Source organism: Carcharodon carcharias, chromosome X, assembly GCF_017639515.1.
Source record: "Carcharodon carcharias isolate sCarCar2 chromosome X, sCarCar2.pri, whole genome shotgun sequence".
In the NCBI taxonomy this organism is placed as follows: Eukaryota; Metazoa; Chordata; class Chondrichthyes; order Lamniformes; family Lamnidae; genus Carcharodon; species Carcharodon carcharias.
Window position 1 is genome coordinate 18,848,379 of NC_054507.1, and position 141,208 is coordinate 18,989,586.

General features: G+C 46.8%; 6 protein-coding genes across 7 annotated transcripts; 1 reads left to right on the forward strand and 5 right to left on the reverse strand.

Moving 5' to 3' along the window:
- Positions 1–40,230: 40,230 nt before the first annotated feature.
- Positions 40,231–55,223, forward strand: LOC121273227 (keratin, type II cytoskeletal 8-like). Of its 2 annotated transcripts, XR_005941962.1 has the most exons (10): positions 40,231–40,592; positions 40,838–41,046; positions 43,864–43,924; positions 44,013–44,108; positions 45,140–45,304; positions 49,335–49,460; positions 51,575–51,795; positions 52,138–52,177; positions 53,419–53,471; positions 54,444–54,487. XR_005941962.1 is itself a non-coding variant. In XM_041180243.1 (9 exons), the coding sequence occupies exons 1-9, from the start codon at positions 40,320–40,322 to the stop codon at positions 54,593–54,595; spliced, it is 1,356 nt and encodes a 451-aa protein (XP_041036177.1). In that variant the 5' UTR covers positions 40,231–40,319; the 3' UTR covers positions 54,596–55,223. The 2 variants fall into 2 exon arrangements, 1 of the variants encoding a protein (XP_041036177.1); XM_041180243.1 differs by lacking the exon at positions 52,138–52,177 and having other exon boundaries at positions 54,444–55,223.
- A 12,215-nt stretch (positions 55,224–67,438) lies between these two features.
- LOC121273222 (keratin, type II cytoskeletal 8-like) lies at positions 67,439–72,304 on the reverse strand. The gene is made up of 9 exons (XM_041180238.1): positions 71,870–72,304; positions 71,512–71,720; positions 70,797–70,857; positions 70,596–70,691; positions 70,315–70,479; positions 70,088–70,213; positions 69,462–69,682; positions 68,733–68,782; positions 67,439–68,269 (listed from the first exon to the last, which is right to left on the reverse strand). Exons 1-9 carry the CDS (start codon positions 72,236–72,238, stop codon positions 68,094–68,096), a joined length of 1,473 nt encoding a protein of 490 aa, XP_041036172.1. The 5' UTR covers positions 72,239–72,304; the 3' UTR covers positions 67,439–68,093.
- A 10,178-nt stretch (positions 72,305–82,482) lies between these two features.
- On the reverse strand, positions 82,483–88,255 carry LOC121273225 (keratin, type II cytoskeletal 8-like). Its single transcript, XM_041180241.1, has 9 exons — positions 87,821–88,255; positions 87,463–87,671; positions 86,748–86,808; positions 86,547–86,642; positions 86,266–86,430; positions 86,039–86,164; positions 85,413–85,633; positions 84,684–84,733; positions 82,483–82,844 (listed from the first exon to the last, which is right to left on the reverse strand). Exons 1-9 carry the CDS (start codon positions 88,187–88,189, stop codon positions 82,699–82,701), a joined length of 1,443 nt encoding a protein of 480 aa, XP_041036175.1. The 5' UTR covers positions 88,190–88,255; the 3' UTR covers positions 82,483–82,698.
- A 10,594-nt stretch (positions 88,256–98,849) lies between these two features.
- LOC121273224 (keratin, type II cytoskeletal 8-like) lies at positions 98,850–104,604 on the reverse strand. The gene is made up of 9 exons (XM_041180240.1): positions 104,170–104,604; positions 103,812–104,020; positions 103,097–103,157; positions 102,903–102,998; positions 102,622–102,786; positions 102,395–102,520; positions 101,768–101,988; positions 101,039–101,088; positions 98,850–99,200 (listed from the first exon to the last, which is right to left on the reverse strand). The coding sequence occupies exons 1-9, from the start codon at positions 104,536–104,538 to the stop codon at positions 99,055–99,057; spliced, it is 1,443 nt and encodes a 480-aa protein (XP_041036174.1). The 5' UTR covers positions 104,539–104,604; the 3' UTR covers positions 98,850–99,054.
- A 10,270-nt stretch (positions 104,605–114,874) lies between these two features.
- On the reverse strand, positions 114,875–120,845 carry LOC121273226 (keratin, type II cytoskeletal 8-like). The gene is made up of 9 exons (XM_041180242.1): positions 120,411–120,845; positions 120,053–120,261; positions 119,338–119,398; positions 119,139–119,234; positions 118,858–119,022; positions 118,631–118,756; positions 118,006–118,226; positions 117,278–117,327; positions 114,875–115,431 (listed from the first exon to the last, which is right to left on the reverse strand). The coding sequence occupies exons 1-9, from the start codon at positions 120,777–120,779 to the stop codon at positions 115,289–115,291; spliced, it is 1,440 nt and encodes a 479-aa protein (XP_041036176.1). The 5' UTR covers positions 120,780–120,845; the 3' UTR covers positions 114,875–115,288.
- A 10,296-nt stretch (positions 120,846–131,141) lies between these two features.
- LOC121273223 (keratin, type II cytoskeletal 8-like) lies at positions 131,142–136,901 on the reverse strand. The gene is made up of 9 exons (XM_041180239.1): positions 136,465–136,901; positions 136,107–136,315; positions 135,392–135,452; positions 135,193–135,288; positions 134,912–135,076; positions 134,685–134,810; positions 134,059–134,279; positions 133,331–133,380; positions 131,142–131,492 (listed from the first exon to the last, which is right to left on the reverse strand). The coding sequence occupies exons 1-9, from the start codon at positions 136,831–136,833 to the stop codon at positions 131,347–131,349; spliced, it is 1,443 nt and encodes a 480-aa protein (XP_041036173.1). The 5' UTR covers positions 136,834–136,901; the 3' UTR covers positions 131,142–131,346.
- Between the last annotated feature and the right edge of the window lie 4,307 nt (positions 136,902–141,208).

The window sequence follows — 141,208 nt, forward strand, 5'->3', positions numbered from 1 at the left end:
AAGAGCATCCTTCAGTCAGCATCACGGTGAAGCAGTCTGGGGAAAGCATCCTGCAGTCAGCATTGCTGTGATGCAGTCTCGAACAGTTTCCTGCAGTCAGCATCACGCTGAAGCAGTCTGGGAAGAGCGTCCTGCCATCCGTACCGCTGTGAAGCAGTCTGGGAAAAGTGTCCTACTGTCAACGTCATGGTGAAGCAGTCTGGGAAGAGCATCCTGCAGTCAGCATCGCGGTGAAGCATTCCGGGAAGAGCGTGCTGCAGTCAGCATCTTGGTGAACCAGTCTGGGAAGAGTATCCTGCAGCCAGGACCGCTGTGAAGCAGTCTGGGAAGAGTGTCGTGCAGTCAGCATCACTGAGAAGCATTCCGGGAAGAGCGTCCTGCAGTCAGTATCATGGTGAAGCAGTCTGGGAAGAGTATCCGGCAGTCAGCATCATGCCGTAGCAGTCCGGGAAAAGCGTCCTGCCGTCAGCATTCCGCTGAAACAGTAGGGAAAAGCATCCTGCAGTTGCCACCGCTGTAAAGCATTCCAGGAAGAGCGTCCTGCAGTCAGCATCGCGGTGAAGCAGTCTGGGAAGAGGGTCCTGCAGTCAGTATCACGGTGAAGCAGTCCAGGAAAAGCGTCCTACAGTCAACATCGCTGTTAAGCAGTCTGGGAAGAGCATCCTTCAGTCAGTATCACGCTGAAGCAGTCCGGGGAAAGCATCCTGCAATCAGTATCGCTGTGAAGAAGTCTGGGAAGAGTTTCCTGCAGTCAGCATAATGCTGAAGCATTCTGGGAAGAGCATCCTGCAGTCAGCATCACTGAGAATCATTCCGGCAAGAGCGAGCTGCAGTCAGCATTATGGTGAAGCAGTCTGGGAAGAGTATCCTGCAGTCAGCATCGCTGTGAAGCAGTCCGGGAAGAGCGTCCTGTAGTCAGCATCATGGTGAAGCTGTCCGGGAAGTGTATCCTGCAGTCAGCATCATGCTGAAGCAGTCCGGGAAAAGTGTCCTGCCGTCAGCATTGCGCTGAAGCTGTCCAGGAAAAGCATCCTGCAGTCTGCACCGCTGTGAAGCAGTCCGGGAAGTGTGTCCCGCAGTCAGCACCGCTGCGAAGCTGTCTGGGAAGAGCGTCCTGCAGACAGCATCACGGTGAAGCAGTCCGGGAAGAGCGTCCTGCAGTGAGCATTACGGTGAAGCAATCCGGGAAAGGCATCCTGCAGTTAGCATCGATGTTAAGCTGTGTGGGAAGAGTGTCCTGCAGTCAGCATCGTGCTGAAGCAGCCTGAGAAGAGCGTCCTGCAGTCAGCATCACTGAGAAGAATTCCAGGAAGATTGTCCTGCAGTCAGCATTGTGATGAAGCATTCCGGGAGGTGCGTCCTTCAGTCATCATCGCGCTGAAGCATGCCGGAAAGAGCGTCCTGCAGTCAGCATCGCGCTGAATCATTCCGGGAAGAGCGTCCTGCGGTTAGCATCGCGCTGAAGCAGTCTGGGAAGAGCGTCCTGCAGTAAACATTGTACTGAAGCAGTAGGGAAAAGCATCCTGCAGTCAGCACCACTGTAAAGCATTCCAGGAAGAGCGTCCTGCAGTCAGCATCACGGTGAAGCAGTCTGGGAAGAGCATCCTGCAGTCAGCATCGCTGTTAAGCAGTTTGGGAAGAGTGTCCTCCAGTCAGCATCACGGTGAAGCTGTCCGGGTAAGGCATCCTGTAGTCAGCATCGCTGTGAAGCAGTCTGGGAAGAGTATCCTGCCATAAGCATCGCACTGAAGCAGTCCGAGAAAAGCGTCCTGCCACCAGCATTGCACTGAAGCAGTCCGGGAAAAGCATCCTGCAGTCAGCACCGCTGTGAAGCGTTCCAGGAAAAGCGTCCTGCAGGCAGCGCCACTTTGAAGCTTTCCGGGAAGAGCATCCTGCAGTCAACATCATGGTGAAGCAGTCTGGGATGTGTATTCTGCAGCCAGCATCGCTGTGAAGCAGTCTGGGAGGAGTGTCCTGCAGTCAGCATCACTGAGAAGCATTCCGGGAAGACCGTCCTGCAGTCAGCATCGCGCTGAAGCATTCCGGGAAGAGCGTCCTGCAGTCAGCATCGCGCTGAAGCATTCCGGGAAGAGCGTCCTGCAGTCAGCATCGCGCTGAAGCATTCTGCGAAGAGCGTCCTGCAGTCAGCATCATGGTGAAGCAGTCTGGGATGAGTATCCTGCAGTCAGCCTCATGGTGAAGCAGTCTGGGAAGAGTATCCTGCAGTCAGCATTGCGCTGATGCAGTCCCGGAAAAGCGTCCTGCTGTCAGCATTGCACTGAAACAGTAGGGAAAAGCATCCTGCAGTCAGCACCGCTATAAAGCATTCCAGGAAGAGCGTCCAGCAGTCAGCATTGCGGTGAAGCAATCTGGGAAGGGCGTCCTGCAGTCAGCATCACGGTGAAGCAGTCCGGGAAAAGCGTGCTGCAGTCAACATCGCTGTTAAGCTGTCTGGGAAGAGCATCCTCCAGTCAGCATCACGGTGAAGCTGTCTGGTAAAAGCATCCTGCAGTCAGCATCGCTGTGAAGCAGTCTGGGAAGAGTTTCCTGCAGTCAGAATCACTGAGAAGCATTCCGGGAAGAGCATCCTGCTGTCAGCATCATGGTGAAGCAGTCTGGGAAGAGTATCCTGCAGTCAGCATCGTGCTGAAGCAGTCCGGGAAAAGCATCCTCCAGTCAACATTACGCTGAAGCTGTCCAGGAAGAGCGTCCTGCAGTCATCATCGCGCTGAAGCATTCTGGGAAGAGCGTCCTGTAGTCAGCATCATGGTAAAGCAGTCTGGGAAGTGCATCCTGCAGTCAGCATCGCGGTGAAGCAGTCCAGGAAGTACGTCCTGTAGTCAGCATCAGGTTGAAGCATTCTGGGAAGAGTATCCGGCAGTCAGCAACGCGCTGAAGCAGTCCAGGAAAAGCATCCTGCAGTCAGCATCACTGAGAAGCATTCCGAGAAGAGCGTCCTGCAGTCAGCATCATGGTGAAGCAGTCTGGGAAGAGTATCCTGCAGTCAGCATCACACTGAAGCAGTCCGGGAAAAGCGTCCTGCCGTCAGCATTGCGCTGAAGCTGTCCAGGAAAAGCATCCTGCAGTCTGCACCACTGTGAAGCATTCCAGGAAGAGCGTCCTGCAGACAGCACCGCTGTGACGCAGTCCGGGAAGAGCATCCTGCAGTCAGCATCGCAGTGTAACAGTCTGGGAAGAGGGTCCTGCAGTCAGTATCACGGTGAAGCAGTCCAGGAAAAGCGTCCTGCAGTCAACATCGCTGTTAAGCAGTCTGGGAAGAGCATCCTTCAGTCAACGTCACGGTGAAGCAGTCCGAGGAAAGCATCCTGCAGTCAGCATCGCTGTGAAGCGGTCTGGGAAGAGTTTCCTGCTGTCAGCCTCACGCTGAAGCAGTCTGGGAAGAGCATCCTGCAGTCAGCATCACTGAGAAGCATTCCGGGAAGATCGTCCTGCAGTCAGCATCATGGTGAAGCAGTCTGGGAAGAGTACCCTGCAGTCAGCATTGCGCTTAACCTGTCCAGGAAAAGCATCCTGCAGTCAGCACCGCTGTGAAGCATTCCAGGAAGAGCGTCGTGCAGTCAGCATCGCGGTGAAGCAGTCCGGGAAGAGCTTTCTGCAGAAAGCATCACGGTGAAGCAGTCTGGGAAGAGCATCCTTCAGTCAGCATCACGGTGAAGCAGTCCGGGGAAAGCATTCTGCGGTCAGCACCACTGTGAAGCAGTCCGGGAAGAGCGTTCTGCAGAAAGCATCACGGTGAAGCAGTCTGCGAAGAGCATCCTACAGTCAGCATCACGGTGAAGCAGTCCGGGAAAAGCATCCTGCAGTCAGTATCGCTGTTAAGCAGTCTGGGAAGAGCGTCCTGCAGTCAGCACCGCTGTGAAGCAGTCCAGGAGGTGTGACCTGCAATCAGCATCGTGCTGAAGCAGTCTGGGAATAGCGTCCTGCAGTCAGCATCAATGAGAAGCCTTCCGGGAAGAGTGTCCTTCAGTCAGCATCATGGTGAAGCATTCTGGGAAGAGTGTCCTACAGTCAGCATCACGGAGAATCAGTCTGGGAAGAGCATCCTGCAGTCAGCATCTCGGTGAAGCATTCCAGGAAGAGGGTCCTGCAGTCATCATCGCGCTGAAGCATTCCGGGAAGAGTGTCCTGCAGTCAGCATCATGGTAAAGCAGTCTGGGAAGAGCATCCTGCAGTCAGCATCGCGGTGAAGCAGTCCAGGAAGAGTGTCCTGTAGTCAGCATCATGGTGAAGCAGTCTGTGAACAGTATCCTGCAGTCAGCATCGCGCTCAAGCAGAACGGGAAAAGGGCGCTGCTGCCAGCATTGCACTAAAGCAGTCCGGGAAAAGCATCCTGCAGTCATCATCGCGCTGAAGCATTCCGGGAAGAGCGTCCTGCAGTCAGCATCGCGGTGGAGCATTCTGGGAAGAGCGTCCTGCAGTCAGCATCATGGTAAAGCAGTCTGGGAAGAGTATCCTGCATCCAGCAATGCTGTGAAGCAGTCTGGGAAGAGTGTCCTACAGACAGCATCAGTGAGAAGCAGTCTGGGAAGAGCATCCTGCAGTCAGAATCACTGAGAAGCATTCCGGGATTAGCGTCCTGCAGTCAGCATCACGCCGAAGCATTTCGGGAAGAGCGTCCTGCAGTCAGTATCGCGCTGAAGCATTGTGGGAAGAGCGTCCTGCAGTCAGCATGATAGTGAAGCAGTCTGGGAAGAGTATTCTACAGTCAGCATCGCGTTGAAGCAGTCTGGGAAGAGCGTCCTGCAGTCAACATTGCACTGAAGCAGTAGGGAAAAGCATCCTGCAGTCAGCACCGCTGTAAAGCATTCCAGGAAGAGCGTCCTGCAGTCAACATCACGGTGAAGCAGTCTGGGAAGAGCATCCTGCAGTCAGCATCGCTGTTAAGCAGTTTGGGAAGAGTGTCCTCCAGTCAGCATCACGGTGAAGCAGTCCGGGGAAAGCAACCTGTAGTCAGCATCACTGTGAAGCAGTCTGGGAAGAGTATCCTGCCATCAGCATCGCGCTGAAGCAGCCTGGGAAGAGTATCCTGCCGTCAGCATCGTGCTGAAGCAGTCCGAGAAAAGCATCCTGCCATAGGCATTGCACTGAAGCAGTCTGGGAAAAGCATCCTGCAGTCAGCATCGCTGTGAAGCAGTCTGGGAAGAGTTTCCTGCAGTCAGAATCACTGAGAAGCATTCCGGGAAGAGCATCCTGCTGTCAGCATCATGGTGAAGCAGTCTGGGAAGAGTATCCTGCAGTCAGCATCGTGCTGAAGCAGTCCGGGAAAAGCATCCTCCAGTCAACATTACGCTGAAGCTGTCCAGGAAGAGCGTCCTGCAGTCATCATCGCGCTGAAGCATTCCGGGAAGAGCGTCCTGTAGTCAGCATCATGGTAAAGCAGTCTGGGAAGTGCATCCTGCAGTCAGCATCGCGGTGAAGCAGTCCAGGAAGTACGTCCTGTAGTCAGCATCAGGTTGAAGCATTCTGGGAAGAGTATCCGGCAGTCAGCAACGCGCTGAAGCAGTCCAGGAAAAGCATCCTGCAGTCAGCATCACTGAGAAGCATTCCGAGAAGAGCGTCCTGCAGTCAGCATCATGGTGAAGCAGTCTGGGAAGAGTATCCTGCAGTCAGCATCACACTGAAGCAGTCCGGGAAAAGCGTCCTGCCGTCAGCATTGCGCTGAAGCTGTCCAGGAAAAGCATCCTGCAGTCTGCACCACTGTGAAGCATTCCAGGAAGAGCGTCCTGCAGACAGCACCGCTGTGACGCAGTCCGGGAAGAGCATCCTGCAGTCAGCATCGCAGTGTAACAGTCTGGGAAGAGGGTCCTGCAGTCAGTATCACGGTGAAGCAGTCCAGGAAAAGCGTCCTGCAGTCAACATCGCTGTTAAGCAGTCTGGGAAGAGCATCCTTCAGTCAACGTCACGGTGAAGCAGTCGGAGGAAAGCATCCTGCAGTCAGCATCGCTGTGAAGCGGTCTGGGAAGAGTTTCCTGCTGTCAGCCTCACGCTGAAGCAGTCTGGGAAGAGCATCCTGCAGTCAGCATCACTGAGAAGCATTCCGGGAAGATCGTCCTGCAGTCAGCATCATGGTGAAGCAGTCTGGGAAGAGTACCCTGCAGTCAGCATTGCGCTTAACCTGTCCAGGAAAAGCATCCTGCAGTCAGCACCGCTGTGAAGCATTCCAGGAAGAGCGTCGTGCAGTCAGCATCGCGGTGAAGCAGTCCGGGAAGAGCTTTCTGCAGTAAGCATCACGGTGAAGCAGTCTGGGAAGAGCATCCTTCAGTCAGCATCACGGTGAAGCAGTCCGGGGAAAGCATTCTGCGGTCAGCACCACTGTGAAGCAGTCCGGGAAGAGCGTTCTGCAGAAAGCATCACGGTGAAGCAGTCTGCGAAGAGCATCCTACAGTCAGCATCACGGTGAAGCAGTCCGGGAAAAGCATCCTGCAGTCAGTATCGCTGTTAAGCAGTCTGGGAAGAGCGTCCTGCAGTCAGCACCGCTGTGAAGCAGTCCAGGAGGTGTGACCTGCAATCAGCATCGTGCTGAAGCAGTCTGGGAATAGCGTCCTGCAGTCAGCATCAATGAGAAGCCTTCCGGGAAGAGCGTCCTTCAGTCAGCATCATGGTGAAGCATTCTGGGAAGAGTGTCCTACAGTCAGCATCACGGAGAATCAGTCTGGGAAGAGCATCCTGCAGTCAGCATCTCGGTGAAGCATTCCAGGAAGAGGGTCCTGCAGTCATCATCGCGCTGAAGCATTCCGGGAAGAGTGTCCTGCAGTCAGCATCATGGTAAAGCAGTCTGGGAAGAGCATCCTGCAGTCAGCATCGCGGTGAAGCAGTCCAGGAAGAGTGTCCTGTAGTCAGCATCATGGTGAAGCAGTCTGTGAACAGTATCCTGCAGTCAGCATCGCGCTCAAGCAGAACGGGAAAAGGGCGCTGCTGCCAGCATTGCACTAAAGCAGTCCGGGAAAAGCATCCTGCAGTCATCATCGCGCTGAAGCATTCCGGGAAGAGCGTCCTGCAGTCAGCATCGCGGTGGAGCATTCTGGGAAGAGCGTCCTGCAGTCAGCATCATGGTAAAGCAGTCTGGGAAGAGTATCCTGCATCCAGCAATGCTGTGAAGCAGTCTGGGAAGAGTGTCCTACAGACAGCATCAGTGAGAAGCAGTCTGGGAAGAGCATCCTGCAGTCAGAATCACTGAGAAGCATTCCGGGATTAGCGTCCTGCAGTCAGCATCACGCCGAAGCATTTCGGGAAGAGCGTCCTGCAGTCAGTATCGCGCTGAAGCATTGTGGGAAGAGCGTCCTGCAGTCAGCATGATAGTGAAGCAGTCTGGGAAGAGTATTCTACAGTCAGCATCGCGTTGAAGCAGTCTGGGAAGAGCGTCCTGCAGTCAACATTGCACTGAAGCAGTAGGGAAAAGCATCCTGCAGTCAGCACCGCTGTAAAGCATTCCAGGAAGAGCGTCCTGCAGTCAACATCACGGTGAAGCAGTCTGGGAAGAGCATCCTGCAGTCAGCATCGCTGTTAAGCAGTTTGGGAAGAGTGTCCTCCAGTCAGCATCACGGTGAAGCAGTCCGGGGAAAGCAACCTGTAGTCAGCATCACTGTGAAGCAGTCTGGGAAGAGTATCCTGCCATCAGCATCGCGCTGAAGCAGCCTGGGAAGAGTATCCTGCCGTCAGCATCGTGCTGAAGCAGTCCGAGAAAAGCATCCTGCCATAGGCATTGCACTGAAGCAGTCTGGGAAAAGCATCCTGCAGTCAGCATCGCTGTGAAGCAGTCTGGGAAGCGTTTCCTGCAGTCAGAATCACTGAGAAGCATTCCGGGAAGAGCATCCTGCTGTCAGCATCATGGTGAAGCAGTCTGGGAAGAGTATCCTGCAGTCAGCATCGTGCTGAAGCAGTCCGGGAAAAGCATCCTCCAGTCAACATTACGCTGAAGCTGTCCAGGAAGAGCGTCCTGCAGTCATCATCGCGCTGAAGCATTCCGGGAAGAGCGTCCTGTAGTCAGCATCATGGTAAAGCAGTCTGGGAAGTGCATCCTGCAGTCAGCATCGCGGTGAAGCAGTCCAGGAAGTACGTCCTGTAGTCAGCATCAGGTTGAAGCATTCTGGGAAGAGTATCCGGCAGTCAGCAACGCGCTGAAGCAGTCCAGGAAAAGCATCCTGCAGTCAGCATCACTGAGAAGCATTCCGAGAAGAGCGTCCTGCAGTCAGCATCATGGTGAAGCAGTCTGGGAAGAGTATCCTGCAGTCAGCATCACACTGAAGCAGTCCGGGAAAAGCGTCCTGCCGTCAGCATTGCGCTGAAGCTGTCCAGGAAAAGCATCCTGCAGTCTGCACCACTGTGAAGCATTCCAGGAAGAGCGTCCTGCAGACAGCACCGCTGTGACGCAGTCCGGGAAGAGCATCCTGCAGTCAGCATCGCAGTGTAACAGTCTGGGAAGAGGGTCCTGCAGTCAGTATCACGGTGAAGCAGTCCAGGAAAAGCGTCCTGCAGTCAACATCGCTGTTAAGCAGTCTGGGAAGAGCATCCTTCAGTCAACGTCACGGTGAAGCAGTCTGAGGAAAGCATCCTGCAGTCAGCATCGCTGTGAAGCGGTCTGGGAAGAGTTTCCTGCTGTCAGCCTCACGCTGAAGCAGTCTGGGAAGAGCATCCTGCAGTCAGCATCACTGAGAAGCATTCCGGGAAGATCGTCCTGCAGTCAGCATCATGGTGAAGCAGTCTGGGAAGAGTACCCTGCAGTCAGCATTGCGCTTAACCTGTCCAGGAAAAGCATCCTGCAGTCAGCACCGCTGTGAAGCATTCCAGGAAGAGCGTCGTGCAGTCAGCATCGCGGTGAAGCAGTCCGGGAAGAGCTTTCTGCAGAAAGCATCACGGTGAAGCAGTCTGGGAAGAGCATCCTTCAGTCAGCATCACGGTGAAGCAGTCCGGGGAAAGCATTCTGCGGTCAGCACCACTGTGAAGCAGTCCGGGAAGAGCGTTCTGCAGAAAGCATCACGGTGAAGCAGTCTGCGAAGAGCATCCTACAGTCAGCATCACGGTGAAGCAGTCCGGGAAAAGCATCCTGCAGTCAGTATCGCTGTTAAGCAGTCTGGGAAGAGCGTCCTGCAGTCAGCACCGCTGTGAAGCAGTCCAGGAGGTGTGACCTGCGATCAGCATCGTGCTGAAGCAGTCTGGGAATAGCGTCCTGCAGTCAGCATCAATGAGAAGCCTTCCGGGAAGAGCGTCCTTCAGTCAGCATCATGGTGAAGCATTCTGGGAAGAGTGTCCTACAGTCAGCATCACGGAGAATCAGTCTGGGAAGAGCATCCTGCAGTCAGCATCTCGGTGAAGCATTCCAGGAAGAGGGTCCTGCAGTCATCATCGCGCTGAAGCATTCCGGGAAGAGTGTCCTGCAGTCAGCATCATGGTAAAGCAGTCTGGGAAGAGCATCCTGCAGTCAGCATCGCGGTGAAGCAGTCCAGGAAGAGTGTCCTGTAGTCAGCATCATGGTGAAGCAGTCTGTGAACAGTATCCTGCAGTCAGCATCGCGCTCAAGCAGAACGGGAAAAGGGCGCTGCTGCCAGCATTGCACTAAAGCAGTCCGGGAAAAGCATCCTGCAGTCATCATCGCGCTGAAGCATTCCGGGAAGAGCGTCCTGCAGTCAGCATCGCGGTGGAGCATTCTGGGAAGAGCGTCCTGCAGTCAGCATCATGGTAAAGCAGTCTGGGAAGAGTATCCTGCATCCAGCAATGCTGTGAAGCAGTCTGGGAAGAGTGTCCTACAGACAGCATCAGTGAGAAGCAGTCTGGGAAGAGCATCCTGCAGTCAGAATCACTGAGAAGCATTCCGGGATTAGCGTCCTGCAGTCAGCATCACGCCGAAGCATTTCGGGAAGAGCGTCCTGCAGTCAGTATCGCGCTGAAGCATTGTGGGAAGAGCGTCCTGCAGTCAGCATGATAGTGAAGCAGTCTGGGAAGAGTATTCTACAGTCAGCATCGCGTTGAAGCAGTCTGGGAAGAGCGTCCTGCAGTCAACATTGCACTGAAGCAGTAGGGAAAAGCATCCTGCAGTCAGCACCGCTGTAAAGCATTCCAGGAAGAGCGTCCTGCAGTCAACATCACGGTGAAGCAGTCTGGGAAGAGCATCCTGCAGTCAGCATCGCTGTTAAGCAGTTTGGGAAGAGTGTCCTCCGGTCAGCATCACGGTGAAGCAGTCCGGGGAAAGCAACCTGTAGTCAGCATCACTGTGAAGCAGTCTGGGAAGAGTATCCTGCCATCAGCATCGCGCTGAAGCAGCCTGGGAAGAGTATCCTGCCGTCAGCATCGTGCTGAAGCAGTCCGAGAAAAGCGTCCTGCCATAGGCATTGCACTGAAGCAGTCTGGGAAAAGCATCCTGCAGTCAGCACCGCTGTGAAGCATTCCAGAAAGAGCGTCCTGCAGTCAGCGCCGCTTTGAAGCATTCCGGGAAGAGCGTCCTGCAGTCAGCACTGCTGTGAAGCAGTCCGGGAGGTGTGACCTGCGATCAGCATCATGCTGAAGCAGTCTGGGAAGAGCGTCCTGCAGTCAGCATCAATGAGAAGCATTCCGGGAAGAGCGTCCTTCAGTCAGCATCTTGGTGAAGCATTCTGGGAAGAGCGTCCTACAGTCAGCATCACGGAGAATCAGTCTGGGAAGAGCGTCCTGCAGTCAGCATCGCGGTGAAGCATTCCAGGAAGAGGGTCCTGCAGTCATCATCGCGCTGAAGCATTCCGGGAAGAGCGTCCTGCAGTCAGAATCATGGTAAAGCAGTCTGGGAAGAGCATCCTGCAGTGAGCATCGCGGTGAAGCAGTCCAGGAAGAGCGTCCTGTAGTCAGCATCATGGTGAAGCAGTCTGTGAAAAGTATCCTGCAGTCAGCATCGCGCTCAAGCAGAATGGGAAAAGGGCGCTGCCGCCAGCATTGCACTAAAGCAGTCCGGGAAAAGCATCCTGCAGTCAGCACCGCTGTGAAGCATTCCAAGAAGAGCATCCTGCCGTCAGCATCGTTGTGAAGCAGTCCGGGAAGAGCGTCCTACTGTCAATATCATGGTGAAGCAGTCTGGGAAGAGCATCCTGCAGTCAGCATCGCGGCGAAGCATTCCGGGAAGAGCGTCCTGCAGTCAGCATCATGGTGAAGCAGTCTGGGAAGAGTATCCTGAAGCCAGCACCGCTGTGAAGCAGTCTGGGAAGAGTATCCTGCAGCCAGCACCGCTGTGAAGCAGTCTGGGAAGAGTGTCCTGCGTTCAGCATCACTGAGAAACATTCCGGGAAGAGTGCCCTGCAGTCAGCATCGCGCTGAAGCATTCTGGGAAGAGCGTCCTGCAGTCAGCATCATGGTGAAGCAGTCTGGGAAGAGTTTCCGGCAGTCAGCATCGCGCTGAAGCAGTTCGGGAAAAGCGTCGTGCAGTCAGCATTGCACTGAAGCAGTAGGGAAAAGCATCCTGCAGTTGGCACCGCTGTAAAGCATTCCAGGAAGAGCTTCCTGCTGTCAGCTTCGCGCTGAAGCAGTCTGAGAAGAGGGTCCTGCGGTCAGTATCACGCTGAAGCAGTCCAGGAAAAGCGTCCTGAGGTCAACATTGCTGTTAAGCAGTCTGGGAAGAGCATCCTTCAGTCAGCATCACAGTGAAGCAGTCCGGGGAAAGCATCCTGCAGTCAGCACCGCTGTGAAGCAGTCTGGGAAGAGCGTTCTGCAGTCAGCATCATGGTGAAGCAGTCTGGGAAGAGTATCCTGAAGCCAGCACCGCTGTGAAGCAGTCTGGGAAGAGTATCCTGCAGCCAGCACCGCTGTGAAGCAGTCTGGGAAGAGTGTCCTGCGTTCAGCATCACTGAGAAACATTCCGGGAAGAGTGCCCTGCAGTCAGCATCGCGCTGAAGCATTCTGGGAAGAGCGTCCTGCAGTCAGCATCATGGTGAAGCAGTCTGGGAAGAGGTTCCGGCAGTCAGCATCGCGCTGAAGCAGTTCGGGAAAAGCGTCGTGCAGTCAGCATTGCACTGAAGCAGTAGGGAAAAGCATCCTGCAGTTGGCACCGCTGTAAAGCATTCCAGGAAGAGCTTCCTGCTGTCAGCTTCGCGCTGAAGCAGTCTGAGAAGAGGGTCCTGCGGTCAGTATCACGCTGAAGCAGTCCAGGAAAAGCGTCCTGAGGTCAACATTGCTGTTAAGCAGTCTGGGAAGAGCATCCTTCAGTCAGCATCGCAGTGAAGCAGTCCGGGGAAAGCATCCTGCAGTCAGCACCGCTGTGAAGCAGTCTGGGAAGAGCGTTCTGCAGAAAGCATCACGGTGAAGCAGTCTGCGAAGAGCGTCCTACAGTCAGCATCACGGTGAAGCAGTCTGGGAAAAGCATCCTACCGTCAGTATCGCTGTTAAGCAGTCTGGGAAGAGTGTCCTGCAGTCAGCACCGCTGTGAAGCAGTCCGGGAGGTGTGTCCTGCGATCAGCGTCGTGCTGAAGCAGTCTGGGAAGAGCGTCCTGCAGTCAGCATCAATGAGAAGCATTCCGGGAAGAGCGTCCTGCAGTCAGCATCGCGGTGAAGCATTCCGGGAAGAGCGTCCTGCAGTCAGCATCATGGTAAAGCAGTCTGGGAAGAGCATCGTGCAGTCAGCATCATGGTGAAGCAGAACGGGAGAAGGGCGCTGCCGCCAGCATTGCACTAAAGCAGTCCGGGAAAAGCATCCTGCAGTCAGCACCGCTGTGAAGCATTCCAGGAAGAAGGTCCTGCTGTCAGCATCGCTGTGAAGCAGTCCGGGAAGAGCGTCCTACTGTCAACATCATGGTGAAGCAGTCTGGGAAGAGCATCCTGCAGTCAGCATCGCGGTGAATCATTCTGGGAAGAGCTTCCTGCAGTCAGCGTCATGGTGAAACAGTCTGGGAAGCATATCCTGCAGCCAGCACCGCTGTGAAGCAGTCTGGGAAGAGTATCCTGCAGCCAGCACCGCTGTGAAGCAGTCTGGGAAGAGTGTCCTGCAGTCAGCATCACTGAGGAGCATTCCGGGTAGAGCGTCCTGCAGTCAGCATCGCGCTGAAGCATTCTGGGAAGAGCGTCCTGCAGTCAGCATCATGGTGAAGTAGTCTGGGAAAAGTATCCGGCAATCAGCATCATGCTGATGCAGTCTGGGAAAAGCATCCTGCCGTCAGCATTGCGCTGAAGCTGTCCAGGAAAAGCATCCTGCAGTCTGCACCGCTGTGAAGCAGTCCGGGAAGAGTGTTCCGCAGTCAGCACCGCTGTGAAGCTGTCCGGGAAGAGCGTCCTGCAGACAGCATCACGATGAAGCAGTCTGGGAAGAGCGTCCTGCAGTCAGCATCACGATGAAGCAGTCTGGGAAGAGCGTCCTGCAGACAGCATCACGATGAAGCAGTCTGGGAAGAGCGTCCTGCAGTCAGCATTACGGTGAAGCAGTCGGGGAAAGGCATCCTGCAGTTCGCATTGCTGTTAAGCAGTCTGGGAAGAGTGTGCTGCAGTCAACATCACAGTGAAGCAGTACGGAAAAAGCATCCTGCAGTCAACATCACTGTGAAGCAGTCTGGGAAGAGTGTCCTGCAGTCAGAATCGTGCTGAAGCAGCCTCGGAAGAGCGTCCTGCAGTCAGCATCACTGAGAAGAATTCCAGGAAGATCGTCCTGCAGTCAGCATCGTGGTGAAGCATTCCGGGAAGTGCATCCTGCAGTCATCATCGCGCTGAAGAATTCCGGGAAGAGCATCCTGCAGTCAGCATCGCGGTGGAGCATTCTGGGAAGAGCGTCCTGCAGTCAGCATCATGGTAAAGCAGTCTGGGAAGAGAATCCTGCATCCAGCACCACTGTGAAGCAGTCTGGGAAGAGTGTCCTACAGTCAGCATCAGTGAGAAGCAGTCTGGGAAGAGCATCCTGCAGTCAGAATCACTGAGAAGCATTCCGGGATTAGCGTCCTGCAGTCAGCATCACGCTGAAGCATTTCGGGAAGAGCGTCCTGCAGTCAGCATGATAGTGAAGCAGTCTGGGAAGAGTATCCTACAGTCAGCATCGTGTTGAAGCAGTCTGGGAAGAGCGTCCTGCAGTCAACATTGCGCTGAAGCAGTAGGGAAAAGCATCCTGCAGTCAGCACCACTGTAAAGCATTCCAGGTAGAGCGTCCTGCAGTCAGCATCACGGTGAAGCAGTCCGGGTAAAGCATCCTGTAGTCAGCATCACTGTGAAGCAGCCTGGGAAGAGTATCCTGCCGTCAGCATCGTGCTGAAGCAGTCCGAGAGAAGCGTCCTGCCATCGGCATTGCACTGAAGCAGTCCGGGAAAAGCATCCTGCAGTCAGCACCACTGTGAAACATTCCAGGAAGAGCGTCCTGCAGTCAGCGCCGCTTTGAAGCATTCCGGGAAGAGCGTCCTGCAGTCAGCATCATGGTGAAGCAGTCTGGGATGTGTATTCTGCAGCCGGCACCACTGTGAAGCAGTCTGGGAGGAGTGTCCTGCAGTCAGCATCACTGAGAAGCATTCCGGGAAGAGCGTCCTGCAGTCAGCAACGCGCTGAAGCATTCCGGGAAGAGCGTCCTGCAGTCAGCACCGCGCTGAAGCAGTCTGGGAAGAGCGTCCTGCAGTCAGCCTCATGGTGAAGCAGTCTGGGAAGAGTATCCTGCAGTCAGCATTGCGCTGAAGCAGTCCCAGAAAAGCGTCCTGCCATCAGCATTGTACTGAAACAGTAGGGAAAAGCATCCTGCAGTCAGCACCGCTGTAAAGCATTCCAGGAAGAGCGTCCAGCAGTCAGCATTGCGGTGAAGCAGTCTGGGAAGGGCGTCCTGCAGTCAGCATCACGGTGAAGCAGTCCGGGAAAAGTGTCCTGCAGTCAACATCGCTGTTAAGCTGTCTGGGAAGAGCATCCTCCAGTCAGCATCACGGTGAAGCTGTCCGGTAAAAGCATCCTGCAGTCAGCATCGCTGTGAAGCAGTCTGGGAAGAGTTTCCTGCAGTCAGAATCACTGAGAAGCATTCCGGGAAGATCATCCTGCTGTCAGCATCATGGTGAAGCAGTCTGGGAAGAGTATCCTGCAGTCAGCATCGCTGTGAAGCATTCCAGGAAGAGCGTCCTGCAGTCAGCGCCGCTGTGAAGCATTCCAGGAAGAGCGTCCTGCAGTCATCATCGCGCTGAAGCATTCCGCAAAGAGCGTCCTGCAGTCAACATCACGGTGAAGCAGTACAGAAAAAGCATCCTGCAGTCAACCTCGCTGTGAAGAAGTCTGGGAAGAGTGTCCTGCAGTCAGCATCATGCTGAAGCAGCCTGGGAAGAGCGTCCTGCAGTCAGCATCACTTAAAAGAATTCCAGGAAGAGCATCCTGCAGTCAGCATCGTGGTGAAGCATTCCGGGAAGTGCATCCTGCAGTCATCATCGCGCTGAAGCATTCCGGGAAGAGCGTCCTGCAGTCAGCATCGTGGTGGAGCATTCTGGGAAGAGCGTCCTGCAGTCATCATCATGGTAAAGCTGTCTGGGAAGAGTATCCTGCAGCCAGCACCGCTGTGAAGCAGTCTGGGAAGAGTGTCCTACAGTCAGCATCAGTGAGAAGCAGTCTGGGAAAAGCATCCTGCAGTCAACATTGCACTGAAGCAGTAGGGAAAAGCATCCTGCAGTAAGCACCGCTGTAAAGCATTCCAGGAAGAGCGTCCAGCAGTCAGCATTGCGGTGAAGCAGTCTGGGAAGGGCGTCCTGCAGTCAGCATCACGGTGAAGCAGTCCGGGAAAAGTGTCCTGCAGTCAACATCGCTGTTAAGCTGTCTGGGAAGAGCATCCTCCAGTCAGCATCACGGTGAAGCTGTCCGGTGAAAGCATCCTGCAGTCAGCATCGCTGTGAAGCAGTCTGGGAAGAGTTTCCTGCAGTCAGAATCACTGAGAAGCATTCCGGGAAGAGCATCCTGCTGTCAGCATCATGGTGAAGCAGTCTGGGAAGAGTATCCTGCAGTCAGCATCGCTCTGAAGCAGTCCGGGAAGAGCATCCTGTAGTCAGCATCATGGTGAAGCAGTCTGGGAAGAGTATCCTGCAGTCTGCATCGCGCTGAAGCAGTCCGGGAAAAGCTTCCTGCAGTCAACATTACACTGAATCTGTCTGGGAAGAGCATCCTGCAGTCAGCACCGCTGTGAAGCATTCCAGGAAGAGCGTTCTGCAGTCAGCGCCGCTGTGAAGCATTCCAGGAAGAGCGTCCTGCAGTCAGCGCCGCTGTGAAGCAGTCTAGGAAGGGTGTCCTGCAGTCATCACCGCGCTGAAGTAGTCCGGGAAAAGCGTCCTGCTGTCAATATTGTGCTGAAGCAGTAGGTAAAACCATCCTGCAGTCAGCACCGCTGTGAATCATTCCAGGAGTAGTGTCCTGCAGTCAGCACCGCTGTGAAGCATTCCAGAAATAGCATCCTGCAGTCAGCACCGCTGTGTAGCATTCCCGGAAGAGCGTCCTGCAGTCAGCACTGCTGTGGAGCAGTCCGGGAAGTGTGTCCTGCAGTCAGCACCGCTGTGAAGCATTCCCGGAAGAGCGTCCTGCAGTCAGCACCGCTGTGAAGCAGTCCAGGAAGATTGTCCCGCAGTCAGCACCGTTGTGAAGCATTCCCAGAAGAGCACAAAGGTGAGAGTTGATTGGTAAGAAGTAGGTAAGTGTTTTTCTCTGTTTTTTTTCTGCAGTTTAAAATAGATTAAACTAAGGAAAGGTGAGGGTTCTAGTTTTTAATTAAAGTACATAAATAATTTAACGTTTTTTACTGTACTTAACGTAAAGTAAGGGGTTTTTTTTCAACTAGAGGCATGACAGGGCAGCTCCATCCCGTGTTATGTACCGCCTGCAACATGTGGAAAGTCGTAAATGCTCCTTGCACTCTGACTGACCACGTGTGCAGGAAGTACCACCAGCTGCAGCTACTCGAGCTCCGAGTTTCGGAGCTTAAGCGGCAGCTGGAGGCTCTGAGGTGCATCCGCGAGGCTGAGAGTTTCGTGGATGGCATGTTTTTAGACGTTATCACCCCACAGCTTACAGAAGTGCAGACAGAGAGGGAATGGGTGACCATCAGTCAGAAGAAAGGTGTCAGGCAGGTAGTCAGGAAATCCCCAGGGTGCATCTTGCTCGAGAACCGTTTCTCTGTGTTGGAAAACAGAGAGAGTGACGGTTCCGCTGGGGAGTGCAGCCACGCTCATGGCACTGTGAGTGGCTCAGCTGCACAGGGGGAGAGGAAAAAGAGGGGAAGAGCAATAGTGGTAGGAGACTTGATAGTAAGGGGAACAGACAAGCGTTTCTGCGGCTGTAGACATGACTCCAGGACGGTATGTTGCCTCCCTGCTGCCAGGGTCAAGGATGTCACTGAACCGCTGCAGGGCATTCTAAAGGGGGAGGGTAAACAAACAGAGATCGTGGTACATATTGGTACCAACAACATAGGTAGAAAGAGGGATGAGGTCCTGCAAGCAGAATTTAGGAAGCGAGGAAACAGATTAAAAACCAGAACCTCAAAGGTAGTAATCTCTGGATTACTTCCGGTGCCACGTGCTAGCGAGTAGGAGGTTGGTCCAGATGAATGGGTAGCTGGAGAGATGGTGCAGGAGGGAGGGCTTTACATTTCTGGGACGCTCTGAACGTTTCTGGGAGCGGTGGGACCTGTACAAGGTGGACGGGTTGCACCTGAACTGGAATGGGACCAACATCCTTGCGGGGAGGTTTGCTAGTATGTTGGGGAGGGTTTAAACTATCTTGGCAGGGGGATGGGAGGAGGTTCATCAGGAGGAGATGCACAGCCAAAATTAGAAGAGAGAGTAAGTCAGTCTGGAAAGCATAGAAATTATAGGCCAGTTAAGGCAAAGGGAGTTTGGCAAGTTTGGGATGATATTTATTTTAATGCAAGGAGTCTGATGAATAAGGCAGGTGAGTTGAGGGCACAAATTAACACATGGAAGTATCAGTTATTGCTGTCACAGAGACATGGCTGAGAGAGGGGCAGGATTCACAGCTCAATATTCCAGGATATAGGCTCTTCAGGCAAGACAGGGAAGGAGGTAAAAGAGGAGGGGGTATCGCAACATTGATCAAGGAATCAATTACAGCAGTAAGGAGGGATGACATCTTAGAAGGCTCCTCAAATGAAGCCATATGGGTAGAACTGAAAAACAAAAAAGGAACAATCACATTGCTGGGAGTGTGCAATAGGCCCCCAAATAGTCACAGAGAAATAGAAGAGCAGATATGTAGGCAAGTTTCAGAGAGGTGTAAAAATAATAGGGTAGTAATAGTGGGGCATTTCAACTTCCCCAACATTAACTGGGTTAGTCATAGTGTGATAGGTTTAGAGGGAGCGGAATTCTTAAAATGCATCCAGGAGAGCTTTTTAAGCCAGTATGTAGAAGGTCCGACAAGAGGCAGTCCTGGACTTAATTTTCAGGAATGAAGCCAGGCAAGTGGTAGAAGAGTGGTAGAGGAGTAGTGGTAGTGGGGAGCATTTTACAGATAGTGATCATAACTCCGTTAGATTCAAGGTTATTATGGAAAAGGACAAGGATGGGCCAGAAATCAGAGCTCTAAATTGGAGGAAAGCTGATTTTAAGAAGATCAGATATGATTTGGCCAGTGTGGACTGGGAGCAGCTACTTTTAGATAAATCTGCGTCAGAGCAGTGGGACTCATTCAAGAAGGAAATAGGGAGAATACAAGGCCAACATATTCCAGTAAAGACAAAGGATGGGACCAACAAATCCAGGGAACTCTGGATGTCGAGGGATATACAGGATTGGATAAAGAGAAAAAGGGAGGCTTATGGCAGATACCGAGGGCTCAAAACAGCGGAAGTCCTGGGGGAGTATAGAATGTGTAGGGGGATCTTAAAAAGGAAATTAGGAGAGCAAAAAGGGGGCATGAAAAAACATTGGCAGGTAAAATAAAGGAAAATCCAAAGTTACTTTACAAGTACATTAAGAGTAAGAGGATAACTAGGGAAAGAGTAGGGCCCATTAAGGACCATAGTGGTAATTTGTTGTAGAGCTGGAAGACGTAGATAGGATTCTAAATGAATACTTTGTGTCAGTTCACAAGTGAGAGGGACGACGTGGGTATGGAAATCAGGCAGAAGGACTGTGATATAATTAAAGAAATTAGCATAGGAAGGGAGGAGGTTCTAAGTGGTCTGGCAGGCTTATAAGTAGATAAATCTCCAGGCCCAGATGAAATGTATCCCAGGTTGTTGTGTGAGGCAAGGGAAGAGATAGCAGGGGCGCTGGCAATAATTTTCAATACCTCTCTGGCCACAGGAGAGGTGCCAGAGGACTGGAGGACAGCCAATGTGGGATTGTTATTCAAGAAGGGAGGAAGGGATAAACCAGGGAACTACAGGCCAGTCAGCCTAACCTCGGTGGTGGGGAAACTATTGGAAGCAATTCTGAGGGACAGAATTAATCTACACTTGGAGAGGCAAAGATTAATCAAGGACAGTCAGCATGGTTTTGTTAAAGGGAGGTCATGTCTGACCAATTTGACTGAATTTTTCGAAGAGGTGACCAGGTGTGTAGATGAGGGCAATGCATTTGACGTAGTCTATTTGGACTTCAGCAAGGCTTTTGATAAGATCCCGCATGGGAGACTGATAACGAAGGTAAGAGCCCATGGGATCCAAGGCAATTTGGCAAATTGGATCCAGAATTGGCTGAATTTCAGGAAGTAGAGGGTGATGGTCGAGGGGTGTTTTTGTGACTGGCTGCCTGTGTCCAGTGGGGTTCCACAGGGATCGGAGTTGGGTCCCTTGCTGTTTGTGGTATATATAAACGATTTAGGCTTGAATATAAGAGGGTTGATCAGTAAGTTCACAGATGACACTAAAATTGATGGGGTGGTAAATAGTGAGAAGGATAGCCTTAGATTACAGGAGGATATGGATGAGCTGGTCAGATGGGCTGATCAGTGACAAATGGAATTTGATCCAGATAACTGTGAGGTGATGCACTTGGGCAGCACAAACAAGGCACAGGAATACATGATGAATGGTAGGACCCTGGGAATACCAAGGATCAGAGGGACCTTGGTTTACATGTCCACCAGTCCCTTAAGTTGCAGGACAGGTAGATAAGGTGGTTGAGAAGGCATTTGGGATACTTGCCTTTATTAGCTGAGGCATAGAATATAAGAGCAGGGAGGTTATGCTGGAACTGTATAAAACACTGGCTAGGCCACAGCTAGAGTATTGTAGGCAGTTTTGGAATTCACGTTATAGGAAGGATGTGATTGCACTGGAGAGAGTGCAGAGGAGATTTACCAGGATGTTGCCTGGGCTGGAGAGTTTTAGTTATGAGGAGAGATTGGATAGACTGGGGTTATTTTCCCTGGAGCAGAGGAGATTGAGGGAGGACATGATTGAGGTGTATAAAATTATGCGGGGTGTAGAGAGGGTAGGAACTTTTCCCCTTTGTAGAGGGATCAATAACCAGGGGGCATAGATTGAAGGGAAGGGTCAGGAGGTTTAGTGGGGATGTGAGGAAGAATTTTTTCACCCAGAGGGTGGTGGGAATCTGGAACTCACTGCCTGAAAGGGTGGTAGAGGCAGAAATCCTCATAACATTGAAGAAGTATTTGATGTGCACTTGCTATGCTATGGCATACAAGGCTATGGGCCTAGTGCTGGAAAATGGGATTAGAATAGTTAGGTACTTGTTTGACTGGCGCAGACTCAATGGGCCGATGAGCCTTTTTCTGTGCTGTAGACCTCTATGTCTCTATGACTCTATAACTGTGGCTGCGCCTGAACTGTCTCAGTTGCAGAGGAATGGTCACTTTACACAGGTGTCCCTATTGCATGGCCACTTCCCTCACCTACCCTGCCCCCACCTTGATTTCTTATGCCAGGGCAACAGTCGCCTCCGAGGCCAGGCAGCAGTTGCCCCCGGACCCCACCCCCGCGCCACCCCCGATGACATTCGCCTCTGTGGCAGGGCAGCAGTTGCCCCCGGACTCCACCCCCCCGAAAACAGTTGCCTCCAAAACAGGGTGGCACTTCACCCAGGCCCCTCGGTGCTACTGAAGCCTGCAAAGCAACAGGTGATCCTGGTGAGCTGTGGAAAACAATGCTGTTCACTCATCTCCATTTCCCCCAAAGTGACAGCTACCAAGTGCATGTCACCTGTGTGTCGTTGTGAAACACATTGATGTTCTTTCCTGCTGATGTGGAGGGACGATCCAGCAGGGGTCTAAAAGCCTGGCAGGATGGCCTTTTAATGATATGCTGATGTACCACAATGATCTCCCCACTGACCGTTGGTGAGAAACACAGCCCGTCCTTAGCGGGCTGAGCGGAAGATTGCGACCAGGTTCCCGCCATTGTGAAACCGATTGCGCCATATTGTCCGCACACACCACCTATCACACCCGCTGCTAGCGGGCACGGAAAATTCTGCCCATCCTCCTCACATCCACCTCAGGATCTTATATGTTTCAATCAAGTCACCTCCTACTTTCTAAACTCCAATGGATACAAGCTTAGCCTATCCAACCTTTCCTTATAAGACAACCCACCCAATCCAGGTATGAGTCTGGTAAACCTGCTCTGAACTGCTTCCAAAGCATTTACATCCTTCCTTAAATAAGTTGATTAATACTGTACACATTACTCCAGGTAACCTCCCTACTTTTCTAATCAATTCCCCCCCCAATAAATTATAACATTCTATTAGCTTTCCTAATTACTTGCTGTACCTGCATACTGGCCTTTTGTGATTCATGCACTAGGACACCCAGATCCCTCTGCATCTCAGAGCTCTACAATCTCTCACCATTTCGATAATAAGCTTTTTTATACTTCCTGCCAAAATGAACAATTTCAAATTTGCCCACATTATACTCCATTTGCCAGATCTTTGGCCATTCACTGAACCTATCTCTATTCCTTTGTAGCCTTTTAATATCTTCTTCACAACTTAATTCCTTACCTATCTTTGTGTCATCAGTTTATTTAACAATCATACCTTTGGTCCCTTCATCTAAGTCATTTATATAAATTGTAAAATGTTGAGGCTCCAGCACTGATCCCTGTGGCACACTACTCATTACATCTTGCCAACCAGTAAATGACCCATTTATGGTTACCCTCTGTTTCCTGCCAGCTAGCCAATTTTCTATCTATGCCAATATGTTACCCCCTACACCATGAGCTTTTATTTTCCGCAATAACCTTTGAAGTGGCACCTTATCAAATGCCTTCTGGAAATCTAAGTATAGTACATGTTACTTCTTTGAAGAACTCCAATAAATTGGTTAAACATGATTAAATGTGGAACTCACTGCCACTTGGAAAGGCTGAAGCAGATAGCATAGGTTCTTTTAAGGGGCAGTTTGATGCACTTCTAGAAGGAAATAGAAAGATACAGGGTTAGAGTGGGAAGAGTTAATGAGAATAGGAGGAAGTTTGTGTCCACCTGCTTTAGGATCCCTCATACCTGTTTTTATTCTGTCACTTCTATGCAGATCTTTTGAAAGTTTAATTGATTTTTGTTCAGAATTGAACTTCTTCCTCCTACATCAGAACAAGAAACTCATGTTTGTTGAATTGTATGATTAAAATGCATGTAGGTCATGCATTATGTTTTGCAATTTTTGTATTGTCTAAAAGTCCTGCCCAACCGGTTTCATATATTTTTTTGATAACAACACAATCTCATTTAACCTGTTTGCATTGAAGTGAATTACTGATCCTGTCAGGGATTTGAGAAGATAAATTATTTGCCAAGGCAAATTACACTGCACAAATATTAGTGGCTGAGCGAAACATTCATATGGAATTCTTTTCACTACTATTTTAATGGCGGGGTTAAGCCATTCAAATGCAACAAGAAAATGCCTCTTTTGAAACATTGGACAAGGAAATTAGTAGCCGCGTCTGTATGTGGATCCCTATGCTGCTCCTCCTGGCTCCGTATTAAAATCCCCCAACAAATTGTACTCAGCTTTTTCTGATGCTCCTTAAGCTGCATCCATGCCAGCAAAACCATGCCAGCTCCACTCAGGGTGATCCAATTTCCCTGAGGGGTCTTAAAACAGGTGTTAGGCCTCTTGTTCACAAGGGTAAGGGGCCTGTTCTAATCCAGTAAGCCAGGTGGTGGAAAATAGAACTGGAGCCAATCTTAACACACTTTTATAAGCTTTTACTTATAGAGATACACATTATTGCAAACATGCTCTCTCAATAACCACAGTTTCAGTCTGTTCTTGTGAATAGGGGCATAAATGAATCCCCAGTTAATGCCAACCACCTGCATGCACTTAAACACAATTAACATGTAATTAACAGGTCCTAGCCCCTGTTTTAGGCAGCTGCCCTGAATGCCTTCGTTTCGGATGTTTGTCAGACGGACTTGGCACTACAAAATTGGTCTTAGTGTGGCCTAAATAGCCAAGTGGTTATGGTACTGGGTTTGTAACCCCAAGATCAAGAGTTCAAATCTCACAATGGCAAACTATGAAATAATATAACTTCATCTGAAACAGATGGAAATGGGTTTGTACTTGAAAGAGTTACAAGAAAGGAGGTCAAAACCATGTTCGTTGCAGGCAAGAGAAGAAAGATCCAAACAGAAGGGATTGCCTCTTTCTAGGGATCCCAGTACTACAGAAATATGTAGAAACTATAGAAATTTGAAGTCTACAAGACCAATCCAGTCCAGGTTTTTGAGTGCTCCCTTGTCCATAGCCAAAACAGGGAAGTATAACCTGTTAAACTGTGATAATTACTATCTATAACTATCGCTAGTTCTGTTGAAGGGTCATGAGGACTCGAAACGTCAACTCTTTTTACCAGGACCTGATCAAAGTCTGGAAAGTGGTCGCCTCGCGACGCAGCTCTCCCCCGTCAGGAGTAGCGGCTATCGTCAGAGAGCCGCTGCTCAGGAATCCGCCCCTCCGTCCTTTTCAGTGGTTGGCGGAGAGGAGGGCTGTGGCCGCAGGGGTGACCAGGATCGGGGACGTGCTGGGTGGCGGAGGACTGGGCTGGATGCTCCCGCAGGAGTTGGCGCGACGCGCGTCTGTGAGTGTCCAGGTCGCAGCCGATGCCATCCAAGACCTGAGAACGGTCGTGCTCGGACCTGACGTTATTTTGGGTCTTGAGGTGGCCCAGGTGCGCGGTGGTCTTCCGTCTGAGCGTTCCCCTGTTCGGACGGAATTCCACATTGGCCCCAAGCCCCGAACCCTCCCTCGGGTGCTGGTGCCCCGCAATATGAGCCGCCTCGGGGACATGCCCTCTGTGCCTTTTGGCACAGCAAAGAGGGGCTTTTTGTATGGACTGCTGCTGCACACCTTCCATTTTCTCGCCCTTGTCCGTCGACCGGACACGCCCTGGCGTGCCTTGTTGCCGTCCGGCGGCGGAGGCCCTCGATGGGAGGCCCTCTACGGAGGTGTCCTCCCCCTTTCTATCGGGGACCTGGGTTGGAGGGTGTTGCATGCAGCAGTCCCTTATAATAAGAGGATGCATAGGTTCACGGACTCTCAGGACACATGCCCTTTTTGCGGTCTTGTGGAGTCCGTGGACCATGTATACATAGGGTGTTGTAGGCTGCACTCCCTTTTTAGTTATTTGAAAAACCTTTTATTGATGTTTTGTTTGCACTTCAGCCCCACGCTCCTGATCTATGGGCACCCGGTGCGGAAGGGGGTCGGGAAGGAGGAGGACCTCCTCGTGAACCTGCTCCTGGGCCTGGCCAAGTTGGCCATTAACAGGTCCAGGCAGCGGGCGATCGACGGGGGAGTCCCGCCCGATTGTTTGTCCCTCTTCTGCGGCTACGTTCGCTGCCGGATGTCCCTGGAGAAGGAGCACGCGGTGTCTGCTGGCACTCTCGAGGCCTTCCGTGCTCGGTGGGCACCGCGGGGACTGGGGTGTTTTGTTGACCCCTTTAATCACATTTTGATTTAAAGTTTGTAAGTTTCCTTTAAACTTTGTTCTTGGTTTTACAGCTGACCTGAATTAGGGGCTGTGCCTGATTTATCCCAATTTTGTTGATTTGGTTTTCATTTAAAAGATTATCAAGAGTTCAAATCTCACAATGGCAAACTATGAAATAATATAACTTCATCTGAAACAGATGGAAATGGGTTTGTACTCGAAAGAGTTACAAGAAAGGAGGTCAAAACCATGTTCGTTGCAGGCAAGAGAAGAAAGATCCAAACAGAAGGGATTGCCTCTTTCTAGGGATCCCAGTACTACAGAAATATGTAGAAACTACAGAAATTTGAAGTCTACAAGACCAATCCAGTCCAGGTTTTTGAGTGCTCCCTTGTCCATAGCCAAAACAGGGAAGTATAACCTGTTAAACTGTGATAATTACTATCTATAACTATCGCTAGTTCTGTTGAAGGGTCATGAGGACTCGAAACGTCAACTCTTTTTACCAGGACCTGATCAAAGTCTGGAAAGTGGTCGCCTCGCGACGCAGCTCTCCCCCGTCAGGAGTAGCGGCTATCGTCAGAGAGCCGCTGCTCAGGAATCCGCCCCTCCGTCCTTTTCAGTGGTTGGCGGAGAGGAGGGCTGTGGCCGCAGGGGTGACCAGGATCGGGGACGTGCTGGGTGGCGGAGGACTGGGCTGGATGCTCCCGCAGGAGTTGGCGCGACGCGCGTCTGTGAGTGTCCAGGTCGCAGCCGATGCCATCCAAGACCTGAGAACGGTCGTGCTCGGACCCGACGTTATTTTGGGTCTTGAGGTGGCCCAGGTGCGCGGTGGTCTTCCGTCTGAGCGTTCCCCTGTTCGGACGGAATTCCACATTGGCCCCAAGCCCCGAACCCTCCCTCGGGTGCTGGTGCCCCGCAATATGAGCCGCCTCGGGGACATGCCCTCTGTGCCTTTTGGCACGGCAACGAGGGGCTTTTTGTATGGACTGCTGCTGCACACCTTCCATTTTCTCGCCCTTGTCTGTCGACCGGACACGCCCTGGCGTGCCTTGTTGCCGTCCAGCGGCGGAGGCCCCCGATGGGAGGCCCTCTACGGAGGTGTCCTCCCCCTTTCTATCGGGGACCTGGGTTGGAGGGTGTTGCATGCAGCAGTCCCTTATAATAAGAGGATGCATTGGTTCACGGACTCTCAGGACACATGCCCTTTTTGCGGTCTTGTGGAGTCTGTGGACCATGTATACATAGGGTGTTGTAGGCTGCACTCCCTTTTTAGTTATTTGAAAAACCTTTTATTGATGTTTTATTTGCACTTCAGCCCCACGCTCCTGATCTATGGGCACCCGGTGCGGAAGGGGGTCGGGAAGGAGGAGGACCTCCTCGTGAACCTGCTCCTGGGCCTGGCCAAGTTGGCAATTAACAGGTCCAGGCAGCGGGCGATCGACGGGGGAGTCCCGCCCGATTGTTTGTCTCTCTTCCGTGGCTACGTTCGCTGCCGGATGTCCCTGGAGAAGAAGCACGCGGTGTCTGCTGGCACTCTCGAGGCCTTCCGTGCTCGGTGGGCACCGCGGGGACTGGGGTGTTTTGTTGACCCCTTTAATCACATTTTGATTTAAAGTTTGTAAGTTTCCTTTAAACTTTGTTCTTGGTTTTACAGCTGACCTGAATTAGGGGCTGTGCCTGATTTATCCCAATTTTGTTGATTTGGTTTTCATTTAAAAGATTATCAAGAGTTCAAATCTCACAATGGCAAACTATGAAACAATATAACTTCATCTGAAACAGATGGAAATGGGTTTGTACTCGAAAGAGTTACAAGAAAGGAGGTCAAAACCATGTTCGTTGCAGGCAAGAGAAGAAAGATCCAAACAGAAGGGATTGCCTCTTTCTAGGGATCCCAGTACTACAGAAATATGTAGAAACTATAGAAATTTGAAGTCTACAAGACCAATCCAGTCCAGGTTTTTGAGTGCTCCCTTGTCCATAGCCAAAACAGGGAAGTATAACCTGTTAAACTGTGATAATTACTATCTATAACTATCGCTAGTTCTGTTGAAGGGTCATGAGGACTCGAAACGTCAACTCTTTTTACCAGGACCTGATCAAAGTCTGGAAAGTGGTCGCCTCGCGACGCAGCTCTCCCCCGTCAGGAGTAGCGGCTATCGTCAGAGAGCCGCTGCTCAGGAATCCGCCCCTCCGTCCTTTTCAGTGGTTGGCGGAGAGGAGGGCTGTGGCCGCAGGGGTGACCAGGATCGGGGACGTGCTGGGTGGCGGAGGACTGGGCTGGATGCTCCCGCAGGAGTTGGCGCGACGCGCGTCTGTGAGTGTCCAGGTCGCAGCCGATGCCATCCAAGACCTGAGAACGGTCGTGCTCGGACCCGACGTTATTTTGGGTCTTGAGGTGGCCCAGGTGCGCGGTGGTCTTCCGTCTGAGCGTTCCCCTGTTCGGACGGAATTCCACATTGGCCCCAAGCCCCGAACCCTCCCTCGGGTGCTGGTGCCCCGCAATATGAGCCGCCTCGGGGACATGCCCTCTGTGCCTTTTGGCACAGCAAAGAGGGGCTTTTTGTATGGACTGCTGCTGCACACCTTCCATTTTCTCGCCCTTGTCCGTCGACCGGACACGCCCTGGCGTGCCTTGTTGCCGTCCGGCGGCGGAGGCCCTCGATGGGAGGCCCTCTACGGAGGTGTCCTCCCCCTTTCTATCGGGGACCTGGGTTGGAGGGTGTTGCATGCAGCAGTCCCTTATAATAAGAGGATGCATAGGTTCACGGACTCTCAGGACACATGCCCTTTTTGCGGTCTTGTGGAGTCCGTGGACCATGTATACATAGGGTGTTGTAGGCTGCACTCCCTTTTTAGTTATTTGAAAAACCTTTTATTGATGTTTTGTTTGCACTTCAGCCCCACGCTCCTGATCTATGGGCACCCGGTGCGGAAGGGGGTCGGGAAGGAGGAGGACCTCCTCGTGAACCTGCTCCTGGGCCTGGCCAAGTTGGCCATTAACAGGTCCAGGCAGCGGGCGATCGACGGGGGAGTCCCGCCCGATTGTTTGTCCCTCTTCTGCGGCTACGTTCGCTGCCGGATGTCCCTGGAGAAGGAGCACGCGGTGTCTGCTGGCACTCTCGAGGCCTTCCGTGCTCGGTGGGCACCGCGGGGACTGGGGTGTTTTGTTGACCCCTTTAATCACATTTTGATTTAAAGTTTGTAAGTTTCCTTTAAACTTTGTTCTTGGTTTTACAGCTGACCTGAATTAGGGGCTGTGCCTGATTTATCCCAATTTTGTTGATTTGGTTTTCATTTAAAAGATTATCAAGAGTTCAAATCTCACAATGGCAAACTATGAAATAATATAACTTCATCTGAAACAGATGGAAATGGGTTTGTACTCGAAAGAGTTACAAGAAAGGAGGTCAAAACCATGTTCGTTGCAGGCAAGAGAAGAAAGATCCAAACAGAAGGGATTGCCTCTTTCTAGGGATCCCAGTACTACAGAAATATGTAGAAACTACAGAAATTTGAAGTCTACAAGACCAATCCAGTCCAGGTTTTTGAGTGCTCCCTTGTCCATAGCCAAAACAGGGAAGTATAACCTGTTAAACTGTGATAATTACTATCTATAACTATCGCTAGTTCTGTTGAAGGGTCATGAGGACTCGAAACGTCAACTCTTTTTACCAGGACCTGATCAAAGTCTGGAAAGTGGTCGCCTCGCGACGCAGCTCTCCCCCGTCAGGAGTAGCGGCTATCGTCAGAGAGCCGCTGCTCAGGAATCCGCCCCTCCGTCCTTTTCAGTGGTTGGCGGAGAGGAGGGCTGTGGCCGCAGGGGTGACCAGGATCGGGGACGTGCTGGGTGGCGGAGGACTGGGCTGGATGCTCCCGCAGGAGTTGGCGCGATGCGCGTCTGTGAGTGTCCAGGTCGCAGCCGATGCCATCCAAGACCTGAGAACGGTCGTGCTCGGACCCGACGTTATTTTGGGTCTTGAGGTGGCCCAGGTGCGCGGTGGTCTTCCGTCTGAGCGTTCCCCTGTTCGGACGGAATTCCACATTGGCCCCAAGCCCCGAACCCTCCCTCGGGTGCTGGTGCCCCGCAATATGAGCCGCCTCGGGGACATGCCCTCTGTGCCTTTTGGCACGGCAACGAGGGGCTTTTTGTATGGACTGCTGCTGCACACCTTCCATTTTCTCGCCCTTGTCTGTCGACCGGACACGCCCTGGCGTGCCTTGTTGCCGTCCAGCGGCGGAGGCCCCCGATGGGAGGCCCTCTACGGAGGTGTCCTCCCCCTTTCTATCGGGGACCTGGGTTGGAGGGTGTTGCATGCAGCAGTCCCTTATAATAAGAGGATGCATTGGTTCACGGACTCTCAGGACACATGCCCTTTTTGCGGTCTTGTGGAGTCTGTGGACCATGTATACATAGGGTGTTGTAGGCTGCACTCCCTTTTTAGTTATTTGAAAAACCTTTTATTGATGTTTTATTTGCACTTCAGCCCCACGCTCCTGATCTATGGGCACCCGGTGCGGAAGGGGGTCGGGAAGGAGGAGGACCTCCTCGTGAACCTGCTCCTGGGCCTGGCCAAGTTGGCAATTAACAGGTCCAGGCAGCGGGCGATCGACGGGGGAGTCCCGCCCGATTGTTTGTCTCTCTTCCGTGGCTACGTTCGCTGCCGGATGTCCCTGGAGAAGAAGCACGCGGTGTCTGCTGGCACTCTCGAGGCCTTCCGTGCTCGGTGGGCACCGCGGGGACTGGGGTGTTTTGTTGACCCCTTTAATCACATTTTGATTTAAAGTTTGTAAGTTTCCTTTAAACTTTGTTCTTGGTTTTACAGCTGACCTGAATTAGGGGCTGTGCCTGATTTATCCCAATTTTGTTGATTTGGTTTTCATTTAAAAGATTATCAAGAGTTCAAATCTCACAATGGCAAACTATGAAACAATATAACTTCATCTGAAACAGATGGAAATGGGTTTGTACTCGAAAGAGTTACAAGAAAGGAGGTCAAAACCATGTTCGTTGCAGGCAAGAGAAGAAAGATCCAAACAGAAGGGATTGCCTCTTTCTAGGGATCCCAGTACTACAGAAATATGTAGAAACTATAGAAATTTGAAGTCTACAAGACCAATCCAGTCCAGGTTTTTGAGTGCTCCCTTGTCCATAGCCAAAACAGGGAAGTATAACCTGTTAAACTGTGATAATTACTATCTATAACTATCGCTAGTTCTGTTGAAGGGTCATGAGGACTCGAAACGTCAACTCTTTTTACCAGGACCTGATCAAAGTCTGGAAAGTGGTCGCCTCGCGACGCAGCTCTCCCCCGTCAGGAGTAGCGGCTATCGTCAGAGAGCCGCTGCTCAGGAATCCGCCCCTCCGTCCTTTTCAGTGGTTGGCGGAGAGGAGGGCTGTGGCCGCAGGGGTGACCAGGATCGGGGACGTGCTGGGTGGCGGAGGACTGGGCTGGATGCTCCCGCAGGAGTTGGCGCGACGCGCGTCTGTGAGTGTCCAGGTCGCAGCCGATGCCATCCAAGACCTGAGAACGGTCGTGCTCGGACCCGACGTTATTTTGGGTCTTGAGGTGGCCCAGGTGAGCGGTGGTCTTCCGTCTGAGCGTTCCCCTGTTCGGACGGAATTCCACATTGGCCCCAAGCCCCGAACCCTCCCTCGGGTGCTGGTGCCCCGCAATATGAGCCGCCTCGGGGACATGCCCTCTGTGCCTTTTGGCACGGCAACGAGGGGCTTTTTGTATGGACTGCTGCTGCACACCTTCCATTTTCTCGCCCTTGTCTGTCGACCGGACACGCCCTGGCGTGCCTTGTTGCCGTCCAGCGGCGGAGGCCCCCGATGGGAGGCCCTCTACGGAGGTGTCCTCCCCCTTTCTATCGGGGACCTGGGTTGGAGGGTGTTGCATGCAGCAGTCCCTTATAATAAGAGGATGCATTGGTTCACGGACTCTCAGGACACATGCCCTTTTTGCGGTCTTGTGGAGTCTGTGGACCATGTATACATAGGGTGTTGTAGGCTGCACTCCCTTTTTAGTTATTTGAAAAACCTTTTATTGATGTTTTATTTGCACTTCAGCCCCACGCTCCTGATCTATGGGCACCCGGTGCGGAAGGGGGTCGGGAAGGAGGAGGACCTCCTCGTGAACCTGCTCCTGGGCCTGGCCAAGTTGGCAATTAACAGGTCCAGGCAGCGGGCGATCGACGGGGGAGTCCCGCCCGATTGTTTGTCTCTCTTCCGTGGCTACGTTCGCTGCCGGATGTCCCTGGAGAAGGAGCACGCGGTGTCTGCTGGCACTCTCGAGGCCTTCCGTGCTCGGTGGGCACCGCGGGGACTGGGGTGTTTTGTTGACCCCTTTAATCACATTTTGATTTAAAGTTTGTAAGTTTCCTTTAAACTTTGTTCTTGGTTTTACAGCTGACCTGAATTAGGGGCTGTGCCTGATTTATCCCAATTTTGTTGATTTGGTTTTCATTTAAAAGATTATCAAGAGTTCAAATCTCACAATGGCAAACTATGAAACAATATAACTTCATCTGAAACAGATGGAAATGGGTTTGTACTCGAAAGAGTTACAAGAAAGGAGGTCAAAACCATGTTCGTTGCAGGCAAGAGAAGAAAGATCCAAACAGAAGGGATTGCCTCTTTCTAGGGATCCCAGTACTACAGAAATATGTAGAAACTATAGAAATTTGAAGTCTACAAGACCAATCCAGTCCAGGTTTTTGAGTGCTCCCTTGTCCATAGCCAAAACAGGGAAGTATAACCTGTTAAACTGTGATAATTACTATCTATAACTATCGCTAGTTCTGTTGAAGGGTCATGAGGACTCGAAACGTCAACTCTTTTTACCAGGACCTGATCAAAGTCTGGAAAGTGGTCGCCTCGCGACGCAGCTCTCCCCCGTCAGGAGTAGCGGCTATCGTCAGAGAGCCGCTGCTCAGGAATCCGCCCCTCCGTCCTTTTCAGTGGTTGGCGGAGAGGAGGGCTGTGGCCGCAGGGGTGACCAGGATCGGGGACGTGCTGGGTGGCGGAGGACTGGGCTGGATGCTCCCGCAGGAGTTGGCACGACGCGCGTCTGTGAGTGTCCAGGTCGCAGCCGATGCCATCCAAGACCTGAGAACGGTCGTGCTCGGACCCGACGTTATTTTGGGTCTTGAGGTGGCCCAGGTGCGCGGTGGTCTTCCGTCTGAGCGTTCCCCTGTTCGGACGGAATTCCACATTGGCCCCAAGCCCCGAACCCTCCCTCGGGTGCTGGTGCCCCGCAATATGAGCCGCCTCGGGGACATGCCCTCTGTGCCTTTTGGCACGGCAACGAGGGGCTTTTTGTATGGACTGCTGCTGCACACCTTCCATTTTCTCGCCCTTGTCTGTCGACCGGACACGCCCTGGCGTGCCTTGTTGCCGTCCAGCGGCGGAGGCCCCCGATGGGAGGCCCTCTACGGAGGTGTCCTCCCCCTTTCTATCGGGGACCTGGGTTGGAGGGTGTTGCATGCAGCAGTCCCTTATAATAAGAGGATGCATTGGTTCACGGACTCTCAGGACACATGCCCTTTTTGCGGTCTTGTGGAGTCTGTGGACCATGTATACATAGGGTGTTGTAGGCTGCACTCCCTTTTTAGTTATTTGAAAAACCTTTTATTGATGTTTTATTTGCACTTCAGCCCCACGCTCCTGATCTATGGGCACCCGGTGCGGAAGGGGGTCGGGAAGGAGGAGGACCTCCTCATGAACCTGCTCCTGGGCCTGGCCAAGTTGGCAATTAACAGGTCCAGGCAGCGGGCGATCGACGGGGGAGTCCCGCCCGATTGTTTGTCTCTCTTCCGTGGCTACGTTCGCTGCCGGATGTCCCTGGAGAAGGAGCACGCGGTGTCTGCTGGCACTCTCGAGGCCTTCCGTGCTCGGTGGGCACCGCGGGGACTGGGGTGTTTTGTTGACCCCTTTAATCACATTTTGATTTAAAGTTTGTAAGTTTCCTTTAAACTTTGTTCTTGGTTTTACAGCTGACCTGAATTAGGGGCTGTGCCTGATTTATCCCAATTTTGTTGATTTGGTTTTCATTTAAAAGATTATCAAGAGTTCATTTTCTTAACGATCTCGTGGAGGTAATTGTGGATTCAGTTGGTTTCCTGATACTGAGGAGAGAAGGTGTGTGGTGTTGGTGCTGCTGCTCCTGTGTTTCAACTGTTTCTGCTGCTGCCTTTGGGGTTGTTGCTTCTGCTGTGTGCTGCTGCTGCTTCTGCTCCTCCAGTGCTGCTGCTGCTGCCTTGCCCCTGTGGTGCCAAAGGAGAGAGAGGGAGAGAAGAGAACAGTTGCTGCTGTTGCTACAGGACAGGAAGGCCAGGAGGCCAGGACTGTGTTGAAAAACAACATCCTAGGTGGGTGTCTGAACTGTGTATTTTTGTTTAAGGTGGGGGCAATTAAGGACTGTGTTTTGTAGGGGGAGGCAAGAAGACTGCCAGAGGAGTTGGGGAAGGAAGAGAGGGAGGGTGTGTGTGTGTGCTGAAACCATCTTTCTGCCACCCCTCCCCCCAACCCAGCCCTTTTCCCAGTAAGGCCAGCAATAGCTGGTGAAGACATCGCCTCCCCCTGCCTGAAGAACATCAGGCCCCCACCCACCGTCCATCCACCATCGAGGACACCCACCTGGACATTTACCTCTTTCCCTCCTGTGCCTCCCTGTCTTTTACTCCTCTCCCTCCTCTCCTCTCCTGCCTAAAAGAGGGGAGGTTGTTTCTACCTCTCTCCCCCCACCCCCTTTCCTCAAACAAAATGGCCAATCCTTCCCAGGGTGGGCGTGGCTCTGGCCCTAAGGCCAATTCACCATCGCCTGTGGCCGGGCCCTCGAGGGCTAGTATGGAGGCGGTTTTGTCACCGGTGGCAGGGCCTCAAAAAAAGAAAACCTATGCGGGGGTGGTTGCTTCTGCGGCTCCAGCTGCTCCCGCTGCCCTGTCACCATTCCGCCTCCTCACCAGGGCCCTTGGGGTAAAGAGCTATGCTCACCCTGAAATGACAATAGAGGCCTGCGTAAAGGCTATGGCTGGGGTCGTCGGCCCCTCAGCCATTGTCGCGGCCTCTAAAATGTATGGGAAGGCCATATTCTTCTTGAGGTCCGAGCGGGCGGTGCACCTCGCCCTGCAAAAAGGACTCACTGTGGGCGGGACTTTTCTGGCGGTGGACCCCCTTGAGGCCACCGCCCAGAGAATTATTATTTCGAACGTCCCGCCTATTCTATCCAGTGAGCTCCTCCTCCCCCACCTTAATAAATTGGGGGAGGTCAGGTCGGGGGTTGCACCAATCCCGCTCGGCCTCAAAGACTCGGCCCTCCGCCATGTGTACTCCTTCCGGCGCCAGGTATTTGTCCGCTTGGCCCGGGAGGAGTGCCTGGAGGGGGCCTTCGTTATCAATTTTGAGGGGACCGCCTATCGGGTCTTCTGGACTGTGGAGGGCGTGCGGTGCCATGCTTGTAAGGAGGCGGGGCACGTGAGGAAGAACTGCCCCGCCTCCAAGGCCACGAGCCCCACCCAAGCGGCCACGGCTGGCACCGCCCCTCCTCCCCCCGCCACCACTCCATCTCCCTCCCCGCAAGGGGAAGCGACGCCGGTGGCCACTGCCATCTCGGCTGCCGGTGAGGCGGGGGGAGAGCCCCCGCGCCGTAAGAAGGCGCGGAGGAAGACCCGCAACCTGGAGGCGGCCCCTGAAACGCCCCAAAACCCCCAAACACCTGCAAGCACCGGCTTGGGGGAAAAGACATCATCCGGCCCCGGCGTCGTGTCCGCGTGTGCTCCCGGGCCCGTGGGTGCTAAGGCGCCGAGTGCTGGGCCCGGCGTCGTCCCTGCGCGTGCTCCCGGGGCCGGCGGGGAAAAGACGCGGGACCCCGAGCTGGGGAATCTAACACCCAAAACCCAGAGTGTGGAGTGTCCGGGAGGGCTGGACAAGGAGGAGGGGGCCTCGGAAATGGAGGTCTCCCTAGCCCCCAGCCTGACCCGGAAGAGACGTCACGCTTCGGAGGAGGAGGTGGGTGATGCCCAAACTGAAGAAGTTGGGTGTGTCCCTTCCCCCGATGAAGAGGTGGTGGCGTTTCCACCAAGTAAAATCTCGCCCTGTCCTCTGGGGGAACTCAAAACCCCTGCACCGACTCCCACCACTGTTACCCCCGTCAACCTGCTGCAGTCCCCTGAACAGGGCCCCTCGGGGGTCACTGAAGGCACCTCCCTTGAGGTGGTGCCCGACTCAGGAACCCTCGATACCCCCGAGGTACCTTCTGGCTCGTCGGGGGACTGTAGCTTTCAAAATTTAAAAAATGTTAACGGGTCATTGGGTGGCCGCGAAAAGGAAGGCCTTCCCGCTCCCTCCCAAACCTTAGCACCGGGCGTCCTAGTTTTGGGTCAGGAGCTTGTCCTGAGCTCCCCGGACGACCCGGTGCCGGGAGGAGAGCGGGCATCAGAACTGCCGCTGCCCTCTGACCCAAAACGTTTAGAGGAGACCAGAGAGGACCCCTCTGGCCTTGATCCTGGGGGTGGGATCGAGGTACAGGTGGGGCCAGCTGGCAGCTCCGAATCAGCCCCCGTACTCAATGTGGGGGAGGGGTCGGAAGCTGGAGGCGACGACCTGGAGGAGGACGGGGTGACGGTGGTGAGCGCTGGAGATTACGCTGAGTCGCTCTCAAGCGAGGCGGTGGATCCCCTGGTGCCCTCCACTGACTCCCCCCTCATCCCCCCAAGGGAACTCCGGGACTTTTGGCGAGTCATCGCAGTCGCCGAGACAGGGTTCAGTTGGCCTTGGACCGGTGGCATTCTTTTCCGCTGGTGTTCTGGTCCACTCGCGAGGCTCTCAAGTCTCCTGAGTTGGATAGGAACGCGCGGCGGAGGGTCCAAACGTTTCTCGCTGGGCTCCTGAAGGAGAGGAAGGACTAAAAAGCCCTCTTCTTCTTTTTAATGACTTAAGGTGAAGGTTTGATGTACCTTTGACAATGAAGACGACTATAGCCAGCCTCAACATCCGCGGCAGCAGGGCCGCACAGCGGAGGTTCCAGAACTTCTCGGTCCTCAGGGACGGGAAGTATGCGTTGTGCTTCCTGCAAGAAACCCATACCGTTCCGGGAGACGAAGCCACGTGGCTCCTGGAGTGGCGAGGGGGGGTCTACATGAGTCACCTAGCCTCCAATTCTGGCGGGGTGGCTATCTTGTTGGCCCCGCATTTTCAGCCGGAGATCTTGGGGGTCAAGGAGCCGGTGCCAGGCCGGTTGCTGCACCTGACTGTGCGTCTGGGGGGGGGGGCGGTGCTTCACTTTGTGAATGTGTACGCTCCCCTGGGCACGCAGCAGCAAGCGAGCTTCTTTGAAGAAGTGTCCACTCATCTCGGCTCCATCGACGCTGGCGAGTGCATCGTCCTCGGGGGGGATTTCAATTGCACCCTCGGGGTCTGGGACTGTCACGGTACCCCGCACTGCACGCGAGGTGTGAGTAAGTTGCGGGACCTGGTCAGGTCCTTCGACTTAGTGGACGTCTGGCGAAATCTCCATCCTGACTCCAGCGTGTTCACCTTTGTGTCACCTGGAGTCGGAGCGTCCAGACTCGACCGCCTTTACGTTTCGAAGCCGTACGTGTCCTGCGTTCCGGCTGCTTCTATACAGCAGGTTCCGTGCACGGACCACCGTCTGGTGTGGGCGGAGCTCACTTCGTTCTGCGCTCGGACGGGGTCCGGGTACTGGCATTTTAATAACCTGTTGTTGGAAGACCAGCGGTTCCTGGACTCGTTCCGTCGCTTCTGGGCCGGCTGGAGAAGGAAGTGGGGAGGCTTCCCCTCCTTGAGGCTATGGTGGGACGTGGGCAAGACTCACGTCTGAGTTTTCTGTCAAGAGTACGCGAAGGGGTCGACAAAGAGACGCAAATCCAGGGTTGAGGAGTTGGAGAAGGAGGTGCTCGACCTGGAGGCACGTCTCCGTCAGCCCGACGCGGACCCGGCCCTGCGGTTGGTGTACGATGAGAAGAAGGGCGCGCTGCGGGACCTGCAACTGGTCGGGTCTCGGGGCGCGTTCGTGAGGTCGCGGATCTGTTTCCTTAAGGAGATGGACCGTGGCTCTCCCTTCTTCTACTCACTGGAAAAAAGGCACGGGGTCCGTAAGCAGCTCTTTACGCTGCTGGCCGACGACGGATCCCTTGTCTCGGATCCGGAGGGCATCAGGGCCATTGCCCGAGATTACTACACTGCCCTGTTCTCTCCGGATCCGTCCAGTGAGGAAGGTTGCAGAGTTTTGTGGGAGGACCTGCCGCAGGTCGGCCCGGAGTGCGCCGGAAAGCTCGACTCCCCTATAAGTCTGGGGGAGCTGACCGGCGCACTCGACGGTCTTTCTAGGGGCAAAACCCCGGGACTAGACGGGCTGACCGTGGAGTTCTTCAGGGCGTTCTGGGACGTCTTGGGGAGCGACTTCGCGGAGGTCCTGGGGGAGAGCATTGCTACCGGGGAGATGCCCCTTTCGTGGCGCAGGGCCGTGATTGCCCTGCTGCCGAAGAAGGGGGATCTCCGCCTTCTTAAAAACTGGCGCCCGGTCTCCCTCCTCAGCACGGACTACAAAATCTTCGCCCGAGCCATGTCTTCTCGGCTCGGCACCGTGCTGGACCACATGATCCACCCTGACCAGTCCTACACCGTCCCGGACCGAACCATTTATGATAACATCCATCTGGTCCGGGACATCATCCACCATTCCCAGAGGGCTGGTCTGTCGAGCGCCTTCCTGTCTCTCGATCAGGAGAAGGCATTCGACAGGGTGGATCACGAATACTTACTCGGAACTCTGCGAGCTTTCGGGTTCGGGACGCATTTTGTCGCCCGGATCCGACTTCTGTACACCGCCGCGGAGTGTCTAGTGAAGGTTAACGGGTCCCTGACGGCGCCCCTTCGCTTTGGGAGAGGGGTACGTCAGGGCTGCCCCCTGTCTGGCCAGTTGTATTCTATTTGCGTGGAGCCTTTCCTGCGCCTCTTGCGGAGGAGGTTGTCGGGATTGGTTCTGTGCGGGCCGGGCATCGGGGTGGTCCTTTCGGCTTACGCCGATGACGTGCTCCTTATGTTTAGTGACCCGGCTGACCTGCGGAGGATGCGCGAGTGCCAGGAGGTCTACTCTGCCGCTTCTTCTGCCAGGATCAACTGGGGTAAATGTTCTGGACTCCTGGTCGGTCAGTGGCAGATGGATCCCCTACCCGAGGAGCTCAGGCCTTTCACCTGGAGCAGGACCAGCCTCCTCTACCTGGGGGTCCATCTCTGCCCCGCTGAGGAATCCTGGCCGGCAAACTGGCAGGAACTGGAGACGAAAGTCACCGCTCGCCTGCGGCGCTGGACAGGACTGCTCCGAGTGCTATCTTACCGAGGTCGAGTTCTGGTCATAAACCAGCTGATCGCCGCCATGTTGTGTTATCGGCTGGTCACTTTGACCCCTCCCCCGGACTTTGTCACAAGAATCCAGAGATTGTTAGTCGACTTCTTCTGGGACAAAAGATTGCACTGGGTCGCTGCCGAGGTTCTGAGTCTCCCGCTTAGGGAGGGTGGTCAGGCGCTAGTGTGCCTACGCACACAGGTGGCGACTTTCCGCCTTCAGACCCTGCAGCGATACCTCTACGTCAAGCCTCCTCCTAGATGGTGTGCCCTGATGACGTATTTCTTCCGTCAGGTGCACGGCCTGAATTATGACGTGCAGCTCCTGTTTATAGAACAGCTGGGCCTCGGTGGCTCCTTGCAGGCGTTGCCCGTCTTTTACCAGGACCTGATCAAATTCTGGAAAGTGGTCGCCTCGCGACGCAGCTCTCCCCCGTCAGGAGTAGCGGCTATCGTCAGAGAGCCGCTGCTCAGGAATCCGCCCCTCCATCCTTTTCAGTGGTTGGCGGAGAGGAGGGCTGTGGCAGCAGGGGTGACCAGGATCGGGGACGTGCTGGGTGGCGGAGGACTGGGCTGGATGCTCCCGCAGGAGTTGGCGCAACGCGCGTCTGTGAGTGTCCAGGTCGCAGCCGATGCCATCCAAGACCTGAGAACGGTCGTGCTCGGACCCGACGTTATTTTGGGTCTTGAAGTGGCCCAGGTGCGCGGTGGTCTTCCTTCTGAGCGTTCCCCTGTTCGGACGGAATTCCACATTGGCCCCAAGCCCCAAACCCTCCCTCGGGTGCTGGTGCCCCGCAATATGAGCCGACTCGGGGACATGCCCTCTGTGCCTTTTGGCACGGCAAAGAGGGGCTTTTTGTATGGACTGCTGCTGCACACCTTCCATTTTCTCGCCCTTGTCCGTCGACCGGACACGCCCTGGCGTGCCTTGTTGCCGTCCAGCGGCGGAGGCCCCCGATGGGAGGCCCTCTACGGAGGTGTCCTCCCCCTTTCTATCGGGGACCTGGGTTGGAGGGTGTTGCATGCAGCAGTCCCTTATAATAAGAGGATGCATAGGTTCACGGACCCTCAGGACACATGCCCTTTTTGCGGTCTTGTGGAGTCTGTGGACCATGTAAACATAGGGTGTTGTAGGCTGCACTCCCTTTTTAGTTATTTGAAAAACCTTTTATTGATGTTTTGTTTGCACTTCAGCCCCACGCTCCTGATCTATGGGCACCCGGTGCGGAAGGGGGTCGGGAAGGAGGAGGACCTCCTCGTGAACCTGCTCCTGGGCCTGGCCAAGTTGGCAATTAACAGGTCCAGGCAGCGGGCGATCGACGGGGGAGTCCCGCCCGATTGTTTGTCTCTCTTCCGTGGCTACGTTCGCTGCCGGATGTCCCTGGAGAAGGAGCACGCGGTGTCTGCTGGCACTCTCGAGGCCTTCCGTGCTCGGTGGGCACCACGGGGACTGGGGTGTTTTGTTGACCCCTTTAATCACATTTTGATTTAAAGTTTGTAAGTTTCCTTTAAACTTTGCTCTTGGTTTTACAACTGACCTGAATTAGGGGCTGTGCCTGATTTATCCCAATTTTGTTGATTTGGTTTTCATTTAAAAGATTATCAAGAGTTCAAATCTCACAATGGCAAACTATGAAACAATGTAACTTCATCTGAATAGGAACAGATGGAAACATGTTTGTACTCAAAAGAGTTACAAAATTGGTCTTTTTTGTCACAATTTTCTGCTTGTGAAACAATGATACCCAATTTCTACCCTTTTGAATGATGCTCTGCCCCACTGGGTTGAATATATCAAATATTTTTTCAAAATAAATCAATTGATACATTATGAAAGGTAACTTGTTCCCACTAGAGATTTGAATGGCAAGCATTTCTAATTCTAAGAATAGAATGTATCCATTAAATATTAGGCCAAGCCTCCAGAATGTTGGTGGCATAACCACATTCCACACAACTCCTCATAGAATGTATCTTCCTGACAAACATGCAATACAACTTTTGGAATGTTATCCTTTATAAAGGACGCGCAGACTTGCAAATCTCAACCAGATCTGGCAAACTTTGATTCTGAAGGGTTCCAGCTGACTTCCAGCATTGCTTTCAGAAAAAGCCAAAATGCATTCAATGAAGAAAACTGAATACTCTAGTAGCAGTGGAAGCAGCTCCTTTGGCCAGATGAGCAGCAGCGAAATAGGAAGCCATGTGAAAAAGAGCACAGTTACAACTGTGAAGAGCACTGAGCAAGTCAGTTCTCCATCTTACCGAACCACCATCCACACCTCCACTGCTCTCAGCCAGGAGGTCGACCCTCTCTTACAGGTGATTCGACGAGAAGAGAAAGACCAGCTCAAGACACTCAATAACCGCTTTGCAGGCTTTATCAACAAGGTAACTGAATAAAATAGCTTTTCTGTCAGTACTGCCTGAGAGTTATTTTGGACTTCTTCCCCACATTTAAAAAAAGATTGATGCTTTTCATTGGGAAGTGTCTGCTATTTGTATTTGTCTACTTTGAATCTGATAAGTACATAGAATTGTTTCTTCTGCTTGTGTTAACATTGCTTTGGGATTCTGTTTGTTCTCTTCACCAACCCTCCCCCCCACCACCACCTCCACCCCTTGATCCCTTCCAGGTTCGTCACCTTGAGCAACAAAACAAAATTTTGGAGACCAAATGGTCCCTCTTGCAGCAACAGGGACATTACAGTTCCAGCAATGAGGAACTGTACAAGGCATACATCAATGCCCTCTCCAGACAGCTGGAAAGCTTTAAACAGGACAAGATGCGGCTGGATAGTGAACTGCAGCAAATGCATGGCACAGTGACTGGGCTCAAAATGCAGTATGTATCAAATCAACTTCTGTTACTTCTACGCTCTTAGTAAACAGCTGATGTAAACCCTAGCGTCAAAAAAGTTTACAGAAGGAGGCCAGCTGGCCCATTGTGTTCATGCTGGCTCTTTACTCACGCAATCCTTTTATCTCTATCTCTCTTCACAGCACTGTATCTTCCCCTGCTTTCAATGTTTATTCCACTTTTCCCTTAACAGATATAATGGTCTCTCCTTAACTACCCACTTGGCAAAGCATTCCCTGTTCAAAAAATTCTCTGCATAAAGGAATTAAAGAAGGGATGCTCTGCCTGCAACTTTTCTCCTTCCTAAGCACTATGGTCCTGAGGCCAACTGCACAGCATTACCTGAGGTCTGTGCAGACCAAGGAGTGGATTTGGACTCTCCAGTGAGCACAGCTCAATTCACTTCACTAGAGTCTGCTCTTGTTTGAATGGCAGGTACAACTTGATGTTTGCATTGAAATGAAGGGGCACTGTCTAGATAGCAAACTATGCAGTGTAAGCTCAAATACGCTTAGGCAACTGGTGGGAGCTCATCTCTCAGTTGTTGTCTCATATCACTTGGACACCAAACCTGCCACAAACCTGCAACCTGATACAAAAATCAAATTTAGAAAGCTTAGTTCCTAACATTAGCACATATCTCCTACCCACCCTCTTTTAATACTACAATTGAGCTGGCTTTGTTGAGAGGTGAGTAGGAGCAGTATTCTAACTCGGTGTTGCAGCTACAAGTCTAACAGCAGAACCTGCACTCACACCCGTAAAAACATCAAATCATATTAAAATTTGGCTTCCTCCACTTCTTCAAACAATTGTTCCTGTTGAGAAATATTTGCTGGAAAATAATTGATCAATATAAAGTGTGAAATTTTCTTCTATACTGCGATACCTACGGCACAGGCATTGCACTGTTTGCAATTTGAAGTTGAGAGGCAGCAAGAATGCATATTGCTCGAACAGAAAAGCTTTTGACATGCACACCTCTTCCTCCCATTGTCTTCTGAAAGAGAAGCAAGTATATGTTGTGATTTATCCCCACCCTTGTTAGTTTAACTGCTAGGCTAAATGCTTCTGAATGTTTTTTAACTGTGGTGAACATTAATTTTTACACGGATTGCCATATTTAAATAAGGACACTTTACCTGTGCAGCCTTTCAGAAGCACTGAAACATCCCTGAGGGAGCTGTGGTACAGAGCTGTATAACAATTGTAAAAATCTATTAGCATCTTTAAGTTCCGCCATACTTAGCAGATGCAGGGAGTGACAAATATTGCTCGAACATCCATAAGAGCATAACTATTTACTTATTAAAGACAAACCTTTCTACTCCTCCCAATCTCAGGAAATTCTCATACACTCTCACTGCTGATAGTTTAATTCACAAAGGAAATAGTTATTTAATATATGTTTTTCACTGAGTGTCAGGCATGGCTTCATTCTCTTGCCTCTGAGTCAGAAGGGTGTGGTTCAAAGCTGAAAGCAAAGAACTGCGGGTGCTGGAAATCCAAAACAAAAGCAAAAGCCGAAATACCTGGAAATACTCAGGCGGGTCTGGCAGCATCGGCGGAGAAGAGCACAGTTAACGTTTCAAGTCCTCATGACCCTTCAACAGAACTAAGTAAAAACAGGAAAGGGGTGAGCTTATATTTCACCCCTTTCCGATTTCTACTTAGTTCTGTTGAAGGGTCATGAGGACTCGAAACGTCAACTGTGCTCTTTTCCACCGATGCTGCCAGACCTGCTGAGTTTTTCTAGATATTTCTGTTTTTGTTGTGGGTGTGGTTCAAACTCCAGTCCAACAACTTGAGCACACCACCTCACCTTGCACTTCAATGTTAAGGGAATGCTGCACTGTCAGAGTTAAGACATTAAACCAAATGCCCACCTTACCTCTCAGATGGATTAAAAGATCCCTAGATACTATCCAGCCTGAAAAGGGGGCATCATATGAAGCTATACTTCATATGATAGTAAATGGTAAGGAAAAGGTAAGTCCAGAAAATTAATTAATTTATGTTAAGTTAGGAGAGTAGGACAAGAGGACATAGATTCAAGATAGTAAAAGGTAAATTTAGAACTGATAACAGGAAATTCTTCTTTGCACAATAAGTGATCAGCACTTTAATGAAACCCCAGGGGCTGTACTTGCATGAGTTGATGACAAGTGCTATTATCAGAAGCCAATGTACTGACAGCTCAGGACATGGTTGATTAATGCCATAAAGTCCCAGATTATTCCTGTCTGTGGAGAGCTTATTTCCTAGATTTTCTGAGGAGACCAATCCCCACCAAAGTGTGGCAGCACAGATCTTCTGTCCATCCAACTGCCATAGTTTTGCTGGTCAGCTGGATTTTAAGAATTGAGGTGACATACAAACATAGAAAGGTTTACAGCACAAAAGGAGGCCATTCAGCCTGAAGCATTGGAATCACTTGGTTTGTACATTCTAGAATCAGATATCACTGGACATCTCCCATTCTTCCTGACTGAATGATTTACCTGCACTTCACCATTTCCTACTTTAACTCATTCTTTAGGACTTCAAAAACAGTGTAACTTCTTCCTTCCCTAAGTCTTCTTTACCTGATCCAAAGGCAAGCTTGTAAAATCAAAGGTTCATATCATCTAACCACTGCATCCTAACATTTTTTCTTCTCTCTTACAATCTTGGTGTTTCTTGTTCCTTGACACAAATGATTAAAGAATTATATCTCCAGTCTGATGAGTATAAATATATTATCATGGTATGAGTAATGTTCACACATATTTAGGATAATTAATGTTCCTTTTTCTTAAAAAGATATGAAGATGAGCTGAATAATCGTGCAGGAATGGAAAATGATTTTGTTACCTTGAAGAAGGTATGTTTTTCACTGCATTTTGATATTGAACAATTGTCCCTTACCCTTCCACAATATTATGGAGGATAAACTGTCTGTTCTTATTTAGACTGTTGATGATGCATACCTGACGAAACATCAACTTGGGGATAAACTGGATGGATTTGTTAGCGAACTTGACTTCCTGAGACAAGTCTATGATGAGGTAAATTGATATTAGAAAATTTGGCTGGCATAATCTAACAGAATGGTCTTAAAGTATAGTCAAAAGCTATGTGGGGCTTCTGAAGTGAGGCCCTCCTCATCAAGTCACTAAAAATGTTTTTTCCAAAAGTCTTTCAACCATATGCTTTTCCTTCTTACCAGCAAAACTATCCAGGGCTTGAAATAAGATTGCTAACATGTTAAAATGATTAAATTTTCTTACATCTCGATTAATGTCTTTACTTGGATGCCTCAGTCTCTTTCAACAGTCTAGGCTGAAATAGTTTCCCCAGAACCATCACAGTTATGCCCAAAATATGTCTTAGCATGCACAATATGAAAATGCAAGGTGGAGCAGTTTGATTCTTTCAGGGCAACAGTTGAAAGCATATTTTTCCTGAGGTATTTATGACACTAAACCAACTGGGAGATGAATCTTAGCAGTTTTTCTTCAGAGGAAGTCTCACAGGAAAACTACCATCCTGCACCATTCTTTTTTGCTTCAGAGAGATGACAGAGAAAGAGAAATGAGGCAGGGTCATTCGAATTTTACTCCGCCTATACTGAGAATCCAAAAAGTGATTGTTGATAGAAAGATTTATTTATCCAGCTACAGTGGGTATGGATGCAATCATTTAGTTATTTCCCTAAAAAGCAATCAAAAAACGCTTGCTTCACTGTCTCTGGGCAGACATCTCAGATGTTTCTTTCCAAGTTCTTTCACTGAAGCTGTGCATTGCTCCCAGCTTTGCACACCCTACCTTTCTCCTACACAGTGTTTGCCTTCGTGAAATGACTCTGGAATCAAGAATGGAAACCTTGGCATGGACACATTGCCCCTGATCATAGTGGAGGGCCCCACTTTGAGTCAAGCTGATATCAGTCCAATTAGAAAATAGGGCTTAAACCTGGGATCTTGGGCTCAGACATGTGCTCGCGCTGATTACTGAATATCGTTCTTATTTTGGTTTGCTTCTTATTTTCAATTTCGTCATTCCTAATCAATATATTTTCCTTTCAACAATATATAAGGATATCCGTGAACTGCAAGCACAAGTCAAGGATGTTGCTGTCACTGTTGAACTTGATAATACCCGTGAGTTGGACCTTAATGAACTCGTCGCTAACATGAAAGAACAATATGAGATTTTAGCAGCCAAGGGTCGTGATGAAGCTCAGGCTGAGTACAGAACCAAGGTAAAAAAAATTGAGGTAAAATCCTGGCCTTTCGCCTCTAGTGCCTGAGTTCAGTACTCCACAGACTGATGGGGTGAAAGCCTTTTCTGTCCATTGTTAGGGCATTTGGCAACAAATTGGCATTCAGACTCAGAGAGGGGCTCACTGTTTTAGGAAATGGGAAAGTGTCAACTGATCCAGTAGGCACTGCTCTTCTGAGTTTGAGGCTGAGGGACGTTATTGGGATCGGGTAGAAGGAGCTTTTACTCTCCATTTAACTGCACAACACGTAACTCTAACTTGTACCAGACCATGGTAATGCAGATAATCTGATGGCAGGCACTTAACAGGCTGGCACTGGGTCCCTGGAAATTTGGATGTGGAGGCTTGAAGTGTACAATTTGCCCAAGATAACCCAAGTTAGGGACGGTGAGCTGAAAGTGGACCTTCTATTAAATTAGGCAACCACCCCATATTATAGCTGGAATGTCTGAGCTGCACTATGGCCTGTTTGGGACAGTTATGGAAAAGAGACCATATTAAAGAAAAACTCCTAACCATTACCTGCCTGCTGCTTTTACTGGAAGCCAGTGCTGAAGTGCCACTGTGCCACACTTTCCTAGCCCCAGTGCTGGAAATTAGCCTGGCACACAGTGCCTGCTGACGTCTGATGATCTGACCCTCTGACTCCCTGCACCAGGAAAATGCTACAAGTGAGCTGACCTTAGGTTGTCTGGTGAGACTAGCTCACTTTGGCATAGACAAATGTTGCACTTGGATCAGCAATGAGCCAGGGTCAGAGAATCATGCCCAAACTCTAATCCATGCTCACATCTGCTTATGGACCCTCATGAAATTATCCCTCGTAAGTTTGGCTTTACATTACTCCTCAAAAAATTCCTTGTGCTTATTCACCACCCTCAGGTGGTAGGAGATTGTGGCAGCATAAATGGCACTTGGCCTGTTTCATATTTCAGATTCTCATAATGTGGGTGTCACTGGCTAGGCCAACATTTGTTGCCCATCCATAATTGCCCTTTAGAAGGTGGTGAGCTGCCTTCTTGAACTGCTGCAGTCCCTGTGGTACAGGAACAGCCAGAGTGCCATTAGGAAGGGAGTTCCAAGATTTGACCCAGCGACAGTGAAGGAACGGCGATGTAGTTCTAAGTCAGGATGGTGTGTGAGTTGGAGGAAAACTTGCCAGTGGTGGTGATCCTAGATGCCTGCTACCCTTCTAGACAGTAGAGGTTACATATGAACACATGAACTGGGAGCAGGAGTAGACCACTCGTCCCTTCAAGACTGCTCCGCCATTCAGTAACATCATGGCTGATCTGATTGTAACCTTTTGCCTACCCCTGATAACCTTTCACCCCCTTGTTAATTAGGGATCTAATTAACTCTAATTAGCTCTGCCTAAAAAATATTCAAAGACCCTGCTTCCTCTGCCTTTTGAGGAAGAGAGTTCCAAAGACATACGACCCACAGAGAAAAAAATTCTCCTCATCTCTGTCTTGAATGAGCGACCCCTTATTTTTAAACAGTGACCCCTAGTTCTGGATTCTCCTGCAAGATGAAACATCCTCTCCACATCCACCCTCTCAAGACTCCTCAGGATCTTAAAGGTTTCAATCAAGTAGCCTCTTACTCTTCTAAACTCCAGTGGATACAAGACTAACCTGTCCAAACTTTCCTCATAAGACAACCCACCCATTCCAGGTATTAGCCTAGTAAACCTTCTCTGAACTGCTTCTAATGCATTTACACCCTTCCTTAAATAAGGAGACCAGTACTATACAAAGTACCCCACATGTGGTCTCACCAATGCCCTGTACAACTGAAACATAACCTCCCTAGTGTTATATTCAATTCCCCTCACAATAAATTATAACATTTTTTTACCTTTCCTAACTACTTGTTGTACCTGCATACTAGTCTTTTGTGATTCATGCACTAGGACACCCAGATCCCTCTAAATCTCAGAGCTCTGCAATCTCTCACCATTTAGATAATATGCTTCTTTTTTATTCTTCCTGCCAAAATGGACAATTTCATATTTGCCCACATTATACTACATTTGCCAGGTCTTTGTCCATTCACTTAACCTATCTGTGTCACTATGCAGCCTCCTGATGTCCTCTTCACAACTTACTTTCCTATCTAACTTTGTGTCATCAGCAAATTTAGTAGCCATTCCTTTGGTCCTTTCATCCAAGTCATTTAAATAAATTGTAAAAAGTTGAGGCCCCAGCACTGATCCCTGTGGCACACTGCTTGTTACATCCTGCCAACCAGAAAAGGATGACTACCTTCTGTTTCCTGTTAGCTAGCCAATCTTCTATCCATGCCAATATAATACCCCTATACCACAAACTTTTATTTTCTGCAATAACTTTTGAAGTGGCACCTTATCAAATGCCTTCTGGAAATCAGGTACGGTACATCCACTGGTTCCCCTTTATCCACAGCACATGTGACTCCTTCAAAGAGCTCCAATAAATTGGTTAAACATGATTTCCCTTTTACAAAACCCTGTTGACTCTGCCTGATTACCTTGAATTTTTCAAAGTGCCCTGCTATAACATCTTTAATAATAGCTTCTAACAGGTTCCCTATGACAGATGTTAAGCTAAGTGGCCTGTAGTTTCCTGTTTTCCGTCTCCCTCCCTTTTTGAATAAAGGAGTTACATTAGCTCTTGGAAAAACTCAGCAGGTCTGGCAGCATCGGCGGAGAAGAAAAGAGTTGACGTTTCGAGTCCTCATGACCCTTCGACAGAACTTGATTTCGAGTCCAAGAAAGAGTTGAAATATAAGCTGGTTTAAGGTGTGTGTGTGGGGGGGCGGAGAGATAGAGAGACAGAGAGGTGGAGGGGGGGGGGGTGTGGTTGTAGGGACAAACAAGCAGTGATAGAAGCAGATCATCAAAAGATGTCAACGACTGCCAGACCTGCTGAGTTTTTCCAGGTAATTCTGTTTTTGTTTTGGATTTCCAGCATCCGCAGTTTTTTTGTTTTTATACATTAGCTCTTTTCCAATCTAATGGAACCTTCCCCGAATCCAGGGAATTTTGGAAAATTGAAACCAATGTATTAACCATCTCACTAGTCACTTCTTTCAAGACCCTAGAATGAAATCCATCAGGACCCGGGGATTTGTCAGCCCACAGCTCCAACAATTTGTTCAGTACCACTTCTCTGGTGATTGTAATCTTCCTGAGTTCCTCCCTCCCTTCCAATTCCTGATTTACAACTATTTCTGGGATGTTACTCGGACCCTCTATAGAGATGCAAAATACCTGTTCAATTCATCTGCCATCTCCTTATTTTCCATTATTAGTTCCCCAGACGCACTTTCAAAGGACCAACAACTCATTTTGTTGACGTTTTTCTTATTTAAATATCTATAGAAACTCTTACTATCTGTTTTTATATTTCCAGCTAGCTTTCTCTTATGCCCTCCTTATTAATCTTTTTGTCATTCTTTGCTGTTCTTTATATTCTGTCCAATCTTCTGACCTGCCACCGATCTTAGCACAATTATATTCTTTTTCTTTAAGTTTGACACTGTCTTTAACTTTTTTCGTTAACCACGGATGGTGGGTTCTTACCTTGGAAGTTTTCTTTCACGTTGGACTGTATCTATTCTGTCTATTCTGAAATATCTCTTTAAAAGTCTGCCACTGCATCCCTATGGACATATCCCTTAACCTCATTTGCCAGTTCAGTCTAGCTAGCTCTGCTTTCATGGCTTCATAATTGCCCTTATTTAAGTTTAAGATACTAGTCCTGGACCCACTCTTTTCTCCCTCAAACTGAATATAAAATTCAATCATATTATGATTGCTGCTACCTAGGGGTGTCTTCACCATGAGATTATCAATTAATCCCATCTTGTTACACAGTACCAGGTCTAGTACAGCCTGCTCTCTGGGTTTGGAAGGTGTTGTCAAATTTGGGCCTGTTAGAAGTAACAAAACTGACGGGCCAAGCAGTCTTTTCTAATTCCCTGTTTTCTTCTGTTATTACATTCTTTGATATTTCTTTTGTTTCAGTTCAATCAACTGTCTCAGTCTACTGGAAAATATGATGATGATCTGCGTCTTATGAAAAATGACATTACAGAAACAAGCAGGAGAATCGCAAAGATGAACTCTGAAATAGATTCCCTTAAGGGTCAAGTAAGTATGCTGGTACCGATTCCAACTAAACGCCTGTTGCTCCTTTTCCAATTGTTTTCCTTCCTGTCCAGAGGGCCATACTTCTTTTATGATGGCACAGGCTGCAAGCACCCTCTGGTACCTTGGCCTAGTGGTCATCTATCTCCTTCACTGATTGTGCTGGAAATGTATTCAACTAAAGAGTGTTGTCCAAGGCCAATTCTGTCCACAAACATGCACATTTCCAGTGTGGGTCACTATATCAGGAGATTCTCTCCCTCTGTACTAGAATAATTGTGGGCAGGTGCCTGCTGGAGCCCCAGAAATGGGGTGAGACCCAGTAACACTGCCTTTCTGAGCTGATGGTAATTTCTGTGGGGGTTGGAGGGGGCCAGAAGTTCCACCTGTCCCTTGGAAGTCTGGCATCATAAGATGTAGCCAGTAGAATGGCATCAAATTCCCCACTGCTCCCTCCTCTTCTGCCCTATGAAGCCAGGGTACAGTGTGGAGTTACAATAGAAATAGGGTGCAGAGGGTTTTCCAAGATGAGGATTGACCCTCTGCTGAATTAGGTCACTAACTCCTTTTGTCTGCTGCTTTTTTTGGCCTCTCCTGGTATCTTTGACAAAACATCACTTAATTGGTGCTGCATTTTTGCTTTGTCCCTCCCATCTCGCACCTCCCCAACACCCCTGAACCCTCCCACCAATGGGCACCAGGGTGCCATCATAAGCAATATACTGCAGATGCCAGAAATCTGAAATCAGAACAAAAAATGCTGGAAACACCCAGCAGGTCAGGCAGCATCTGTGGCGAGAGAAACAAGAGTTAAGAGAGTGACCTTTTGTCATAACTGGAAAATATTGCATCGTTGTCTGGACATTTCTGCAATACTAATTAATCTTCCATGCTCATAGTATTCAGGTAATTGGACCAAGGCATGCAAGAGTAATTCTGCAGTCCCCATTTTATACTCAAGCAATATTATTTGTCTATATAATAATTATACTTTTATTTGAGATTATTTATTGTTAAAACATAAAACCTAGGGCAATTTAAGAAGCAGAAAAGTAGAATTGGCTGTTTTACAATACAGGGAGAGGCCACTGTTGGGAGGCTGTATTCAGAGACTATAATCCAGCAGCATATTATCAATGTGGACATAGGAATTTACAATGTGAAAAGTTAATATAACAGTGCAACTATAGGAAATGAGGCTGACATGCACGCTGACACCAGAAGTGACTATGGGTCTTAAATAATGAATTCTCCTGTTACAGGTCAAAAAGGTGGCAAGATCATCGTTGTCCTTGTTAATACTGAATCATGGTGCAATTTCCAGGCTCATCAGTGCAACTTAATTATTATTAATTGATACATGTTTGCTCATAGCTGAACCATTTGTGAGCATGCCCATATGGCCCCCTCTTGCTTATTATTTATAGCAGGCAGCAATGAGCAAGTATGTCACTGGTTCAGAGCAGGTGTGCTGGCAAATTCAACACTCAGTTACACAAAGACCATTAATTCAACTACCCACACTTTTCATGATAATTCCTCTGCCCAGCCTACTGCTTCCTGGGCACACAGAAGATGCTTTATCACAGGTACTGGAGGCTACTCCATATGAGCTCAGATCATAGAACCCATTACAGTTGAGCCTGATTTTGCCTGCACTGAGGGTGAAGAATTACTCTTGGTTGCTCTGTCTAGTAGTATTATAAGTGCATTTGTGAAGATTTATCCGTTCACCACTCTGAGATCTCAATAAACATGGAATAAAGGAAATCTTCTGAATGCCTTCACACATGGTGACCAGAACAATCTTTAAATAGCTGATTTACCCACAAGATCACTGGATAGCGTGAAAACAAAGCTGACTATTCGGCCCTAACTGAGGAAATTTGAGGGCATCTATACTCTCGCCATCACTGCCCAGTTGAAATCAAGTAACTCAGCACACAGACCAGGGATCAGATCTTGAACCTTTGGTTTTTTTAAGCAGTAAAAAATTATTAAAAACAGTATGTTTCACTTATGCATTTTTCTGCAACAAATTAAACAGTTTAAGAGGAACTATTGTTAATTGAAAACGTAATTTTCTTTGCTAACATTTCATTTTTCCAACAATTTAGCGCATTGGGTTGGAAGCAGCAATCACTGAAGCAGAAGAACGTGGAGACATAAGTGTGAAAAACATCAGGGCTAAGATTGCTGGACTGGAGGACAGCATATTCAAAGCGAAGCAGGACATAGCCCGAAAATTGCGGGAATACCAGGACCTTTTGAACGTCAAGATGGGCCTAGATTTTGAAATTGCCACCTACAGGAAAATGCTGGAGGGAGAAGAGATCAGGTACAGGACATTTGGGGAATAGCAAGTTGAAGTGAAGATTGTTTTAAAAAAAAAGTTTCACCATAAGAAAACTGTGTATAACCAAATTGTAAATGTGTTTATAAAGTATATATTTATTATTTAGTTGCAGATGGCATACTGACAAAATGCACCCAAACAGCAATTTTTTAAATATATCATATTACTTTAAGGATTCATTAAATTCTTCATATAATTGTAGGAAGTTTTGGGGGCAAACTCAGATCTCCAAAAACTGTGAATAGTGCACATTCCAAAACTACCTTGATCGCAGCTCGTCACTATCTTTTGCATTCTTTTTTATCTAAGTTATTTGAATTTCAGATATTGGCCCTAAAATGAAACCTGGGTGTAAAGCTATGAGGTAACACCATACACACAGTGTTTTATCTGCTGCATTATCTGGTAGGTCTTTATTACAATTCAATGCAGACATTTAGAGGATGGCAAGCACTGCCACTTCATGATTTCCCTAACTAGCTTGCTAGAGTTGCATCAAATCCAGATATTTCAGTTCCACGGCAAAAAAGCAGCAGGGGGCTGTGAAGGAATAGAGATGCAGAGAATGCACTGATGCTACTTTGAAATAGTACGCAGGCTCTGATCTTATCCACCTGCAGGACAGGTCACTAGAGAGATTCTCTATGTTACCGTGACCCAATGAGATAAGAGGCCACTTGCAAGCAAAAAATGGCACAGGTCATAATCTCACTTGCCTTATGGATCTACTTTCTACCCAGAGGGCTGTGAATGCTCAGTTCTTGAGTGTGATTCAAGACAGGGAGGGTTAGATTTTTTGATACTAAGGGATACCAAAGGATATGGGGGATATGGTGGGAAAGTGGAGTTGAGGTAGAAGATCAGCCGTGGGCATATTGAATAGTGGAACAGGCTTGAGGGACTTACTCTTGCTCCTATTTCTTATGTTCTTATATTCTTCTGTGCCTATACCAGTAGATTGGGGACAGAGGAATAGTTAAATTGGCAGATACACCCAGTCAAACGAACTTCACACATTAAACCTCATGAGCTGAGGCACCTTTAGAAGCAGGATATATTCAGAACAATTCACCAAGGCTCCTTAGACAGCACCTTCCAAACCCATGACCTCTGCCATCTAGAAGGACAAGGGCAGCAGACACATGGGAACACCACCACCTAGAAGTTCCCCTCCAAGCTACTTACCATCCTGACTTGGAAATATATCACCGTTCCTTCACTGTCACTGGGTCAAAATCCTGGAATCCCCTTTCTAAAAGCACTGTGGGTGTACCTACACCACAGGGACTGCAGCAGTTCGAGAAGGAAGCTCACCACCACCTTCTCAAGGGCAACTAGGGATGGGCAATAAATGCTGGCCCAGCCAACGAAGCCCACATCCCATGAATGAATTAAAAAAAAGCAGCATTCTTTTCATCTTGTAGAATCAGTTTGCAAAGCAGAAATATATTGAGTCTATGGGTTTAAGAAATCCACTTTGGGTGGCAGTCAGGAGATTCTTATCTGACAAAAATTTTGTGTGATTGCATTTCTTCATCAAACAAGTTTGAATACAAGAATATTTTTCAGGCCCTATTTATTTATATCATAAATATTAACTTGCAGGCTTAGTCAGCAGCAGAAGGCAATTCTTCATGTTAACCCCACACCAACGTTTGGTAAGTTGTTCAATCATATGTTAGAATTTAGCTCATTCAATTCTTTAATTAAATCAAGTCAAACCTGGTATAGTACTGAGCCAAACAAGTTCGAAGGGTGACCAATTATCCTGTATTTTAAGGGATTGACCCTTATTTTGACTGTTTGCCCTGTGTCCCTTAAGGGATATCTTTTGCCCCATATTTCAAGGACAGTCTGTGGGAGGCTGAGCCTGGGAGTCTGCCTTTGTTCATATGGTCACCAATAACCCTCTTCCAAACCTCCCTCCTCTGCTACCACAGACCCCAGTATCACTCCCTCTCTTCTGGTCACCAGCATCCCACCCTCCCCACAACATCCCACGGTCGAAGCACCTTTCATGACCACAGGACCTCCCGAAGTGCTTTATGGCTAATGAAGACCTTTGGAGTGTAGCCACTGTTGTAGGGTAGGAAATGTGGCTGCCAATTTGGGCACAGCGAGACCTCACAAGCAGCAATGTGAGGATGATCAGATAATCTGTTTTAGTGATGTTTACTGGGGGATAAATATTGGCCAGGGTCATCATATCAAAGGGGCACCAATAATAATTGCCCCGGAGTGGCAACTTGGGATAGAAGATCCCATTTTGGTCAGCTCCCAATCTGAATGGTGTCGAACAGGCAGGTGCTGAGCGGAGGCTATGGTCTCCAGCTAGACTGTGTGGAGTGGGAGGAAAAATCAAAGGAGGGCAAAACCTTGGTTAACCCCAGTGTCCCCTGACGGTTGTCTATAGGAGGCATTGCCAAGATTCTGGGAATGCATCATCTTTTCAGCTATAAGTGTTAGACTAGGTGGACAAAGTAAAAGGGGAATTCATGTACAAAAGACAGAAAAGTAGCTGGACCCGAATACCTTCATAAAAGTGAAGCAAAAATAAGTTTTTATTTCACTTCCAAGATAGACTTCTGCATGTACAATCCTTTTTGCTTTATTTCCTGTCGGCCATGCAGGTTCTCGTTCCTCATACACCAGAAGTTACTCAGCTGAACATCAGGACTCCTTAGTGAATGGAGGCGTTGTCCAGGATGCCTCCAGGAGTCCGGTCACAAAGAAGGCTGTCATGGTCAAGACTGTTCAGTCGAGTCATAGAAATGTGCACTAAAAGAAGTCTGACAACTAACAGCTGCGGACAAAGGTCTGATGCCATCTCATTGCCTCTCACTTTTCTTTTATTTTTGTGTTATTAATCAGGCTAACTCATTCATCTCTCTGTTTAATTACTGTGAGTTACATCTGTGCTTGGAGCCTTCCTGTATTTAATTCTGGATGAATAAATGAATCCCTTGGTAAAACCCTTCCCCAGCACCATGATGCACATAATCAGAGTAATAACGGCCATGAATCACATCAGAAAAATACCGTCAAGGGTTCAAACTAAGCTCTCTGCATAGGACATCAAGAACAAAGAGTCACCAGTTAATTGCATGAGAGGAAGAATGAGAAGCATGATATTAAACATTGACTTCACCACTTGATGAATGTGGGCTTTTAACTCAAGAGAAGCTCTTGTGTCAGTTATACTCACTCTTGCCAACTGTTAATAGTTCATTTGTAATGTTGTGGTTTCGTTTTCTTTGACCTTACATAAAGTTGCAGCTTTGCTGTGTTGTGACGCAACATGGAGAGGTAAAATGTGCCCTCCACGTTTTGTCTATTGCTACCACTGTACCTCTGGAATAATATTTTACTTTTGGCCTTCCTTTTAAACTTAATAAATAGCTTCATTCCAACCATGCTGCCATTTACTGAATCACAACTGCATGCAAGTAAGGACAGGGTGGAACACACTGGAATGGTGCAGTTGAATTTGTGTCTGTGACTTCCACACTTAGCACTGACTTTCCAACCTTGGTCGTACCACAGTGCAAAAGAAATGAGCCCTTCCATCACAGGAAGGGAGGAAAAGAAATGAGTAGCTGCCACATCAGGGCATCACTCCCCCTCATTGCTGGACAATGAGCCGAGAGCAGCTTGACTGTAAACTTGGGGAGCAAGTTGTTCATCAGTTATTTATTTTTGTGAAAATATATATATCGATCTTGCTAGTCAAGGTCCTGTGGCCTAGCTCACAGTTAGTGGGAAACAATCACTTGGTAGTACAGAACTTGAATATTGTTGAAAAGAGAGACATGTTTGCAAAGATTTTCATCTTGCACTCATCAGGACAAAGGCAAGAATGTCAAATTACCAACCAATCAGCACCCTTTCCTCGTGTAGTATAAATTGTGATCCTTTGAAATTTTGCATTCTTGCATTTGTCCTGATGCATGCAAGATGAAAAACTTCGGCGATATGCCTGTCTTTTCAGTAATATGTTAATTAGTGGGAGGAAGTAGTGACCTACCCCCCAAAAAATCACTAGGGCTACAACACAAGCATAAGGGCTGACTCAATTGAGCCAACCGGCGTATCTGATGCCAGGCTGGTGTCATCACATTTACATGTTTTCAGCAAGAAAACATGGGCACAGCTTTGGCACCTGCTAGATGAAGGCTGGTGGCCACACTCAACGTTCCTGAGAATCCCTTGATCTGCCCTCTTCCAAGACCTTCTAAGTCATGATACTGGCCTGGAGACCTTGGTGGGACCCACTTTTGCCGAATGATCCTGGGCACCAGACTGCTGGACAAAAGCGAGGCAGGAGCAACAAGGTGATGGCACAGCTGCCAACTCTGCCATTTGCATTATCATGAGCCATGATGAATTCAGATGGTAGTTCCACACACTTCGTGCCCAACTTCTTCTCTGGGTGGAGACCTAGCAGCTAATTTCCATCTTAAAACTGGGAGGGGAAATCAGGCGGTTTCTCTCACCGGCACCTGACCCACCCGGCCATCTCTGAACAGTAAGTTTAAAATGACCATTTTTGGGTCCTATTTGAATGTCCTCCTCCTCTGCAGCGCTCCAGGACCAATTTCAGCCAGATGTGCAGCTCAGAGAAGGAAATTTGGGACTGGTATGATCTTTGGCAGTATTTGTTGTAACCAGTTAAAAGAGGTCGGCTCCAGAGCAAGAAATAATGTCATTGGATGTGAAAATCTGGCAGCTGATTTGATAATGGCCATTTTATTCTGCTGCCCAAAGTCAAAATTACCCTCAATCCCACAATGTATGTTTGCAACATTCTAATGATATTACACCATCTCCTTCCTACTCTCCCATTCCTACACCCTCTGTCTCTTTCCCTCCTTTCACTTTCCTCTCTTCTCCCTTTCCACTCCCTAGCCCCTCTCCCATTCCCCCAACCTCTAGCCCTCTCCCTTTACTTTTCTATCTGTCTCCCCCACCTTTCCCCTGCCCTCCCATCTGACTCTTTCTCCCTCCCCTTCTTGGTCCAGTTTAATTATTCCCCACCCTCTTATCCTGCTTGATCTAAATGTACTTTGAAAAATTTTGTTCCTGTTTACTCATTCATGGCATTGCTGGTAACACCAACTTTTGTTTATTGCCTATCCCTAATTGCCCTTGAAAAAATGGCCATGAGTCACTTCCTTGAACGGCTGTAGTCCATGTGGCGTAGGTACACTCACAGTGCTGTTAGGGAGGGGGTTCTAGGATTTTGACCAACAATGGTGACAGTGAAAGAACGGTGATATCGTTCTAAGTGAAGATGGTGTGTGACTTGGAGGGGAATTTGCTAGGGGGAGTGGGCCCTTCTTAACTACTCTATCCAAGCCCCTCAATATTTTTTAAAACCTCAATTAAATCTCCCTTCTGCCTCCTCTGTTTCAAAGGAAACAACCCCAGCCTAGTCAATCCTTCCTCATAACTAAAGTTCTCAATTCCTGGTAACATCCTTGGAAATCTCCTCTGTACCCTCTCTCACGTGAGCACATCCTTCCTGTAATGTGGTCACCAGAACTATATGCAATGTTCCAGTTGTGGCCTAACTAGTGTTTTATCCAGTTCTAGCATAACTTCCCTGCTTTATATTCTTGGTTAATAATGGCTATCCTATGCCTTCCTAACCCAGGACAAAGCAGCCCATTTGTTTGGCACCCCTTCCACAAACATTCACTCCCTCCACCACCGACACACAGTGGCAGCAGTGTATACCATCTACAAGATATGCTGCAGGAACTTACCAAGCCTCCTTAGACAGCACCTTCCAAACCCACGACCACTACCATCTAGAAGGACAAGGGCAGCAGACACATGGGAACCCCATCACCTGGGGGTTCCCCACCTAGCCACTCACCATCCTGACTTGGAAATATATCGCCGTTCCTTCACTGTCGCTGGGTCAAAATCCTGGAACTCCCTCCCTAACATCACTGTGGGTGTTCCTACACCACATGGACTACAGCGGTTCAAGAAGGCAGCTCACCACCACCTTCTTAAGGGCAATTATATAAAAACACCTGATCTACCTGTGCTGCCACCTTCAGGGATATGTGGACATGCACTCCAAGGTCCCTCTGTTCCTCCACATTTCTCAGTATCCTACCATTTATTGTGTGTTCTCTTGCCTTGTTCGCCTTCCCCAAATGCATTGCCTCATTCTTCTCTGATTTGGACTCCATTTGCCACTGTTCCACCCCCCTGCCTAGTCCAATGATATCTTCCTGCAGTCTACAGCTTTCTTCCTCACTATTAACCACACAATCAGTTTTTGTATTGTCTGCAAACTTCTTAATCGTACCTATTACATTCAAGTCCAAATCATTGATATATATAACACAAGAAGCAAGGGACCTAATATTGAGCCATGCAGAACCCCACTTGAAACAGCCTTCCAATCACAAAAATACCCATCGACCATTACCCGCTGCTTCCTGCCTTTGAGCCAATTTTGGATCCAACTTGTCATTTGCTCTTGCATCCCATCTGCTCTTTCTTTTCTGACCAGTCTGCCATGTGGGACCTTGTCAAAAATCTTGCTAAAAATCATGTTGACTACATCAAATGCACCATCAACCCTCCTCGTTACCTCCTCAAAAGATTCAATCAAGTTTGTTAGACAGGACCTTCCCTTAATCAATTCATGCTGGTTGTCTTTGATTAATCTGTGCATTTCTAAATGATGATTTATACTGTCCCTCAGAACTTTTTCCAGTAATTTGCCCATGACCAAGTCTAGGCTGACTGGCTTGTGCTTATTCAGTCTATCCCTTCCTCCCCTTTGAAACAATGGCACAACATTAGCAGTCGAACAGTTCTCCAGTCCTCTGGCACCATGCCTGTAGCCATAGAAGATTGGAAAATGATGGTCAGAGCCTTTGCTATTCCCTCCCTTGCTTCCCTTAAAAGCCTAGAATACATTTCATCTGGCGGTGGTGATTTATCTGCTTTCAAAGATGCCAACACCCTTTAATTTTTCATCTTTCACTATGCTTATTCAGTATTCCACACTTAACCACAAGCACAAAGCATTCATTGAGAACCACCTTGCACCTCCATACACATGTTATCTTTTCAGTCTCTAATGGTCCCTACTTTTTTTAAAACATTTATTTGTTGATGGGATGTCAGCATAACTGGCAAGGCCATCATTTGTTGTCCATTTCTAATTGCTCTTGAACTTAGTGACTTAGGCCTTTTCAGAGGCAATTAAGAGTCTGGAGTCACATGTAGGCCAGACCAGGTAAGGATGGCAGATTTCCTTCTGTCAAGAACATTAGATGGGGACACCAAATGGGTTTTTAACCACAATCAGCAATGGGAGACTAGTTTTTCAATTCCAGATTGATTATTTGAATTTAAATTCCACCTGCTGCCATGATGGGTTTTGAAGCCTTATCCTCAGAACTTTAGCCTGAGCCTCTGGGTTGTTAGTCTGATGACATTACCACTGTGCCACTGTCTCCTCCCATTTGCAGACTCCCGTTCTTTTTTTATCCCTCTCTATCCAGTCTGAAAATCCTGCAACTTTGATCTAATCGATTACTTGTGGGATCACTTAGCTCTGTCTATCGCATGCTGCTTACACTGTTTGGCATGCAAGCATTTCTGTGATGTAGCCTCACCAGATTGGCACCTCAGTTTTGGGTATGCCTGGTACTGCTCCTGGAACACTCTTCTACTCTTCTGATTGCAACCAGGATCGATCTCCTGGCTCCTTGTAATGGTGGAGTGAAGTATATTGCACGTGGCCCTCACTCAGCCGTGCTTCAGTTGGTAGCACTCACTGCTAAGTTACAAGGTTTTGGGTTTAAGTCCCATTCAGGGCTTGAGCATGAAAATTCAGGCTGATACTCCAGTGCAGCTAGTATTGAGGGAACGTTGCACTGTTAGAGGTGCTGTCTTCTGGATGAGGCATTAAACTGAGGCACCATCTGCCTGCTCCTGTGGATGCACAATATCCCATGGCACTATTTCGAAGAAGAGTAGGCGAGCTCACCACAGTGTCCTGACTAATGTTTATCCCTCAATCAACATCACAGAAACAGATAAAAGCAAAAAAACTGCGGATGCTGGAAATCCAAAACAAAAACAAAAATACCTGGAAAAACTCAGCAGGTCTGGCAGCATCTGTGGTGAGGAACATAGTTAACGTTTCGAGTCCGAATGACCCTTCAACAGAACTAAGTAAAAATAGAAGAGAGGTGAAATATAAGCTGGTTTAAGGGGGGTGGGTGGGACAGGTAGAGCTGGATAGAGGGCCAGTGATAGGTGGAGATAACTAAAAGATGTCATAGACAAAAGGACAAAGAGGTGTTGAAGGTGGTGACATTATCTAAGGAATGTGCTAATTAAGGGTAGAAAGCAGGACAAGCAAGGTACAGATAGCCCTAGTGGGGGTGGGGTGGGGTGAAGGAATCAAAAAAAGCTAAAAGGTAGAGATAAAACAATGGATGGAAATACATTTAAAAATAATGGAAATAGGTGGGAAAAGAAAAATCTATATAAATTATTAGAAAAAAAGGGGGGGAATCGGAAAGGGGGTGGGGATGGAGGAGAGAGTTCATGAACTAAAATTGTTGAACTCAATATTCAGTCCGGAAGGCTGTAAAGTGCCTAGTTGGAAGATGAGGTGCTGTTCCTCCAGTTTGCGTTCAGCTTCACTGGAACATTGCAGCAGGCCAAGGACAGACATGTGGGCAAGAGAGCAGCGTGGAGTGTTGAAATGGCAAGCAACAGGGAGTTCTGGGTCATGCTTGCGGACAGACCGAAGGTGTTCTGCAAAGCGGTCACCCAGTCTGCGTTTGTTCTCTCTAATGTAGAGGAAACCGCATTGGGAACAACAAATGCAGTAGACTAAATTGAGGGAAGTGCAAGTGAAATGCTGCTTCACTTGAAAGGAGTGTTTGCGCCCTTGGACGGTGAGGAGAGGAGAAATAAAGGGGCAGGTGTTGCACCTTCTGCGGTTGCATGGGAAGGTGCCGTGGGAGGGGGTTGAGGTGTAGGGGGTGATGGAGGAGTGGACCAGGGTGTCCCGGAGGGAACGATCCCTGCGGAATGCCGCCTGGGGGGGTGAAGGGAAGATGTGTTTGGTGGTGGCATCATGCTGGAGTTGGTGGAAATGGCGGAGGATGGTCCTTTGAATGTGGAGGCTGGTGGGGTGATAAGTGAGGACAAGGGGGCCCCTATCATGGTTCTGGGAGGGAGAGGAAGGTGTGAGGGCGGATGCACGGGAGATGGGCCGGACACGGTTGAGGGCCCTGTCAACCGACCATGGGTGGAAAACCTCGGTTAAGGAAGTGGGAAGACATGTCAGAGGAACTGTTTTTGAAAGTGACATCATCAGAACAGATGTGACGGAGGCGAAGGAACTGAGAGAATGTCACCAGGTGGTGTTATGGAGCAACTTTGTCAATCTTCAACAACAGCAATTAATCAGCTGAAAGGTTTTTCACCACTGGTCTTTTCTCAGTAGCCATGACTTTTTTCATCCCCAAAATAAAGATTTAACGCTTGAAAATTACACATTTCAAAATGGTGTCATCAAATTTATGTGTTGAATTTTCTTTTGTGCCTTTCAGTGCCTTCATTACAATTTTAAAAAAGACTTGCATTTCTGCAAGTGCCTTTCACAATCTCAGGACATTACAAAGCACTTTACAGCCAATGAAATACTTTTTGAAATTTACTCCCTGCTGTAATGTAGAAAACACAATAGCTAATTTGTGCACAGCAAGCTCCCACAATCAGCAATGTGATAATGACCAGATAATCTGTTTTAGTGATGTTGATTGAAGGATAAATATTGGCCAAGGCACCAGGGAGAACTCCCCTGCTCTTCTTCAAAATAGTGTCATGGGATCTGTTACATCCATCTGAGAAAGCAAATGGGTCTTAACATCTCATCTGAAAGACAGTACCTCCAACAGTGTAGTGCTCCCGCAGTGTGAGCCTTGAATTTTGTGCTCAAGTGTCTGGAGTAGGACTTGAACCCAGAACCTTGTGATTCAGAGACAAGAGCCACATTGAAACCAATTTTTTTGGAACCTCTCAGCCAGTCTCAAAAGCCTGGGCATTGTCAGGGATGTTTTTAACCCTGTAGCAGTTAAGACAGAGCTTTCAACCACTGATGGTACTAAAGAAGGTTTTTCTCCAGTTAGTACACTCAGGTCCATCAACTCTCTTTCCCACGCATGCCCTTGTAACTCTGCAGTAAATTTGAGTCTCAGTGTGGTTACAGTCTCTGGCCACTAGTTAGTGCTGTGGAGCAGAGTCATCAAACTGTCAATTTGAATCATAACTCACCATGAGCCATGCCATGGGAGATTTGCTACTTAATATTTGTATGACAAATGAGAGCACCCAGTTTTGTGTTGCACACACCTGCCCTCAAAAGGCACTTTGATGCATGGCACATGCACAGAGATGTCTCTCTGGCACAACAGCACTAGAAGGGGTGGGAAATAGTGATCTCTCAAATGTTTCCTGTTGGTTCCAGAATGAACAGAAGCTGCAACCAGAAGAATCCAACTGCCATTGTAAATGGAGGGAAGTCAGCCTGTCAGGTTTTCCGTTGCTCCTTTTGTTCGTGATACATCATCAGCACTAATGCTTCTTGCCCGGTGTGCTTGCCTACTTCAATAAACTCTTCCAGCCCTACAGCACTCCTCGACTCTCTGTTCCTCTGATCTCCTGTGTATTCCTCCCTTTCCTCATCCCACCCTTGGCAGATCTACATTCAGTGGTCTCACCTGTGTGCTCTGAGAGGTCCTCCCAAAACCCTTCTGCCTCTAAACTTCCCTCTTGTCCTTTAAGACTCTCCTAAAAACTGAAAGTTTTCACCCAGTTGTTCATGGTTTTCGTATAATTTCCTGCTTCTTTCCCACTTCCCTTCCTTAAGCAATAGTGTTACATCTACTACCCTCTGGTCCTGTGGAACAATTCCTGTTTCCGAAGGTTTTGGGAAAATTACAGTTTGAGCCTCCTCTATCTCTTCCCAACCTCCTCCAATCATCTGAACTGCATGCCTTTTCTACTTGCAGTCCATAAGATTTTTTACATCACTCCTTTTAAGATTTATCTCCTGTAGTGGTTTTCCACAGCCTCCCCAATACACCCAGCTTCCGACTTTCAGCTTCCCTTTGAAATTTGAGACAAGTACTTGTTAAGCTTCTGTGCCATTCATTCACTGCCAGTTACAAAGATGGTTTTTCTCAGTTCTAAACATCCCTACCCCTTCTTGACTAACTATCCTTTTCTGTGCTTATATAAGAGCTCATTCATCCAGAAAAAAGTCAACAATCACTCCACCCTTACTCCCCATTGGCAACATGGAGCTGAAGAAATGAAGACAGTTAAATGCTACAATGGAGGGATCAATAGCTATTTTCTGGGTGAATTAATATATATCTTATGATCTGATGATGAGAGCTTGGGTTATTTATCTTTGCAGTCCTAGGCCCAACCATCTTCAGCTGCTTCATCAATGACCTTCCTTCCATCATAAGGTCAGAAGTGGGGATGTTCGCTGATGATTGCACAATATTCAGCACCATTCACAACTCCTCAGATACTGAAGCAATCCATGTCCAAATGCAACAAGACCTGGACAATATCCAGGCTTGGGCTGAGAAGTGGCAAGTAACTTTTGCACCACACAAGTGTCAGGCAATGACCATCTCCAACAAGGGAGAACCTAACCATCAGCCCTTGAGGTTTAATGGCATTGCCACCACTGAATCCTCCACATCCTGGGGGTTACCATTGACCAGAAACTGAACTGGACTAGCCATATAAATACTATGGCTACAAGAGCAGGTCAGAGGCTAGGAATCCTGTGATGAGTAACTCACTTCCTGATTTCACAAAGCCTGTCCACCATCTACAAGGCACAAGTCAGGAATGTGATGGAATACTCCCCACTTCCCTGGATGAGTGCAGCTCCCACAACACTCAAGAAGCTTGACACCATCGAGGACAAAGCAGCCCACTTGATTGGTACCCCATCCACAAACATCCACCACCGATGCACAGTAGCAGCAGTGTGTACCATCTACAAGATGTACTGTAGGAATTCACCAAGCCTCCTTAGACAGTACCTGCCAAACCCACAACTACTACCATCTAGAAGGACAAGGACAGCAGATACATGGGAACACCACCACCTGGAAGTTCCCCTCCAAGCCACTCACCATCCTGACTTGGAAATATATCACCGTTCCTTCACTGTCGCCCAGTCAAAACCCTGGAACTCCCTCCCTAACAGCATTCTGGGTGTACCTACACCACATGGACTGCTCCAGTTCAAGAAGGCAGCTCACCACCACCTTCTCAGCTAGGGGCAATTAGGGATAGGCAATAAATGCTGGCTTAGCCAGCAACGCCCACATCCCATAAATGCATTTTTAAAAGGTTGGACAAGGCTAATTTTCTTTCCCAGTTACATAAAAAAGTGACTGTCACTGGAAGTAATTGAAACTTGAGAGGCCTCAAGTAATTGCTTTCATTAATAAACTAGTTCCTCTAGGATTTCAAAGTGAATATGTTTATCCCCACCTTATTTACTGTCCAACAGATATTTACTTGAAAGATTTGTAGAACTCGCTGAAGCATAACCAGAGCTGAGTTCGCCAACTGATGTTGTACCAGCACTGACACTTTGTGTTGAATGTATAATTTTCATAATATTTTTCTGGTTTATTGTGAAGTAGGTTTATGGGGGGTAAGTAGAGGTGGTTCTGTGTGATGTAATTACATTTGGAATCAAGTAGACTGCAAGCTTGAAATCATCAAAAAAAGCTAAGTATAGAAATGTGCTTGAGATGCTAATGAGTAAACATAGATGTTGGCTTAGCATGTAAGGTATGAAGGGAATTTGCATTTTTAGATAAATGAAGGGATTGTTTGGATTTCAAAGGGATCATAGTCTGTTTACAACTAACCAGATAAGCAAGGCTAAGTGTTTATTTTTCCCAAAGGTTACTGACAATATTGGCAACATAAAAGTTATATTATGAGGAAGTTACAGTTTCAAAGACATATGGAACAATAGAACTTACATATTAAAGAGAGAGAAACCTATATAAAGGAGAATGAAAGGCTATGTAAAGAAGACCATGCAAGATCTAAACAGCCTCCAAGAAGCCTCCAGCCATTTGTGCATAAGTCTGCCTTGTAAAGTAACTGAAGTTGGGGAAAAGCCATTTGGAATTCCACTGTCAAGTGGATATTGTGTTAATTTGCTGGCTTTGTTTAAAATCTAAAATCTATTTTGGGACCATTGTCCTAAAGGGGGCGTAACTGGGAGTCAGGTCAATTAGGAATTTTAGGATTTGTTATAGTAGCAAGTAATTGTAGTCTTATGTATGTGCTTGAAATCTTTTATTTTGTTAATAAGTATTTTAATTTATTTTTTTTTAAATCTCTAAATGTCCTGGGGGACTCATTACTTCTGAATTCAGTGCACACATCTTGTAATAAATACAAATTGCAAAACCATTGTGATAGCATGACCAAGTTTCCCTTGTGCATTTGTTCCACCTGGCACACATCATCTGCCACGTCATAACACTTAAATAAGAAATGAATGCAACACCACAAGGAGCTTTCAGGCTCTGAGAGCAAAGCTGATTCCTGAGCGAGTGCCATATTCAGATTTATTGAAAGCAAAATACTGCGAATGGTGTTCAGATTTTTTGAAATAGTTACAAATAGCAAAACCTATGCAAGGGATTTTTTTTTATTCATTCACGGGATGTGGGCTTCGCTGACTGGGCCAGCTTTTATTGTCTATCCCCAGTTGCCCTTGAGAAGCTGGTGGTGAGTTGCCTTCCTGAACCGCTGCAGCCCATGTGGTGTAGGTACACCCACAGTGCTGTTGGGAAGGGAGTTTCAGGACTTCAGCACCAGTGAAGGAACGGCGATATATTTCCAAGTCAGGATGATGAGTGGCTTGAAGGAAAACTTCCAGATGGTGGTGTTCTCATCTATCTGCTGCTCTTGTCCTTCTAGATGGTAGTGGTTGTGGGTTTGGAAGGTGCTGTCTAAGGAGCCTTGGTGAATTCCTTCCATGCACCTTGTAGATGGTACACACTGCTGCTACTGTGTGTCGGTGGTGGAGAGAGTGCATGTTTGTGGATGTGGTGCCAATCAAGCAGACTGCTTTGTCCTGGATGGTATCAAGCTTCTTGAATGTTATGGGAGCTGCACTCATCCAGGCAAGTGGGGAGTATTCCATCATACTTCTGACTTGTGCCTTGTAAATGACGGACAGACTTTGGGGAGTCAGGGGGTGAGTTACTCATCATCACATTCCTAGCCTCTGACCTGCCTTCTAGCCACAGTATGTCAGAAGTAAGCCTAAACTCAATGGATGCACTCTCAACTCTGAGTCAGAAGTGACTTAGGGACATACACTGAGGGAGTGCTACACTGTCAGATGTGTCATCTATCATAAGAGTCATTAAATCCCACCAGTGGATAGGTGTTGTTGCCTGTGGCTGGAACTAAGTGTGATAGTGAATGTGATTGATGGAGGGAGCAGCCAATAGTGAGGAATGCAGTAATTCAAATGTATCTTCCAGCTAGGTTGAGATAATTTAGAAAAACAAACTGAAATACTCTTGAACAATTTCACTGAGAAAATAGTAAAGAAGCTTTGTTCTTTTTATGTTAACATTAAGAAACTACTGGTTTTACTATTCACAGGTGCTATGGTGTAACAATTGAGTAGATTATCATACCTTATGTGTGCAACCTATCTGAAATTAAGTTTGAGAATACAATATCTGGTTTGTTTGCTTTTTGTAAAAATTTTAGAGCCTCATTCCTTACTTTTGATTTATCTGTTTTATGCCATCTGAGCTCTGAATTGCTGCTGTTTTGCTTTGAGCTAATTAATGAAGTGGAATATTATAAGACAAAATGTGAGACACCAGAAAATGTATCCATGTGTAAATAGAAACCTAGATAGGGATGTTCTGGCTGGGATTTCTTGAAACACAATCAAGTGCCAGAATTTTAAAAATATGGTTGCTATAATAATCAGGGCAAGCCAGAATTCATCTTAATGCCTTGCCTTCTTTGACTTGTTTGGAAGAGAGAAAGTGAGGTAGTTTTTTCTGGGAATTGTAATCTGGCAATGACACTGGTGCATCTGGGTGACTGCAGTATGGCTTTGATCTTGTTCACTGGAGGACTTGAGGGAAGTCTACACTTCAGTTTCTAACATAGGGATAGGCCGCTGAAGAGTATGCATGAAAACATTGAAAAAAAAAGAGTCTGTACATAACTTTATTTGATCTCTTTCTGTGATGAGACAACTCATTTTAATGGCACTGCTAAGCTAAACTGGCAACCCAAAATCCTTTTTTTTTTACTGAGCATGGTATTCTGATTCTCACTCATTCTGTATGTCCTTTTATATATTTGTGCTTGGTATATGTCTTGCCTGTTCAGCTGTAGTTTTTTTATGAATAGATTAAGAACAAGTGCGGCTCAGAAATTCTGAAGTACAAATATGTAACATCTAAAGCATGATGGGGGAAAAAAATCAGTGCAGGAGAATCAAACAGAGAGATAGATGTGCGGAACAGAGAAAAAACAATTTGGAATTGCAAAAGACATATTTATTCAATATTTCATAGAATGTGATGAAAAGATAATTCTTTAGTACAAGAAGATATAGAATGTGAAACAGATCCATACAGAAAACATTGGATCATTTCCTATTCTAAAGAGCCCAACAATTAAAGTAAAGTATCTTAGGTAGTTTTCCTGTAAGCCCAAAATAACCTTTAAGGAGCTAGATATCTATATTTCCAGAACAAAGTCACAGAACGTCAAGGAGATACTGAGTATTCACACTAATTAATCCCAAAATATGTCTGCCCACCAGATTTTTGGTGATGTCAAATTTATACTACCAGCCAAATGGTGAAGTCACTAACAAATAATCAGATGCAGTGCTACTGGGATCACATGGCAGTCACAAGGAGAATTAATTAATATGACACCCATGCTGCATGTATGAGGCAGACTGATGAGTAATTTTTCTGAATGTCGACAGACTGGGACAAGTTCTTACCCAACAACTCCCTTAAGACTTAAACGACTGTGGATTTGCTGATTCACCAGTGTTAGTACAAAAGGAAGGCTCCCCAAATATGCAAAACTAGAACTGAACTCTCAGACGTAGATGTAGGATGAAAATTGATTTGTCTGGAGGCCATAAACAGAGAGTGGACAAGCCTTTCTATCCATTAGATCAATGGTGTTGTAGTTGAAGACACTGTAATTCCATCTACCTGCTCAGTTTCCCTCACAAGCAGACGTTTTGTGCTTTTAGAGCCAGTTGTCGAGATTGCTGAACCGAAATGAGAGGTTTCAAAACTTGAAGGCATTCCATAACTGATGGCATTAGACCCCGAAACATAACCTGAAAGCAAAAAAAAACAAACTTCAAATGTGTGACATGTGTGGTCATCAAAAAAGGTCCTCCATGGAGATGAGTTTTGAAAAATCCCCTTTCATCGACACAGGAGCAGACAAAGAGCAGCAGCATTACAAGAAATTTCGGCTTGCCCCAATCTGCAGCACCTATTGAGCTCATCATCAAACACAGAGACATTATTTACAAATATCTGTGACTAAAGTGAGATCTGAAATATGGAAATACAAAGCCATTCTATCAGCCTCTGGGAACTGAACAAAGAGAGGTTAAGGTTTGGGAAGCACTGTATAGATCCTTCTTCAGAACACACACACTGGGAGTTGAAATAACAACCTGTCTATTCGCTTCTCAACAAATGAAAATTACAGAATTTCACATTTTTGTTTTGGATTTCTAGCTCTTGCTCCCGGAATTCTTACTTCAGACTAGGAATTAGGAATTCTCTTACCTTGGCTCTGTACTTGCTGGATGTTAAGAGTTCTTACCCCACTTATCATCCTGTTGATAATGGAAACACAATCACATTACAGCAGGTATTTGCAGCATAATTACAGTCAGATTTCTCTTGAGTTGACCAATTTTCTCCATCTCCCAGGAACACCGGCATCTGCTGGGGTTCAGTGTCGAATGGGCACGGTCACCCTCCAGACCCTCGCCCAAAGTGCCCACTCTTCATGTATGGCCACAGGCAGCAAATGCCAACAGGCCATTTGGTCATGGGGCAGGGAGATCCAGAACTTCAAGCAGAACACACTGTATAGCCATCAGGAACAGGCTCCAGGGCTGCTTTTACCCCCCCATTGCTTGGGACCCACAGCCCAACTGAATGCCTCAACCATTGATCTGGTTCAGCTTCTGCTCGGTATAGCTCAGTTCCACAATGCCCACACCCAGTGAGCTATCAGTAGAGCTTTACTGGTTTATCTCTATGAAAGAAAGAATGAGTCACAGGCCAGGGATTCATTCTGAGAGTGAGGGTGATGTTTGTGTCTCCTTAGATACCAAGCCACTTTTAAACCTAAGTTCTTGTAGAATACCCTGGCACTTTGAGTTCCTGCACTTCATTCCATTCACAGATAACAATAAAGCACGAGTACAGATTGTAATCTGCCACTAGAGAAAATGATGCACTGTGCTCAGTGTGATGGCTGGAGTTTGTAACTGCCCCATATCCTACCTTTCCTCCTCTCCCTCCAGCAGAGACTTGTAGGTGGAAATTTCAACATCCAGATATAACTTGACTTGCAGCAGCGCCTCATATTCCTGGACTTGTTTCATCAGCTGTTGTTGTGCATTGGAGAGGGCAGTTTTCAGGTCTTCAATCCTATCCTTTGCACCTCTGAGTGACAGCTCGCCGCGTTCCTCGGCTTCTTTGATTAAAGCCTCCAGTTTGAGACGCTAAGTAACACAAATATTCACATGGTCAGTTCCATCGACACTTTGTGCATCAGAACAGCGCTCAAAACGAGTCCTCGTGAAAGGCAGGGGGTCAAGGCAAGATGTGTTTGCTGGTGGCATCATGACAATGAATTGGGAACAGCAGTGTCGTGTGCACAGCAGGCTGGCAAGGGATTCACACTGGAATGTTTCCTCACCATTATCGAAAAGTTACCATCAGTGAGAGAGCAAGACTGGCAGAAATAGGCAAGATTGCACTGATCCCGCCACCACTTCTTGTCCAATTGTTGTTTTGGATGGGGTAGGACGGGGGAGAGAATGAGACACACCCAGAAAGACAAAGCGCCATTCACAACAATTATTCACTTGTTCCCATTATCATGTTGCTTTCACTTCTTTGCCTACCTCGTTTCTCAGGCTCTCAATATCATTATTCAGTGCACGGATACGCTGATTCATCTGTTTAACCTCATCCTTGGTCACACGGAGCTCATCCCCGTATTGTCCAGACGACATGCTCAGTTCCTGCATCTACAACGAAACATTGACACGGAGTTAGCAAATGATTTCACACTTCAGCATCGACTGCAGATCTATCAATCCATGTGGGACATGAGGATTGGGATCTTAACCTTAGTCTGTTTCCAAATCTCCGCTTCTTTACGGCTCTGATTGGCCATGTTTTCATACTGAATTTTGGCTTCAGTAATGAGTTGTTCGATGTCCAGTTTGGGTCCACTGTCCAGTTGCACGCTGACAGATGTGTTCTGAATCTGTGCCTGCAGCTCACGGATTTCCTAAAGATCGGCGGGAGAAAAGATTGAAAAGTGATTGGAAGCGTTTGAGCTGCATTGGATTACACTGGATTAGATTAAACAGCAGAGGACAATTGTGGGCCATGTCACATTGTTACCTCTTCAAAGATTGATCGGAGGAAGTCGATTTCATCGGTGAGGCTTTCCAGTTTAGCTTCCAGCTCTACTTTGCTCATGTAGGAGTCATCCACGTCCTAAAGAGGAGAAGGACAAAGTATTTTGAAAAACTCTCTCAAGAGAGCCGTTTGCTTTCGGCCTGCAGACAGATATATATATATATATATGTATAGTCAGCTCACCTTCTTGACCAGGACAAACTCATTCTCCATTTCCGTGCGCTTGTTAATTTCATCTTCGTATCTGGAATGAAGCAGATTATTTTACTGAGAATCCTGTGGAAATCAATCTTACTGCCCAGTTGACATTACATTGTCTATTTATCAAATATCTATCCAGATAATCACCTTTCCCTGCAGCCCGAGTTTACCAAACCCACTAACTGCCCACCCCACCCCATTACCCCAATTCACTCATCCCTCTCCCTGACCTTCACAGCTCTGGGAGGCTCCTCCACCTTTACAACAGATTCGTTCAGCAAACAGCTCCTCCAGACCCAGATACTTGCTCCGTCCTGTGGTCCGCAGCCCAGATGCCCACACTCGGACACTTCCCTGTCCCGGAGAAGTGACCCTACAGGAACCGGGGCGCTGACTGATGTTTCCATCTCCACAACGCAGGGCGACTGATGCCAAATGCGGCAACCAGCTGGATCCCAGTGGGAAAACAGCGGACTCAGCTGCCACTAATGTGACGGGGACGAGTACAGCCATTTCCCCTCACTCCTGCAGTTTAGTCTACATGACTATCCTGAGGGTTATTTCTCCAGGTGCCATTTTGCCAGCTCCTGATCAATCTGTCACAGTGGTCCTAATGTCAACCTGGGACTTTGTCTCGTTCAGACACGACAAGGGATAGGAACCAAAACTTGCCCAAATTCAGCAGCAGCGCACTTACTTGCCCTTGAAGTCTTCAACCAGACCTTGCATTTGGACAAGATCGGCCTCGAACCTGAGTTTCTCCTGCCCCAGTGTTTCCAGTTGTCTTTTCAGGTTGTCGATGTAAGTCTGGAACATGCTGTCGATGTTGGATTTGTATTCTCCTTGTTCTTTCAGGAGATTCAGTTTGACCTCCAGTTTCTTATTGATCTGTTCCAGGTAACGAACCTGCCGGTGTAAAATGAAGACACAGTTACGTTGGAACTGAATCGGCTGCAAAGTGAGAACACACATTTCTGGAGACACACCAAGTCATTGAGAAAAGGCACAGAACACTGGCTTCCAAACACGGCCGCCTGGATAGCTCTGAACTTTACCTGGTCAATGAATTTGACAAACTGGTTGTTGAGCCCCTTGATCTGTCTGCTCTCCTCCAAGCGGACACTCTGCAGGCTGGTGTCATTTTGAGGGAGAGGGCTGCTGAGGTCAATGTTAGTGGATTTCTGGATCAGCGCCCCCGAGAAGCCGCTGCTAAACCCCGAACTCCCCCCATAACCTGAGCTCCTGTGGAGCGGTGCCGCTATTCTCCGTGATTGACTTAGGATCAAACTCTGTGCTCTCCCCTGTATGGGGAAGGCAGTCCCGCTGCTGCCCACAATCCGTGCGGAGGATAATCTGCCTCCTATTCCGCCCAATCCTCTGACGCTGCCGCTTGAGGACCTGTAGGAGAAACTCGAACGAGACATGTTGAGGTTGTTTGAGAGAACCCGGAGTCCGAAACTGAACGGCTGCTGGGACTGAGGGCGCTCCCAGCTGCTTTTATGGGCTGTGTGGATCGAGGCTCGGTCAGGGTGTCAGATAACAGCAATGGGAATGGAGAAACCGAGAGAGGGGAGGAGCCGGTCACCGCCCTTTGCCACGGGTTCCAACCTGTCCCTTTGCGGTGCAGCAACACCTGGTTCCTGCAGTTCCAGCCGCTGGCCAACCTGGAGTCAGCAACAATGAGTGGCTTTGGGTAGCAGCTCCGTCCCCAACTTGTAGATCATCAGCTGGATGTGGGGCTGGGAGACTCCAAGAGCCTTGAAACGGTCCCTGTGAAGGAGCTGTTTGAGAGGCCAGCAACTGCAGTGGATATGATGAATGTAAATGGAGAGAGCAGCTCATAGTATTAGAGTCTATCAGTGAGGATCATTCTGTGCTTTCCAGTATTGGGGGTAAGGTTGGGGTGCCTCTACCTGCTCCTTTTACAAGTGGCACACCTGCTTTGGAGACCTGACCAGCTTTTAAGCCGAAGACATTTGAAGAATTCAGTGCAGAACAACACAGGGGAGACTGTGTGAGAGAGGTGAGAGTGTACAGCTCCCTTCTTCACTGTGATCTTCCAATCCCATGTTATCTCTAGCCCCTTGGACACTGCCCAGTTTATCCACACCATCATTGACTGAATTCTTTACAGGCTACCTCTCTGACTGAGCTTCTGTTCCTCTACCCTGAAGTCTCCTCAGTGTGGCTCCATGTCAATTGATGCCTGACTATGCTCTTGTGAAACATCGGGACACTGAGGGTGGCAAAGGCACAGAATGCACTCTGGGTAGGGGACTTCAATGTCCATCACCAAGAGTGGCTCAGTAGCACCACTACAGTCTGAGCTGGCCGAGCCCTAAAGGACATAGATGCTAGACCAGGCCTGCGGCAGGTGGTGAGGGAAGCAACAAGAAGGAAAAACATTCTTGACCTCATCTTCATCAACCTGGCTGCCGCAGATGCATCTGTCCATGACAGTATCAGTAGGAGTGACCACCTCACAGTTGTTGTGGAGACAAAGTCCCATCTTCACATTGAGGATACCCTCCATAGTGTTGTGTGGCACTACCACCATTCTAAATGGCGTAGATTTCAAACAGATCTAGCAACTCAAGACTGGGCATTCATGGGGTGCTGTAGACCATCAGCAGCAGCAGAATTGTATTTGAACACAATCTGTAACCTCATAGCCTGGCATATCCCCCACTCTACCATTACTATCAAGCCAGGGGATCAACCCTGATTCATTGAAGAATACAGGACATGCCAGGAGCAGCACCAGACATTCCTAAAAATGAGCTCTCAACCTGGTGAAGCTTTCATACAGGGCTACTTGCATGCCAAACAGCATAAGCAGCAAGCGATAGAGAGAGCTAAGCAATCCCATAACCAACGGATCAGATATAAGCTCTGCAGTCCTGCCATATCCAGTCGTGAATGGTGATGGACAATTAAACAACTCACTGGAGGAGGAGGCTCCACAAATATCCCCATCCTCAATCATGGAAGAGCCCAGCACATCAGTGCAAAAGATAAGGCTGAAGCGTTTGCCACAATCTTCAGCCAGAAGTGCCTAGTGAATGATACATCTCGTCCTCCTCTGGAGGTCCCCAGCATCACAGACGCCAATCTACAGCCAATTCAATTCAATCCATGTGATATCAGGTAATGGCAGAAGGCACTGGATACTGCAAAGGCAAAGGGCCCTGACAATATTCCTACGATAATACTTAAGTCTTATGCTCCAGAACTTGCCGCGCCCCTAGCCAAACTGTACCAGTACAGCTACAACACTGGTATCTACCTGAAAATGTTGAAAATTGGCCAGGTATGTCCGATACACAAAAAGCAGGACAAATCCAACCCGGCCAATTACCGCCCCATCAGTCTACTGTCCATCATCAGTCAAGTAATGGAGGGCGTCATCAACTGTGCTATCAAGTGGCACTTGCTTAGCAATAACCTGCTCACTGACACCCAGTTTGGGTTCCGCGAGGGCCACTCAGCTCCTGACCTCATTACAGCCTTGGTTCAAACATGGACAAATGAGCTGAACTCCTAAGCTGAGCTGAGACTGACTGCCCTTGACATCAAGGCTGCATTTGACCAAGTGTGGCATCAAGGAACCCTAGCAAAACTGGAGTCAATGGGAAAATTCTTCACTGGTTGGAGTCATACCTAGCACAAAGGAAGATGGTTGTGGTTGTGGAAGTCAGTCATCTCAGCTCCAGGACATCACTGCAGGAGTTCCTCAGGGTAGGGTCCTCAGGCTAACCATCTTCAGCTGCTTCATCAATGACCTTCCTCCCATCATAAGGTCAGAAGTAGGGATGTTTGCTGATGACTGCACAATGTTCAGCACCATTCATGACTCCTCAGATACTGAAGCAGTCCATGTCCAATTGCTGCAAGGCCTGGAAAATATCCAGGCTTGGGCTGATCAGTAGTGAGTAACAGTCGTGCCACACAAAAGCCAGGCAATGACCATCTGCAACAAGAGAGAATCTAACCATCACCCCTTGACTTTCAATAATATTACCATCACTGAATCCCCATATCAACGTGCTGTTGGTTACCAGTGGCCAGAAGCTGAACTGGACCAGCCATATAAATACTCTGGCTACAAGAGCAGGTCAGAGGCTAGGAATCCAACGATGAGTAACTCACCTCCTGACTTCCCAAAGGTTGTCCACCCTCTACAAGGCACAAGTCAGGAGTGTGATGGAATACTCCCCACTTGCCTGGAGGAGTGCAGCTCCCACAGTGCCCAAGAAGCTCAACACCATCCAGGGCAAGCAGCCCGCTTGATTGGCACTACATCTACAAACATTCACTCCTTCCACCACCGACGCACAGTAGCAGCAGTGTGTACCATCTACAAGATACACTGCAGGAATTCACCAAGGCTCCTTAGACAGCACCTTCCAAACCCACAACCACAACCATCTAGAATGAGAAGGGCAGCAGATAGATGGGAACACTATCACCTGGAAGTTCCCCTCTAAGTCACTCACCATCTTGACTTGGAAATATATCGCCGGCCCTCAATGTGGCTTGGTCAAAATCCTGGAACTCCCTTCCTAACAGCACTGTGGGTGTACCAACACCACATGGACTGCAGCAGTTCAAGAAGGCAGCTCACCACCAACTTCACAAGGGCAATTAGGGATGGGCAATAAATGCTGGCCCAGCCAGGGAAGCCCACATTTCGTCAACAAATGAAAAGAAATACATAGATATAAATTTAAGTTTATTGCCTGTAAACAAGTTCCCTAGGCAAAAAGCGTTTGAGGAATAATCTGGTTTTGCGCTCTTTCAGGTTGACAAAACATAGATAGCAGAAGAGTGTGAGAGCCCATTGAAAGAATCTACTGTTCACGAGCATTGCAGTCCCTGGCTGCTGTGTCCCAAGGGCTCCACCAGCTGTTTGAATGTGGAAACTCACGAGGGTCCCCGGTCCATATTTTTGCATCCAGAGTGAAGTTTAAGATTGTGAAATTTGGGGAATAAATATTTTTCAAAGAAAGGATTGAAATGGAAAAGAGTGCCCATTTTTGATCAATCCAAACTGACTACATTGTGCATGGATAATTGGGAGAAGCAATATTCCTAATCCCTGCAAACTGGTTGCATGTAGTATTGTAGGAATTTAATTCATTCATGAGTGCTCTGCCCAAAGGCTGGTCCTTGGCACATTGTCTGCCAATGCTTCATCCTGAATTGATTTCTTGGCAGGTTTCAATGGGAGGTCTGTCAAAAAAACGCTAGTGTCCTTCCTGAAGTCAGCTCCACAAGCATCCAGGTAAACCTCCTGCCAAATCAGCTACCATCTACTGCACACTGGCAGCTTCAGTGTCAGGCCCTGTTTTCTTATCACTTCATATAAGCATACAAACAGACCTAGGAGCAGGAGTAGGCTATTCAGCCGCTCGAGGCTGCTCCACCATTTGATAAGTTCATGGCTGATTTGATTGTGGCCTTAACCCGACTTCCTTATGCCCTTTGACTCCCTTGTCAATCAAGAATTAGTCTATCTCAGTCTTAAAAATATTCACTGATTCTGTCTCCACTGCTCTCTGGGGAACAGAATTCCACAGGTTAACAACTCTCTTAGAGAAAAAAAAGCCTCCTCATCAATAGATGAGAGATTTCTCATTTTTAAGCTGTGCCCCTAGTTCCAGTCTCTCACATAACCACTCTGTCAACTCCCTTCAAGATCGTAAATGTTTCAGTAAGATTACCTCTCATTCTTCTAACCTCCAAAGGATACTGTCCCAACATGTTTAACCTTTCCTCATAAGATAAGCTCCTCATCCCAGGAATGAGTCGAGTCATCTTCTTGGAACTGTTTTTAACACAATTATATTCTTTCTTAAATAAGGAGTCCAAAACCAGATGTGGTGTCACCAACAGCCTGTCCGACTACAGCAAAACATCCCTAATTTCCTATGACATTCCCCTTGCAATAAATAACAACATTCCATTTACCTTCCTAATCACTTGCCTTACCTGCATGCTAACATTTTGTGATTCATGTAGCAGGATACCCAGATCCCTCGGTACCTCAGGGTTGTGCAATCTCTCTCCATTTAAATCATATGCTGCTCTTCTATACTTCTCACCAAAGTGAACAGCTCCACATTTTCCCACATTATACTCCATCTGCCAAATCTTTGCCCACTCACATAACCTACCTATATCCCTTTGCAGGCTCCTTACATCCTCCTCACTAGTTACTCTCCATCTTACTGACATCTTTGTGTCATCAGCAAATTTAGCCACCCTACTTTCAATCCTTTCATCCAAGTCATTTTTTCTAGGTTGTAAATAGTTGAGGCCCCAGCACTGATCCCTGTGGCACTCCATTAATTACAGCTTGCTAACCTGTAAATGACCTATTTATACCTACTCTCTGCTTCCTGTTAACTAACCAATCCTCTATCCATGCTAGTATGTTACCACCTACACCATCAGCTCTTACTTTGTGTGGTAACCTTTGACATAGCACCGTATCAAATGCCCTTTGGAAATTCCTATGCACCACATCTACAGTTTCCCCTTTATACATGTTGTAGGAGTATAAAGAGCAAGAGTTCAGTGAGGAGAGCGGGGTATGAAAAGTAAGACTTCAGTGAGGAGAGTGGTGCTGTAAAGAGAAAGGCTTCATTGAGAAGTCACTTACACAGATGGAGTGGGGAGAAGCAGCAGCAGAGAGGTGGACCTGCTTGTTACCTGTGGAGGAATACAGCTTCAGCTTCCAGTAAACACTGAGTTTGAGGGAAAAAGTATTCAAACAGTGACCTCAGAGGAAAGCCACAAGTCTATTTGTTAGTGAGCAACTGCTGTGAGGGACTGTCTGTAAAGAGCTGGAATTTAGAAAATGAAACTTTTAAATATGCCTAAAATACCCACCTCATAATTAGTTTAGAGACACTAGCAGAAGGGAAGTGGTGAGTCCATTATCTCTTTAATTCTGAACTGATAGCGTTTATTAGATTATGAAGATTTAAATTAGTACAGTAAGTGGGGTGAGAGGATGCATGAATTTCATCCAAATTTAATTACGCAAATAATTAATTAGTTACTTAATTAAGATACAATAAGGATGGCACCGCAGGTGATGTGCTGCGACTGCAGGATGTGGGAGCCCCTGAATGCCAGCATGATCCAGGACAAACACACGTTTGCAGTAACTGTGAGCAGCTTGAAGAGATTTGGCTCCGAGCCATTGAACTGGAGGCTGAGCTGCAGACACTGCAACAGAGCAGGAAGGGGGATATGTTACCTTGACACTTTGTTTCTGGAAGTGGCCATGACCCTTATGATAGGCTCTTGTGTTTTGTTCAGTGACAGGAAGCTGTGACTGCAAGTGAGGCAGGTAAGGAGATCAGGACAGTAGAAGTGGAAGAGCCTCAACACTTGAAATTGTCCAACAGGTTCAAGGGGCTTGCAAACTGTATGGACAAGTGTGGGAATGCAGGGTGGGCGAGCAAACTGACCATCGAAACATGGTACAGGGAACCATTCAAACAGGAGGAGCTAACAGAAATGCGGGGCTAGTAGGGGACAGTTTATTTAGGGGGATAGACAGAGTTCCCTCCAGCTGAGAGTGAGAGTCCAGAAGGCTCTGTTGTCTGTCCGGTGCCAGGGTTCAGGACATCTGCTCTGGGCTGGAGGGGAACTTGCAGTGGCAGGAAGAGGATCCAGTGGTCATGGACCATGTAGGTACCAATGACATAAGTAGGACTAGGAAGGAGATGCTGCCTAGAGGATATGAGCAGCGAAGGGCTAAATTAAAATGTAGGGTCTCACAGGAAATAATGAGAATAGGCTATTTTAGATCTAGTATTGTGCAATGAGCAAGGGCTAATTGATAATCTCGTTGTAAAGGAGCCTTCAGGGAAGAGTAACCTTAATATGTCTTTCATTCCAAAACTAGGGCCTTTGATCTAAACAAAGGAAACGACGATGGAATGAGGAGCAAGTTGGCTGAGGTAGCCTGGGGAACTACATTAAAAGCTATGATGGTAGACAGACAATGACTAGCATTTAAAGAATTAATACATGGTTTGCAACAAATTTACATTCCTTTATGGCACAAAAAACCAGCAGGAAAAGTGATCCAACCATGGCTAACAAGAGAAGTTAAGGATTCTATGAGATCAAGGGAAGAGGCTTATAAAGTTGCCCAAAAAATAGTAAGCCTGAGGGTTAGTAGCATTTTAAAATTCAGCAAAGGAGAACCAAGAAATTGATAAGAAAATGAAAATAAAATATGAAAGTAAGCGAGTAACATAACATGGAGTGTAAAAGCATCTATAGATGTGTAACAAGAAAAAGGTGAGTAAAGACAAAGGTGAGCCCATTACAGGCAGAAAGTAGAGAATTTATAATGGGGAATAAGGAAATGGCAGAGAAACTAAACAGTTACTTTGTGTCTGTCTTCACAGAGGAAGATACAAAAAGGCTCCCTGAAACATTGGGGAGCCAAGGGACCAATGAGATTGAGGAGCCATAATTAATTAATATTAATATTAGTTAAATGTTAATTAAATAATTAAATAGAAATTAATATTAGTAAAAAAGGATGCCTGGAGAAATTATTGGGGCAGAAAGTTGATAAAAGCCCTGGACCTGATCATCTGCATCCCTCCACACCTGGAGTATTTTGTGTCGGTTTGGACTCCTTACCTAAGGAAAGATATACTGGCCATCAAGGGAGTGTAACAAATGTTCATTAGATTATTCCCTGGGATAACAGGATTGTCCTCTGAGGAGAGGTTGAGGACACTGGGCCTGTAATCTCTACAGTTCAGCAGAATGAGAGGTGAGCTCATTGAAGGAATTAGGATTTAGAACATCAAGTATTCAACAAACATTTATCTCTCTATTCTACATGTATCTCTGATTTGAATGGTGATTGCCTTTGCTGATAAATGTAGGATACATATAGGGCTGGAATTGTGTTTGTCTCATGAAAACCCAACCTGCATACTTTTGTGACTTCCTAAATGTACACATTGAAGGTACAAAATTCTTACACAGGTCAACAGGGTGGATGCAGGAACGATATTTCCCCTGGTTGGAGGGGTCTGGAACCAGGGCACACAGTTTCAAAATATGAGTAGGCCATTTAAGACCGAGATGAGGAGGAATTTCTTCACTCAGAGGGTGGTGAATCTTTGTAACTCCTTGCCCCAGAGAGCTGTGGAGGCTGTCATTGAGTATGTTCAAAACACAGGTGGATAGATTTCGAGATACCAATGACATCAAAGGATACAGGGACAATACAGGAAAATGGTGTTGAGGTAAAAGATCAGCCACGATCAAGTTAAATGGCAGAGCAGGTTTGAAAGAACCAAATGATCTCCTCCACCTTCTATATTCCTCTGTTTTTCCTACGTTCCAATTCATGTTCCTTCCCCAAGGAACTAAAATACAATTTTCTAAGTGCCCTGCTATAAACTCCTTAATAATAAATTCTGACTTTTTCCCCATGACAGATGTCCGACTAACTGGCCTGTAGCTTTCCTCCTTACTTGAACTCGCTATTTTCCAATCTGATGGGAACTTTCCAGAATCAAGGGAAAATCACAACCAATGCATCAACTATCTCAGCAGCCAATTCTTTGAATAATCTCGGATGAAGTCCATCAGGTGCTGGAGACTTGTCAGAGTTCAGTTCAGATCATTCTTTCAGTAGCCTTAACCTGTTGGGTACAATTGTTTTACTTTCCTGTCACTTTATAACATTTATTTTTTCACAGGATCTGGACATCGCTGGCAAGGCCAGCAGTTGTTGGCCACCCCTAACTGCCCTGCCACACCATTTCAGACGGCAGTTAAGACTCAATCGCATTTCTGTTGTTCCAAAATCACATGTCAGCCAGACAAGGCAAGGATGGTAGATTTCCCTTCCTAATCAGCATTAGTGAACAAGATGGGATTTTACCGCAATCAATAATAGCTGTCATAGTCAACATGACTGAGTTTAGCTTTATATTTGAGATTTTTTTAATTGAATTTAAATTCCACCAGCTGTTATGGTGGGATTTGAACACATGGCCCCAAAGCGTGCACCTGGGTTTCTGAATCACTAGCCCAAAGATGTTACCACTACACCAACATCTCCCCATAGGGTGAGGTGGCAGAGATCCGTGACCAGCTGCCTTGACAATGGTAGCCTCCTGAAGCACTGCTCCTTGGACAGCTGAAGGAAGCTGAGTCTCTGTCTGTACACAGTGGGAGCTGGGCAAGGCCTGCTGCGTGCCTGCCCCTCTGGTGCTGCATTTTCCAGCAGCCTTCCTGCAATTCCTCCAACAGGATGCCATTGCTGCTGGTGCTCTTTTTCCTTCTCCTCCTCCTCCTCCTCTCCACTCCAATCAAGTGCGGTGTCCATGGACAAATTCTTGTTAGTTTTCAAGGAATGTCATAAACACAGTCCAGCTTAAACAGTGATCACTGAATCATAGCCTAGCATATGAAGTGAGAAGAGACACTTGTGGGTGTTGCAGCTTTGTACAGATTGGGTTTTTACAGCACTTTGTTTTTATTTCAGATCTCCAGCATCCACAGTATTTTGCTTTTCATTTAGAACATTGTGTTGGGTTTTAGGGATTGAACCTCATGAAGGGTATATTGGCCTTGGAGAGGGTGCAGAGTCTCCAAAGGAAACAACAGTATGACCTGCATGAAAAAAGGATGTTGATTGGTTGGCAAGTAGACTCCTTTTGTTCCCTTTCAAATTTGGTATGTTGCGATTCTGTCCTGATGAGTGCAAGATGGAAAGCTTTGACTGCATGTCTCTTTTTACAGCAATACTCAAATTATTATATTGTTCTTATTACATCAGAGAGACATTTGTCTTTTCACAGAAGCATTCCTTCTGGATCCTAAGTTTTACTGTAGTTTAACCAAACAGCTGTACAGGTGAGGAATGGAACACTTTCCATTTTGATTGCAAATTCAATGTTGAACAAGCCCAATTGAGGTTGGGAAGCACAATGTGGTCCAGACAAGAGCTCCTCTTCTTGGGTCCAGAAATATGCCTCAGTTCCGAAGGCATTATTACATCAGTATGGTATTTTTCCATTCCCCACGCGAGCTATCCTGTGATTTCTCTGAGTGAGGCTGCACTACAAATTAGGGACCACATCGTACTGTAGTCCCACACTAACTGGGAACGTGTTAGAGACTGCACAAAATCAATTTCTGTACAACACTTACACTCAATAGATGGTGGATACTTTCCCTAATCACTCTGGTCTATATTTCAACACATAGCCCAGGACAAGTGTTCTAACCCAACATATCTCCCGCTATCACATAGCTATGAGGTGGCCTGCCTTTATGATATACAAACTCCATTGTGGAAATTCCAATATAACCTATGTCCAGTGCTTGTATTCTCAGCTGATAGAAAAAGTGATATGATTGCTGGAGGAGAATTATTTGAATTATTTGAATTGTTGCTAATCTTTGCTGTATCCATATCATGCACTGATTGGTTTCAATGATGGTGTGCTGTGTTCCTTATGTGGAATACACAAACTAGTCTTTCTATGTTTCACAACATTGCTCCAAACTTAATGTTATAAAAATTGAAAGATCTTAAATTTCAAAAGAACAGATGAAACTTCTTTCTTCCACTAACTTCATATTGTGCTGAAATAAAAAGCAGTCCGGATTTATTGATTAGAAGTTTATTCATATAACAGAAATGTCATAAAAGGCAGATCCCCGATACAAAATAATAGATAGAATTGAAACAGAGTTGAGCACCGGAAACTTTGGGATATTTCCCATTTTAAAAGATCCAGGAAATAAGAGGAAATAGAGCTCTGACAATCAACTCAGTGGGCTGGTAAGAGACTCCGTTGGCATTAGTTTATCCCTCGATGATTCAATATGAAGAAAGATATCCACCACCACGGCTTTGCTCCATTGATTTCACAATCACTGTTTGGCTACTTCTGCCACTACCAGAGCCTCCTAAACCGAGAGAACTTTCTAATCCGCTACTCAAGTCACGGAACTGCTGAAAATTACCTGTAAAAGAGGAAAAACAAAACACCGTCTTATACTCTGGGTCTCACACTTTCTTTTCTTTATTCTTTCATGGGATGTGGGCATCACTGCCCATCCCTAACTGCCTTTGAACTGAGTGGCTTGCTTGGCCATTGCTGAAGGCATTTAAGAGTCAACCACATTGCTGTGGGTCTGGAGTGACATAGTAAGGATGGCCGATTTTGGTCCCTAAAGTACATTAGTAATTCAAAGAACAAGTACAACAAGAAGAGTAATTTGCATTTAGATAGCACATTTAACACAGGAAAATGTCACAAGGTGCTTTCCAGGAACATTATCAAACAAATATTTGACACCAAGCCACATATGAGGATGGTGATGAAAAGGTCGCTCAAACATGTAGCTCTTAAAGGAGGAGGCAGAGAGGGAGAGAGGAGGAGTGGTTCAGGGAGGGAATTCCTAAACTTTGAGTCTTGGTTACTGAAAGTGTGGCTGCCCCTGGTGGGGTGATGTAAATCAGGGATGTGGAAGAGGCCAATACTGCAGGGGCACAGAGATCTCAGGGCATTGTAGAGCTGGAAGAAGTTACAGAGACAGAAAGGGATGATGCCCTGGAGGAACTTGAGCACAAGGATGAGAATTATCAGTTCAAGGCATTGCCTGGTTTGGAGCAAGTGTAGATCGATGAGCACAAAGGGTGAACAGGACTTGGAACATGTTAGGCTATGGGCAGCAGAACTTTGAATGAGCTGGAGTTTCAGGAGGGTGGGGTTTGGAATGCTGGCCATGAGAACATTGGAATAGTTGAGTCTGGAAGTAACAAAGGCATGAGTGTGGTTTTCAGCATACGATGAGCTGAGGCAGTTGTGGAGAAAGATGATATTACGGAGATGGAGGTGGGTGGTTTTGGTGTTGTTGTGGCTATGGGTTCAGAAGCAGAGCTCAGGGTCCAGTCCGACACCAAGATTGCGAATATCTGGTTCAGCCTCAGGCAGTGGCCATGGAGGAGGTGGATTTCTTGAATAGCGAACATAGCTTGTGGCTGCGATCAAAGGTAATGGCTTTGGTCATCACCATGTTAAGTCACAGGCCCAACCAGTGGACAAAGCAAAAGAGGTACTGGAGGGACACTGCTGTGGTCAAACATGTCTATGGCTGCAGACAGATAGAAAAGGATGAGGAGATATATGTTACTGTGGCCACAATCACATTGGATGTCTTTTGTGACTTAGATAAGGACTGTTTCTGTGCTGTTAGAATGGCAGAAAGCTGATTAAAGAGGATCAAACATAGAGTTGCAGAATAGATGGACACTGCTTTGGAAGGCAACAACACATTCAAGGACTTTAAGAGAAAAGCAAGGTCGGAGATGGGTCAGCAGTTTGCAGGAACACAGGGTGAAATGCGGAATTTATGTGGTGGGGGGTGATAGTGGCTCATTTAAAATGGAGGGGGACAGTACTAAAGGAGAAGGAATCATTAAACATTATCAGCCAGCATGGGGGTCAGGATAACAAGTTGTGTAGTCAGCAGTAATAGAAGTACTTACATTGAACACCTATTGATCTCATTGTTAAACACAGAGACATTATTTACACTTATGTATGACTAAAGTGAGATCTGAAATATGGAAATACAAAGCCATTCTATCAGCCTCTGGGAACTGAACAAAGAGAGGTTAAGGTTCGGGAAGCACTGTATAGATCCTTCTTCCGATCACACAGACTGGGAGTTGAAATAACAACCTGTCTATTCGCTTCTCAACAAATGAAAATTACAGAATTTCACATTTTTGTTTTGGATTTCTAGCTCTTGCTCCCGGAATTCTTACTTCAAACTAGGAATTAGGAATTCTCTTACCTTGGCTCTGTACTTGCTGGATGTTAAGGGTTTTTACCCCACTTATCATCCTGTTGATAATGGAAACACAATCACATTACAGCAGGTATTTGCAGCATATTTACAGTCAGATTTCTCTTGAGTTGACCAATTTTCTCCATCTCCCAGGAACACCGGCATCTGCTGGGGTTCAGTGTCGAATGGGCACGGTCACCCTCCAGACCCTCGCCCAAAGTGCCCACTCTTCATGTATGGCCACTGGCAGCAAATGCCAACAGGCCATTTGGTCATGGGGCAGGGAGATCCAGAACTTCAAGCAGAACACACTGTATAGCCATCAGGAACAGGCTCCAGGGCTGCTTTTACCCCCCCATTGCTTGGGACCCACAGCCCAACTGAATGCCTCAACCACTGATCTGGTTCAGCTTCTGCTCGGTATAGCTCAGTTCCACAATGCCCACACCCAGTGAGCCATCAGGAGAGCTTTACTGGTTTATCTCTATGAAAGAAAGAATGAGTCACAGGCCAGGGATTCATTCTGAGAGTGAGTGTGATGTTTGTGTCTCCTTAGATACCAAGCCGCTTTTAAACCGAAGTTCTTGTAGAATACCCTGGCACTCCGAGTTCCCGCACTTTATTCCATTAACAGATAACAATAAAGCACAAGTACAGATTGTAATCTGCCACTAGAGAAAATGATGCACTGTGCTCAGTGTGATGGCTGGAGTTTGTAACTGCCCCATATCCTACCTTTCCTCCTCTCCCTCCAGCAGAGACTTGTAGGTGGAAATTTCAACATCCAGATATAACTTGACTTGCAGCAGCGCCTCATATTCCTGGACTTGTTTCATCAGCTGTTGTTGTGCATTGGCCAGGGCAGTTTTCAGGTCTTCAATCCTATCCTTTGCACCTCTGAGTGACAGCTCGCCGCGTTCCTCGGCTTCTTTGATTAAAGCCTCCAGTTTGAGACGCTAAGTAACACAAATATTCACATGGTCAGTTCCATCGACACTTTGTGCATCAGAACAGCGCTCAAAACGAGTCCTCGTGAAAGGCAGGGGGTCAAGGCAAGATGTGTTTGCTGGTGGCATCATGACAATGAATTGGGAACAGCAGTGTCGTGTGCACTGCAGGCTGGCAAGGGATTCACACTGGAATGGTTCCTTACTATTATCGAAAAGTTACCATCAGTGAGAGAGCAAGACTGGCAGAAATAGGCAAGATTGCACTGATCCCGCCACCACTTCTTGTCCAATTGTTGTTTTGGATGGGGTAGGACGGGGGAGAGAATGAGACACACCCAGAAAGACAAAGCGCCATTCACAACAATTATTCACTTGTTCCCATTATCATGTTGCTTTCACTTCTTTGCCTACCTCGTTTCTCAGGCTCTCAATATCATTATTCAGTGCACGGATACGCTGATTCATCTGTTTAACCTCATCCTTGGTCACACGGAGCTCATCCCCATATTGTCCAGACGACATGCTCAGTTCCTGCATCTACAACGAAACATTGACACGGAGTTAGCAAAAGATTTCACACTTCAGCATCGACTGCAGATCTATCAATCAATGTGGGACATGAGGATTGGGATCTTAACCTTAGTCTGTTTCCAAATCTCCGCTTCTTTACGGCTCTGATTGGCCATGTTTTCATACTGAATTTTGGCTTCAGTAATGAGTTGTTCGATGTCCAGTTTGGGTCCACTGTCCAGTTGCACGCTGACAGATGTGTTCTGAATCTGTGCCTGCAGCTCACGGATTTCCTAAAGATCGGCGGGAGAAAAGATTGAAAAGTGATTGGAAGCGTTCGAGCTGCATTGGATTACACTGGATTAGATTAAACAGCAGAGGACAATTGTGGGCCATGTCACATTGTTACCTCTTCAAAGATTGATCGCAGGAAGTCGATTTCATCGGTGAGGCTTTCCAGTTTAGCTTCCAGCTCTACTTTGCTCATGTAGGAGTCATCCACGTCCTAAAGAGGAGAAGGACAAAGTATTTTGAAAAACTCTCTCAAGAGAGCCGTTTGCTTTCGGCCTGCAGACAGATATATATATATATATATGTATAGTCAGCTCACCTTCTTGACCAGGACAAACTCATTCTCCATTTCCGTGCGCTTGTTAATTTCATCTTCGTATCTGGAATGAAGCAGATTATTTTACTGAGAATCCTGTGGAAATCAATCCTACTGCCCAGTTGACATTACATTGTCTATTTATCAAATATCTATCCAGATAATCACCTTTCCCTGCAGCCCGAGTTTACCAAACCCACTAACTGCCCACCCCACCCCATTACCCCAATTCACTCATCCCTCTCCCTGACCTTCACAGCTCTGGGAGGCTCCTCCACCTTTACAACAGATTCGTTCAGCAAACAGCTCCTCCAGACCCAGATACTTGCTCCGTCCTGTGGTCCGCAGCCCAGATGCCCACACTCGGACACTTCCCTGTCCCGGAGAAGTGACCCTACAGGAACCGGGGCGCTGACTGATGTTTCCATCTCCACAATGCAGGGCGACTGATGCCAAATGCGGCAACCAGCTGGATCCCAGTGGGAAAACAGCGGACTCAGCTGCCACTAATGTGACGGGGACGAGTACAGCCATTTCCCCTCACTCCTGCAGTTTAGTCTACATGACCATCCAGAGGGTTATTTCTCCAGGTGCCATTTTGCCAGCTCCTGCTCAATTTGTCAAAGTGGTCCTAATGTCAACCTGGGACTTTGTCTCGTTCAGACACGACAAGGGATAGGAACCAAAACTTGCCCAAATTCAGCAGCAGCGCACTTACTTGCCCTTGAAGTCTTCAACCAGACCTTGCATTTGGACAAGATCGGCCTCGAACCTGAGTTTCTCCTGCCCCAGTGTTTCCAGTTGTCTTTTCAGGTTGTCGATGTAAGTCTGGAACATGCTGTCGATGTTGGATTTGTATTCTCCTTGTTCTTTCAGGAGATTCAGTTTGACCTCCAGTTTCTTATTGCTCTGTTCCAGGTAACGAACCTGCCGGTGTAAAATGAAGACACAGTTACGTTGGAACTGAATCGGCTGCAAAGTGAGAACACACATTTCTGGAGACACACCAAGTCATTGAGAAAAGGCACAGAACACTGGCTTCCAAACACGGCCGCCTGGATAGCTCTGAACTTTACCTGGTCAATGAATTTGACAAACTGGTTGTTGAGCCCCTTGATCTGTCTGCTCTCCTCCAAGCGGACACTCTGCAGGCTGGTGTCATTTTGAGGGAGAGGGCTGCTGAGGTCAATGTTAGTGGATTTCTGGATCAGCGCCCCCGAGAAGCCGCTGCTAAACCCCGAACTCCCCCCATAACCTGAGCTCCTGTGGAGCGGTGCCGCTTTTCTCCGTGATTGACTTAGGATCAAACTCTGTGCTCTCCCCTGTATGGGGAAGGCAGTCCCGCTGCTGCCCACAATCCGTGCGGAGGATAATCTGCCTCCTATTCCGCCCAATCCTCTGACGCTGCCGCTTGAGGACCTGTAGGAGAAACTCGAACGAGACATGTTGAGGTTGTTTGAGAGAACCCGGAGTCCGAAACTGAACGGCTGCTGGGACTGAGGGCGCTCCCAACTGCTTTTATGGGCTGTGTGGATCGAGGCTCGGTCAGGGTGTCAGATAACAGCAATGGGAATGGAGAAACCGAGAGAGGGGAGGAGCCGGTCACCGCCCTTTGCCACGGGTTCCAACCTGTCCCTTTGCGGTGCAGCAACACCTGGTTCCTGCAGTTCCAGCCGCTGGCCAACCTGGAGTCAGCAACAATGAGTGGCTTTGGGTAGCAGCTCCGTCCCCAACTTGTAGATCATCAGCTGGATGTGGGGCTGGGAGACTCCAAGAGCCTTGAAACGGTCCCTGTGAAGGAGCTGTTTGAGAGGCCAGCAACTGCAGTGGATATGATGAATGTAAATGGAGAGAGCAGCTCATAGTATTAGAGTCTATCAGTGAGGATCATTCTGTGCTTTCCAGTATTGGGGGTAAGGTTGGGGTGCCTCTACCTGCTCCTTTTACAAGTGGCACACCTGCTTTGGAGACCTGACCAGCTTTTAAGCCGAAGACATTTGAAGAATTCAGTGCAGAACAACACAGGGGAGACTGTGTGAGAGAGGTGAGAGTGTACAGCTCCCTTCATCACTGTTATCTTCCAATCCCATGTTATCTCTAGCCCCTTGGACACTGCCCAGTTTATCCACACCATCACTGATTGAGTTCTTTACAGGCTACCTCTTTGAGTTTCTGTTCCTCTACCCTGAAGTCTCCTCAGTGTGGCTCCATGTCAAATGATGCCTGACTATGCTCTTGTGAAACATCGGGACACTGAGGGTGGCAAAGGCGCAGAATGCACTCTGGGTGGGGGACTTCAATGTCCATCACCAAGAGTGGCTCAGTAGCACCACTACAGTCTGAGCTGGCCGAGTCCTAAAGGACATAGATGCTAGACCAGGCCTGCGGCAGGTGGTGAGGGAAGCAACAAGAAGGAAAAACATTCTTGACCTCATCTTCACCAAGCTGGCTGCCGCAGATGCATCTGTCCATGACAGTATCAGTAGGAGTGACCACCTCACAGTTGTTGTGGAGACAAAGTCCCATCTTCACATTGAGGATACCCTCCATAGTGTTTTGTAGCACTACCACCATGCTAAATGGGATAGTTTTCGAACAGATCTAGCAACTCAAGACTGGGCATTCATGGGGTGCTGTAGACCATCAGCAGCAGCAGAATTGTATTTGAACACAATCTGTAACCTCATAGCCTGGCATATCCCCCACTCTACCATTACTATCAAGCCAGGGGATCAACCCTGATTCATTGAAGAATACAGGGCATGCCAGGAGCAGCACCAGACATACCTAAAAATGAGCTCTCAACCTGGTGAAGCTTTCATACAAAGCTACTTGCATGCCAAACAGTATAAGCAGCAAGTGATAGAGAGAGCTAAGCGATCCCATAACCAATGGATCAGATATAAGCTCTGCAGTCCTGCCATATCCAGTTGTGAAAGGTGGTGGTCAATTAAACAATTCACTGGAGGAGGAGGCTCCACAAATATCCCCATCCTCAATGATGGAAGAGCCCAGCACATCAGTGCATAAGATAAGGCTGAAGCGTTTGCTACAATCTTCCGCCAGAAGTGCTGAGCGAATGATCCATCCCATCCTCCTCCGGAGGTCCCCAACATCACAGATGCCAGTCTCCAGCCAATTCGATTCACTCCACGTGACATCAGGAAATGGCAGAAGGCACTGGATACTGCAAAGACAAAGGGTCCTGACAATATTCCGACAATAGTACAGAAGACTTATGCTCCAGAACTTGCCCTGCACCTAGCCAAGCTATTCCAGCATAGCTACAACACTGGCATCTACCCAGCTATGTTGAAAATTGGCCAGGTATGGCCGATACACAAAAAGCAGGACAAATCCAACCCGACCAATTATCGCCCCATCAGTCTACTCTCCATCATCAATCAAGTAATGGAAGGCGTCATCAACTGTGCTATCAAGTGGCACTTGCTTAGCAATAACCTGCTCATTGACGCCCAGCTTGGGTTCCGCGAGGGCCACTCAGCTCCTGACCTCATTGCAGCCTTGGTTCAAACATGGACAAATGAGCTGAACTCCCAAGCTGAGCTGAGACTGACTGCCCTTGACATCACAGCTGCATTTGACCAAGTGTGGCATCAAGGAACCCTAGCAAAACTGGAGTCAATGGGAAAACTCTTCACTGGTTGGAGTCCTACCTAGCACAAAGGAAGATGGTTGTGGTTGTGGAAGTCAGTCATCTCAGCTCCAGGACATCACTGCATGAGTTCCTCAGGGTAGTGTCCTCAGGCTAACCATCTTCAGCTGCTTCATCAATGACCTTCCTCCCATCATAAGGTCAGAAGTAGGGATGTTTGCTGATGACTGCACAATGTTCAGCACCATTCATGACTCCTCAGATACTGAAGCAGTCCATGTCCAATTGCTGCAAGGCCTGGAAAATATCCAGGCTTGGGCTGATCAGTAGTGAGTAACAGTCGTGCCACACAAAAGCCAGGCAATGACCATCTGCAACAAGAGAGAATCTAACCATCACCCCTTGACTTTCAATAACATTACCATCACTGAATCCCCATATCAACGTGCTGTTGGTTACCAGTGGCCAGAAGCTGAACTGGACCAGCCATATAAATACTCTGGCTACAAGAGCAGGTCAGAGGCTAGGAATCCAACGATGAGTAACTCACCTCCTGACTCCCCAAAGCCTGTCCACCCTCTACAAGGCACAAGTCAGGAGTGTGATGGAATACTCCCCACTTGCCTGGATGAGTGCAGCTCCCACAACGCCCAAGAAGCTCAACACCATCCAGGGCAAGCAGCCCGCTTGATTGGCACCACATCTACAAACATTCATTCCTTCCACCACCGATGCACAGTAGCAGCAGTGTGTACCATCTACAAGATACACTGCAGGAATTCACCAAGGCTCCTTAGATAGCACCTTCCAAACCCACAACCACAACCATCTAGAATGAGAAGGGCAGCAGATAGATGGGAACACTATCACCTGGAAGTTCCCCTCTAAGTCACTCACCATCTTGACTTGGAAATATATCGCCGGCCCTCAATGTGGCTTGGTCAAAATCCTGGAACTCCCTTCCTAACAGCACTGTGGGTGTACCGACACCACATGGACTGCAGCGGTTCAAGAAGCCAGCTCACCACCAACTTCACAAGGGCACTTAGGGATGGGCAATAAATGCTGGCCCAGCCAGGGAAGCCCACATCTCATCAACAAATGAAAAGAAATACATATATATAAATTTAAGTTTATTGCCTGTAAACTAGTTCCCTAAGCAATAAGTGTTTGAGGAATAATCTGGTTTTGCGCTCTTTCAGGTTGACAAAACATAGATAGAAGAAGAGTGTGAGAGCCCATTGAAAGAATCCACTGTTCACGAGCATTGCAGTCCCTGGCTGCTGTGTCCCAAGGGCTCCAGCAGCTGTTTGAATGTGGAAACTCACCAGGGTCCCTGGTCCATATTTTTGCATCCAGAGTGAAGTTTAAGATTGTGAAATTTGGGGAATAAATATTTTTCAAAAAAAGGGTTGAAATGGAAAAGAGTGCCCATTTTTGATCAATCCAAACTGACTACATTGTGCATGGTTAATTGGGAGAAGCAATATTCCTAATCCCTGCAAACTGGTTGCATGTAGTATTTTAGGAATTTAATTCATTCATGAGTGCTCTGCCCAAAGGCTGGTCCTTGGCACATTGTCTGCCAATGCTTCATCCTGAATTGATTTCTTGGCTGGTTTCAATGGGAGGTCTGTCAAACAAACGCTAGTGTCCTTCCTGAAGTCAGCTCCACAAGCATCCAGATAAAACTCCTGCCAAATCAGCTACCATCTACTGCACACTGGCATCGTCAGTGTCAGGCCTTGTTTTCTTATCACTTCATATAAGCATACAAACAGACCTAGGAGCAGGAGTAGGCCATTCAGCCGCTCAGGGCTGCTTCACCATTTGATAAGTTCATGGCTGATCTGATTGTGGCCTTAACTCCACTTCCTTATGCCCTTTGACTCCCTTGTCAATCAAGAATTAGTCTATCTCAGTCTTAAAAATATTCACTGATTCTGTCTCCACTGCTCTCTGGGAGGTTAACAACTCTCTGAGAGAAAAAAAGGCCTCCTCATCATTAGATGAGAGATTTGTCATTTTTAAGCTGTGCCCCTAGTTCCAGTCTCTCACATAACCACTCTGTTAACTCCCTTCAAGATCATAAATGTTTCAGTAAGATTACCTCTCATTCTTCTAACCTCCAAAGGATACTGTCCCAACATGTTTAACCTTTCCTCATAAAATAAGCTCCTCATCCCAGGAATGAGTCGAGTCATCTTCTTGGAACTGTTTTTAACACAATTATATCCTTTCTTAAGTAAGGAGTCCAAAACCAGATGTGGTGTCACCAACAGCCTGTCCGACTACAGGAAAACATCCCTAATTTCCTATGACACTCCCCTTGCAATAAATAACAACATTCCATTTACCTTCCTAATCACTTGCTGTACCTGCATGCTAACATTTTGTAATTCATGTAGCAGGATACCCAGATCCCTCGGTACCTCAGGGTTGTGCAATCTCTCTCCATTTAAATCATATGCTGCTCTTCTATACTTCTCACCAAAGTGAACAGCTCCACATTTTCCCACGTTATACTCCATCTGCCAAATCTTTGCCCACTCACATAACCTACCTATATCCCTTTGCAGGCTCCTTACATCCTCCTCACTAGTTACTCTCCATCTTACTGACATCTTTGTGTCATCAGCAAATTTAGCCACCCTACTTTCAATCCTTTCATCCAAGTCATTTTTTCTAGGTTGTAAATAGTTGAGGCCCCAGCACTGAACCCTGTGGCACTCCATTAATTACAGCTTGCTAACCTGTAAATGACCTATTTATACCTACTCTCTGCTTCCTGTTAACTAACCAATCCTCTATCCATGCTAGTATGTTACCACCTACACCATCAGCTCTTACTTTGTGTGGTAACCTTTGACATAGCACCGTATCAAATGCCCTTTGGAAATTCCTATGCACCACATCTACAGTTTCCCCTTTATACATGTTGTAGGAGTATAAAGAGCAAGAGTTCAGTGAGGAGAGCGGGGTATGAAAAGTAAGACTTCAGTGAGGAGAGTGGTGCTGTAAAGAGTGAGACTTCAGCAAGGAGAGTGAGGCTGTAAAAAGAAAGGCTTCATTGAGAAGTCACTTACACAGATGGAGTGGGGAGAAGCAGCAGCAGAGAGGTGGACCTGCTTGTTACCTTTGGAGGAATACAGCTTCAGCTTCCAGCAAACACTGAGTTTGAGGGAAAAAGTATTCAAACAGTGACCTCAGAGGAAAGCCACAAGTTTATTTGTTAGTGAGCAACTGCTGTGAGGGACTGTCTGTATAGAGCTGGAATTTAGAAAATGAAACTTTTAAATATGCCTAAAATACCCACCTCATAATTAGTTTAGAGACACTAGCAGAAGGGAAGTGGTGAGTCCATTATCTCTTTAATTCTGAACTGATAGCGTTTATTAGATTATGAAGATTTAAATTAGTACAGTAAGTGGGGTGAGAGGATGCATGAATTTCATCCAAATTTAATTAAGCAAATAATTAATTAGTTACTTAATTAAGATACAATAAGGATGGCACCGCATGTGATGTGCAGCGACTGCAGGATGTGGGTGCCCCTGAATGCCAGCATGATCCAGGACAAACACACGTTTGCAGTAACTGTGAGCAGCTTGAAGAGGTTTGGCTCAGAGTCACTGAACTGGAGGCTGAACTGCAGACACTGCAACAGAGCAGGGAGGGGGATATGTTACCTTGACACTTTGTTTCTGGAAGTGGCCATGACCCTTATGATAGGCTCTTGTGTTTTGCTCTGTGACAGGAGGCTGTGACTGCAAGTGAGGCAGGTAAGGGGATCAGGACAGTAGAAGTGGAAGAGCCTCAGCACTTGAAATTGTCCAACAGGTTCAAGGTGCTTCCAACCTGTATGGACATGTGTGGGAATGCAGGGTGGGCGAGGAAACTGACCATAGAAACATGGTACAGGGAGCCATTCAAACGGGAGGAGCTAACAGCAATGCGGTTTAGTAGGGGACAGTTTATTTAGGGGGATAGACACAATTCCCTCCAGCTGAGAGCGAGAGTCCAGAAGGCTCTGTTGTCTGTCCGGTGCCAGGGTTCAGGACAACTGCTCTGGGCTGGAGGGGAACTTGCAGTGGCAGGAAGAGGATCCAGTGGTCATGGACCATGTAGGTACCAATGACAAAAGTAGGACTAGGAAGGAGATTCTGCCTAGAGGATATGAGCAGCGAAGGGCTAAATTAAAATGTAGGGTCTCACAGGAAATAATGAGAATAGGCTATCTTAGATCTAGTATTGTGCAATGAGCAAGGGCTAATTGTTAATCTCGTTGTAAAGGAGCCTTCAGGGAAGGGTAACCATAATATGCCTTTCATTCCAAAACTAGGGCCTTTGATCTAAACAAAGGAAACGACGATGGAATGAGGGGCAAGTTGGCTGAGGTAGCCTGGGGAACTACATTAAAAGCTATGATGGTAGACAGACAATGACTAGCATTTAAAGAATTAATATATGGTTTGCAACAAATTTACATTCCTTTATGGCACAAAAAACCAGCAGGAAAAGTGATCCAACCATGGCTAACAAGAGAAGTTAAGGATTCTATGAGATCAAGGGAAGAGGCTTATAAAGTTGCCCAAAAAATAGTAAGCCTGAGGGTTAGTAGCATTTTAAAATTCAGCAAAGGAGAACCAAGAAATTGATAAGAAAAGGAAAATAAAATATGAAAGTAAGCGAGTAACATAACATGGAGTGTAAAAGCATCTATAGATGTGTAACAAGGAAAAGGTGAGTAAAGACAAATGTGGGCCCATTTCAGGCAGAGTTTAGAGAATTTATAATGGGGAATAAGGAAATGGCAGAGAAACTAAATAGTTACTTTGTGTCTGTCTTCAAGAGGAAGATACAGAAAGGCTCCCTGAAACGTTGGGGAGCCAAGGGACCAATGAGATTGAGGAGCCATAAGAAATTAATATTAGTAAAAAAGAATACCTGGAGAAATTATTGGGGCAGTCAGTTGATAAAAGCTCTGGACCTGATCATCTGCATCCCTCCACACCTGGAGCACTGTGTGTCGGTTTGGACTCCTTACCTAAGGAAAGATATACTGGCCATCAAGGGAGTGTAACAAATGTTCATTAGATTATTCCCTGGGATAACAGGATTGTCCTCTGAGGAGAGGTTGAGGACACTGGGCCTGTAATCTCTACAGTTCAGAAGAATGAGAGGTGAGCTCAGTGAAGGAATTAGGATTTAGAACATCAAGTATTCAACAAACATTTATCTCTCTATTCTACATGTATCTCTGGTTTGAATGGTGCTTGCCTTTGCTGATAAATGTAGGATACATATAGGGCTGGAATTGTGTTTGTCTCATGAAAACCCAACCTGCATACTTTTGCGACTTCCTAAATGTACACATTGAAGGTACAAAATTCTTACACAGGTCAACAGGGTGGACGCAGGAACGATATTTCCCCTGGTTGGGGGGGTCTGGAACCAGGCCACACAGTCTCAGAATATGAGGTAGGCCATTTAAGACCGAGATGTGAAGGAATTTCTTCACTCAGAGGGTGGTGAATCTTTGTAACTCCCTGCCCCAGAGAGCTGTGGAGGCTCAGTCATTGAGTATGTTCAAGACACAGGTGGATAGATTTCGAGATACCAATGACATCAAGGGATACAGGGAAAATACAGGAAAATGATGTTGAGGTAAAAGATCAGCCACGATCAAGTTAAATGACGGAGCAGGTTTGAAAGAAACAAATGACCTCCTCCACCTTCTATATTCCTCTGTTTTTCCTACGTTCCAATTCATGTTCCTTCCCCAAGGAACTAAAATACAATTTTCTAAGTGCCCTGCTATAACCTCCTTAATAATAAATTCTGACTTTTTCCTCATAACAGATGTCTGACTAACTGGCCTGTAGTGTCCTGCTTTCCTCCTTACTTGAACAGAGGAGTTGTACTTGCTATTTTCCAATCTGATGGAAACTTTCCAGAATCAAGGGAAAATCACAACCAATACATCAACTATCTCAGCAGCCAATTCTTTGAATAATCTCGGATGAAGTCCATCAGGTGCTGGAGACTTGTCAGAGTTCAGTTCAGATCATTCTTTCAGTAGCCTTAACCTGTTGCGTACAATTGTTTTACTTTCCTGTCGCTTTATAACATTTATTTTTTCACAGGATCTGGACATCGCTGGCAAGGCCAGTAGTTGTTGGCCACCCTTAACTGCCCTGCCACACCATTTCAGACGGCAGTTAAGACTCAATCGCATTTCTGTTGTTCCAAAATCACATGTCATCCAGACAAGGCAAGGATGGTAGATTTCCCTCCCTAAACAGCATTAGTGAACAAGATGGGATTTTACAGCAATCAATAATACCTGTCACAGTCAACATGACTGAGCTTAGCTTTATATTTGAGATTTTTTTAATTGAATTTAAATTCCACCAGCTGTCATGGTGGGATTTGAACACATGGCCCCAAAGCGTGCACCTGGGCTTCTGAATCACTAGCCCAAAGATGTTACCACTACACCAACATCTCCCCATAGGGTGAGGTGGTAGAGGTCCGTGATCAGCTGCCTTGACAATGGTAGCCTCCTGAAGCACTGCTCCTTGGACAGCTGAAGGAAGCTGAGTCTCTGTCTGTACACAGTGGGAGCTGGGCAAGGCCTGCTGCGTGCCTGCCCCTCTGGTGCTGCATTTTCCAGCAGCCTTCCTGCAATTCCTCCTACAGGATGCCATTGCTGCTGGTGCTCTTTTTCCTTCTCCTCCTCCTCCTCCTCTCCACTCCAATCAAGTGCAGCATCCATAGACAGATTCTTGTTAGTTTTCAAGGAATGTCAAAAACACAGTCCAGCTTAAACAGTGATCACTGAATCATAGCCTAGAATGTGAAGTGAAAGAACACACTTGTGGGTGTTGCAGCTTTGTACAGATTGGGTCCCCTTTAGTTTCAATGCACTGATCAGTTAGCACCCAATCGTGACAGCGCTCGACCTTTCTGACCTGTGTAATACCAGTAAGATTGCATTGGGGTGCTAAATGCATCTTTGAACTATGAATTATGTATGTTTATGAGTCTCCTACCTCTTGTCAATTACTAAAAGCTAAAAGTGGGCATGTGGAAATAATGATTGGAAAAGTGAATATAATGTTGGCCTCTCTCACAAGAGTGCTGAAATACAAAGGGATACAAGTTATATTACCTGCGGTAAGACAAAATTTAGAATATTGTCACAGAAAGAGCTGGAAAAACTCCGCAGGGCTGGCATCAACTGTGGAGAGAGAAACAGAGTTAACATTTCGACACCAATATGACTCTGAATTCTGTTTCTCTCTCCACAGATGCTGCCAGAGCTGCTGAGTTTTTACAGCACTTTGTTTTTATTTCAGATCTCCAGCATCCACAGTATTTTGCTTTTCATTTAGAACATTGTGTTGGGTTTTAGGGATTGAACCTCATGAAGGATATATTGGCCTTGGAGAGGGTGCAGAGTCTCCAAAGGAAACAACAGTATGACCTGCATGAAAAAAGGATGTTGATTGGTTGACAAGTAGACTCCTTTTGTTCCCTTTCAAATTTGGTATGTTGCGATTCTGTCCTGATGAGTGCAAGATGGAAAGCTTTGACTGCATGTCTCTTTTTACAGCAATACTCAAATTATTATATTGTTCTTATTACATCAGAGGGATATTTGTCTTTTCACAGAAGCATTCCTTCTGGATCCCAAGTTTTACTGTAGGTTAACCTAAACAGCTGTACAGGTGAGGAATGGATCACTTTCTATTTTGATTGCAAATTCAATGTTGAACAAGCCCAATTGAGTTTGGGAAGCACAATGTGGTCCAGACAAGAGCTCCTCTTCTTGGGTCCAGAAATATGCCTTAGTTCCGAAGGCATTATTACATCAGTATGGTATTTTTCCATTCCCCACGCGAGCTATCCTGTGACCTCTCGGAATGAGGCTGCACTACAAATTAGGGACCACATCGTACTGTAGTCCCACACTAACTGGGAACGTGTTAGAGACTGCACAAAATCAATTTCTGTACAACACTTACACTCAATAGATGGTGGATACTTTCCCTAATCACTCTGGTCTATATTTCAACACATAGCCCAGGACAAGTGTTCTAACCCAACATATCTCCCGCTATCACATAGCTATGAGGTGGCCTGCCTTTATGATATACAAACTCCATTGTGGAAATTCCAATATAACCTATGTCCAGTGCTTGTATTCTCAGCTGATAGAAAAAGTGATATGATTGCTGGAGGAGAATTATTTGAATTATTTGAATTGTTGCTAATCTTTGCTGTATCCATATCATGCACTGATTGGTTTCAATGATGGTGTGCTGTGTTCCTTATGTGAAATACACAAACTAGTCTTTCTATGTTTCACAACATTGCTCCAACTTAATGTTATAAAAATTGAAAGATCTTAAATTTCAAAAGAACGGATGAAACTTCTTTCTTCCACTAACTTCATATTGTGCTGAAATAAAAAGCAGTCCGGATTTATTGATTAGAAGTTTATTCATATAACAGAAATGTCATAAAAGGCAGATCCCCGATACAAAACAATGGACAGAGTTGAGCACCGAAAACTTTGGGATATTTCCCATTTTAAAAGATCCAGGAAATAAGAGGATATAGAGCGCTGACAATCAAATCAGAGGGCTGGTAAAAGACTCCGCTGGCATTAGTTTATCCCTCGATGATTCAATATGAAGAAAGATATCCACCACCACGGCTTTGCTCCATTGATTTCACAATCACTGTTTGGCTACTTCTGCCACTACCAGAGCCTCCTAAACCGAGAGAACTTTCTAATCCGCTACTCAAGTCACGGAACTGCTGAAAATTACCTGTAAAAGAGGAAAAACAAAACACCGTCTTATACTCTGGGTCTCACACTTTCTTTTCTTTATTCTTTCATGGGATGTGGGCATCACTGCCCATCCCTAACTGCCCTTGAACTGAGTGGCTTGCTTGGCCATTGCTGAAGGCATTTAAGAGTCAACCACATTGCTGTGGGTCTGGAGTGACATAGTAAGGATGGCCGATTTTGGTCCTTAAAGTACATTAGTAATTCAAAGAACAAGTACAACAAGAAGAGTAATTTGCATTTAGATAGCACATTTAACACAGTAAAATATCCCAAGGTGCTTTCCAGGACCTTTATCAAACAAATATTTGACACCAAGCCACATATGAGGATGGTGATGAAAAGCTCGCTCAAACATGTAGCTCTTAAAGGAAGAGGCAGAGAGGTAGAGAGGAGGAGTGGTTCAGGGAGGGAATTCCTAAACTTTGAGTCTTGGTTACTGAAAGTTTGGCTGCCCCTGGTGGGATGATGTAAATCAGGGATGTGGAAGAGGCCAGTACTGCAGGAGCACAGAGATCTCAGGGTATTGTAGAGCTGGAAGAAGTTACAGAGATGGAAAGGGATGATGCCCTGGAGGAACTTGAGCACAAGGATGAGAATTATCAGTTCAAGGCATTGCCTGATTCGGAGCAAGTGTAGATCGATGAGCACAAAGGGTGAACAGGACTTGGAGCATGTTAGGCTATGGGTAGCAGAACTTTGAATGAGCTGGAGTTTAAGGAGGATGGGGTTTGGGATGCTGGCCATGAGAACATTGGAATAGTTGAGTCCAGAAGTGACAAAGTCATGAGTGTGGTTTTCAGCATTCAGTGAGCTGAGGCAGTCATGGAGAATGATGATATTATGTAGATGGAAGTGGGTGGTGTTGGTGTTGGAGTGGCTATGGGTTCAGAAGCAGAGCTCAGGGTCCAGTCCGACACCAAGGTTGCGAATATCTGGTTCAGCCTCAGGCAGTGGCCATGGAGGAGGTGCATTTCTTGAATAGCGAACATAGCTTGTGGCTGCGATCAAAGGTAATGGCTTTGGTCATCACCATGTTAAGTCACAGGACCAACCAGTGGACAAAGCAAAAGAGGTACTGGAGGGACACTGCTGTGGTCAAACATGTCTTTGGCTGCAGATAGATAGAAAAGGATGAGAGATATATGTTACTGTGGTTACAGTCACATTGGATGTCTTTTGTGACTTAGATAAGGACTGTTTCTGTGCTTTTAGAATGGCAGAAAGCTGATTAAAGACGATCGAACATAGAGTTGCAGAATAGATGGACACTGCTTTGGGAGGCAACAACACATTCAAGGACTTTAAGAGAAAAGCAAGGTTGGAGATGGGACAGTAGTTTGCCAGAACAAAGGGTGAAATGATGGATTTACGTGGTGGGGGGTGATAGTGGCTCATTTGAACTGGAGGGGGACAGTACTAAAGGAGAAGGAATCATTAAATATTATCAGCCAGCATGGGGGTCAGTAGGGCAAGTAGCGTAGTCAGCAGTAATAGAAGTATTTACATTGAACACCTATTGATCTCATTGTTAAACACAGAGACATTATTTACACTTATGTATGACTAAAGTGAGATCTGAAATATGGAAATACAAAGCCATTCTATCAGCCTCTGGGAACTGAACAAAGAGAGGTTAAGGTTTGGGAAGCACTGTATAGAACCTTCTTCAGAACACACACACTGGGAGTTGAAATAACAACCTGTCTATTTGCTTCTCAACAAATGAAAATTACAGAATTTCACATTTTTGTTTTGGATTTCTAGCTCTTGCTCCCGGAATTCTTACTTCAAACTAGGAATTAGGAATTCTCTTACCTTGGCTCTGTACTTGCTGGATGTTAAGGGTTTTTACCCCACTTATCATCCTGTTGATAATCGAAACACAATCACGTTACAGCAGGTATTTGCAGCATATTTACAGTCAGATTTCTCTTGAGTTGACCAATTTTCTCCCTCTCCCAGGAATACCGGCATCTGCTGGGGTTCAGTGTTGAATGGGCACGGTCACCCTCCAGACCCTCGCCCAAAGTGCCCACTCTTCATGTATGGCCACAGGCAGCAAATGCCAACAGGCCATTTGGTCATGGGGCAGGGAGATCCAGAACTTCAAGCAGAACACACTGTATAGCCATCAGGAACAGGCTCCAGGGCTGCTTTTACCCCCCCATTGCTTGAGACCCACAGCCCAACTGAACACCCCAACCACTGATCTGGTTCAGCTTCTGCTCGGTATAGCTCAGTTCCACAATGCCCACACCCAGTGAGCCATCAGGAGAGCTTTACTGGTTTATCTCTATGAAAGAAAGAATGAGTCACAGGCCAGGGATTAATTCTGAGAGTGAGTGTGATGTTTGTGTCTCCTTAGATACCAAGCCGCTTTTAAACCAAAGTTCTTGTAGAATACCCTGGCACTCTGAGTTCCCGCACTTTATTCCATTAACAGATAACAATAAAGCACAAGTACAGATTGTAATCTGCCACTAGAGAAAATGATGCACTGTGCTCAGTGTGATGGCTGGAGTTTGTAACTGCCCCATATCCTACCTTTCCTCCTCTCCCTCCAGCAGAGACTTGTAGGTGGAAATTTCAACATCCAGATATAACTTGACTTGCAGCAGCGCCTCATATTCCTGGACTTGTTTCATCAGCTGTTGTTGTGCATTGGCCAGGGCAGTTTTCAGGTCTTCAATCCTATCCTTCGCACCTCTGAGTGACAGCTCGCCGCGTTCCTCGGCTTCTTTGATTAAAGCCTCCAGTTTGAGACGCTAAGTAACACAAATATTCACATGGTCAGTTCCATCGACACTTTGTGCATCAGAACAGCGCTCAAAACGAGTCCTCGGGAAAGGAAGGGGGTCAAGGGAAGATCTGTTTGCTGGTAGCATCATGACAATGAATTGGGAACAGCAGTGTCGTGTGCACTGCAGGCTGGCAAGGGATTCACATTGGAATGTTTCCTTACCATTATCGAAAAGTTACCATCAGTGAGAGAGCAAGACTGGCAGAAATAGGCAAGATTGCACTGATCCCGCCACCACGTCTTGTCCAATTGTTGTTTTGGATGGGGTAGGACGGCGGAAGAGAATGAGACACACCCAGAAAGACAAAGCGCCATTCACAACAATTATTCACTTGTTCCCATTATCATGTTGCTTTCACTTCTTTGCCTACCTCGTTTCTCAGGCTCTCAATATCATTATTCAGTGCACGGATACGCTGATTCATCTGCTTAACCTCATCCTTGGTCATACGGAGCTCATCCCCATATTGTCCAGACGACATGCTCAGTTCCTGCATCTACAACGAAACATTGACACGGAGTTAGCAAATGATTTCACACTTCAGCATCGACTGCAGATCTATCAATCCATGTGGGACATGAGGATTGGGATCTTAACCTTAGTCTGTTTCCAAATCTCCGCTTCTTTACGGCTCTGATTGGCCATGTTTTCATACTGAATTTTGGCTTCAGCAATGAGTTGTTCGATGTCCAGTTTGGGTCCACTGTCCAGTTGCACGCTGACAGATGTGTTCTGAATCTGTGCCTGCAGCTCACGGATTTCCTAAAGATCGGCGGGAGAAAAGATTGAAAAGTGATTGGAAGCGTTCGAGCTGCATTGGATTACACTGGATTAGATTAAACAGCAGAGGACAATTGTGGGCCATGTCACATTGTTACCTCTTCAAAGATTGATCGGAGGAAGTCGATTTCATCGGTGAGGCTTTCCAGTTTAGCTTCCAGCTCTACTTTGCTCATGTAGGAGTCATCCACGTCCTAAAGAGGAGAAGGACAAAGTACTTTGAAAAACTCTCTCAAGAGAGCCGTTTGCTTTCGGCCTGCAGACAGATATATATATATAAGAGTCAGCTCACCTTCTTGACCAGGACAAACTCATTCTCCATTTCCGTGCGCTTGTTAATTTCATCTTCGTATCTGGAATGAAGCAGATTATTTTACTGAGAATCCTGTGGAAATCAATCCTACTGCCCAGTTGACATTACATTGTCTATTTATCAAGTATCTATCCAGATAATCACCTTTCCCTGCAGCCCGAGTTTACCAAACCCACTAACTGCCCACCCCACCCCATTACCCCAATTCACTCATCCCTCTCCCTGACCTTCACAGCTCTGGGAGGCTCCTCCACCTTTACAACAGATTCGTTCAGCAAACAGCTCCTCCAGACCCAGATACTTGCTCCGTCCTGTGGTCCGCAGCCCAGATGCCCACACTCGGACACTTCCCTGTCCCGGAAAAGTGACTCTACAGGGACCGGGGCGCTGACTGATGTTTCCATCTCCACAACGCAGTGCGACTGATGCCAAATGCGGCAACCAGCTGGATCCCAGTGGGAAAACAGCGGACTCAGCTGCCACTAATGTGACGGGGACGAGTACAGCCATTTCCCCTCACTCCTGCAGTTTAGTCTACATGACCATCCTGAGGGTTATTTCTCCAGGTGCCATTTTGCCAGCTCCTGCTCAATTTGTCAAAGTGGTCCTAATGTCAACCTGGGACTTTGTCTCGTTCAGACACGACAAGGGATAGGAACCAAAACTTGCCCAAATTCAGCAGCAGCGCACTTACTTGCCCTTGAAGTCTTCAACCAGACCTTGCATTTGGACAAGATCGGCCTCGAACCTGAGTTTCTCCTGCCCCAGTGTTTCCAGTTGTCTTTTCAGGTTGTCGATGTAAGTCTGGAACATGCTGTCGATGTTGGATTTGTATTCTCCTTGTTCTTTCAGGAGATTCAGTTTGACCTCCAGTTTCTTATTGATCTGTTCCAGGTAACGAACCTGCCGGTGTAAAATGAAGACACAGTTACGTTGGAACTGAATCGGCTGCAAAGTGAGAACACACATTTCTGGAGACACACCAAGTCATTGAGAAAAGGCACAGAACACTGGCTTCCAAACACGGCCGCCTGGATAGCTCTGAACTTTACCTGGTCAATGAATTTGACAAACTGGTTGTTGAGCCCCTTGATCTGTCTGCTCTCCTCCAAGCGGACACTCTGCAGGCTGGTGTCATTTTGAGGGAGAGGGCTGCTGAGGTCAATGTTAGTGGATTTCTGGATCAGCGCCCCCGAGAAGCCGCTGCTAAACCCCGAACTCCCCCCATAACCTGAGCTCCTGTGGAGCGGTGCCGCTATTCTCCGTGATTGACTTAGGATCAAACTCTGTGCTCTCCCCTGTATGGGGAAGGCAGTCCCGCTGCTGCCCACAATCCGTGCGGAGGATAATCTGCCTCCTATTCCGCCCAATCCTCTGACGCTGCCGCTTGAGGACCTGTAGGAGAAACTCGAACGAGACATGTTGAGGTTGTTTGAGAGAACCCGGAGTCCGAAACTGAACGGCTGCTGGGACTGAGGGCGCTCCCAGCTGCTTTTATGGGCTGTGTGGATCGAGGCTCGGTCAGGGTGTCAGATAACAGCAATGGGAATGGAGAAACCGAGAGAGGGGAGGAGCCGGTCACCGCCCTTTGCCACGGGTTCCAACCTGTCCCTTTGCGGTGCAGCAACACCTGGTTCCTGCAGTTCCAGCCGCTGGCCAACCTGGAGTCAGCAACAATGAGTGGCTTTGGGTAGCAGCTCCGTCCCCAACTTGTAGATCATCAGCTGGATGTGGGGCTGGGAGACTCCAAGAGCCTTGAAACGGTCCCTGTGAAGGAGCTGTTTGAGAGGCCAGCAACTGCAGTGGATATGATGAATGTAAATGGAGAGAGCAGCTCATAGTATTAGAGTCTATCAGTGAGGATCATTCTGTGCTTTCCAGTATTGGGGGTAAGGTTGGGGTGCCTCTACCTGCTCCTTTTACAAGTGGCACACCTGCTTTGGAGACCTGACCAGCTTTTAAGCCGAAGACATTTGAAGAATTCAGTGCAGAACAACACAGGGGAGACTGTGTGAGAGAGGTGAGAGTGTACAGCTCCCTTCAACACTGTGATCATCCAATCCCATATTATCGGTGGCCCCTTGGACACTGCCCAGGTTATCCACCCCATCACTGACTGAATTCTTTACAGGCTACCTCTTTGACTGAGCTTCTGTTCCTCTACCCTGAAGTCTCCTCAGTGTGGCTCCATGTCAATTGATGCCTGACTATGCTCTTGTGAAACATCGGGACACTGAGGGTGGCAAAGGCACAGAATGCACTCTGGGTGGGGGACTTCAATGTCCATCACCAAGAGTGGCTCGGTAGCACCACTACAGTCTGAGCTGGTCGAGTGCTAAAGGACATAGATGCTAGACCGGGCCTGCGGCAGGTGGTGAGGGAAGCAACAAGAAGGAAAAACATTCTTGACCTCATCTTCACCAAGCTGGCTGCCGCAGATGCATCTGTCCATGACATTATCAGTAGGAGTGACCACCTCACAGTTGTTGTGGAGACAAAGTCCCATCTTCACATTGAGGATACCCTCCATAGTGTTTTGTAGCACTACCACCATGCTAAATGGGGTAGTTTTCGAACAGATCTAGCAACTCAAAACTGGGCATCCATGGGTTGCTGTAGACCATCAGCAGCAGCAGAATTGTATTTGAACACAATCTGTAACCTCATAGCCTGGCATATCCCCCACTCTACCATTACTATCAAGCCAGGGGATCAACACTGATTCATTGAAGAATACAGGGCATGCCAGGAGCAGCACCAGACATTCCTAAAAATGAGCTGTCAACTTGGTGAAGCTTTCACTCAGGACTACTTGCATGCCAAACAGCATAAGCAGCAAGCGATAGAGAGAGCTAAGCGATCCCATAACCAACGGATCAGATCTAAGCTCTGCAGTTCTGCCATATCCAGTTGTGAATGGTGGTGGGCAAATTAAACAACTCACTGGAGGAGGATGCTCCACAGATATCCCCATCGTCAATCATGGAAGAGCCCAGCACATCAGTGCAAAAGATAAGGCTGAAGCGTTTGCCACAATCTTCAGCCAGAAGTGCCTAGTGAATGATCCATCTCGTCCTCCTCCAGAGGTCCCCAGCATCACAGACGCCAGTCTCCAGCCAATTTGATTCATTCCACGTGATATCAGGAAATGGCAGAAGGCAAAGGGCCCGGACAATATTCCAACAATAATATTGAAGACTTATGCTCCAGTACTTGCCGCGCCCCTAGCCAAACTGTACCAGTACAGCAACAACATTGGCATCTACCCGGTTATGTTGAAAATTGGCCAGATATGTCTGGTACACAAAAAGCAGGACAAATCCAACCCGGCCAATTACCGCCCCATCAGTCTACTCTCCATCATCAGTCAAGTAATGGAAGGCGTCATCAACTGTGCTATCAAGTGGCACTTGATTAGCAATAACTTGCTCACTGACACCCACTTTGGGTTCCGCCAGGGCCACTCAGCTCCTGACCTCATTACAGCCTTGATTCAAACATGGATAAATGAGCTGAACTCCCAAGCTGAGCTGAGACTGACTGCCCTTGACATCAAGGCTGCATTTGACCAAGTGTGGCATCAAGGAACCCTAGCAAAATTGGAGTCAAAGGGAAAACTCTCCACTGGTTGGAGTCACACCTAGCACAAAGGAAGATGGTTGTGGTTGTTGGAGGTCAGTCATCTCAGCTCCAGGACATCACTGCATGAGTTCCTGAGGGTAATGTCCTCAGGCTAACCATCGTCAGCGGCTTCATCATTGACCTTCCTCCCATCATAAGGTCAGAAGTAGGGATGTTTGCTGATGACTGCACAATGTTCAGCACCATTCATGACTCCTCAGATACTGAAGCAGTCCATGTCCAATTGCTGCAAGGCCTGGAAAATATCCAGGCTTGGGCTGATCAGTAGTGAGTAACAGTCGTGCCACACAAAAGCCAGGCAATGACCATCTGCAACAAGAGAGAATCTAACCATCGTCCCTTGACTTTCAATAACATTACCATCACTGAATCCCCCATATCAACATGCTGTTGGTTACCAGTGGCCAGAAACTGAACTGGACCAGCCATATAAATACTCTGGCTACAAGAGCAGGTCAGAGGCTAGGAATCCAACGATGAGTAACTCACCTCCTGACTTCCCAAAGGTTGTCCACCCTCTACAAGGCACAAGTCAGGAGTGTGATGGAATACTCCCCACTTGCCTGGAGGAGTGCAGCTCCCACAACCAAGAAGCTTGACACCCTCCAGGGCAAGCAGCCCGCTTGATTGGCACCACATCTACAAACAATCACTCCTTCTATTACTGACGCACAGTAGCAGCAGTATGTACCATCTACAAGATACACTGCAGGAATTCACCAAGGCTCCTTAGACAGCACCTTCCAAACACATGACCACAACCATCTAGAATGAGAAGGGCAGCAGATAGATGTGAACACTATCACCTGGAACTTCCCCTCCAAGTCACACACCATCCTGACTTGGAAATATATCGCCATCCCTCAATGTCATTGGGTCAAAATCCTGGAACTCCCTTCCTAACAGCGCTGTGGGTGTAACTACACCACATGGACTGCAGCGGTTCAAGAAGGCAGCTCACCACCACCTTCTCAAGGGTAATTAGGGATGGGCAATAAATGCTGGCCCAGCCAGGGAAGCCCACATCTCGTCAACGAATAAAAAGCAATATATATATATATATGTATGTAAAAATTTAAGTTCGTTGCCTGTAAACAAGTTCCCTAGGCAAAAAGCGTTTGAGGAATAATCTGGTTTTGTGCTCTTTCAGGTTACAAAATATAGATAGCAGAAGAGTGTGAGAGCCCATTGAAAGAATCCACTGTTCACGAGCATTGCAGTCCCTGGCTGCTGTGTCCCAAGGGCTCCACCACGTGGTTGAATGTGGAAACTCAGCAGGGTCCCCAGTCTGTATTTTTGCATCCAGCGTGAAGTTTAAGATTGCGAAATTTGGGGAATAAATATTTTTCAAAGAAAGGATTGAAATGGAAAAGAGTGCCCATTTTTGATCAATCCAAACTGACTACATTGTGCATGGATAATTGGGAGAAGCAATATTTCTAATCCCTGCAAACTGGTTGCTTGTAGTCTGGTAGGACTTTAATTCATTCATGAGTGCTCTGCCCAAAGGCTGGTCCTTGGCACATTGTCTGCCAATGCTTCATCCTGAATTGATTTCTCAACAGGTTTCAATGGGAGGTCTGTCAAACAAACGCTAGTGTCCTTCCTGAAGTCAGCTCCACAAGCATCCAGGTAAACCTCCTGCCAAATCATTTACCATCTACTGCACACTGGCATCGTCAGTGTCAGGCCTTGTTTTCTTATCACTTCATATAAGCATACAAACAGACCTAGGAGCAGGAGTAGGCCATTCAGCCGCTCGAGGCTGCTCCACCATTTGATAAGTTCATGGCTGATCTGATTGTGGCCTTAACTCCATTGCCTTATGCCCTTTGACTCCCTTGTCAATCAAGAATCTATCTATCTCAGTCTTAAAAATATTCACTGATTCTGTCTCCACTGCTCTCTGGGGAACAGAATTCCACAGATTAACAACTCTCTGAGAGAAAAAAAGGCCTCCTCATCATTAAATGAGAGATTTCTCATTTTTAAACTGTGCCCCTAGTTCCAGTCTCTCTCATAACCATTCTGTCAACTCCCTTCAAGATCGTAAATGTTTCAGTAAGATTACCTCTCATTCTTCTAACCTCCAAAGGATACTGTCCCAACATGTTTCGCCTTTCCTCATCAGATAAGCTCCTCATCCCAGGAATGAGTCGAGTCATCTTCTTGCAACTGTTTTAACACAATTATATCCTTTCTTAAATAAGGAGTCCAAAACCAGATGTGGTGTCACCAACAGCCTGCGCAACTACAGCAAAACATCACTAATTTCCTATGACATTCCCCTTGCAATAGATAACAAAATTCCATTTACCTACCTAATCACTTGCCTTTCCTGCATGCTAACATTTTGTGATTCATGTAGCAGGATACCCAGATCCCTCGGTACCTCAGGGTTGTGCAGTCTCTCTCCATTTAAATCATATGTTGTTTTTCTATTCTTCTCACCAAAGTGAACAGCTCCACATTTTCACACATTATACTCCATCTGCCAAATCGTTGCCCACTCACATAACCAACCTATATCCCTTTGCAGGCTCCTTACATCCTCCTCACTAGTTACTCTCCATCTTACTGACATCTTTGTGTCATCAGCAAATTTAGCCACCCTACTTTCAATCCTTTCATCCAAGTCATTTTTTCTAGGTTGTAAATAGTTGAGGCCCCAGCACTGATCCCTGTGGCACTCCATTAATTACAGCTTGCTAACCTGTAAATGACCTATTTATACCTACTCTCTGCTTCCTGTTAACTAACCAATCCTCTATCCATGCTAGTATGTTACCACCTACACCATCAGCTCTTACTTTGTGTGGTAACCTTTGACATAGCACCATATCAAATGCCTTTTGGAAATTCCAGTGCACCACGTCTACAGTTTTCCCCCGCAGACATGTTATAGGAGTATAAAGAGCAAGAGTTCAGTGAGGAGAGCGGGGTATGAAAAGTAAGACTTCAGTGAGGAGAGTGGTGCTGTAAAGAGTGAGACTTCAGCAAAGAGAGTGAGGCTGTAAAGAGAAAGGCTTCATTGAGAAGTCACTTACACAGATGGAGTGGGGAGAAGCAGCAGCAGAGAGGTGGACCTGCTTGTTACCTGTGGAGGAATACAGCTTCAGCTTCCAGCAAACACTGAGTTTGAGGGAAAAAGTATTCAAACAGTGACCTCAGAGGCAAGCCACAAGTCTATTTGTTAGTGAACAACTGCTGTGAGGGACTGTCTGTATAGAGCTGGAATTTAGAAAATGAAACTTTTAAATATGCCTAAAATACCCACCTCATAATTAATTTGGAGACACTAGCAGAAGGGAAGTAGTGAGTCCATTATCTCTTTAATTCTGAACTGATAGCATTAATTGGATTATGAAGGTTTAAGTTAGTACAGTAAGTGGGGTGAGAGGATGCATAAACTTAATTAAAATTTAATTAAGGAAATAATTAATTTCCTTATTAGGATAAGGATGGCACCGCAGGTGATGTGCTGTGTCTGCAGGATGTGGGTGCCCCTGAATGCCAGCATCATCCAGGGCAAACACACGTTTGCAGTATCTGTGAGCAGCTTGAGGAGCTTTGGCTCAGAGTCATTGAACTGGAGGCTGAGCTGCAGACACTGCAACAGAGCAGGGAGGGGGATATGTTACCTGGACATATGTTATCTGGAAATGGCCACACCCCTTATGATAGGCTCTTGTGTTTTGCTCTGTGACAGGAGGCTGTGACTGCAAGTGAGGCAGGTAAGGAGATCAGGACAGTAGAGGTGGAAGAGCTTGAAATTGTCCAACAGGTTCAAGGTGTTTGCAATCTGTATGGACGAGAGTGGGAATGCAGGGTGGGCGAGCAAACTGACCATAGAAACATGGCACAGGGAGCCATTCAAGCGGGAAGAGCTAACAGCAATGTAGGGGTAGTAGGGGACAGTATATTGAGGGGGATAGACTCAGTTCGCTCCAGCTGAGAGTGAGAGTCCAGAAGGGTCTATTTTCTGTCCAGTGCCAGGGTTCAGAACAACTGCTCTGGGCTGGAGGGGAACTTGCAGTGGCAGGAAGAGAATCCAGTGGTCATGGACCATGTAGGTACCAATGACATAAGTAGGACTAGGAAGGAGATTCTGCCTACAGGATATGAGCAGCTCGGTGCTAAATTAAAAGAAGGGTCTCACAGGTAATAATGAGAATGGGCTATTTTAGATCTAGTATTGTGCAATGAGCAAGAGCCAATTGATAACCTCGTTGTAAAGGAGCCTTCAGGGAAGGGTAACCATAATATGCCTTTCATTCCAAGACTAAGGTCTTTGATCTAAACAAAGGAAACGACGATGGAATGAGGAGCAAGTTGGCTGATGTAGCCTGGGGAACTACATTAAAAGGTATGATGGTAGACAGACAATGACTAGCATTTAAAGAATGAATACATGGTTTGCAACAAATTTACAAGGTGATCCAACCATGGCTAACAAGAGAAGTTAAGGATTCTATGAGATCAACTGAAGAGGCTTATAAAGTTGCCCAAAAAATAGTAAGCCTGAGGGTTAGTAGCATTTTAAAATTCAGCAAAGAAGAACCAAGAAATTGGTAAGAAAAGGAAAATGAAATATGAAAGTAAGCGAGGAACATAACATGAAGTGTAAAAGCCTCCATAGGTGTGTAACAAGGAAAAGGTGAGTAAAGGTAAATGTGGGCCCATTACAGGCAGAGAGTAGAGAATTTATAATGGGGAATAAGGAAATGGCAGAGAAACTAAACAGTTACTTTGTGTCTGTCTTCACAGAGGAAGATACAAAAAGGCTCCCTGAAACATTGGGGAGCCAGGGGATGGATGAGATTGAGGAGCCATAAGAAATTAATATTAGTAAAAAGGATAGCTGGAGAAAGTTGATAAATGCCCTGGAGCTGATCATCTGCATCCCTCCACACCTGGAGTATCGTGTGTCGGTTTGGACTCCTTACCTAAGGAAAGATATACTGGCCATCAAGGGAGTGTAATAAATGTTCATTAGATTATTCCCTGGGATAACAGGATTGTCCTCTGAGGAGAGATTGAGGACACTGGGCCTGTAATCTCTACAGTTCCGAAGAATGAGAGGTGAGTTCATTGAAATGTACAAAATTCTTACTCAGGTCGACAGGGTGGATGCAGGAAGGATATTTTCCCTGGTTGGGGGGGTCTGGAACCAGTCTCAGAATATGAGTAGGCCATTTAAGACCGAGATGAGGAGGAATTTCTTCACTCAGAGGGTGGTGAATCTTTGTAACTCCCTGCTCCAGAGAGCTGTGGAGGCTCAGTCATTGAGTATGTTCAAAACACAGGTGGATAGATTTCGAGATACCAATGACATCAAGGGATACAGGGACAGTGCGGGAAGATCGTGTTGAGGTAAAAGCTCAGCCATGATCAAGTTAAATGGCGGAGCAGGTTTGAAAGAACCAAATGACCTCCTCCACCTTCTATATTCCTCTGTTTTTCCTACGTTCCAATTCATGTTCCTTCCCCAAGGAACTAAAATACAATTTTCTAAGTTCCCTGCTATAACCTCCTTAATAATAAATTCTGACTTTTTCCCCATGACAGGTGTCCGACTAACTGGCCTGTAGTGTCCTGCTTTCCTCCTTCCTTGAACAGAGGAGTTGTACTTGCTATTTTCCAATCTGCTGGGAACTTTCCAGAATCAGGGGAAAATTACAACTAATGCATCAACTATCTCAGCAGCCAATTCTTTGAATAAACTTGGATGAAGTCCATCAGGTGCTGGAGACTTGTCAGAAATCAGTTCAGATAGTTCCTTTAGTAGCCTTAACCTGTTGGGTACAATTATTTTACTTTCCAAGGCCAGCAGTTGTTGCCCATCCCTAACTGCCCTGCCACACCATTTCAGACAGCAATTAAGGGTCAACCACATTCCTGTTGTTCCAAAATCACATGTCAGTCAGACAAGGCAAGGATGGTAGATTTCCCTCCCTAATCAGCATTAGTGAACAAGATGGGATTTTATAGGAATCAATAATACCTGTCACAGTCATCATTACTGAGATTAGTTTTATATTCAACATTTTTTAATTGAATTTAAATTCCACCAGCTGTCATGATGGGATTTGAACACATGGCCCCAAAGCGTGCACCTGGGCTTCTGAATCACTAGCCCAAAGATGTTACCACTACACCAACATCTCCCCATAGGGTGAGGTGGCAGAGATCCGTGACCAGCTGCCTTGACAATGGTAGCCTCCTGAATCACCGCTTCTTGGACAGCTGAAGGAAGCTGAGTCTCTGTCTGTACACAGTGGGAGCTGGGCAAGGCCTGCTGAGTGCCTGCCTCTCTGGTGCTGCATTTTCCAGCAGCCTTCCTGCAATTCCTCCAACAGGATGCCATTGCTGCTGGTGCTCTTTTTCCTTCGCCTCCTCCTCCTCCTCTCCACTCCAATCAAGTGCGGTGTCCATGGACAGATTCTTGTTAGTTTTCAAGGAATGTCAAAAACACAGTCCAGCTTAAACAGTGATCACTGAATCATAGCCTAGAATATGAAGTGAAAGAACACACTTGTGGGTGTTGCAGCTTTGTACAGATTGGGTCCCCTTTAGTTTCAATGCACTGATCAGTTAGCACCCAATCTTGACAGCGCTCGACCTTTCTGACCTGTGTAATACCAGTAAGATTGCATTGGGGTGCTAAATGCATCTTTGAACTACGAATTATGTATATTTATGAGTCTCCTACCTCTTGTCAATTACTAAAAGCTAAAAGTGGGCATGTGGAAATAATGATTGGAAAAGTGAATGTAATGTTGGCCCCTCTCACAAGAGTGCTGAAATACAAAGGGATTGAAGTTATATTACCTGCGGTAAGACAAAATTTAGAATATTGTCACAGAAAGTGCTGGAAAAACTCCGCAGGGCTGGCATCAACTGTGGAGAGAGAAACAGAGTCAACATTTCAACACCAATAGGACTCTGAACACTGCTTCTCTCTCCACAGATACTGCCAGAGCTGCTGAGTTTTTACAGCACTTTGTTTTTATTTCAGATCTCCAGCATCCACAGTATTTTGCTTTTCATTTAGAACATTGTGTTGGGTTTTAGGGACTGAACCTCAGGAAGGATATATTAGCCTTGGAGAGGGTGCAGAGTCTCCAAAGGAAACAACAGTATCTCCTGCATTAGAAAAAGATGTTGTTTGGATGGCAAGTAGACTCCTTTTGTTCCCTTTCAAATTTGATATGTTGCGATTCTGTCCTGATGAGTGCAAGATGGAAAGCTTTGACTGCATGTCTCTTTTTACAGCAATACTCAAATTATTATATTGTTCTTATTACATCAGAGCGACATTTGTCTTTTCACAGAAGCATTCCTTCTGGATCCCAAGTTTTACTGTAGGTTAACCTAAACAGCTGTACAAGTGAGGAATGGAACACTTTCCATTTTGATTGCAAATTCAATGTTGAACAAGCCCAATTGAGTTTGGGAAGCCTAACGTGGTCCAGACAAAAGCCCCCCTTCTTGGGTCCAGAAATATGCCTCAGTTGCGAAGGCATTATTACATCAGTATGGTATTTTTCCATTCCCCATGTGAGCTATCCTGTGACTTCTCTGAGTGAGGCTGCACTACAAATTAGGGACCACATTGTACCGTAGTCGCACACTAACTGGGAACGTGTTAGAGACTGAGTGAAATCAATTTCTGGACAACACTTACACTCAATAGATGGAAGATACTTTTCTTAATCACTCTGGTCTATATTTCAACACATAGCGCAGGACAAGTGTTCTAACCCAACATCTCTCCCGCTATCACATAGCTATGAGGTAGCCTGCCTTTATGATATACAAACTCCATTGTGGAGATTCCAATATAACCTATGTTCAGTGCTTGTATTCTGAGCTGATAAAAAAAGTGATATGATTGCTGGAAGAGAAGGAGGTGCAGTTAAATTATTTGAATTGTTGCTAAACTTTGCTGTATCCATATCATGCACTGACTGGTTTCAATGATGGTGTGCTGTGTTCCTAGTCCTTCTACGTTTCACAACATTGCTCCAAACTTAATGTTATAGAAATTGGAAGACCATAAATTTGACATCTTTTTTCCATTACATATTGTGCTGAAATAAAAAGCAGTCCGGATTTATTGATTAGAAGTTTATTCATATAACAGGAATGTCATAAAAGGCAGATCCCCGATACAAAATGGTAGATAGTATTGAAAGAGAGTTGAGCACTGAAAACTTTGGGATATTTCCCATTTTAAAGGATCCAAGAAATAAGAGTGAAACTTTCCTGACCACTTTGCCACAGACCCAAACTATTGACTTTAAGCAGGTTGAATTTCCTGTGTGCACTGGTTAAGATGTCAGTTTCATGTCATTTAACTGTGTAAAGTGAATGGGTTAATGAAGGTGTTCCAAATACCAGACGTGAAGTTAATCAAAAGTTGCTCATTACTGAACAAAAGGCAATGTGTAGAGGAAATAGAGCTCTGACAATCAACTCAGTGGGCTGGTAAGAAACTCCGCTGGCATTAGTTTATCCCTCGATGATTCAATATGAAGAAAGATATCCACCACGGCTTTGCTCCACTGACTTCACAATAACCGCTTGGCTACTTCTGCCACTACCAGAGCCTCCTAAACCGAGAGAACTTTCTAATCCACTACTCAAGTCATGGAACTGCTGAAAATTACCTGTAAAAGAGGAAAAACAAAATACCGTCTTATACTCTGGGTCTCACACTTTCTTTTCTTTATTCTTTCATGGGATGTGGGCATCACTGCCCATCCCTAACTGCCCTTGAACTGAGTGGCTTGCTTGGCCATTGCTGAAGGCAGTTAAGAGTCAACCACATTGCTGTGGGTCTGGAGTGACATTTAGGCCTGGCTTGGTAAGGATGGCCGATATCCTTCCCTAAAGGATGAATTAGTAATTCAAAGAACAAGTGCAGCAAGAAGAGTACTTTGCATTTATATAGCAGATTTAACACAGTAAAATGTCACAAGTTGCTTTCCAGGACCTTTATCAAACAAATATTTGACACCAAGCCACATATGAGGATGGTGATGAAAAGCTCGCTCAAACATGTAGCTCTTAAAGGAGGAGGCAGAGAGGTAGAGAGGAGGAGTGGTTCAGGGAGGGAATTCCTAAACTTTGAGTCTTGGTTACTGAGAGTGTGGCTGCCCCTGGTGGGGTGATGTAAATTGGAGATGTGGAAGAGGCCAGTACTGCAGGAGCACAGAGATCTCAGAGCATTGTAGAGCTAGTTACAGAGACAGAAAGGGATCATACCCTGGAGGAACCTGAGCACAAGGATGAGAATTATCAGTTCAAGGCGTTGCCAGGTTCGGAGCAAGTGTAGATCGTGAGCACAAAGGGTGAACAGGACTTGGTGCAGGTTAGGCTATGGGCAGCAGAACTTTGGATGAGCTGGTGTTTAAGGAGGTTGGGTTTTGGGTTGCTGGCCATGAGAACATTGGAATATTTGCATCCGGAAGTGACAAAGACATGAGTGTGGTCTTCAGCATTCGATGAGCTGAGGCAGTTGTGGAGAATGATGATATTATGGAGATGGAAGTGGGTGGTCTTGGTGTTGGAGTGGCTATGGGTTCAGAAGCAGAGCTCAGGGTCCAGTCCGACACCAAGGTTGCAAATATCTGGTTCAGCCTCAGGCAGTGGAGATGGAGGAGGTGCATTTCTTGAATACCAAACGTAGCTTGTGGCTGTGATCAAAGGTAATGGCTTTGGTTATCGCCATGTTAAATCACAGGCCCAACCAGTGGACAAAGCAAAAGAGGAACTGGAGGAACACTGCTGGGGTCAAACATGTCTATGGCTGCAGACAGATAGAAAAGGATGAGGAGATATATGTTACTGTGGTCACAGTCACATTCAATGTCTTTTGTGACTTGGATAAGGACTGCTTCTGTGCTTTTAGAGGGGCAGAAAGCTGATTAAGGATGATTGAGCATAGAGTTGCAGAAGAGATGGACACTGCTTTGGGAGGAAATAACACATTCAAGGACGTTAAGAGAAAAGCAAGGTTGGAGATAGGTCAGCAGTTTGCAGTAACAAAGGACGAATTTGGGATTTAAGTGGTGGGGGCTGATGGTGCCTCATTTGAACTGGAGGGGGAAAGTACTAGAGGAGAAGGAATCATTAAACATTATCAGCCAGCATGGGGGTCAGGAGAACAAGTTGTGTAGTCAGCAGTAATAGAAGTACTTACATTGAACACTTATTGATATCATTGTTAAACACAGAGACATTATTTACACATATGTATGACTAAAGTGAGATCTGAAATATGGAAATACAAAGCCATTCTATCAGCCTCTGGGAACTGAACAAAGAGAGGTTAAGGTTCGGGAAGCACTGTATAGATCCTTCTTCAGAACACTCACACTGGGAGTTGAAATAACAACCTGTCTATTCGCTTCTCAACAAATGAAAATTACAGAATTTCACATTTTTGTTTTGGATTTCTAGCTCTTGCTCCCGGAATTCTTACTTCAAACTAGGAATTAGGAATTCTCTTACCTTGGCTCTGTACTTGCTGGATGTTAAGGGTTTTTACCCCACTTATCATCCTGTTGATAATGGAAACACAATCACATTACAGCAGGTACTTGCAGCATATTTACAGTCAGATTTCTCTTGAGTTGACCAATTTTCTCCCTCTCCCAGGAATACCGGCATCTGCTGGGGTTCAGTGTCGAATGGGCACGGTCACCCTCCAGACCCTCGCCCAAAGTGCCCACTCTTCATGTATGGCCACAGGCAGCAAATGCCAACAGGCCATTTGGTCATGGGGCAGGGAGATCCAGAACTTCAAGCAGAACACACTGTATAGCCATCAGGAACAGGCTCCAGGGCTGCTTTTACCCCCCATTGCTTGGGACCCACAGCCCAACTGAATGCCTCAACCACTGATCTGGTTCAGCTTCTGCTCGGTATAGCTCAGTTCCACAATGCCCACACCCAGTGAGCTATCAGTAGAGCTTTACCGGTTTATCTCTATGAAAGAAAGAATGAGTCACAGGCCAGGGATTCATTCTGAGAGTGAGGGTGATGTTTGTGTCTCCTTAGATAACAAGCCACTTTTAAACCGAAGTTCTTGTAGAATACCCTGGCACTCTGAGTTCCTGCACTTCATTCCATTCACAGATAACAATAAAGCACAAGTACAGATTGTAGTCTGCCACTAGAGAAAATGATGCACTGTGCTCAGTGTGATGGCTGGAGTTTGTAACTGCCCCATATCCTACCTTTCCTCCTCTCCCTCCAGCAGAGACCTATAGGTGGAAATTTCAACATCCAGATATAACTTGACTTGCAGCAGCGCCTCATATTCCTGGACTTGTTTCATCAGCTGTTGTTGTGCATTGGCCAGGGCAGTTTTCAGGTCTTCAATTCTATCCTTCGCACCTCTGAGTGACAGCTCGCCGCGTTCCTCGGCTTCTTTGATTAAAGCCTCCAGTTTGAGACGCTAAGTAACACAAATATTCACATGGTCAGTTCCATCGACACTTTGTGCATCAGAACAGCGCTCAAACGAGTCCTCTGGAAAGGAAGGGGGTCAAGGGAAGATGTGTTTGCTGGTAGCATCATGACAATGAATTGGGAACAGCAGTGTCGTGTGCACTGCAGGCTGGCAAGGGATTCACATTGGAATGGTTCCTTACCATTATCGAAAAGTTACCATCAGTGAGAGAGCAAGACTGGCAGAAATAGGCAAGATTGCACTGATCCCGCCACCACTTCTTGTCCAATTGTTGTTTTGGATGGGGTAGGACGGGGGAGAGAATGAGACACACCCAGAAAGACAAAGCGCCATTCACAACAATTATTCACTTGTTCCCATTATCATGTTGCTTTCACTTCTTTGCCTACCTCGTTTCTCAGGCTCTCAATATCATTATTCAGTGCACGGATACGCTGATTCATCTGTTTAATCTCATCCTTGGTCACACGGAGCTCATCCCCATATTGTCCAGACGACATGCTCAGTTCCTGCATCTACAACGAAACATTGACAAGGAGTTAGCAAAAGATTTCACACTTCAGCATCGACTGCAGATCTATCAATCAATGTGGGACATGAGGATTGGGATCTTAACCTTAGTCTGTTTCCAAATCTCCGCTTCTTTACGGCTCTGATTGGCCATGTTTTCATACTGAATTTTGGCTTCAGCAATGAGTTGTTCGATGTCCAGTTTGGGTCCACTGTCCAGTTGCACGCTGACAGATGTGTTCTGAATCTGTGCCTGCAGCTCACGGATTTCCTAAAGATCGGCGGGAGAAAAGATTGAAAAGTGATTGGAAGCGTTCGAGCTGCATTGGATTACACTGGATTAGATTAAACAGCAGAGGACAATTGTGGGCCATGTCACATTGTTACCTCTTCAAAGATTGATCGCAGGAAGTCGATTTCGTCGGTGAGGCTTTCCAGTTTAGCTTCCAGCTCTACTTTGCTCATGTAGGAGTCATCCACGTCCTAAAGAGGAGAAGGACAAAGTACTTTGAAAAACTCTCTCAAGAGAGCCGTTTGCTTTCGGCCTGCAGACAGATATATATATATATATATATAGTCAGCTCACCTTCTTGACCAGGACAAACTCATTCTCCATTTCCGTGCGCTTGTTAATTTCATCTTCGTATCTGGAATGAAGCAGATTATTTTACTGAGAATCCTGTGGAAATCAATCTTACTGCCCAGTTGACATTACATTGTCTATTTATCAAATATCTATCCAGATAATCACCTTTCCCTGCAGCCCGAGTTTACCAAACCCACTAACTGCCCACCCCACCCCATTACCCCAATTCACTCATCCCTCTCCCTGACCTTCACAGCTCTGGGAGGCTCCTCCACCTTTACAACAGATTCGTTCAGCAAACAGCTCCTCCAGACCCAGATACTTGCTCCGTCCTGTGGTCCGCAGCCCAGATGCCCACACTCGGACACTTCCCTGTCCCGGAAAAGTGACTCTACAGGGACCGGGGCGCTGACTGATGTTTCCATCTCCACAACGCAGTGCGACTGATGCCAAATGCGGCAACCAGCTGGATCCCAGTGGGAAAACAGCGGACTCAGCTGCCACTAATGTGACGGGGACGAGTACAGCCATTTCCCCTCACTCCTGCAGTTTAGTCTACATGACTATCCTGAGGGTTATTTCTCCAGGTGCCATTTTGCCAGCTCCTGATCAATCTGTCAAAGTGGTCCTAATGTCAACCTGGGACTTTGTCTCGTTCAGACACGACAAGGGATAGGAACCAAAACTTGCCCAAATTCAGCAGCAGCGCACTTACTTGCCCTTGAAGTCTTCAACCAGACCTTGCATTTGGACAAGATCGGCCTCGAACCTGAGTTTCTCCTGCCCCAGTGTTTCCAGTTGTCTTTTCAGGTTGTCGATGTAAGTCTGGAACATGCTGTCGATGTTGGATTTGTATTCTCCTTGTTCTTTCAGGAGATTCAGTTTGACCTCCAGTTTCTTATTGATCTGTTCCAGGTAACGAACCTGCCGGTGTAAAATGAAGACACAGTTACGTTGGAACTGAATCGGCTGCAAAGTGAGAACACACATTTCTGGAGACACACCAAGTCATTGAGAAAAGGCACAGAACACTGGCTTCCAAACACGGCCGCCTGGATAGCTCTGAACTTTACCTGGTCAATGAATTTGACAAACTGGTTGTTGAGCCCCTTGATCTGTCTGCTCTCCTCCAAGCGGACACTCTGCAGGCTGGTGTCATTTTGAGGGAGAGGGCTGCTGAGGTCAATGTTAGTGGATTTCTGGATCAGCGCCCCCGAGAAGCCGCTGCTAAACCCCGAACTCCCCCCATAACCTGAGCTCCTGTGGAGCGGTGCCGCTATTCTCCGTGATTGACTTAGGATCAAACTCTGTGCTCTCCCCTGTATGGGGAAGGCAGTCCCGCTGCTGCCCACAATCCGTGCGGAGGATAATCTGCCTCCTATTCCGCCCAATCCTCTGACGCTGCCGCTTGAGGACCTGTAGGAGAAACTCGAACGAGACATGTTGAGGTTGTTTGAGAGAACCCGGAGTCCGAAACTGAACGGCTGCTGGGACTGAGGGCGCTCCCAGCTGCTTTTATGGGCTGTGTGGATCGAGGCTCGGTCAGGGTGTCAGATAACAGCAATGGGAATGGAGAAACCGAGAGAGGGGAGGAGCCGGTCACCGCCCTTTGCCACGGGTTCCAACCTGTCCCTTTGCGGTGCAGCAACACCTGGTTCCTGCAGTTCCAGCCGCTGGCCAACCTGGAGTCAGCAACAATGAGTGGCTTTGGGTAGCAGCTCCGTCCCCAACTTGTAGATCATCAGCTGGATGTGGGGCTGGGAGACTCCAAGAGCCTTGAAACGGTCCCTGTGAAGGAGCTAAAAATAAAAACAAAAAACTGCGGATGCTGGAAATCCAAAACAAAAACAGAATTACCTGGAAAAGCTCAGCAGGTCTGGCAGCCAGATGCTGCCAGACCTGCTGAGTTTTTCCAGGTAATTCTGTTTTTGTCCTGTGAAGGAGCTGTTTGAGAAGACAACCACTGCAGTGGATATGATGTATGTAAATGGAGAGAGCAGCTCACAGTATTAGAGTCTATCAGTGAGGATCATTCTGTGCTTTCCAGTATTGGAGGTAAGGTTGGGGTGCCTCTACCTGCTCCTTTTACAAGTAGCTCATTTGCTTTGGAGACCTGACCAGCTTCAAAGCTGAAGACATTTGAAGAATTCAGTGCAGAACAACACAGGGGAGACTGTGTGAGAGGTGACACTGTACAGATCCCTTCAACACTGTGATCGTCCAATCCCATGTTATCTCTAGCCCCTTGGACATTGCCCACTTTATCCACCCCATCACTGACTGAATTTTTTACAGGCTACCTCTTTGACTGAGCTTCTGTTCCTCTACCCTGAGGTCTCCTTAGTGTGGCTCCATGTCAAACGATGCCTGACTATCGTCTTTTGAAACATCGGGACACTGAGGGTGGCAAAGGCGCAGAATGCACTCTGGGTAGGGGACTTCAATGTCCATCACCAAGAGTGGCTCAGTAGCACCACTACAGTCTGAGCTGGCTGAGTCCTAAAGGTCATAGCCGCTAGACTGGGCCTGCGGCATGTGGTGAGTGAACCAACAAGAAGGAAAAACATTCTTGACCTTGTCCTCATCAACCTGCTTGCCGCAGATGCATCTGTCCATGACAGTATCAGTAGGAGTGACCACCTCACAGCCGTTGTGGAGACAAAGTCCCATCTTCACATTGAGGATACCCTCCATAGTGTTGTGTAGCACTACCACCATGCTAAATGGGGTAGATTTCGAACAGATCTAGCAACTCAAGACTGGGCATCCATGGGGTGCTATAGGCCATCAGCAGCAGCAGAATTGTATTTGAACACAATCTGTAACCTCAAGCCTGGCATATCCCCCACTCTATCATTACTATCAAGCCAGGGGATCAACCCTGATTCATTGAAGAATACAGGGCATGCCAGGAGCAGCACCAGACATACCTAAAAATGAGCTGTCAACTTGGTGAAGCTTTCACACAGGACAACTTGTATGCCAAATAGCATAAGCAGCAAGTGAAAGACCGAGCTAAGCGGTCCCATAACCAATGGATCAGATCTAAGCTCTGCAGTCCTGCCATATCCAGTCATGAATGGTGGTGGACAATTAAACAACTCACTGGAGGAGGAGGCTCCACAAATATCCCCATCCTCAATGAGAAGCCCAGCATATCAGTGCATAAGATAAGGCTGAAGCATTTGCCACAATCTTCAGCCTGAAGTGCCTAGTGAATCATCCATCTTGTCCTCCTCCGGAGGTGCCCAACATCACAGACGCCAATCTCCAGCCAATTCCATTCAGTCCACGTGATATCAGGAGATAGCAGAAGGCACTGGATAGAGCAAAGGCAAAGGGCCCTGACAATATTCCAACAATAATCCAGAAGACCTATGCTCCAGAACTTGCCACACCCCTAGCCAAACTGTACAGCTACACCACTGACATCTACCCGGCTATGTTGAGAATTGGCCAGGTATATCCGATACAAAAAAAGCAGGACAAATCCAACCCGGCCAATTACCGCCCCAACTGTTGACTCTCTGTCATCAGTCAAGTAATGGAATGTATCATCAACTGTGCTATCAAGTGGCACTTGATTAGCAATAACCTGCTCACTGACGCCCAGTTTGGGTTCCGCCAGGGCCACTCAGTTCCTGACCTCATTACAGCCTTGGTTCAAACATGGACAAATGAGCTGAACTCCCAAGCTGAGCTGAGACTGACTGCCGTTGACATCAAGGCTGCATTTGACCAAGTGTAGCATCAAGGAACCCGAGCAAAACTGGGAAAACTCTCCACTGGTTGGAGTCATACCTAGCACAAAGGAAGATGGTTGTGGTTGTTGGATGTCAGTCATCTCAGCTCCAGGACATCACTGCAGGAGTTCCTCAGGGTAGTGCCCTCAGGCTAACCATCTTCAGCTGCTTCATCAATGACCTTCCTCCCATCAGAAGGTCAGAAGTGGGGATGTTTGCTGATGACTGCACAATGTTCAGCACCATTCATGACTCCTCAGATACTGAAGCAGAGCATGTCCAATTGCTGCAAGGCCTGGAAAATATCCAGGCTTGGGCTGATCAGTAGTGAGTAACAGTCGTGCCACACAATAGCCAGGCAATGACCATCTGCAACAAGAGAGAATCTAACCATCACCCCTTGACTTTCAATAATACTACAATCACTGAATTCCCCATATCAACATCCTGTTGGTTACCAGTGGCCAGAAACTGAACTGGACCAGCCATATAAATACTCTGGCTACAAGAGCAGGTCAGAGGCTAGGAATCCAACGATGAGTAACTCACCTCCTGACTTCCCAAAGCTTGTGCACCGTCTACAAGGCACAAGTCAGGAGTGTGATGTAATACTCCCCACTTGCCTGGATGGGTGCAACTCCCACAATGCCCAAGAAGCTTGACATCCTCCAGGGCAAGCATCCCGCTTGACTGGCACCACATCTACAAACATTCACTCCTTCCTCCACTGACGCACAGTAGCAGCAGTGTGTACCATCTACAAGATACACTGCAGGAATTCAGCAAGGCTCCTTAGACAGCATCTTCTAAACCCACAACCACAACCATCTAGAACGACAAGGGCAGCAGACACATGGGAACGCCACCACCTAGAATGTCCCCTCCAATTCACTCACCATCCTGACTTGGAAATATATCGCCGTTCCTTCACTGTCACTGGGTCAAAATCCTGGAACTCCCTCCCTAACAGCACTGTGGGTATAGCTACATTACATGGACTGCAGCGGTTCAAGAAGGCAGCTCACCAACACCTTCACAAGGGCAATTAGGGATGGGCAATAAATGCTGGCCCAGAAATATATATATATAATTTTAAGTTTGTTGCCTGTAAACAAGGTGTCTAGGCAAAAAGCGTTTGAGGAATAATCTGGTTTTGCGCTCTTTCAGGTTGACAGAATATAAATAGCAGAAGAGTGTGAGAGCCCATTGAAAGAATCCACTGTTCACGAACATTGCAGTCCCTGGCTGCTGTGTCCCAAGGGCTCCACCAGCTGTTTGAATGTGGAAACTCACCTGGGTCCCCGGTCCGTATTTTTGCATCCAGAGTGAAGTTTAAGATTGCGAAATTCGGGGAATAAATATTTTTCAAAGAAAGGATTGAAATGGAAGAGAGTGCCCATTTTTGATCAATCCAAACTGACTATATTGTGCATGGATAATTGGGAGAAGCAATATTCCTAATCCCTGCAAACTGGTTGCATGTAGTATTGTAGGAATTTAATTCATTCATGAGTGCTCTGCCCAAAGACAGGTCCTTGGCACATTGTCTGCCAATGCTTCATCCTGAACTGATTACTCAGCAGGTTTCAATGGGAGGTCTGTCAAAAAAACGCTAGTGTCCTTCCTGAAGTCAGCTCCACAAGCATCCAGGTAAACCTCCTGCCAAATCAGCTACCATCTACTGCACACTGGCAGCTTCAGTGTCAGGCCCTGTTTTCTTATCACTTCATATAAGCATACAAACAGACCTAGGAGCAGGAGTAGGCCATTCAGCCGCTCAGGGCTGCTCCACCATTTGATAAGTTCATGGCTGATCTGATTGTGGCCTTAACCCGACTTCCTTATGCCCTTTGACTCCCTTGTCAATCAAGAATTAGTCTATCTCAGTCTTAAAAATATTCACTGATTCTGTCTCCACTGCTATCCAGAGAACAGAATTTCATAGATTAACAACTCTCTGAGAGAAAAAAAGGCCTCCTCATCATTAAATGAGAGATTTCTCATTTTTAAACTGTGCCCCTAGTTCCAGTCTCTCTCATAACCACTCTGTCAACCCCTTCAAGATCGTAAATGTTTCAGTAAGATTACCTCTCATTCTTCTAACCTCCAAAGGATACTGTCCCAACATGTTTAACCTTTCCTCATAAGATAAGCTCCTCAACCCAGGAATGATTCGAGTCATCTTCTTGGAACGGTTTTTAACACAATTATTTCCTTTCTTAAGTAAGGAGTCCAAAACCAGATGTGATGTCACCAACAGCCTGTTCGACTACAGCAAAACATCACTAATTTCCTATGACATTCCCCTTGCAATAAATAACAAAATTCCATTTACCTTCCTAATCACTTGCTGTACCTGCATGCTAACATTTTGTGATTCATGTAGCAGGATACCCAGATCCCTCGGTACCTCAGGGTTGTGCAATCTCTCTCCATTTAAATCATATGCTGCTCTTCTATACTTCTCACCAAAGTGAACAGCTCCACATTTTCCCACATTATACTCCATCTGCCAAATCTTTGCCCACTCACATAACCTACCTATATCCCTTTGCAGGCTCCTTACATCCTCCTCACTAGTTACTCTCCATCTTACTGACATCTTTGTGTCATCAGCAAATTTAGCCACCCTACTTTCAATCCTTTCATCCAAGTCATTTTTCTAGGTTGTAAATAGTTGAGGCCCCAGCACTGATCCCTGTGGCACTCCATTGATTACAGCTTGCTAACCTGTAAATGACCTATTTATACCTACTCTCTGCTTCCTGTTAACTAACCAATCCTCTATCCATGCTAGTATGTTACCACCTACACCATCAGCTCTTACTTTGTGTGGTAACCTTTGACATAGCACCGTATCAAATGCCCTTTGGAAATCCCTATGCACCACATCTACAGTTTCCCCTTTATACATGTTGTAGGAGTATAAAGAGCAAGAGTTCAGTGAGGAGAGCGGGGTATGAAAAGTAAGACTTCAGTGAGGAGAGTGGTGCTGTAAAGAGCGAGACTTCAGCAAGGAGAGTGAGGCTGTGAAGAGAAAGGCTTCATTGAGAAGCCACTTACACAGATGGAGTGGGGAGAAGCAGCGGCAAAGAGGTGGACCTGCTTGTTACCTTTGGAGGAATACAGCTTCAGCTTCCAGCAAACACTGAGTTTGAGGAAAAAAGTATTCAAACAGTGACCTCAGAGGAAAGCCACAAGTCTATTTGTTAGTGAGCAACTGCTGTGAGGGACTGTCTGTATAGAGCTGGAATTTAGAAAATGAAACTTTTAAATATGCCTAAAATACCCACCTCATAATTAGTTTAGAGACTCTAGCAGAAGGGAAGTAGTGAATCCATTATCTCTTTAATTCTGAACTGATAGCATTTATTAGATTACGAAGTTTTAAATTAGTACAGTAAGTGGGGTGAGAGGATGCATGAATTTCATCCAAATTTAATTAAGCAAATAATTAATTAGTTACTTTATTAAGATATAATAAAGATGGCACCGCATGTGATGTGCTGCGACTGCAGGATGTGGGTGCCCCTGAATGCCAGTGTGATCCAGGACAAAGATACTTTGCAGTATCTGTGAGCAGCTTGAGGAGCTTTGGCTCAGAGTCACTGAACTGGAGGCTGAGCTGCAGACACTGCAACAGAGCAGGGAGGGGGATATGTTACCTTGACACTTTGTTTCTGGAAGTGGCCATGACCCTTATGATAGGCTCTTGTGTTTTGTTCAGTGACAGGAAGCTGTGACTGCAAGTGAGGCAGGTAAGGAGATCAGGACAGTAGAAGTGGAAGAGCCTCAACACTTGAAATTGTCCAACAGGTTCAAGGTGCTTGCAATCTGAATGGACAAGTGTGGGAATGCAGGGTGGGTGAGCAAACTGATCATAAAAACATGGTACATGGAGCCATTCAGCGGGAGGAGCTAAGAACAATGCAGGGGTAGTAGGGGACAGTTTATTTAGGGGGACAGACACAATTCCCTCCAGCTGAGAGCGAGAGTCTAGAAGGCTCTGTTGTCTGTCAGGTGCCAGGGTTCAGGACCTCTGCTCTGGGCTGGAGAGGAACTTGCAGTGGCGGGAAGAGGATCCAGTGGTCATGGACCATGTAGGTACCAATGACATAAGTAGGACTAGGAAGGAGATTCTGCCTACAGGATATGAGCAGCGAAGGGCTAAATTAAAATGTAGGGTCTCACAGGAAATAATGAGAATGGGCTATTTTAGATCTAGTATTGTGCAATGAGCAAGGGCTAATTGATAATCTCGTTGTAAAGGAGCCTTCAGGGAAGGGTAACCATAATATGCCTTTCATTCCAAAACTAGGGCCTTTGATCTGAACAAAGGAAACGACGATGGAATGAGGGGCAAGTTGGCTGAAGTAGCCTGGGGAACTACATTAAAAGGTATGATGGTAGACAGACAATGACTAGCATTTAAAGAATTAATACATGGTTTGCAACAAATTTACATTCCTTTATGGCACAAAAAACCAGCAGGAAAAGTGATCCAACCATGGCTAAAAAGACAAGTTAAGGATTCTATGAGATCAGGGGAAGAGGCTTATAAAGTTGCCAAAAAAAATAGTAAGCCTGAGGGTTAGTAGCATTTTAAAATTCAGCAAAGGAGAACCAAGAAATTGATAATAAAATGAAAATAAATTATGAAAGTAAGCGAGGAACATAACATGGAGTGTAAAAGCATCTATAGGTGTGTAACAAGGAAAAGTGAGTAAAGGTAAATGTGGGCCCATTACAGGCAGAGAGTAGAGAATTTATAATGGGGAATAAGGAAATGGCAGAGAAACTAAACAGTTACTTTGTGTCTGTCTTCACAGAGGAAGATACAAAAAGACTCCCTGAAACATTGGGGAGCCAAGGGACCAATGAGATTGAGGAGCTATAAGAAATTAATATTGGCAAAAAAGGATAGCTGGAGAAATTATTGGGGCAGAAGGTACATTGAAGGTACAAAATTCTTACAGAGGTCAACAGGGTGGATGCAGGAACGATATTTCCCTTGATTGGGGGGGGTCTGGAACCAGGCCACACAGTCTCAGAATATGAGGTAGGCCATTTAAGACCGAGATGAGGAGGAATTTCTTCACTCAGAGGGTGGTGAATCTTTGTAACTCCCTGCCCTAGAGAGCTGTGGAGGCTCAGTCATTGAGTATGTTCAAAACACAGGTGGATAGATTTCGAGATACCAATGACATCAAAGGATACAGGGACAATACAGGAAAATGGTGTTGAGGTAAAAGATCAGCCACGATCAAGTTAAATGGCAGAGCAGGTTTGAAAGAACCAAATATTCTCCTCCACCTTCTATATTCCTCTGTTTTTCCTACGTTCCAATTCATGTTCCTTCCCCAAGGAACTAAAATACAATTTTCTAAGTGCCCTGCTATAACCTCCTTAATAATAAATTCTGACTTTTTCCCCATGACAGATGTCCGACTAACTGGCCTGTAGTGTCCAGCTTTCCACCTTCCTTGAACAGAGGAGTTGTACTTCCTATTTTCCAATCTGATGGGACCTTTCCAGAATCAAGGGAAAATCACAACCAATGCATCAACTATCTCAGCAGCCAATTCTTTGAATAATCTCGGATGAAGTCCATCAGGTGCTGGAGACTTGTCAGAGTTCAGTTCACATCGTTGTTTCAGTAGCCTTAACCTGTTGGGTACAATTGTTTTACTTTCCTGTCACTTTATAACATTTATTTTTTCACAGGATCTGGACATCGCTGGCAAGGCCAGCAGTTGTTGCCCACCCCTAACTGCCCTGCCACACCATTTCAGACGGCAGTTAAGACTCAATCACATTTCTGTTGTTCCAAAATCACATGTCAGCCAGACAAGGCAAGGATGGTAGATTTCCCTTCCTAATCAGCATTAGTGAACAAGATGGGATTTTACAGCAATCAATAATACCTGTCACAGTCGACAAGACTGAGCTTAGCTTTATATTTGAGATTTTTTTTAATTGAATTTAAATTCCACCAGCTGTTATGGTGGGATTTGAACACATGGCCCCAGAGCGTGTACTTGGGCTTCTGAATCACTAGCCCAAAGATGTTACCACTACACCAACATCTCCCCATAGGGTGAGGTGGCAGAGGTCTGTGACCAGCTGCCTTGACAATGGTAGCCTCCTGAAGCACTGCTCCTTGGACAGCTGAAGGAAACTGAGTCTCTTTCTGTACACAGTGGGAGCTGGGCAAGGCCTGCTGAGTGCCTGCCCCTCTGGTGCTGCATTTTCCAGCAGCCTTCCTGCAATACCTCCTACAGGATGCCATTGCTGCTGGTGCTCTTTTTCCTTCTCCTCCTCCTCCTCCTCTCCACTCCAATCAAGTGCGGTGTCCATGGACAGATTCTTGTTAGTTTTCAAGGAATGTCAAAAACACAGTCCAGCTTAAACAGTGATCACAGAATCATAGCCTAGCATATGAAGTGAAAAGAGACACTTGTGGGTGTTGCAGCTTTGTATAGATTGGGTCCCCTTTAGTTTCAATGCACTAATCAGTTAGCACCCAATCGTGACAGTGCTTGACCTTTCTGACCTGTGTAATACCAGTAAGATTGCATTGGGGTGCTAAATGCATCTTTGAACTATGAATTATGTATGTTTATGAGTCTCCTACCTCTTGTCAATTACTAAAAGCTAAAAGTGGGCATGTGGAAATAATGATTGGAAAAGTGAATGTAATGTTGGCCTCTCTCACAAGAGTGCTGGAATACAAAGGGATAGAAGTTATATTACCTGTGATAAGACAAAATTTAGAATATTGTCACAGAAAGTGCTGGAAAAATTCTGCAGGGCTGGCATCAACTGTGGAGAGAGAAACAGAATTAACATTTCAACACCAATATGACTCTGAATTCTGTTTCTCTCTCCACAGATGCTGCCAGAGCTGCTGAGTTTTTACAGCACTTTGTTTTTATTTCAGATCTCCAGCATCCACAGTATTTTGCTTTCCATTTAGAACATTGTGTCGGGTTTTAGGGATTGAACTTCAGGAAGGAAATATTGGCCTTGGAGAGGGTGCAGAGTCTCCAAAGGAAACAACAATATCCCCTGCATGAAAAAAAGGATGTTGATTGGTTGGCAAGTAGACTCCTTTTGTTCCCTTTCAAATTTGGTATGTTGCGATTCTGTCCTGATGAGTGCAAGATGGAAAGCTTTGACTGCATGTCTCTTTTTACAGCAATACTCAAATTATTATATTGTTCTTATTACATCAGAGGGACATTTGTCTTTTCACAGAAGCATTCCTTCTGGATCCTAAGTTTTACTGTAGGTTAACCTAAACAGCTGTACTGCTAAGGAATGGAACACTTTCCATTTTGATTGCAAATTCAATGTTGAACAAGTCCAATTGAGTTTGGGAAGCACAATGTGGTCCAGACAAGAGCTCCTCTTCTTGGGTCCAGAAATATGCCTCAGTTCCAAAGGCATTATTACATCAGTATGGTATCTTACCATTCCCCACGCGAGCTATCCTGTGACCTCTCGGAATGAGACTGCTCTACAAATTAGGGACCACATCGTACTGTAGTCCCACACTAACTGGGAATGGGTTAGAGACTGCACAAAATCAATTTCTGTACAACACTTACACTCAATAGATGGAGGCTACTTTCCCTAATCACTCTGGCCTATATTTCAACACATAGCCCAGGACAAGTGTTCTAACCCAACATATCTCCCGCTATCACATAGCTATGAGGTGGCCTGCCTTTATGATATGCAAACTCCATTGTGGAGATTCCAATATAACCTATGTCCAGTGCTTGTATTCTCAGCTGATAGAAAAAGTGATATGATTGCTGGAGGAGAATTATTTGAATTGTTGCTAAACTTTGCTGTATCCATATCATGCACTGACTGGTTTCAATGATGGTGTGCTGTGTTCCTTATGTGGAATACATAAACTACTCTTTCTATGTTTCACAACATTGCTCCAAACTTAATGTTATAAAAATTGAAAGATCTTAAATTTCAAAAGAACAGATGGAACTTCTTTCTTCCACTAACTTCATATTGTGCTGAAATAAAAAGCAGTCCGGATTTATTGATTTGAAGTTTATTCATTTCACAGGAATGTCATAAAATGCAGATCCCCGATACAAAACAATAGACAGAGTTGAGCACCGAAAACTTTGGGATATTTCCCATTTTAAAAGATGCAGGAAATAAGAGGAAATAGAGCTCTGACAATCAACTCAGTGGGCTGGTAAGAGACTCCGTTGGCATTAGTTTATCCCTCGATGATTCAATATGAAGAAAGATATCCACCACCACGGCTTTGCTCCACTGATTTCACAATCACCGTTTGGCTACTTCTGCCACTACCAGAGCCTCCTAAACCGAGAGAACTTTCTAATCCGCTACTCAAGTCACGGAACTGCTGAAAATTACCTGTAAAAGAGGAAAAACAAAACACCGTCTTATACTCTGGGTCTCACACTTTCTTTTCTTTATTCTTTCATGGGATGTGGGCATCACTGCCCATCCCTAACTGCCCTTGAACTGAGTGGCTTGCTTGGCCATTGCTGAAGGCATTTAAGAGTCAACCACATTGCTGTGGGTCTGGAGTGACATGGTAAGGATGGCCGATTTCCTTCCCTAAAGGACATTAGTAATTCAAAGAACAAGTACAACAAGAAGAGTAATTTGCATTTATATAGCACATTTAACACAGTAAAATGTCCCAAGGTGCTTGTCAGGTCCTTTATCAAACAAATATTTGACACCAAGCCACATTTGAGGATGGTGATGAAAAGCTCGCTCAAACATGTAGCTCTTAAAGGAGGAGGCAGAGAGGTAGAGAGGAGGAGTGGTTCAGGGAGGGAATTCCTAAATTTTGAGTCTTGGTTACTGAAAGTGTGGCTGCCCCTGGTGGGATGATGTAAATCAGGAATGTGGAAGAGGCCAGTACTGCAGGGGCACAGAGATCTCAGGGCATTGTAGAGCTGGAAGAAGTTACAGAGATGGAAAGGAATGATGCCCTGGAGGAACTTGAGCACAAGGATGAGAATTATCAGTTCAAGGCATTGCCTGATTCGGAGCAAGTGTAGATCGATGAGCACAAAGGGTGAACAGGACTTGGAGCATGTTAGGCTATGGGCAGCAGAACTTTGAATGAGCTGGAGTTTAAGGAGGATGGGGTTTGGGATGCTGGCCATGAGAACATTGGAATATTTGAGTCTGGAAGTGACAAAGGCAAGAGTTTTGTTTTCAGCATTCAATGAGCTGAGGCAGTTGTGGAGAAAGATGATATTACGGAGATGGAAGTGGGTGGTCTTGGTGTTGGAGTGGCTATGGGTTCAGAAGCAGAGCTCAGGGTCCAGTCCGACACCAAGGTTGCGAATATCTGGTTCAGCCTCAGGCAGTGGCCATGGAGGAGGTGCATTTCTTGAATAGCGAACATAGCTTGTGGCTGCGATCAAAGGTAATGGCTTTGGTCATCACCATGTTAAATCACAGGACCAACCAGTGGACAAAGCAAAAGAGGTACTGGAGGAGCACTGCTGTGGTCAAACATGTCTATGGCTGCAGACAGATAGAAAAGGATGAGAGATATATGTTACTGTGGTCACAGTCACATTGGATGTCTTTTGTGACTTAGATAAGGACTGTTTCTGTGCTTTTAGAATGGCAGAACGCTGATTAAAGAGGATCGAGCATAGAGTTGCAGAATAGATGGACACTGCTTTGGGAGGCAACAACACATTCAAGGACTTTAAGAGAAAAGCAAGGTTGGAGATGGGTCAGCAGTTTGCAGGAACACAGGGTGAAATGAGGGATTTATGTGTTGAGGGGTGATGGTGGCTCATTTGAACTGGAGGGGGACAGTACTAGAGGAGAAGGAATCATTAAACATTATCAGCCAGCATGGGGGTCAGGAGAACAAGTTGTGTAGTCAGCAGTAATAGAAGTACTTACATTGAACACTTATTGATATCATTGTTAAACACAGAGACATTATTTACACTTATGTATGACTAAAGTGAGATCTGAAATATGGAAATACAAAGCCATTCTATCAGCCTCTGGGAACTGAACAAAGAGAGGTTAAGGGTTGGGAAGCACTGTATAGATCCTTCTTCAGAACACACACACTGGGAGTTGAAATAACAACCTGTCTATTCGCTTCTCAACAAATGAAAATTACAGAATTTCACATTTTTGTTTTGGATTTCTAGCTCTTGCTCCCGGAATTCTTACTTCAAACTAGGAATTAGGAATTCTCTTACCTTGGCTCTGTACTTGCTGGATGTTAAGGGTTTTTACCCCACTTATCATCCTGTTGATAATGGAAACACAATCACATTACAGCAGGTACTTGCAGCATATTTACAGTCAGATTTCTCTTGAGTTGACCAATTTTCTCCATCTCCCAGGAACACCGGCATCTGCTGGGGTTCAGTGTCGAATGGGCACGGTCACCCTCCAGACCCTTGCCCAAAGTGCCCACTCTTCATGTATGGCCACAGGCAGCAAATGCCAACAGGCCATTTGGTCATGGAGCAGGGAGATCCAGAACTTCAAGCAGAACACACTGTATAGCCATCAAGAACAGGCTCCAGGGCTGCTTTTACCCCCCATTGCTTGGGACCCACAGCACAACTGAATGCCTCAACCACTGATCTGGTTCAGCTTCTGCTCAGTATAGCTCAGTTCCACAATGCCCACACCCAGTGAGCCATCAGGAGAGCTTTACTGGTTTATCTCTATGAAAGAAAGAATGAGTCACAGGCCAGGGATTCATTCTGAGAGTGAGTGTGATGTTTGTGTCTCCTTAGATACCAAGCCACTTTTAAACCAAAGTTCTTGTAGAATACCCTGGCACTCTGAGTTCCTGCACTTCATTCCATTCACAGATAACAATAAAGCACAAGTACAGATTGTAGTCTGCCACTAGAGAAAATGATGCACTGTGCTCAGTGTGATGGCTGGAGTTTGTAACTGCCCCATATCCTACCTTTCCTCCTCTCCCTCCAGCAGAGACCTATAGGTGGAAATTTCAACATCCAGATATAACTTGACTTGCAGCAGCGCCTCATATTCCTGGACTTGTTTCATCAGCTGTTGTTGTGCATTGGCCAGGGCAGTTTTCAGGTCTTCAATTCTATCCTTCGCACCTCTGAGTGACAGCTCGCCGCGTTCCTCGGCTTCTTTGATTAAAGCCTCCAGTTTGAGACGCTAAGTAACACAAATATTCACATGGTCAGTTCCATCGACACTTTGTGCATCAGAACAGCGCTCAAACGAGTCCTCGGGAAAGGAAGGGGGTCAAGGGAAGATGTGTTTGCTGGTAGCATCATGACAATGAATTGGGAACAGCAGTGTCGTGTGCACTGCAGGCTGGCAAGGGATTCACATTGGAATGGTTCCTTACCATTATCGAAAAGTTACCATCAGTGAGAGAGCAAGACTGGCAGAAATAGGCAAGATTGCACTGATCCCGCCACCACTTCTTGTCCAATTGTTGTTTTGGATGGGGTAGGACGGGGGAAGAGAATGAGACACACCCAGAAAGACAAAGCGCCATTCACAACAATTATTCACTTGTTCCCATTATCATGTTGCTTTCACTTCTTTGCCTACCTCGTTTCTCAGGCTCTCAATATCATTATTCAGTGCACGGATACGCTGATTCATCTGTTTAATCTCATCCTTGGTCACACGGAGCTCATCCCCATATTGTCCAGACGACATGCTCAGTTCCTGCATCTACAACGAAACATTGACACGGAGTTAGCAAAAGATTTCACACTTCAGCATCGACTGCAGATCTATCAATCCATGTGGGACATGAGGATTGGGATCTTAACCTTAGTCTGTTTCCAAATCTCCGCTTCTTTACGGCTCTGATTGGCCATGTTTTCATACTGAATTTTGGCTTCAGCAATGAGTTGTTCGATGTCCAGTTTGGGTCCACTGTCCAGTTGCACGCTGACAGATGTGTTCTGAATCTGTGCCTGCAGCTCACGGATTTCCTAAAGATCGGCGGGAGAAAAGATTGAAAAGTGATTGGAAGCGTTCGATCTGCATTGGATTACACTGGATTAGATTAAACAGCAGAGGACAATTGTGGGCCATGTCACATTGTTACCTCTTCAAAGATTGATCGCAGGAAGTCGATTTCGTCGGTGAGGCTTTCCAGTTTAGCTTCCAGCTCTACTTTGCTCATGTAGGAGTCATCCACGTCCTAAAGAGGAGAAGGACAAAGTACTTTGAAAAACTCTCTCAAGAGAGCCGTTTGCTTTCGGCCTGCAGACAGATATATATATATATATATATAGTCAGCTCACCTTCTTGACCAGGACAAACTCATTCTCCATTTCCGTGCGCTTGTTAATTTCATCTTCGTATCTGGAATGAAGCAGATTATTTTACTGAGAATCCTGTGGAAATCAATCTTACTGCCCAGTTGACATTACATTGTCTATTTATCAAATATCTATCCAGATAATCACCTTTCCCTGCAGCCCGAGTTTACCAAACCCACTAACTGCCCACCCCACCCCATTACCCCAATTCACTCATCCCTCTCCCTGACCTTCACAGCTCTGGGAGGCTCCTCCACCTTTACAACAGATTCGTTCAGCAAACAGCTCCTCCAGACCCAGATACTTGCTCCGTCCTGTGGTCCGCAGCCCAGATGCCCACACTCGGACACTTCCCTGTCCCGGAAAAGTGACTCTACAGGGACCGGGGCGCTGACTGATGTTTCCATCTCCACAACGCAGTGCGACTGATGCCAAATGCGGCAACCAGCTGGATCCCAGTGGGAAAACAGCGGACTCAGCTGCCACTAATGTGACGGGGACGAGTACAGCCATTTCCCCTCACTCCTGCAGTTTAGTCTACATGACTATCCTGAGGGTTATTTCTCCAGGTGCCATTTTGCCAGCTCCTGATCAATCTGTCAAAGTGGTCCTAATGTCAACCTGGGACTTTGTCTCGTTCAGACACGACAAGGGATAGGAACCAAAACTTGCCCAAATTCAGCAGCAGCGCACTTACTTGCCCTTGAAGTCTTCAACCAGACCTTGCATTTGGACAAGATCGGCCTCGAACCTGAGTTTCTCCTGCCCCAGTGTTTCCAGTTGTCTTTTCAGGTTGTCGATGTAAGTCTGGAACATGCTGTCGATGTTGGATTTGTATTCTCCTTGTTCTTTCAGGAGATTCAGTTTGACCTCCAGTTTCTTATTGATCTGTTCCAGGTAACGAACCTGCCGGTGTAAAATGAAGACACAGTTACGTTGGAACTGAATCGGCTGCAAAGTGAGAACACACATTTCTGGAGACACACCAAGTCATTGAGAAAAGGCACAGAACACTGGCTTCCAAACACGGCCGCCTGGATAGCTCTGAACTTTACCTGGTCAATGAATTTGACAAACTGGTTGTTGAGCCCCTTGATCTGTCTGCTCTCCTCCAAGCGGACACTCTGCAGGCTGGTGTCATTTTGAGGGAGAGGGCTGCTGAGGTCAATGTTAGTGGATTTCTGGATCAGCGCCCCCGAGAAGCCGCTGCTAAACCCCGAACTCCCCCCATAACCTGAGCTCCTGTGGAGCGGTGCCGCTATTCTCCGTGATTGACTTAGGATCAAACTCTGTGCTCTCCCCTGTATGGGGAAGGCAGTCCCGCTGCTGCCCACAATCCGTGCGGAGGATAATCTGCCTCCTATTCCGCCCAATCCTCTGACGCTGCCGCTTGAGGACCTGTAGGAGAAACTCGAACGAGACATGTTGAGGTTGTTTGAGAGAACCCGGAGTCCGAAACTGAACGGCTGCTGGGACTGAGGGCGCTCCCAGCTGCTTTTATGGGCTGTGTGGATCGAGGCTCGGTCAGGGTGTCAGATAACAGCAATGGGAATGGAGAAACCGAGAGAGGGGAGGAGCCGGTCACCGCCCTTTGCCACGGGTTCCAACCTGTCCCTTTGCGGTGCAGCAACACCTGGTTCCTGCAGTTCCAGCCGCTGGCCAACCTGGAGTCAGCAACAATGAGTGGCTTTGGGTAGCAGCTCCGTCCCCAACTTGTAGATCATCAGCTGGATGTGGGGCTGGGAGACTCCAAGGGCCTTGAAACGGTCCCTGTGAAGGAGCTGTTTGAGAGGCCAGCAACTGCAGTGGATATGATGAATGTAAATGGAGAGAGCAGCTCACAGTATTAGAGTCTATCAGTGAGGGTCATTCTGTGCTTTCCAGTGTTGGGATGGGGGTTATCTTTAGCGCATCAGCAGCATTCGCCAATAGCTCTCTTGCTTCCAGTGCTTAAACAAGTGGGCACATGGATTTGTAGATATTGGATCCGCTAATCGCTGCCGGTAGCTGCATACTGTGGTAAATAATGGGGTTAAATCCTGATGGACCGATTATCTGAGGTTATACTTCGGGCACCTCGACACTGTATGTTTGGGCAACTTTGCAGTTGGCGGACCCGGGGGGCGACAGGAGATATCATTCGTCCCAGACCAGTGCTTTTCGAGAATTCGGTGCAGAGTAACATGTGGAGAGTGTGTAAGCGAGAACAAATTGCGTCCGGCTCCCCTCCATTGGTAGGCATCTCTTGGTGTCCTGACTAATGTTTACCCCTCAATGTGAACCTCGGTCACATGGGCAATAAATACAAGATTAAAACAGTCTTTGTGAACCCCATGCAGTGTTGGGGACTTCCTACCCTTCCGCAAAGAAGGGCGAGAATCTCCTTTCCGTGTTGTGCAATGAGGTGCGATAATGCTCTTTAAGAAAACGCAGTGAAACTATTTTGCTGAAAATCGCAGCGACATCTTTAGCTGCAATATGAGTGCAGAATTGTTTTCACATCTTGTGCTTGGGTTATCTGATGGAAATTAACTAATTAATTAACAAGGTTGTCTTTGCAACTCTGAGAGAGAAGTGTGTCTTTTATTTCCGAACTTCTGCAAACTCGGACTCAAATTAGGGCAATTGTTTCAAGCCTTCCTTTGGTGTCTCTGGTGCCCCTCCCTGTCGGTGCTCATGTACTGTTGGCGCGTTGTCTATTCTCCCAACTGGATTCGTTAACCCGTGACTCAGGCAGTGTTCCCACCTATCATCCTGAGGCTATTTCAGCCAGACAAACCGGCACAGCAACTTAACACAGGGAGTTGTCCCCTCACCAATTACTGTCTCACGATGAAGTCTTACCCAGTTAAAAAAAAACACACGGAACAAACAAACTAAGATTTGAACGAATATCGCAGCGCTTCCAAAAGGGATATTGTTAATCTTGAACACCAGCACATAAGAAATTGTGGAATGGGAATCTGTCCTATCAGCTCTCGTGGACAACATAGCAAAGGCCCTTCGAAAGGTAACATTTGACCCCATCCCAGTTCAGCTACAACAAGCTGCCCTCCCAGACAATGTCTATTTATTATATCACTGTAGGAAGCTCTGAGGTGACTCCCCGCCCCTCCAGACCACCTTGTCCACTTACTGTTTCAGAATATTCACAGAATTTTAACGGCGCAGAAGGAGGCCATTCGGCCCATCGTGTCTGCACCGGCTCTCCAAATGAGCTTTATGATCTAGTGCCATTGCCATTAGCATTGAAAGGAAGCTTAGGCCAGAACCTCTGTTGCATTACTTTTTGCACTGTGGTTTCTCCTGTCTTACTTTTCAAAACTGAATCATTCTGGCGCAGAAGGAGGCCATTCGGCCCATCGTGTCTGCACCGGCTCTCCAAATGAGCTTTATGATCTAGTGCCATTGCCATTAGCATTGAAAGGAAGCTTAGGCCAGAACCTCTGTTGCATTACTTTTTGCACTGTGGTTTCTCCTGTCTTACTTTTCAAAACTGAATCATTCTGGCACAGAAGGAGACCATTCAGCCCATCAAGACCATGCTGGCTCTCTGTAGAGCAGTCCAATCAGTCTCATTCCCCAACCTAGCCCCATAGCTCTGCAACTTTATTTCCCTCGAGTGCCCTTGCAATTTCCTTTTGAAATCATTCATCGTCTCTGCTTCCACCACCCTCAGAGGCAGCAAATTCCAGTTGATCATGACTCACTGCAGTGAAATTTGAAAACCAGGATGAGAACTTTAATATCGAGGTGTTGCTTAACTGGGAGTCAGAGTAGGTCAGCAAGCCCAGAGGTCATGGGCAAATGGGACTTGGTGCAAGTTAGGATACGGGAAGCAGAGTTTTGGAATGAGATTAAGTATTATGGATGGTGAAAGATGGGAGGCTGGCCAGCAGTGCATTGGAATTGTCAAATCTTGGGGTCACAAAGGCATGGACAAGAGCTTCAGGAGCAGATGAGCTGAGGCAGCAGCAGAGTCAGGCAATATTATGAGATGGAAATAGATAGAAACAATGTTTAAAAATTCTAAGTCAAAAATAGCCCTCTGATAAGGCTACTGCTGAAGAAAGAAATAAAGATTTGAATTTCTGTAGCGTCTTTCATGATCTCAAGATGTCCCAAAGCACTTCACAGCCAATGAAGTATTTTTGAAATGTGGTCACTGTTGTAATGTAGGAAATGTGACAGCCAATTTGTGCACAGAAATATCCCACAGGCAGCAATGTGATAATGACCAGATAATTTTCTTTAGTGAAGTTAGTTAGGGGATGAATATTCCCCAGTGGTAGAACTCTTGCCTCTGAGTTACAAGGTTTTAGGTTCAAGTCCCACTCCAGATATTTGAACACATAATCCAGGCTGACACATCCAGTGTAGTACTGAGGGAGTGCTGCATTGTTGGAGGTTCTGTCTTTCAGATGAGACGTTAAGGGGAGGTAGTCCTAAAAGATTCGATACATTATTTGAAGAAAAGCCAGGGAGTTCTCTTGGTGTCCTGACCAATGTTTATCCCTCAACTGATGTCACTAAAACTAACTTTCTTTCTGTTGGACACTTATAGAAAATTAAACTCTTTTAAAAATTAACTTACATTTCAGAAAATGCCTTACAGTTATTTTTAATTAGATAGAGGACTATTTTCTTCATGGATTTGGAGGATAATCTTTAAAATTTGGAATGTAAAATTTAATTCAAGAATCACAATTAATTAGTAGATGTCATCAAAGTTTGCTATTCATTTTAAGGTAAACCATGCCATCTGTAGGTCACAGTAGTTGTAACAACCATGGAGTCTCAGTCTATGCCTTGTTTTCAAAGCAAGCAACTACAATTATTTTGACAAACATTTTTCCCATTTTTTTCAAACTATTTCTGTTGATTGAGAAGATGAAGTCTGTATTCTTTGAAAATTTTGGTTTTCAAAAAATAAAAAATTGCATTTATATAGCACCATTCATGATCAGCAGGCATCTCAAAGCACTTTACAGCCAATGAATTATTTTTGAAGTGTAGCACCGTTGTAATGTAGGAAATCTGGCAGCCAATTTGTGCACAGCAAGCTCCCATAAACAGCAATGTGTTAATGACCAGGTAACCTGTTTCTGTGAGATAAATTGAGAGATAAGTATTGGCTGGGACACCAGGGATAATTCCCCTGCTCTCCTTTTAAATTGCGCCATGGGATCTTTTATGTACACCTGAGAGGGCAGATAATGCATCAGTTTAAGGCCTCATCCAAAAGACAGCACCTCCAATAGTGCAGTACTCCCTCTGAAGTGCATTAGCCTTAATTTATGTGTTCATGTTCTAGAGTGGGACTTAAAACCATCAACCTTCAGACTCATAAACAACAGAGCTACCACCTGAGCTATGGCTAACATGCAATGTTGCTATGAATTATGTCAAACTCCTCTGATTTTTTTCTTAATCTTTATTCACATGTTAATGGATGAGGAAGGCAATTTGGTCCATATTTGGTCATCCATCCAGAGGTACCCTAAAGTCTCCCCATTGCAGCATTGAATAATTTTGTAAATGCATCCAGGATATTCATCCTCACCAGTTTGCCCTGAGGTTCATTCCATGTGTTGATCACTCTCTGCTTGAAGAACCTTCTAATATCAGTCTTGGGGATGTCTTTTTCCTAGAGTGAACCTATATCCCCCCACATAATGTTGTGGATTAAATTTTCCATACAATTTGTAATCTTGTTAAATCTCTACACAATCACCCCTCAGATGCTTTCTTTTCAAGTTGAGAAATCCATGTCCCTCCAGCACATCCTTATATCTACAT

Bases quoted from the DNA above. Each gene is read 5' to 3' on its own strand.
- LOC121273227 (XM_041180243.1), top strand. From the start codon at position 40,320: ATGCATTCAATGAAGAAAACTGAATACTCTAGTAGCAGTGGAAGCAGC. The intron at 45,305-49,334 runs GTAAAAAAAATT...CTTTTGTTTCAG, and splicing joins AGGCTGAGTACAGAACCAAG to TTCAATCAACTGTCTCAGTC. The intron at 53,472-54,443 runs GTAAGTTGTTCA...TCGGCCATGCAG, and splicing joins TAACCCCACACCAACGTTTG to GTTCTCGTTCCTCATACACC.
- LOC121273222 (XM_041180238.1), bottom strand. From the start codon at position 72,238: ATGTCTCGTTCGAGTTTCTCCTACAGGTCCTCAAGCGGCAGCGTCAGA. The intron at 70,858-71,511 runs GTAAGTGCGCTG...GCTTCATTCCAG, and splicing joins GTTGAAGACTTCAAGGGCAA to ATACGAAGATGAAATTAACA. The intron at 70,692-70,796 runs GTGAGCTGACTA...TCTCCTCTTTAG, and splicing joins AGTTTGTCCTGGTCAAGAAG to GACGTGGATGACTCCTACAT.
- LOC121273225 (XM_041180241.1), bottom strand. From the start codon at position 88,189: ATGTCTCGTTCGAGTTTCTCCTACAGGTCCTCAAGCGGCAGCGTCAGA. The intron at 86,809-87,462 runs GTAAGTGCGCTG...GCTTCATTCCAG, and splicing joins GTTGAAGACTTCAAGGGCAA to ATACGAAGATGAAATTAACA. The intron at 85,634-86,038 runs GTAGGCAAAGAA...TGTGTTACTTAG, and splicing joins TTGAGAGCCTGAGAAACGAG to CGTCTCAAACTGGAGGCTTT.
- LOC121273224 (XM_041180240.1), bottom strand. From the start codon at position 104,538: ATGTCTCGTTCGAGTTTCTCCTACAGGTCCTCAAGCGGCAGCGTCAGA. The intron at 102,787-102,902 runs GTAACAATGTGA...GCCGATCTTTAG, and splicing joins TCCGATCAATCTTTGAAGAG to GAAATCCGTGAGCTGCAGGC. The intron at 101,989-102,394 runs GTAGGCAAAGAA...TGTGTTACTTAG, and splicing joins TTGAGAGCCTGAGAAACGAG to CGTCTCAAACTGGAGGCTTT.
- LOC121273226 (XM_041180242.1), bottom strand. From the start codon at position 120,779: ATGTCTCGTTCGAGTTTCTCCTACAGGTCCTCAAGCGGCAGCGTCAGA. The intron at 119,399-120,052 runs GTAAGTGCGCTG...GCTTCATTCCAG, and splicing joins GTTGAAGACTTCAAGGGCAA to ATACGAAGATGAAATTAACA. The intron at 115,432-117,277 runs GTAAGAGAATTC...CCTCTTTTACAG, and splicing joins CCAGCAAGTACAGAGCCAAG to GTAATTTTCAGCAGTTCCAT.
- LOC121273223 (XM_041180239.1), bottom strand. From the start codon at position 136,833: ATGTCTCGTTCGAGTTTCTCCTACAGGTCCTCAAGCGGCAGCGTCAGA. The intron at 135,453-136,106 runs GTAAGTGCGCTG...GCTTCATTCCAG, and splicing joins GTTGAAGACTTCAAGGGCAA to ATACGAAGATGAAATTAACA. The intron at 133,381-134,058 runs GTAGGATATGGG...CATTATCAACAG, and splicing joins CTGGAGGGAGAGGAGGAAAG to GATGATAAGTGGGGTAAAAA.